Source organism: Carettochelys insculpta, chromosome 12 (genome assembly GCF_033958435.1).
Source record: "Carettochelys insculpta isolate YL-2023 chromosome 12, ASM3395843v1, whole genome shotgun sequence".
In the NCBI taxonomy this organism is placed as follows: Eukaryota; Metazoa; Chordata; order Testudines; family Carettochelyidae; genus Carettochelys; species Carettochelys insculpta.
Genome location: NC_134148.1, coordinates 8,843,782 through 8,987,025, shown reverse-complemented (window position 1 = coordinate 8,987,025; position 143,244 = coordinate 8,843,782). Strand labels below are relative to the sequence as shown.

The 143,244-nt window shown below is 44.3% G+C and overlaps 4 protein-coding genes and 1 long non-coding RNA gene across 11 annotated transcripts; 3 read left to right on the top strand and 2 right to left on the bottom strand.

Annotated features, from left to right (window-relative positions):
- Positions 1 to 4,285: 4,285 nt before the first annotated feature.
- Positions 4,286 to 8,643, bottom strand: LOC142019808 (uncharacterized). The gene is made up of 6 exons (XM_075007099.1): positions 7,718 to 8,643; positions 7,561 to 7,615; positions 7,378 to 7,443; positions 6,503 to 6,622; positions 6,161 to 6,346; positions 4,286 to 5,458 (listed from the first exon to the last, which is right to left on the bottom strand). Exons 2-6 carry the CDS (start codon positions 7,598 to 7,600, stop codon positions 4,527 to 4,529), a joined length of 1,344 nt encoding a protein of 447 aa, XP_074863200.1. The 5' UTR covers positions 7,601 to 7,615; positions 7,718 to 8,643; the 3' UTR covers positions 4,286 to 4,526.
- Positions 8,644 to 34,559: 25,916 nt separating this feature from the next.
- Positions 34,560 to 72,433, top strand: IREB2 (iron responsive element binding protein 2). 4 transcript variants are annotated; one of them, XM_075007096.1, is made up of 22 exons: positions 34,560 to 34,621; positions 36,485 to 36,574; positions 40,646 to 40,811; positions 42,189 to 42,326; positions 44,536 to 44,751; positions 46,781 to 46,850; positions 49,430 to 49,613; positions 51,474 to 51,613; positions 52,722 to 52,926; positions 54,335 to 54,435; positions 55,258 to 55,374; positions 57,353 to 57,512; positions 58,351 to 58,486; positions 58,747 to 58,831; positions 63,704 to 63,860; positions 64,693 to 64,817; positions 65,156 to 65,260; positions 65,541 to 65,683; positions 66,375 to 66,522; positions 66,605 to 66,727; positions 68,248 to 68,433; positions 69,029 to 72,433. In XM_075007096.1, the coding sequence occupies exons 1-22, from the start codon at positions 34,603 to 34,605 to the stop codon at positions 69,137 to 69,139; spliced, it is 2,925 nt and encodes a 974-aa protein (XP_074863197.1). In that variant the 5' UTR covers positions 34,560 to 34,602; the 3' UTR covers positions 69,140 to 72,433. The 4 variants fall into 4 exon arrangements, with proteins under 4 accessions (XP_074863197.1, XP_074863199.1, XP_074863196.1 ...); XM_075007095.1 differs by lacking the exon at positions 34,560 to 34,621 and adding an exon at positions 35,580 to 35,681; XM_075007097.1 differs by lacking the exon at positions 34,560 to 34,621 and adding an exon at positions 35,583 to 35,681 and having other exon boundaries at positions 52,755 to 52,926.
- A 10,222-nt stretch (positions 72,434 to 82,655) lies between these two features.
- LOC142019898 (uncharacterized) lies at positions 82,656 to 91,898 on the bottom strand. Its single transcript, XR_012647219.1, has 3 exons — positions 91,763 to 91,898; positions 85,171 to 85,360; positions 82,656 to 83,174 (listed from the first exon to the last, which is right to left on the bottom strand). It is a non-coding gene; the product is annotated as an uncharacterized LOC142019898 (long non-coding RNA).
- Positions 91,899 to 93,516: 1,618 nt separating this feature from the next.
- On the top strand, positions 93,517 to 117,749 carry HYKK (hydroxylysine kinase). Of its 3 annotated transcripts, none has more exons than XM_075007270.1 (6): positions 93,517 to 93,656; positions 95,055 to 95,407; positions 96,323 to 96,373; positions 98,668 to 98,810; positions 113,337 to 113,520; positions 115,126 to 117,749. In XM_075007270.1, exons 2-6 carry the CDS (start codon positions 95,062 to 95,064, stop codon positions 115,584 to 115,586), a joined length of 1,185 nt encoding a protein of 394 aa, XP_074863371.1. In that variant the 5' UTR covers positions 93,517 to 93,656; positions 95,055 to 95,061; the 3' UTR covers positions 115,587 to 117,749. The 3 variants fall into 3 exon arrangements, with proteins under 3 accessions (XP_074863371.1, XP_074863373.1, XP_074863372.1); XM_075007271.1 differs by lacking the exon at positions 93,517 to 93,656 and adding an exon at positions 93,982 to 94,189; XM_075007272.1 differs by lacking the exon at positions 96,323 to 96,373.
- A 4,614-nt stretch (positions 117,750 to 122,363) lies between these two features.
- PSMA4 (proteasome 20S subunit alpha 4) lies at positions 122,364 to 136,064 on the top strand. 2 transcript variants are annotated; one of them, XM_075007273.1, is made up of 9 exons: positions 122,364 to 122,457; positions 123,332 to 123,351; positions 123,770 to 123,812; positions 128,128 to 128,290; positions 129,823 to 129,900; positions 133,082 to 133,170; positions 134,560 to 134,690; positions 134,890 to 135,013; positions 135,674 to 136,064. In XM_075007273.1, the coding sequence occupies exons 2-9, from the start codon at positions 123,349 to 123,351 to the stop codon at positions 135,826 to 135,828; spliced, it is 786 nt and encodes a 261-aa protein (XP_074863374.1). In that variant the 5' UTR covers positions 122,364 to 122,457; positions 123,332 to 123,348; the 3' UTR covers positions 135,829 to 136,064. The 2 variants fall into 2 exon arrangements, with proteins under 2 accessions (XP_074863374.1, XP_074863375.1); XM_075007274.1 differs by having other exon boundaries at positions 122,374 to 122,514.
- Positions 136,065 to 143,244: the final 7,180 nt, after the last annotated feature.

Sequence of the window (143,244 nt, the reverse complement as noted above, 5' to 3'; positions counted from 1 at the left end):
TGTTTCTATTTGCCACTGATTTTTGTTTCTTACAATCAAAGGCTGATGCACCTCTATCTTATTTGGGGTGTTCTCCCCTGGGCCAGTGCTATAGTCCAAGACTAGACTTTTCAAGCTGTCAAAGTTGATCTTTTCACAGTTTGCTACATTCAGGGTAATCCCGTTGACTTTCATACACTCCCTTCCTCCTGACAACTTGTACCCATAAGTTTTTGGGCCTGCTGACACAAACTCAGTGATGTGTTGGTCTGCCGGGATCTCGCTTGTGAGTTCCCCTAAATAATCTCCCAGAGCGGGGTTCCACTCACCCTCCCTTTTCACAAAGGCCACCGAGTCAGTGTCGTGGTACAGACACTGCTCTTGCAATCTGTCTAACAGGTGATAGAGTTCTACGCAGCCGTAAGCAGTGGTGAAACAGGCTATAAAAAAGTAGCAGCCTTTTGCGTGTTTCCAAGACACACACGCTGTTTCATTATCAATAAACTCGCAGGATGAAACCTCGTAGTTAGGAGCAAACAGGTACTGAAAGAGTTCGTCAGGGTCTTTTACAATGCTGGTATTGGTTAGGTTGGTTCTTTGACCGAATTTACCCCACAGAGAACTTAAAAACAGTTTAGCGATTTGGCACTTAGAGGGGTTTGACCAGATTTCATGTTGGCGTAAACGCACGCCTTCTTTCTGGTAGAAATTGTTTATGTATTTGTTTTGTTTTTCTTCATCTGTGCACCAGCTGGGATACCCTGAAGCCTCTTGTTTCTGATGGAGGTGTAATTTTATGTACTCTGAAAAGAGGTTGTCGGATTTGTCATTAAAATGCCAGATTTCATAGATTTTAGCCACTGTGTAGCCCTTCACTATGGCTACATTCAATTCCACCGTGCACCATGTCCCCAGGATGGCTCTCTCCTCGTCAGTGTGAGTGCATGTTTCCCGCTGCTCGGTTTCCGCACAGATTTGGCAGAGCGGGAACATAAGCTTGCCACCCACTCTGACGGGTAACAATGGGAAAGAGAGGCCTCACGGGGGGGTATACTTTAACTTTTGCAATTCCAAAATAATTTTCAAGGGGTCCAAAGTTATCACAAATTATATCAGGGTGTCCAATAGGATATTCTTTGGTTTTGTTTACAAAAGGGTACAGACTGGTAAAATCATAATAATGGATTTCTTCCCCGGGGTTAGGTTTGTAATAAAGGGTGATAGCATTTGTCCTCCCCCCAAAAAAAGAGCATCCCTAGGCACAAGAGGCTGAGGCAACTGAGCACGGTTTAAAAAATTTGCAAGATCCCTGTCTGTTTCTCGCATTACCTCCCACTCGTGCTCCCAGAGAGTCCTCACTGAAAAACCCCGTCTTTTCAGATAGTCAGTCCTGATCTGAGTCTTATAGCATAAAAACCCAAAAGTTGACAGTGCCATTGCGGAGCGATTAAATGATTTCTTTGCTTCAGTCTACACGGCTGAAGATGTTACAGAGGTTCCTAAATCTGAGCCAGCCTTTTTAGGTGACAAATCTGAGGAACTCACTCAGATTGAAGTGACATTAGAGGAGGTTTTGGAATTAATTGATAAGCTGAATAGTAACAAGTCTCCAGGACCAGACGGCATTCACCCAAGGGTTCTGAAAGAACTCAAATGTGAAATTGCGGAGTTATTAACAGTGGTTTGTAACCTATCCTTTAAATCCACTTTGGTACCAAATGACTGGAAGACGGCCAATATAACACCAATATTTAAAAAAGGCTCTAGAGGAGATCCTGGCAACTATAGACCGATAAGTTTAACATCAGTACCAGGCAAATTAGTAGAAACACTAGTAAAGAGTAAAATTGCAAGGCACATAGAAGAGCACGAATTGTTGGGCAAAAGTCAGCATGGTTTCTGCAGAGGGAAGTCGTGTCTAACTAATCTATTAGAATTCTTTGAAGGGGTTAATAAATATGCAGACAAGGGGCACCCAGTGGACATAATATACCTAGATTTCCAGAAAGCCTTTGACACGGTCCCACACCAAAGGCTTTTATGTAAATTAGGTGGTCATGGGATAGGAGGAAAGGTCCTTTCATGGATCGGGAATTGGTTAAAAGACAGAAAACAAAGGGTGGGAATAAATGGTAAATTTTCACAATGGAGGAGGGTAACTAGTGGTGTTCCCCAGGGGTCAGTCCTGGGACCGATCCTGTTCAACTTGTTCATCAATGATCTAGAAAATGAGGTAAGCAGTGAGGTGGCAAAGTTTGCAGATGACACCAAGTTGTTCAGGACAGTCAAAAGCAAAAGGGATTGTGAAGAACTACAAAAAGATCTCAGCAAACTGAGTGATTGGGCAGCAAAATGGCAAATGAAATTTAATGTGGGCAAGTGTAAGGTAATGCATGTTGGAAAAAATAACCCAAATTACACGTGCTACATGATGGGGTCAAATTTAGCTACGACAGATCAGGAAAGGGATCTTGGAGTTATAGTGGATAGTTCTCTGAAGACATCCATGCAGTGTGCAGCGGCAGTTAGTAAGGCAAATAGGATGTTAGGAATTATTAAAAAAGGGATCGATAATAAGACAAAAGATATCATACTTCCCCTATATAAAACTATGGTACGCCCACATCTCGAGTACTGCGTGCAGATGTGGTCTCCTCACCTCAAAAAAGATATATTGGCATTAGAAAAGGTTCAGAAAAGGGCGACTAAGATGATTAGGGGCTTGGAAAGGGTCCCATATGGGGAGAGGCTAGAGAGACTGGGACTTTTCAGTTTGGAAAAAAGGCGATTGAGGGGCGATATGATAGAGGTATATAAAATCATGAATGGTGTGGAGAAAGTGAATATAGAAAAATTATTTACCTTTTCCCATAATACAAGAACTAGGGGACACCAAATGAAATTGATGGGTAGTAGGTTCAAAACTAATAAAAGGAAATTTTTCTTCACACAGCGCACAGTCAACCTGTGGAACTCCTTGCCCGAGGAGGCTGTGAAGGCCAGGACTCTATTAGGGTTTAAAAAAGAGCTTGATAAATTTTTGCAGGTTAGGTCCATAAATGGCTATTAGCCAGGGATAAAGTATGGTGCCCTAGCCTTCAGAACAAGGGCAGGAGATGGATGGCAGGAGATAAATCACTTGATCATTGTCTTCTGTTCTCCTTCTCTGGGGCACCTGGCATTGGCCACCGTCGGCAGATGGGATGCTGGGCTGGATGGACCTTTGGTCTGACCCAGTATGGCCATTCTTATGTTCTTATGTTCTTGTCCTCGTCATAGGGTTTTGGGCTTTTTCACCATAACAGATGACACAGCCGTGAAAAAAAACCGTTAAACTCAAAGGCTGTGTGCACCCTGTCAATGTCTGCGTAACCGTCTAAAAAGTAGGGGCCCACCTGTAGTTCCCCACCTTGTAAAGCGTCCCATATCTGTATATTTTCCTTGTAAGAGATATACAAAAGCCACTGAATACATGGAGTCGAATCTCTCTTTTTCTGCCTGTGGTAACTGTCTGGAGGGAGAAGGGCTATCGTGCTAGGCTCCAAAAACATAAACCTGTACATCACCATGCAGATGGAGGCCAGTGTGATGTACTGGAAAGGATCGATACACAGTTTTATCTTGGTGAATTTACCAGGGCCTCTCTCTGCTATATCCCCCATTTCTGTCATTTTCATGATCTCTTCTCGGTATACCATACACGCCTGTCTCAAAATTTTAACATCCTGTTGACAGTAATACGTGAGCTCTTTCTGCAAGTCTCATCTTTCTGCTTCTGATACCAGTCGAGAAACTCTGTTTTCTCCGCAGGCATCATACTGTCTACACCATAGTGCTCCACACTGGGCATAGGTCCCACGTAATTTTGATTTTCTAAAGTGTTTAAAAAAAAAAAAAAAGGGAAAATACCCTTTGGACCCTTCAAACCCCATAGCCTGCGGCAGCTTGCTAAGCTTCATGGGCAAGAAACTTAAACAGTCTATAAAACGAATGCCCAAGGCCCTAACTTCCACACACAATAATTTACTACCCTGAGTGATCAGTTTTACTTCCATATTTTCTTTCAGTAACTGTCCCATGACAAAGTAGGCATCGTAACCTTTGGAACTGTGTGCAATGAATGTGTAGTCACGGAACTTTCTGACCATAAAGGTCTTAGCAAAGTTAGAAAGGCACTCGTTGCCCTTAAATTCCCAGGATTTTTCCAGGGTTAGGGACATAGCAAAAATATAATTAGGTATGTGCCATCCAGTCCCCTGCATGCACTCAAAATCATTAAAAAAAAAAAAAAAAAAAAAAAAAGTACTTTTCTGACAATTCAGGCTTTTTAATAGAGTCCGTAAAACACAGGTGGCCATCTACGTTGCCAATCAAGCCCCTACACCACTTACAGCGACGCCCTTTACACTGGTGCTGCTTGTCCACATAAGACTGACACTTGTCGCACAAAGTTTTAGACAGGCATTCGACTTGTTTTTTCAACGCACATTCTGTGTGTCTCTCTAAGCACTCTTTGGACCAACAATACAGTCTACACATAGGACATCTCAGCGGCACGCCCACGTTGTCAGAGCACGTTGCGCCCAAGCAGAGACGGCAACGATACCTGCAAGAGCGGTCGTGACTATACACCGCCTGGCAAAGCTCACAATAATTGTTCGCGCCAAATAACTTTTAACATCCAGAACCCCATAATGTTCATTATGCAAAAGCATGAAAAAAGTCTTGGGGTACACAGGGCCCCCTGTTTTAAAAAAGCCCCATCCACCTTTTGTAGCATAAAGCACCACCCATATGCTAACTCCTAACTGCTGCTCAAATGCCACTACGTCACTGAGCATAACCTTCTTTTGATCTGACCACCCCAGTTTCTCATGCAGCTTTCTCGCCCCCTCTAACAATTCTGTGTCCGTAGGTTTATGGTCGGACATGACAGCCAAGAGTCCGCCCACAAAACGTAAATTGGTACCGACATAAATGAGGTTTACTAAATACCGTCTCTTTTTACGGGTGATTTGACTACTGAGGATAGAATTTAAAATTCTACGACCATCCCCACCCATGTTTTTTATAAGTGTCGCAATGAGGCGCAACGTCCCATCAAGCTGCAGCTCTCTATTACTCTGTAACAGCTTTGAGGTCTGACTTAAGAAATCCCCAGCTGAGAGGTCATCCCTAGTTCTTCTGACTGAAAACAAGGGGTCGATTAAATTACGGCTCTCTAAACACAACTGAACATAATCATCAGGACCTATCCTTCCATTAACGTCATCAAGAGCTGACTGTATTTCCCTATGTATGTCTTCAACAACCTGTTCAGCTGAATTTATTTGCTCGAGATTTACAAAACGAAATTCCTCACAATACAATGACCCTCCAAATTTAGGTACTTTCCGTTGCCAGCTTCTCACCCTCTCCATATACACCTCTGGATTTTCGGGTGAACTGAGGGGTTCTTCTACGGGCCCATCAGGGACATCTACAAAAAATTGTATTTCAGAGTCAAAGGGGCATCTGCGAGAGTCATCAGGACTAGACAGGGACCCATCTACAGACTCCTCACCACCCCGCCAGTCAGATAAGACATTTTGCAAGCCTCCAGTAGGGGGCATCTCATTTTGATATTTTTTCCTCATCACCTCTTTGGCCTTTTTTAAAATTTTTGCAGTGATCTTGGCCTGGAACTTTTTATCTGCAAAATGCTGTCCCCCCTTTTGTTTATACCTTACCTGGTGGGGACCCCTGAGGATTTCCCTTTTGCCCCTGACCCTTTCCACAACTAGTGATGCCTGCTTAGAACTACCCTCTAGAAACTTAAAGTCTTTCAAGTTATTCATGAGAGATTTTGCCCTTTTAATGTTTTTTCTAGCCATCCTTTCATCTAAACCCCCTGAAATTACAGGCTGCCACAACTCTGTGCATGAGTTTTCTAAAATCTTTTCAAAGTTAAGAACGGTTGTAGTAAGTTGATGAAGGCAGGAGACTAATCCATAATACATGTTCGATTGCTCATAAACACTACCCTCTTTGGGGGTGGTGCTGTCACTCCTTGGTTTTTTATTCACAACCCCTAGAGCATGTGCTCCGGGTTTGTGAATGAAAGTGTTTTAGCTCACGGTTTCCTCAGGGGTCAGTGTGGTGTTGACCTCTGAGAAACTGGAGTGGTGTGGTTGCTTGTTACCAGAGTCTTTTGTTTTGTCCTTGAGTACGAGCTGTGGCCTGTCCTGCAGCTTCATCTCTGCTCTTGCGCTGCTTTGCGTGGCTGTTGCCGTTGTTGATGATCTAATAGATTCCTGATTCTTTTCCATTTCTGGTGAAAGTGTCCCCGTGGCTCTGACTACGATGTTGTCAGGAAAGCTGCACATGTCTATTGAGGTGGAGCATATAAAAATGTTAAAAAACACATCAGAGATTTTAACTTTACCATTTTTTCTCATCTACGCCTATGTATTTTACTTAATAAAACAAACCCTCATTCAAAACAAAAAACAATAAGCAATATATAAATATAACAGATATTTACTGGGCTTCATCCATCCATCAGTCCTTGATGCCGGTGAATTTTCATTTTCAGTTGTCTCTTTCCTTTTTCTTTTGAGTTTGTTTGCCTTCTGTTCTGAGGGTGTCTCATTTTGTGACCTTACTGTGAAGCAAAAAACATACATTATAAAACACATTAAACCAACAGTTTGCAACAAAGTACTTAAAAAAAAAGCCACAACACATTGCTCTGCAACACAAGCATTTTTAAAATTAAAAAGCACATTTTTGCAAAATACAAACCTAAACAGCTTTAAAACAAAAATACTGTAAACCCCGACTTATCTCTAGCATAGGTCCCCAACACAAAATGTTTATTTTAAAAAACACATTTTGCACAAATAAGAAACCCACCAAGCACTCTAAACCAGGAGTTTGCTAAGACACACACACACACACACACACACACACACACAGAGAGAGTTTAAAAACTTCTAGCAACAATAATTGTTTAAAAGTAAAACCCTAACCCCATGCCATTTCAAACACCTTAAACCAACAGTTTGCAAAGTACTTTTAAAAAAAAAACACGCTGCTCTGTAGCACAAGCACTTTTAAAATGAAAAAGCACATTTTTGCAAAATACAAACTCAAAATGCTTTAAAACAAAAATACTGTAAACCCCCACTTATCTCAGCATAGGTCCCCAACACAAAACTGAACATTTATTTTAAAAAACACATTTTGCACAAATAAGAAACCCACCAAGCACTCAAAAACAGCAGTTTGCTAACCATATACTTTTTAAAAAACATAACACCCATAAACACCTATAAATGCAGAGCCCCCCCACCTTCCCTAAATCAAAGAGCACATTACAACTAATTAAAAGGAAGCACCACAGTTACAGAAAGTTACCTTCTACCACAGGGTAAAGGCATGGTGTCACAGGGCTCTTCTGTTTTTCCCCATATGTATTTGGGCCTATGAAATAAAGGACCAAAAAAGTATTATTCCCCAAAATGCATCAAAGTTTTATATTACATTTTTTAAAACTAATTAACAGCACTAAGCACTACTATAGTTAAAAATTAGTTTTACCTTGGTTTGTTAAAATACATCTTGAAGTTGCTGGTTCCATGCTAAACAAAACACACTGTTTAAAAAAAAAAAAAGACAGGCATCCTTATTTAGTAAGCCCAACATGGACAAGTAATAATACAAAATTTAATTTTCAATTTTAAAGCAAGCCACATACCTGGTCCTGAGATCCAACAGCACTTCAGCTCAAAATAGTTTCTGGTGAAAAGAGAAGTTGCTCCACATCCCTGAGGTTTTTATATCATTTTAACTCTTTTTTCAAAAATAAAAGTCAATCAAGTTGATTAAATCACCACCCCTCCCTAATGCTCTCCTTTTCTGATGGGGTTGACTGCACGACAGTTTTTTAATCTTTTTGGCAATTTTTGCTTTCAGTTTAAAATACATTTTTTTTTCCTGTTTTAATGGAAACCAGAGCCTTGCAGTACATTCTTATAGTATTAAACAGTAAATCATCATGCATAACTATCCTTAATGTTACTGTACCCTCTCCTGAATGAGGGTCCCTTTGCAAATATCCATGAATGTTCTTTCTCTTTTTTTTTTTTTTGAAATATTTCATATTTTAGAAGCAAGCATAGGAAGCACTCTACACATACCTGTAGGTTTTTAATGTTTGACAATTTTAACAATTGCTTGTTCTGAACTATGGTGGAAAAATTGGAACTCTTGAAACATTGCAGTTTTGGGGGTTTTAAATATATTGTTTTAATGTCCCTGAGTTGTTAGGGTGGCTCATAGCCTTTAGTCAGCTCCTGAGGTTTTATTTAAAACTGCCCAACAGAGTTTTACAAAAGCCAAGGTAACAGTTAAACTGTCCAATAGGGCCTGAGGTTTCATTCAGTTTATATTCATCATCAGAGCTCAAACCCCTCCTATACCCATCCAACCTCTTCTCTTAATGTATGCCCATTGAATTTAATTAGTGGACACTAACCTCAGCAAGGGTAAGTGGTCACACCTAGCCCCAGCCATTGAGTAGAGCACCCTGGCTATTTAGTGAGGTGTGGTTAAACCATTAAATTCAACAGGGTGAGTCAGCTCTATTGTTTCCAAGCATATGTCCCTGGCTTATTCAGCTTTTTTTTTTTTTTTTTAAAAACACCTTTCTGGAGGGTTCCCCCCAAAAGGTTATACTATAGCCCTTTCAGGGTTTTTTCTGTAAATGGGGGCCCTTTACACAAAAATACAAGAGCTAGCTGGGGTCTCACAAAACTTATTTATTTTAAAAAGACATGCAGACCATGGTCTTCCACCCAAACTTACTCATTTAAAGGCCATGCAAACCTTCTAACAGAAAAACAGATTGTTGCAAAAACTCTTTTCAATACTTGTTTATATTTACAACTGCCAAGTTTTGTATCTCATATATGATCCTTCTCCATTTTCTAACTTAATCCTTTTAGATATCCTACAAATAGTTTTTTTCTTAAGCAGGGTTCTGTAACTTTTTGTAAGCACCATGCGGTCAATATAAAGCTCCAAGCAAGCGTCTTCTGGTTTGGTCATTTTCTTTAAAAGGCTGTAAGGCTCTTGATTAAATTGCACTGCGTTTACCAAGGTCACCCCTTGCGCTAAATGTTCTTGAGTTAAACACAGACATTGCATAGCGTAACCTACGACAATAACAGTATTTAACAAGCTTTCCAAACACAGTTCAGTACACAGGTCCTTAAGCTTGCAGTTTATATCTTCAGAAGTCCAAGTCACACAGTCATGGTGCCTTTGGCCTTGTGCACCTATGACACAGCCTTCACAATCTTCAAAAAGCTTTTCCCTGAGGCAGTGCTTAAGGACAGCATAAACAGCAACACGTACAATCAAACGCATAACTTTTTTACAGTGATGACGTGGTACTGGCTCAGCCAGTTCCACACCAAGCCTCTTCGTAAATTCCTCATAGCCATCATCCTTGGCATTATCTTCAGTGGTTTTTATTGGTGTTCAGCAAAAACAAGGTGGGCTCATTTCATCTTCGTTCTCTGATACAACGTTGTCCTGGGTTTTAGGGTCCTCTAGGAAGGACTCATCGAGCTGTGGAGAGATTGCCAGAAAGAAAATAATGTAAGATCCTATGGTCTTTTTAGGTTTTTTTTTTTAACACAAAATCCCATTATACCCACCTCAACCTCGCTCATTCGTTTTTTACCTCTTTGGCTTCTTTTCCGTTCTCCTTGTCCGACTCCTGCAAGCTGCGCCCGCCTTCCTCCATAGGGGTGGACAAAGAGAGACCGTCTACCTTGTCGGGCTGCCTTGAGAGTGGTTGGGTTTGGGGGTCGGGTTCTGGTGTATCCGTCAGCAAGGGTTGGGTCAAAGGGCTCCCCTTGGCTACTGCCCCCCCCGGAGCTGTCGCTGATGTAGCGCTTTCTCCACATGTGGCGGAGACCCGTCAGCACATGAACAAAGTCCGAACTTCTGGCAGGGGTGGTGAAGGAGTCCATCTTCCCACTCAGCGTTTGCACGATTTCTGAAACACATGCTCTTGGAAAAAGATGGCCTCTTTCTGGGGGTAGCACTATGCTCCGATTGGCAGAGGGTGGCGGGGCGAGTCCTTCGAGGTGTCACATGACACCCTTTAATTCCAGTCATGTGTCCCACTTGACCCGAACGGACTACTACCCCAAGGGCACGTCTTCCAGTACAGGGGGTGTGCCTAAAGGGTTGGGGCGGAACTTCCGGTACAGAGGGAGGGGCGAAAGGGTTAAGGGGGTGGAACTTCCGGAGATGGGGGTGGGCGGAGCTAAAAGGGCTGGGTTGGGACTTCCAGTGACAGGTGGGCGGAGCTAAAATGGCAGGTGGCGAAACTTCCAGTGACAGGAGGGAGGGGGCGAAAGGGTTAAGGGGGTGGGACCTCCATTAATGGGGTGGGTGGAGCTAAAAGGGCTGGGTGGACTTCTGGTAAAAGGGGCGTGGCTAAATGGAAATGGGGGCGTGGCTAAAGTTTGGTTAATGGTAGGCCACGCCCCCAGAAGTGACGTGCGAGAGCGGGACTTCCGGTGACAGGTGGGCAGAGCTAAAATGCCTGGGGGCGGAATGCCCTGTGAAAGGGTCAGGGCTAAAGGGGAAAGGGGCGTGGCTAAAGTTTGATTGATGGTAGACCCCTTATACTACTTATAAGGTGCCACCGAACCCTTCATTGCTGTCACTTTTCTTTTCTGGTTCGCAGTTTACTCAGCACAGATTCATCCCCACACACCCCAATGAGATTCCGGATCTCCTGATGGCTCCATGCTGCATCTCTTTTGTGACCCTGAGAACTCTGAGAACTAGAACGCTGAGAACTCATGGCTACATGTGATCACTCTTGGGGTGTGCTAGCCATGCTGTCCAGAAAGCAAATGAATTCAAATTCCCAGGCTTCCTGTTACCTACTTGCTGCACACTTGGAGAACTATAGAGGTGAAAGCAGCCAGAATGGACACATTGGGGGCATTATGCGATACCGCTGGAGCTTAATAAAATTGATTTAAAATAACGCTATTTCCACACTAGCATTAATTTAACTTTTTAAATCAAACTTGGCATTGCACCCCCCTGAGAAGGGTGGGGCAAAAAAGTTGACTTTAGTGCCCCTTAAAATTGACCTAATGGTATTTGCAGGTATTTCTCATGTGGCTACTAGGATGTGCAGATCCTGATCCCAGACACTGGCATGGCCAGCATGAGCTCTTCCTGCTTTAAAAGGCTTTTTCCATGCACAGGATTTATGAGGAGCCACCAAGTAAGTTTTTTTTTGGGCCTTTACAATTATAAAATCATGCTAAATCCTTTAAAATCAGCTTTATGCTGTAGTGTAGACATATGCTTCACCTTGTTTGTTTCTGCACTGGGGACAGAAAAAGTAATCAGTCTTAGGACTGTCAGCACATCATGTTTCATTGGCCATTCACTTCAAAGATGTCAGTGAGATCCAATGGCTCTGGAATGATGAAGGTGATAAAAGCAATGACACTGGAGGATGAACTGTGAAGAATGCAATCTAAACATATATAGATAATATAGCTTATATAGCTAATGCTTACTCTGCATTTCCCCACCCTGGAAACCCCACCAGAAATTGTCTGAGGTGTTTTCTGAACTATGCCTCCCAAAGAGGTTTTCCATTACCTGATCTAGTCCCCAGATGTGCTTGTTTACCAGTGAGAGCCATGACAATGACAGCAGACAATCATGGAAAGAACGTTGAGACTCACTGCATACGGCACAGAAGGCAAAGGGAATTCTGGAGTGCTGTCCTGAAAGTGCCACGTGTCAAATGGGTGCACTCACAGACATAGGGTTGTCTTGTTTGACCTTTCAAAAAAAGAGGCTATGTCTGAGAGGGAGTGTACCTGTATCAGTATCTACCAACTCATCTCCTCTTAATGTACTATATATACTATAACACATTAATACAAGGTGAGTTGGTAGATACTGATACAGATACAGTCCCTAGCAGGGGCATCCTCTTTTTTTATATGGTAACCCTACACAGATAGGCTCTGACTTGGTTCTTCTATTGGAGGGGAGTGTTTATTGTCAGAGGGTTGCTTTCATGGAGTGGAGGAGTGATACACTGTGGCTATTTTTACTATTCATACAATATATATGCCCAGAGATTGTACTTAGAGACTGTTGAATGGAACATTATGAATGGCAACAGTAGGGGCAGTTAATTTTAGTTGTTCTGGGTAAATCTCAACTCAGTGCCTATTTGAAATGCTGTGTTAAGCATTTAAGTGGTTCTGCAGTCATATGTCAACTTTGCTTTTGTCCTCCCCCTTTGCATCACATATAACAGACTAATTTAAAAGCTGTGCAAATTTCTGGCCAAACATTTGGCCAGTTTTCTTTCCTTCTACTGCTTTAATTCGAAAAATGTAGAAGAACCAATTATTTATGATTTTGTTAATGGAGCCATGAAGTTTACTGTGAACTGAGAAAGCACTTTGAAATCTGTTTCAGCATTCGTTTTATGTTGGTCATTGTCAGTTATCTGACCATTGTCCATTTGCTTATTATAGAGACAAGGTGGGTATGGTCATATTGGATCAACTTAGAAGTTACCTGACCCACCCTGTCTCTGGGACAGACATGGCTACCACATTGTTTATATTATAGTCATAGAGCTCCCTCTGGTGGCCAACTGAATACACAGTTTGACCCTATGGTGTTATATGTTCTAAATTTACAGTTGAAGGTGCATGTCCTCACTGGGCACATGCAGTCAAGACTGTGCCTCCCCAGTAATGTGGCTACCTTCAATTTTGACAGTGATGCATTATAGGTAGCCATCCACAGTTGCTACCACTCATCTGTATTCTGGATTAGGCTTCCAATGCCTAATGGGACAAAATCACTGCAGTGGGTGATTCTGGGTGCGCCATCTCCTTTTTATGATGTACTTATTTTCTCCCTCCCTCTCTGCTTGAAAGAAATGGCAAACAATCTTTCTGTGCCCTTTTTTCCCTGGTTATCTATGCAGATGCCATAATATGGCAAGCATGGACCACACTCAGCTGCAAACTGCTGTGACAAACATTGTGAACAACTAAAGCTGCTGACGTAAAGAAGAACATGATAGCGTCATGAACACAGACATTCAGAAACCAACTGAGTATAGCAATGGGCATATGCTAGCAGCAGCGGTCAGGCCTCCTGACAGACTGGAATGACAAATTGCTCACAGGAGACAAGCACAGACTGGTGAGACCACATAATTATGCAGCTATGGGATGATGACAAGGAGCTACAAAACTTTTGCATGCATAAGGCCACATTCATGGAACTCTGTGAATTGCTTTCCTGTACCCTGAAGTTCAGCAAGACCCAAATGAGACCTGCTCTGACCCTTTAGAAGCAAGTGGCAATAGCCCTGTGGAAGCTTGAAAACCCAGACTGCTACCAGACAGTTGGGAAACAATTAAAGTGGGTAAATCTACAGTGAGAGCTGTTGTAATCCAAGTAGCCAGGACAATCAACACCCTTCTGCTAGGAAGGATAATGACTCTGGGAAATGTGCAAGACCTAGTGGATGGCTTTGCCCCAGTGGTGTTCCCTAATTGTGGTGGAATTGTAAATGGAACACATATCCCTTCCTTGATACCAGACCACTTTGCCAAAATAGGCATAAACTGCAAGGGGTACTACTTAATGGTGGTGTAGGTGCTGGTGGGTCACAAGATAGGTGCTGGTAGATTGTTTCACTGACATCAAGGTGGGGTCTAATCTATTAGAATTCTTTGAAGGGGTTAATAAACATGCGGACAAGGGGCACCCAGTGGACATAATATACCTAGATTTCCAGAAAGCCTTTGACACGGTCCCACACCAAAGGCTTTTATGTAAATTAGGTGGTCATGGGATAGGAGGAAAGGTCCTTTCATGGATCGGGAATTGGTTAAAAGACAGAAAACAAAGGGTTGGAATAAATGGTAAATTTTCACAATGGAGGGGGGTAACTAGTGGTGTTCCCCAGGGGTCAGTCCTGGGACCGATCCTGTTCAACTTGTTCATCAATGATCTAGAAAATGAGGTAAGCAGTGAGGTGGCAAAGTTTGCAGATGACACCAAGTTGTTCAGGACAGTCAAAAGCAAAAGGGATTGTGAAGAACTACAAAAAGATCTCAGCAAACTGAGTGATTGGGCAGCAAAATGGCAAATGAAATTTAATGTGGGCAAGTGTAAGGTAATGCATGTTGGAAAAAATAACCCAAATTACACGTACTACATGATGGGGTCAAATTTAGCTACGACAGATCAGGAAAGGGATCTTGGAGTTATAGTGGATAGTTCTCTGAAGACATCCACGCAGTGTGCAGCGGCAGTTAGTAAGGCAAATAGGATGTTAGGAATTATTAAAAAAGGGATCGATAATAAGACAAAAGATATCATACTTCCCCTATATAAAACTATGGTACGCCCACATCTCGAGTACTGCGTGCAGATGTGGTCTCCTCACCTCAAAAAAGATATATTGGCATTAGAAAAGGTTCAGAAAAGGGCGACTAAGATGATTAGGGGCTTGGAAAGGGTCCCATATGGGGAGAGGCTAGAGAGACTGGGACTTTTCAGTTTGGAAAAAAGGCGATTGAGGGGCGATATGATAGAGGTATATAAAATCATGAATGGTGTGGAGAAAGTGAATATAGAAAAATTATTTACCTTTTCCCATAATACAAGAACTAGGGGACACCAAATGAAATTGATGGGTAGTAGGTTCAAAACTAATAAAAGGAAATTTTTCTTCACACAGCGCACAGTCAACCTGTGGAACTCCTTGCCCGAGGAGGCTGTGAAGGCCAGGACTCTATTAGGGTTTAAAAAAGAGCTTGATAAATTTTTGCAGGTTAGGTCCATAAATGGCTATTAGCCAGGGATAAAGTATGGTGCCCTAGCCTTCAGAACAAGGGCAGGAGATGGATGGCAGGAGATAAATCACTTGATCATTGTCTTCTGTTCTCCTTCTCTGGGGCACCTGGCATTGGCCACCGTCGGCAGATGGGATGCTGGGCTTGATGGACCTTTGGTCTGACCCAGTATGGCCATTCTTATGTTCTTATGGGGTGGTCGGGAAAGGTGCATGATGCAATCATCTTTAGGAACCCCATTCTCTTCAGAGAGCTGCAAGATGGAACTTTCTTCCCAGACTGGAAAATTACCATTGCAGATGTTGAAACACCTGTAATAATCCTTGGAGACCCAGCCTACCCCTTGCTCCTCTGGCTCATGAAACTGCACACAGGCAGTCTGCACAGCACTAAAGAACAGTTCAACTAAGGCTGAGCAAGTGCAGAATGATGGTAGAATGTGTCTTTGGCCATTTAAAGACACAGTTTCATAGTTTATTGACTAGAATGGATCTCAGCAGAAGGAATATTCCCATTATTGTTGTGGATTGCTTTGTGCTCCATAATGTATGTTTGAAGGGCTAATTATGAGCAGCCAGATACCTGGGCAATAAGGAGAGTACATTAAGGTGCACTGTGAATTAGAGACTTTGGAACAGTTTCATGAATGACCAGACAATGAGGTGATACTTATGTATGTTGCTTGCCCTCTACTGTATGTGTACTGGGTTGTAGCCCACACACACCCTTCCCAAACACAGTTGACACAAACAATAAAAATCCTGTTTTTCTGAAACCATGCATTTTTATTTAGGAAACACAGGGAACAGAGACCAAAAAGGAGTTTACAGTGTGAGTACTGGGGATGGAGAGAGCAAGGGCAATGGACTTATTACAACATAAACTCCTGGACCTCTGAAAGTCATCTTAGGTACATTCCATTTGCTGACTATGCACCCTTTATTTTGGAACAGATTTAGCACAGTCCTACTTTTCTGTACTCCCACAAAATTACAAACATTGGTAATCATATTTTAGCTATCTCTGTGTTTAATACAAACATAACTGATGACTTAAAACTTACTCTGGATGAAGCATAGGTCATCTACAGGTCTCTACTTCACTCTCTCTTTGGACAAAACTTCTACAGACCCCAGGAGTACCCCAGTTGTTGTCCTTCAGTCTCAGTAGATCTTCTTCCATGTTGACCAAGGTCCTCTTTGCAGGTACCATTTGAGAACTGATGGACTATGCATGACGATGGTTTTCTGAGAGTGTGGCATAGCTACTCCCGCTTTCTTCTCTTGATTTGAATGTGAAGTGGTTTTTGTCCTGCTCTGTTTCAAAGCTCTTAATTAGTAACCACCCCACTGCCTTGTGGGTTATCCTGGGAAGGAGCAAGGCTAAGGGAGTAAACCCTGACAGAAAATCTGGAGGGGAGTCCTACGGTGGTTCTGTGCCAACTTCTGGCATTGACCCGGCAACTCCTGCAGCTGAGCTGGTACCAGACGAAGAGATTATCCTCTCCTTTGGACTATATCAATAAAGCCGAGAGGGGGACACTGGCATCTGGGCAGCCCAGGATCCCAAAAAAAATTGCCCAGGCTCGCGCCTGGAGAGGTACTCCAGCAACGCTTAACAGCGTTGAACCAACATGGGAGGTAACAGATACAGGTTATAAGCTCTTGCTCAATTGGCATAGAGAACAAGTGCCAGGGGTTGCCTTCGACGGTGGGAGAGATCATCACATCTCACTGGACAGTCACCGCCCTCCTCAAGCTGGGCAGCCCCCACCCAGAAGGGTACTGTCCCGCTACAGTTCACCTGCCTCACTGGGTGCATGAGGCTTAAGGTTCCCAAACTTGACAAGTGACTGAAATTTGAGCACCAGGCAAACCAATAAGAAAATCAACAAGAAAAGGAAACCATCAAAGTTTTAAGCTTGCTTGCTGGAATGTGCGGACCATGCTGACCAGTTTGACTGAAGATCTTCACGACATAAGCAACACCCGAAAGACCACTGTCATCATTGAGGAACTGAAGAGGCTCCATGTTGACATTGCTGCTCTGCAAGAGACGCGACTCACAGATTCGGGATCTCTAAAGGAAAAGGACTACACCTTTTTCCATCAGGGTAAAGCCCAAGATGAACCAAGGAAGCATGCTGTTGGCTTTGCCATCAGAAACACCCTTCTACAAATGGTGGAATTAGTCATGGGTGGATCAGAAAGACTCCTTCAGGTCATACTTCAAACTTGCGCCGGTCCTGTCCACCTGATCAGCGCTTATGCTCCAACCCTGTACGCCACACCAGAAGTAAAAGACAAGTTCTATGACATGCTTAGTGCTGCCATAGCGCAAACACCTGCTCACGAACAACTGTACATTTTGGGTGACTTCAGTGCGAGAGTTGGAGCCGATTGTGACTCATGGCCTTCCTGCTTAGGCCACTTCAGTGTGGGAAAAATGAATGAAAACGGACAGCGTCTTCTCGAACTTTGCACGTGCCACAATCTGTGGATCACAAACACATTTTTCCAAACCAAGCCACAGCACAGAGTGTCATGGAGACACCCACGCTCGAAAAAGTGGCATCAACTAGACATGATCATCACTAGATGTGATAACCTCAAAAATGTCCTTCTGACACACAGCTATCATAGTGCCGACTGCAATATGGGTCACTCACTAGTTTGCTCCAAACTCAAGGTGAGACCCAAGAAGCTGTACCACTCTAAACCAACTGGAAGGCCCCGCATTGATGCCAGAAAGACGGCAAACTCAGAGAGAGCCAAAAAGTTCAGAGTGACCCTCGAGGAGAATCTGCACAGTAGCCCTGGGGGTGCCAATGTGACATCCAGATGGCAGCATCTGAGGGATACAATTTACAACACGGCTTTGTCGGTGTTTGGAAGAAGAGCTAGAAACACAAATGACTGGTTCAAAGCTAACTCTGATGAGATGATTCCAGCCATCGAAAAGAAGCACGCTGCACTCCTGGAGTACAAACACTCACCGAGCCAGAGTACCCTGCAAGCACTCAGAGCAGCCAGAAAAACAGTACAGCAGACAGCCAGGCGCTGTGCCAACAACTACTGGCTTGAGCTATGCAGCAGCGTCCAAACCAGTGCTGACTCTGGTAATCTCAGGTGAATGTACAAGGGCATCAAGAAGGCATTAGGACCCACCCAGAACAAGATGACACCTCTGAAATCCAAATCTGGTGAAATCATCGCTGACAAAGCCAAACAGATGGAGAGCTGGTTCGAGCACTACTCCGAGCTGTACTCACACGAGAACATTGTGGTTGATACAGCCCTCAATACCGTCGAGCTCCTACCAGTAATGGACAAACTGGATCAGGAACCAACTGTGGACGAACTGAAGAAAGCCATCAACAGCATTGCAGTAGGAAAGGCCCCAGGCCAGGATGGTATACCACCAGAGGTAATCAGGTGTGCCACGGACACCCTCCTGGAACCCCTACATTAGCTACTGTGCCTGTGCTGGAGAGAGGTAGAGGTTCCACAGGATATGCGCAACGCTAACATCATAACCTTGTATAAGAACAAACGAGACTGAAGCGATTGCAGCAATTACCATGGAATCTCCCTCCTAAGCATCACTGGTAAACTGTTCGCTCACGTCATCCTCGGCAGACTCCAGAAGATTGCTGAGAGGGTGTATCCCAAATCACAGTGCGGATTCCGCGCAGAGAGATCTACCGTTGACATGGTCTTCTCTCTGAGGCAGCGCGGGAGAAATGCAGGGAGCAGAGGAAGCCACTCTATATTGCCTTCATCGACCTGACCAAGGCCTTCGACTTGGTCAGCAGGGAGGCACTGTTCAAACTGCTCCACAAGATAGGCTGTCCACCACGGTTACACAAGATGATCCAGTCTTTCCATGAAGACACAAGAGGAACCATCTAATATGACGGCACATTATTGGATGTTTTCAGCAGCAGGAGTGGTGTCAAACAAGGACGCATCCTTGCTGCGACACTGTTCGGCATCTTCTTCACGCTCCTCCTGAAGCACGCCTTTGGATCTTCAACAGAGGGCATCTTTTTGCACACAAGATCTGATGGGAAACTGTTTAATCGTGCAAGGCTGAAAGCTAAATCTAAGGTGCGGGAAGTCCTCATTAGAGATACGCTGTTCACAGATGACGCTGCTGTCGTGTCACACACAGAAGACCAGCTTCAGAAACTGCTGGATCAGTTCTCCAAAGCATGCAAGGACTTTGGGCTTTCCATCAGCCTAAAGAAGACAAACGTACTTGGTCAGGACGTTGCTGAACCTCCATCAATCAGCACTGACAACTATACGTTAGAGGTCGTCCATGAGTTCATCTACCTCAGGTCCACCATCACTGACACCCTGTCATTGGAGACTGAGCTAAATAGGAGGATCGGAAAAGCAGCCACAACTCTGTCCAGACTCAGCGAGAGAGTGTGGAATAACATCAAGTTGTACACCCACACCAAAAGGCAAGTCTACAGAGCCTGCATCCTCAGCACCCTCCTTTACAGCAGTGAGTCTTGGACCCAGTACGCCCACCAGGAAAAGAGGCTGAACGTCTTCCACTTGTGCTGCCTCAGGTGCATCCTTGGAATATTGTGGAAGGACAGAGTGTCCAACAGCACTGTCCTTGAGCAAGCTGGAATCCCAACCATGCACACCTTCCTCAGGCAGCGGCAGCTCCGCTGCCTTGGCCACGTCCACAGGATGAATGATGGAAGGATCCCAAAAGACATCCTGTACGGTGAGCTAGCCTCTGGCAAAAGACCTCCCGGACGCCCCCAGTTGCACTACAAAGATGTTTGCAAGAGAGACCTCAGGGAGGTAGACATCGAGCCGGACAGCTGGGAGGAGCTGGCAGACGATCGCAGCAGACGGAGGCAGGAACTACACAGGGGCCTTCAGAAGGGTGAGATGAGGATCAGACAGCTAGCAGAGGAGAAGCGAGCCCACAGAAAGCACAGTAAGGACCTGCCAGACACCCATTACACATGCAACAGATGCAGCAAGGACTGTCACTCACGTGTGGGCCTTCACAGTCACAGGCGACGCTGCAAATGATGATTCCAAATGGAACTACGTAGGGCGCAATCCATAGTCTACGTAGACTGAAAGATGCCTACTACTACTACTAATTAGTAACCAAGACGCGCCATTTGATGTGAAGAATGTACCTCATGCATCTGTTTATGAACCTCTGTAGCTTGTCATTTGATGACTTTTTAGTATGCCAGGTCTTGCATACATAAGAGCATACTCTTCACATTTGTGTTGAAGATCTGAAGTTTCGTCTTCGCAGATATTTGTCATCTCCATATTGAACGAAGAATTTTGAATGCAGCTGTTGCTTTCCCTATTCTGTCATTGATACCCTTGTCTGTTGCTCCATCTCTGCCCATAGTACTCCCCCAAGAAGGCAAACAGCTCCACATCTTCCCTCCCAGTGTGATGGTGTAGTTGTTGGACTGGTTGATCTTCATTGTCTTGGTTTTTCCCTTGTTGATGCTCAGTCTAGTCATTAAGACAGTTTTGTCTAATATTCTAACCTTTTCTTCCATGCTTTCATGTCTGTGTGAAAGGAGGGAGACATCATCAGCAAAATCTATGTCCTCTAGCTGTTTGAAAAGTGTCCACTGAATGTTTTGTTGATGGTCATCTGTTGTCTTGCTCATAGTTGGTTTTGTGTCACAAATTAAGTTGACTACAATGAACAAAATACTACTCCATCCGCTGAACATCTAACAAATCTAAGCAAAGAGGGAGCAACTGTACTTACATAGACACACCCACAGCCACTGTAAGGGAAGTGTTCCTTTAGATTCTGCTTAAACTGACAAGAGATGGGCTGCTTTCAATGGAACAGGTATATAAGTGGCTTGTGCAGGAAGGATTAATGTTCTCTTTCCCCCTTTATAAAAGCAGGCCAGTTACATACCTGACTGCAGGAAGCCTCCCAACCAGGCTGGATACCATAAAGCTTATGCTTCCATGCAAAAAATAGCCATATAAACCCATTGCAGCTCAGGCTCTGAAGTCTACAGAGCCTGAGCCATAACTTCAAAGTGCTGTCCACACAGCTATTTTTTAAGCACTGGTATGGGTACCGCTAGCACAAGTCTATTGACTTGTTTTGTAAAACTCAGGCTATACAGACATACTCAGTAAGGTCCTAAGACTGTATTTGCACTGGAATTTTCCAGAAAGCCGACCACAGTTGGACTAACTAGTGTGGTTCCAATCATGGGAGGAGTAGTGTAGACTGGCCACCAGAATTTTAATGCTGGGTTTAGTGTTCCAAGGTATAAGGATGCTGGAGAATTCTAGATCCATGTCTACACTAGTGTTCTCACCAGAGCTCCTAGCACAGTAATGAGGGATACGGGAGAAAAGGGTGAGTACAGAGTTGGAAAGTGTGATCTCACATGTCTTCCACCACTAGTCAGCCCTCTCAGCTACATTCTGTTATGGCTAAACCTCTCATAATTTGGCTGCATGCATAGTGGACAAACACCATCAGTCTTTAAGTTAACCTTAGCACTTGTGACAGAATCTGAAACATCACAAGCTGTCATTAAAAAAAAAATCTGGATTAGGAGAAGGAATTGAGAGGCAGTCAGGAGTGTCAGTGTGAATTGGACTAGAAAGCACAAACAAGCCACATAGCTTTGAGTAAACTGAGTCTTAAGAGTTTTTGCCAGAAATTTGTAAAAGTAGACACAACTTGTTTTTGTTATAATTTGGGTCCAGGAGTAAGAGATTTTCCAGGTTAACATTAAACAGTTCAAGTAGTAGTGTGTCTGGGATGCAGTGCTGCTCAATGGATAGAGCACTTGGATGCAATGAGACCAGGGTTCTATTTCTGCCACTACCTTATGAGTGTCTGTGAGCAAGTTTCCCATCTGTAAAATGGGTATAATGATTTTGTCTTCCTATGTAAAGTGCTTTGAGATCCACTGATGAAAAGCACTGAATAAGAGCTTGGTAGTAATAGTGTTTTATACTCGTTACTCAGTCTATCAATTTCATTGTTCCCAACAGCTATTTAGGCCAGACTTTAAACTCCATAGACTTAATTGGATTTATCCAAGTGAACTACTGCTCACTAGTATAAATATCAGAGAGGTAGCCATGTTAGTCTAAATAGAATTGTACCTACTCAATTTATATGTGACAGAGAGGGGTTTGTTAGGACCCTTTCTCCTGAATCTAATTCTGCACTTCACAAGCACTGACAGACACTTCAGAAGATGAGGGAGGAGAGATTTAATGCATAAAGAAAAATAAATAAAGAGTAGATCTATTTTTAAAGTAATTTTTGTATTGAAAACGAAAGCTAGGAAAATATTCTGCCTAGAGGGATCTGATTCCCATTGGCTATGTCTACACTAGAGGGTTGTGTCCACCAAACTTTTTTTTTTTTTTTGTGAACAAAACGCAGGGAGCATCCTAAGGCATTCTGTTGTCAGTAAATCAACAGAAAGCAGCACTTTTGGCAACAGTTGTATCTCACTCCCTACCAGTCGTAACGCCTCTGTTGACAGAAAGCCAGTCTGGACATTCTGAGGGGCTGTCTGTTGAAGACAGGAATTCCAGGACACTGGGCAGCCCTGTCTGTTGTGCTTCCGGTTGGCTGTTTTGCCGATGGAGCAGCCAGGCAATCTGGCTGCTCTCTGTTTAAAGTTTGGCTGTGATCTGTCGACAGACGTTTTGTCAGAAGATATCTTCCGACAAAAACTTCTGTTGACAAATGGCTGTAATCTAGATATCTTGTATCCATATTTTAACATGAAATAAAGATACAATCAAAAATAAGAGATGGGGTGAAAAGTTCCTAGTTGCAACATTTTTTCTTTACTACAGAATATTTGATGTTCTCATAAAAAACCAAGGCTAAAAGGCAACAGCTATTTGTTTCTTCTGATAAGAAGCCAGTAATGGGATTCCAAGGTGCCAGCAAATCATCTAAGGTCCTATTGGTATAAAATCTCCAAAGACATGAATCTGAGTACTATAGAGGTGAAGTCCTTCAAGCAAATGTCTGCCCATTTCAGGAGGGTGCCCTACAGCCCAGCAAACAGGGAACACAAGAAGTTGTTTTGTTCAGACAGCCACACAATGGAGTAGCTGGTACATAACGTCCTGGCTATGTCTACACTAGAATGCTAAGTCGAAGTAGCCTATTTCAAAGTAACGACATCAAAATAAGCTACTTCGACACATATCGTTTACACGTCCTCCAGGGCTGGTGCCATAAATGTTCAACATCCAAGTAGAGACAGGGATTGTCAAAAGGGGCTGCCCCAGATGGAAAATCAGAGCATCTATGAATACAAGCAGCCCCTTTCAAAATAAGGGGCCAGGAAAGCCTGTGGATGGGGTCATAGGGCGGACTAGCACTTCTGGGGCAACAGCAAGCCACTTCTTTAAACAGCCCCTCCCAGACACACTTGGCCTGCACAGCACAAGTCCTGCGGAGCTGACACCAGACCCGCACACTCACTGCAAGCAGCGATGGACTCCCAGCAGCAGCTGGAAGCCCTCCAGGTTGTCGCCTAGCGAGCAAGCACCCTGCTAGGTGCTGCACGGGAGGACGCCCTGCAGTTCCTGGCAGTGGAGCCCTCCCTGGGGGCAGATGGGGATGCTCCAGACCATCAGACTCCCCTGTACCCTACCCCCGCTGGCTGAGTGCTCTGCCGTCTCTGGAGCTACCCCACCAGCTCAGACTGGTGGGAACACCTGGTAATGCAGGAATGGGACGATGACACATGGCTGTGGAACTTCCACATGTGCTGGCACAGCTTCCTCGAGCTCTGCCAGTGGCTCATCCGCACTGAGTCACCAGGACACCCAGATGCAGCGCGCCCTCACCATGGAGAAGAGGGTCACCATAGCTGTCTGGAAGCTGGCTCTGTGGGCCCCCAGTTTGGTCTGGGCAAGGCCACAGTTGGGGCCATCATCATGGAAGTAAGAAGGCCTGGGCACACACACACACACTGAAGGGTGGAGGGACCAGGGGAAGGGAGGGTGCCTAGGGGAGCAGGGGTGCCCAGGAGGAGGGTGCCTGGGGGTGGGGCCAGCAGGGATCAGGGCACCCTGGACACCCTCACAGGTGCTCATGTCCCCTCCCCACAGGTGGTCCGTGCACTCAATGCCCTGCTGCTCCAGAGGGTCGTCCGAACTGGGGACATGGACATGGCCGTTGTGGACTTTGCCGCCATGGGGTTCCCGAACTGCTTTGGGGCCCTGGACAGGATCCATATCTCTATCCATGCCCCAGACCACAGTGGGGGATGATATATAAACCGGAGGGACTACTGCTCAGTGGTCCTGCAGGCCATGTGGACAGCTGGGGCCACTTCCAGGACATGTATGTGGGCTGACCCCTCTGCACCCACGACGCCCGTATGTTTCAGAACTTGGGCCTGTACCACCAGCTGGAGGCGGGGGCCTACATCCCACAGAGGGAGATCCTGCTGGGGGGCTCCACCGGGCCCCTCTCCCTAGTGGCAGATGCAGCCTACCCACTCCAGTCCTGGCTCATGCGCCTGTACACCTCAACACCAGCCAGGAGCGGTTTAACGGCCACCTGAGCCACGCCTGCGAGGTGGTGGAGAGGACCTTCAGTCACTTGAAGGGCCGGTGGCGCTTCCTCCTCACCCGCCTGGACGTCAGCCTGCAGAACATGCCCAGGTTGTGGGTATGTGTTGCATGCTCCACAACATCATCAAGCATGAGGGGGAGGCATTTATCGAGGGGTGGGTGGTCGACACTAGCACAGGCTACCCCCAGCTGGCCACCGCACCTAGTTGCCAGGCCCACCGGGAGGGGGTCCGGGTCCAAGAGGCCCTGAGAGCACATTTTGATCAGGGGGCCCAGTGACCACCTTCCTGGCCATCCCTGGCGGGCCTCCTGCACACTGCCCCCACCACCCACACACCATCCCCCCAACAAGCATATGTCTTACAGGGGTGTGGGGAAAATAAAACTTTGAATTATTAACTGTTAACTGTCAACTATGATTTCTGCACAACAAATCAGAACTATATACATGGGGGCAATAACTATACACATAGGGGGGACAGTGGACAGGCTGGCCTTCAGCCCATCACTCCGGGGTGGGGGTGGATGGGCGCGACCCCAGGGGGTTTGGGTCATGGGCCCCCCCATCCGTGTTCCCTGGCACAGCTGCCTGGGAGACAGGAGGACCGGCAGGTAGGACCAGGCTGCTTCCCCCACCCAGTCTTCAGAACCTGTGGGCTCCAGTCCTAAGGGGCTGACAGGTGGGGCAGTAGACAGGGCGGCAGAGAGGGCAGCAGGAGGTGGGAGCTGGGCCACAGCCTCCTGGAATGACCAGGAGATGTCCCTGAAGACCCCCATGAAATCCTGCCATGCTGCCTAGTGCCAGACGGCCTCCTCTCAGTTGTGGCGGAGCCTCTCCTCAGCTACCTCCACCTGCTGCTGGAGAGTTGCCAGAATTGGGGGTCCATGGTGGCTGTCCCCTAGGTCCAGTGTGGTTGGGCCCACCCCGGGGGAGCTCTCTGAGACGACAGATGATGCCTGGCTGTCTGGGGCCTCGGATGGTGCGGCTGCAGAAACAGGGAGGGAGGGAGAAGAAGGCTGTTAGTACTGTGCCCTGGCCTGTGGCCCACACCCCCTGTCCCCCCATGGGCACTCGGTCCCCATCCCCTGTCCCCCGTCCACGGACATGGTGTCCCTGTGGGTGGCCCCATTGTGTAGTCTCCCCCACAACCCCCTGGGGTTAGGGCACGGTGCTGTCTGTGGAATTGGGTGCTGATGGGCACTGGTGGCCATGCTGCCATCCCGGGGCCATGCTGTGGCTGGGCTGGGGTGGGCTGGGGTCTGCTGGGAGTGTGGGGGGCCCCCGGTCGTGTCTCGTGCCCCCGCCCCATGGCCCGGGGATCTGTACCCTGTGGGATACATACCTGACAGTCCACTGCCCGTCAGTCAGACGCCTGGATGGAGCTCCAGGATGGGAGGTGAATGAGGAGCTCCCCTCCTCACTGGTGGACCCCTCCTCGGCGGTCCCAAGGGCTGGCTTCTCCAGTGGCCTCCAGGGTGCAGGGCTGGCCTCTGGGCTGGGCTCTGGCTCCGAGGCCTGCTAGGGCTCCTCGGCTGAGGTGTCAAGGACGGCTGGGGGGGAGGTGGTATTCCAGGGGCCCAGGATTGCCCTGAGCTCCCTGTAATAGGGGCAAGCAGTGGGGGCAGCCTCAGACTGGCTGGCCAAGTCCCAGGCCCAGGCATAACCCTGCCACGACTACTTTACTTTGCTCTGGATGTGATCTGGAGTGCAGGCAGGGTGACCCCAGGCAGCCAGGCCCTTGGCCAGCCAGGCGAATGTTTCTGCATTCCACTGCTTGCTCCCAATTACATGGAGCACCTCCTCCTCACCCCAGAGACCCAGCAAGTCTCGGAGCTCAGTGTCCATCAGCTGGACACCTGGGGGCCCTGGGTCCCCTCGGGGGATGGGAGCCTGGTGGTGCTCTGGGGGCTGGCACACTGCCATGGGTGGCAGGTGAGCGGCTCAGGGTGTCATGGAGGGTGTGCAGGGCAAGCACATTTGGCTGCTGCTGCCTGCATGCTCTCAGCTTCCTGCCACAGGAAGTCTGGGTCCATGGTGCTTTAAGGGCTGCTGCACGCAGTGATCATAGAGCCCCGCAGGGGCTGGACAGCACGTCTCAACCCCACAGCTGATTGCTGCCATGGAGGACCCCGCTATTTCGAAGTAGTGGGACACGGGTCATTTACACAAGCCCTAGTTCGACATTCAGTGTTGAAATAGGGCACTATTCCCATCATCTGATAGGAATAGCGATTTAGACGTCTCACCGCCCAATGTGGATTCTAACTTCGAAGTAGTGCATGGCATATGTAGATGCAAAGTGCACTACTTCGAAGTTGTGCCAGCTACTTTGAAGTAGCCGGCTATTGTAGATGTGGCCCCTGTGGGCCACCTCACACAACTGCAGGTGCAGGGTCCCAAATGACAAAAAGTTCACAGTAGGAAGACTGCAATGGTTCAAAGAACCCACACTCTTGCATACTCTAGACTGTTCCACTGACAGTCAGCAGGATGAACTGAATCCTGCTTTTAGATATAGATTCGGACCCCCTTGCTGTAGCTATCACCATGCAATTGACTATCGCACAACTCAAAGGTAAACAAACAATAAAGATTTATTTACCACCCAAAATAATAATCCTCTAAAACTCCGGGTTGTCACTATTTAAAGGCTCATACAAACTATGTACAGGTAAGTATATTTTTCCCTCCCTTCCTGCCACTCATTACTGCAGTCCCGGCACGAGATGTGACCACTCAGGTAAGTTCAGTTACTGCAGAGAGGAGGGCAGAGGATGGAAATGCTGACCAGGAACGCTTCACTGAGTCTCACAGGCTGGATGGAAACCACCTCTTCTTCTTTCTTCAGTTCTTCATGTACTTGACTCATTGTCCTGCATGGAGAAATGCCTAGAGAGAATGATAGAATGGGTGCGTGCATGTGTTCAGCTCCCTCTCCTGTAGTGTTAACTTCAGATAGAAGAATGCCCTGGCCTACAAAGCCTCATGATAATGATTGCCCTAGCTACCAGGCAGTCCTGGCCTACAAAGCCTCACAGCACCGAGTGCCCTAGCTACCAAGCAAGTCTGGCCTACAAAGTGTCATGCCCTAGCCACCAGGGGCCTCCTCTGAGTCTCCTGCCTGACTGGCTGACAAGGGCATCAGAGAGTAAGAGTCCTGAGGGGAGTGCTCCTCCCCTTTTTATAACCTTCTGCCTCTGGGCAGATTTTCAGTCACAGGACCCAATCTTTCCTACCTTTCGTTTTGTGCCTTTTTTCTGAGGGGGAATTGACTCAGCATCTAGGATCCATTTTACAAAATGTATTCTAGCAAAGACTCCATCTTGAATATGAAAGTAGACATGGAGACCCTATTGCTAACAAAACTTACTTAAAACAAAACTTTAAATTTGTCTCCATCCTCCTTGGCAACTCCTATACGTAGTATTAGTTGTTGCCACACTAATTTCCTAAGAAAGCATAGGGTATTGTGGTAGGATGCGACAGATTTACCTTATTAACCATCTTTTTAACCCATAAGATCACAACTATCAATGTTATGACAATTGCAACCAGGACAATTAGGATCACCACAAATGGATTTAGTAACATGTCCCAAACATTGCTGTCAACAGGGCTGGTGAACAAGGTTTCCCACCAGTGAGCAAACCTAGATAGGTGTTGGACTCTTTTTAGAATTTTCTCAGTCTTTTCAGTGGAGTGGGGGACAGATATCATTATGTCCAAACCTTGTTTTTCCAGCTCCTGGAGATGTTGTTTTAGCTTGGGATGTCATAATAATTGTTTTAAAATGTCTATATCTGCTCCCAACTTAATAGGCTCCACATGACTGTATAACCCATAAGCCACATTTAGACCTTAGTGTTCAATTTCTCATAACTAAATTTTATATCACACCCATCAATGGACAATACAAAACATACACACAGATTGACATGTGGATTATTTTTGAGGGTGTACAAAAAGTTGACAATAAATGCAAATACAATGATTATTCAAAATAACATGTTCTGATTGAGGTGAGTTTCTTGAACATGTTATAATGGCACTTCCCTTCTTTTAAGTTGAGACAAATATGAGCTTCCTGGTATACCTTAGCAAGGCAGAGGAATGCTCCATTAGATTTCCATGAGCATGGGGATAGGCCTACACTGTAAAATTTCCCTGCCTCAGATGTTACCCAGTTGGGCAACTCCATCTGGATTAATATTGAATGGTTCACATTTATATCCAAGGATACCAAGGGAAATATCCATTGAAATTCAGCCTTTACTACGGTATGTAAGTGGATGTAAATGCTAACCACCTCAGGATCGTATTCAAAATTGAGTATCTTCCACAATTTCTAATTCTCCCTTTCAAAAGGTGTCATGTTTTTTAAGATTAAACTTTTAATTTCCAATGGGTGAGTTCCTTGAAACCCCAATCGAAGGATGCTCTGCACAATTCTTTGTAATCAATTTTGAATTTGAATGCAGCTAAGCCCCCAAGAGGTATTATATTGGAATGTATTTATTACTTCCAACACCCTTTGGAGATCTGCCTCCTGGTTATCATACCAAGATACAAGGGTGGTTATGGAATCATAGTTAAATTCAATGATCTTATGGAGGGAATCTGATAGAGGTTGATGTAGAGATGCCATTTCATGCCACACATTGCTTACGCATTGAGCTAGGGAGCTTACACTTAATGCATTTGCCACACCTAGCCCGGTGCCTACCCCTCCTAGGACTCTTACCCTGAGGTCTCTTTTTTTCCTAAATGAGGAGGGCACTGCATCTCTTACCCAAAGATCCCACCCCCTTAATAGTGGGCCAATCAAGGGGCCACATGTGGGTTGAATTCTTCCAATGGAGACTGGTAGGCTTACTGTGATTTTCCATAAAGTATACTGTGGATGCATTAACATCATATGATGAAGGTTCTGTTTTACTACAATTGGACCTATATAACTAACATCAGGTCTTGGGATTATTAAGACTGGCACATTTAATTTAGAACCAAACACTCCCACGATAGTCCAAGTTCCAGAATCATTAACTGTTAATGAAGAGTTGAACCATCTCAAACAACTAGTTTTGTTAACAAGAGGGGTCCTTTCGAGGCATAAACTGTTTACACTGCCAGATCCATTACACCAATGGAGAGAGTTGATTGTACAATTAAGATCGATAAAGAATGTCCGAGAAGGAGAGTGTATCCTCATCATCTGAGATGGGACATAAAATTGCCCAGTAGAATACACTGCAAGAGTTACCTTCCCCTCCTTTGTATGATGTTCTAGATTAGAAGTGATGCACAAACACAAGCAGACTTTTTGTGCATATACCTCTATGTGTCCAGTTATTCTTGTGCTCAAAAGGTTCCAACTGCAAGTTCCTGAGACTTTAGCAACTTTCCCCAGTGGGAGCATATCTCTGGTCCACATTTCCCATTTATAAGCCAGTACCATGTTAGCCTGCAGCAGCAACGAAGGGTCCTGTGGCACCTTATAGACTAACAGAAAAGTTTAGAGCATGAGCTTTCGTGAGTTAACTCACTTCTTCAGATGCTGGTCCTGGAAATCTGCAAGGCCAGGTATAAATAGGCCAGAGCAAGGCTGGGGATAATGAGGTTAGCTCAGTCAGGAAGGCTGAGTTGTATTGTCATCAGTAGATCTGGAGGTGTGAACTCCAAGAGAGGGGAAGCTGCTTGTGTATTTAGCCAGCCATTCAGTCTTTGTTCAATCCTGAGCTGAGGGTATTGAACCTCCCAGCACTTCAATCTCCCAGGACACACAGTAGCAGATTTAAAAGTAGCTATCCTGCAGCAAAGAAATTTCAAGAACAGACTCCAAAGAGAAATTGCTGAGCTACAATTCATTTGCAAATTCAATACCCTCAGCTCAGGATTAAACAAAGACTGTGAATGGCTGGCTAAATACAAAAGCAGCTTCCCCTCTCTTGGAGTTCACACCTCCAGATCTACTGATGACAATACAACTCAGCCTGCCTGCCTGAGCTAACCTTGTTATCCCCAGCCTTGCTCTGGCCTATTTATACCTGGCCTTGCAGATTTCCAGGACCAGCATCTGAAGAAGTGAGTTAACTCACGAAAGCCCATGCTCTAAAATTTTCTGTTAGTCTATAAGGCGCCACAGGACCCTTCGTTGCTGCTACAGATCCAGACTAACACGGCTACCCCTCTGATACTTGACAACATGTTAGCCCGGTGGCCTAGTTCCTCCTTCCACTGAAGGATGCAATTACCCAGGCTCTCGTAGGCAAAAATGGAGACAGGACCCTCTGTGTCCTCATTTTTGGGCTGATAAAGTATATTTTTCCCACTTATCTTGTTCAGTTGTATACCTCTTGATCCTGGCATTGGATAATAGCACATAAGTAACTATTGCCCTTGTTTACAGTAATTGAGGTGCAGATATACATGCACATCTCCCAGAATGGGAAGGGACCTTTAGAGGTCATCTAGTCCAGTTCCCTACCCTCTTAGGAGTGCCAAGTACCTTCTCTGGCATCTATTTGCCCCAATCCCTAAATAACCTTCTCAGGGCTTGAGCTCACAACCCCACATTTAGCAGACCACTAGCTCAAGCTGTTGAGCTATCCCTCCCCCCATTTTGATAAACAACTTTGAACTATATATACAACAATACATTAAATTAATATGGTGATGAGAGTTTCACATGCTCTAGAAGAGATGGAAACAAAGGGACAATTAAATCTTAAATCATGATGTTTTTAATTACCTTTCCATTCCCCCACTTGACTTGAGTGGAATGATTTATGACAAGTCCTTTTCCCCTTCTTACTGATAAGCTCTACTTTAGCTCAGTGGTTTGAGCATTGGCCTGCTAAAGCCAGAGTTGTGAGTTCAATGCTTAAGGGGGCCATTTAGGGACCTGGGGCAAGATTTAAAAAAAAAAAACAAAAAAACGGATGGTGTTTGGTCCTGCCAAGGGGGTAGGTGACTGAACTTGATGACCTCCCAAGCTTCCTTCCAGTTCTAGGAATCATAGAACAATAGAGCTGGAAGAGACCTAAAAAAGCCATGGAGTCCAGCCCCCTGCTCTAAGCAGGACCAAACCCATCAGATCAGCCCCACCAGGGCTTTGTCGAGGCAAGACTTAAACACCTCCAGGGATGGAGACTCCACTACTTCCCTGGGTAGGAGATGTGTGTGTAGATGGACTAGCTTTGCTCACAATCCAGACACAGGCCTAAAGGAATGTTCCTTTATGGAAAAATATTTATATAATACCTAACCTCCTGTTTCCCATTCTTTTGGTCTGAATGACTCATTTAGCCTCTTGCCCGTTGCCCTGATATGTGTTTTAAGGCATATGGCTACTTGATACTGAATTTTACTTACATTATCAATGATATCTCAAATCCATTGATCAATATGTAGTCTGGGATGAAAACTGTGTGAGGGAACACCTCCTATCCATCAATGCTCAGGCAACCTCATTGGCCTACCTGTCATTGCTTCATGGGGTGTATAACCAATTGAAGCTATGGCAGACCTTAGAGCCATTAGTACTAATGGGAGCTTTTGGTCCCAATTTTTTTCCTTGATTATTAATTACTTTCCAGAGAGCTGGTATCCTCTGCACCATTTGGTTCTGTGCTCTTTTTCTGAGGGGGAAATGACAGAGCATCTAGGATCCATTTTAGAAAATGGATTCTAGCAAGGACTCCATCTTGAAGTGACCCTGTTGCTAACAAAACTTACTTAAAACAAAACTCTAAATTTGTCTCCAGCAAGACCATCCAAAAGAGCCAGGGGCGTTGGTGGTCAGGGAGTATACATAAAAGCTGGGTGGTGTTGGTTTGTGAAGGGCTAGACATAGCAAAAGAAGATCATGATGTACATTAACTGCACTATATGCTGTGCTAGGGCTTTTTAGGACCTTCAGTGGAAACCCCAATGAGAGCAAATGATAATCTGCTTTCCTTTTCCTGAATTTTGTCTGAGGCACAGAGGACAGGCACTTGTGTAGAGGTATAATTTACACTTGCTATCCCAGGAAAACACATCTGTCTCAATCTTTTCTAATTGGACAAATGTTTGACTTTGGTTATCATGCAGCTGAGGGGCGGACAACTTACCTATATGCTTCTCGCTTCTATTCTGCGCACACAACTAGATCCATTGTTTACAGTCAAGCCCTTAGGTACAACCGCATTTGCTCTGATCCTACTGACAGAGACTGAAAACTACAAGATCTCTACCAAATATTCATAAATCTGAGTTACCCACCAGGAGAAATAGAAAAACAAATCAACAGGGCCAGACAAATACCCAGAGACCAGCTACTCTAAGATAGACCAAAAAACACCAATAACAGAACACCACTGGTCATTGCCTACAGCCCCCAACTCAAACCACTGCAACGCATTATTAAAGACCTACAACCTATCCTTAATCAGCATGCCACACTCTTGATGGCCCTGGGTGACAGGCCTGTTCTCTCCTGCAAACAACCTCTCAACCGTATGAGGATTCTCACCAACAACCATAGACTATACCACAAGAATACCAATCCTGGAACTTTTCCTTGCAACAAGCCCCATTGCCAATGTTGTCCACATATCTATTCTAGAGATACCATCACTGGAGCAAACCAGGTTACTCACAGAATCACGGGCACATTCTCATGTTCCTCAACTAACATCATATATGCCATCATCTGCCAACAATGCCCAGATGCTTTGTATATTGGACAGACTTCAAACTCTCTTAGACAAAGAATTAAAGGGCATAAAACAGACATAAAAACACTCCTGATTCACAAACCTGTCAGCCAGCACTTTAATGGAGTGGGCCATTCTGCTTATGACCTGAATGTCTGTGTTTTACTGAAAAGGAACTTTAACAGCCATTTAGAAAGAGAGGTTGTTAAACTCTTTTATATTCAAATTTGACACATTAACACGTGGTTTGAACCAGGATGGCAATTATCTGTTTCATTATAAGGACTCTTTTACATACTTTGCTTTACCTAATTCTTGACTTCCCATCCCTCCTTATGCCCCTCTGCTCTCTCATTTGCTCACCTTGATAATAATTTTTCTGATTTGTCAACCTTGATTACTATTTTTGGTTCTCTGTGCCTTAGATATTGAGTCTGTTCTGGTACGGCTATGATCTGAAAAAGTGGGTCTGTCCCACAAAAGCTCATCACCTAATAAATTATTTGGTTAGTTTTAAAGTGCTCCTGGACTGTTTTGTTTGTTTGTTTTGATAGCTTTGTAAGAAGCTCCTCTTCAGTCTGAATCCCCTTTCTTCCTGGCCTTACAAGTACCCCCTCACACTAGTAAATGTTCATTGACTTGATTTCAAGTTGACTGTTGCTTGACGAAAACTCCTCTTCTCTGCTGTTACTTAATTATAGCATGAATTCCATTTTATTCTAGTCTCTCTTCAGTCACTTCAGCTTGGCTTTGAGAACAACTCACGCATCTGATGAAGCAGGTCTTTGCCCACGAAAGCTTATGCTCCAAAACATGTTAGCTCATAAAGGTGCCACAAGACTTTTTGTTGTTCTCGAAGCTACAGACTAACACGGCTACCTCTCTGATACATATTCAGCGTGGCTCGGGAGGACGAACTCATCCCCTACTAAACAGAACTGGCTCGTAACTGACGAGGTGTAAGAAGCAGATACCCCGAGCTCAGGACAGCCCCGGGAACCTTGAGATCAGTACGAGCTCCAACCCCTCCCAGCATAATAGCGCTCGGAGCCGCTCAGCCCTATCCGTCTGAGGCCTCCCACGTTCGAGGAGAGCCCACCAATGAAGACAGCCTACACCTCGCCTACTTCCACCCCCGTCCACTCCTGTTATGAGCCCGGAACTATCGCGAGAGCGGCCATACTTGTCTGCAGCTCTCCCTTCCGCGAGGCCCCCGCTGGTTTTTCCTTATCGCCAGGAGCCAAGATGTCGCGCGAGCTGTGAGAGCTAATCAGACTGTCCGAGAGGCCAGAATTCACACCTTACTCTCGCGAGGTTTACTGCTGGCTCCGCCCCACGCCCCGAGGTTTCCTCCTTGGACCCCTCCCCTCGCAGAGTTAATATGGTGGCCAGCGATGGACCCTACCAGGCCAGGTCAGTGCAAGGCTGGGGGAATTCTCCGGTCCGCTGTGTTCACCCCCTTTCACTCGTACTTAGCGACTGTTCCCGGCTTGGCGCCGCGACCGCAACTGACAGAATCTCGTCTGGTCTCTGCCAGCAGCTCCGCTTCGGAGGCCGTCGTTGCCCGCTCTTTGGGCCGTCTCCATGGCCTGCCGCCCTCTGCTTAGCCCCTTTCCGCTCGCGCCGGCATCTCCTGCAGGGCCGGGCCGGGTGGGGGCTCGTTTCGGCGCGGCGGGCGGGGCCCGGCCCCGGGCAGTGTGGGTAACCCTGAGCGGTACCGCCTGCGGCTGCTCCCTCGCGCTTGACTACGCTTCGTGCAATGCTAACGGCGTTGTGGGTAGCGCCCGCGTTCTTTGCCGGTACCCCTGGGGTACGCCTCGAGCACAGGACAAGCGGGGGATTCCACGGTGCTGCGAGCTGCGGGCTGCTCTCTCTGCCCCGTCCCTAGCGTAGCCGATTCCCACAAAACAGCTCTTTCGTTTGTGTGTGTTGCTGATGCGTGGGGAGGCGGTAGAGCCCCACCCAACACGAAGTATTGGGCCCCGAGTTTGTCTGTACAGGTTATTGTGTGACTCGAGTGTCTCAGTCCTTATTGGACTCTTCTCGAGTCATTCGTGAGAACTGGGCTGAAAGCAATGGATCTCGTGCTTATACTCTGTTTGGGTATCCTTGACAATAGATAGGCATGGAGAAGACAAGGCTTTGTTTTTAACCTTTAGTTCAAAAGCATGTCACTTAGATAACTGAGTCTCATACATTTCCTTGTTTCAGAAGGCTAAAGATCTGGTTTATGCTGTCACTACAGTACAGGTCTTGTTATCCTGAAAGCCTGGTTAACTAGCAAGTGCCTGGGCCGGTGGGCATTGGGCCAGTACATACAAGCAGCTGCTTATTGGTAACACAAGGAGCAGATAGAAACATCAAACCAGGAGCCCAGCTGGGGCTGGCAGCCCCAGTCAAGTGGGCAGGCACCAGCGAGGAGCCTGGCTGGTGCCAGTACTAGCAGGGATGGCAAACCAAGCAGGGTGGGCAGGTAGGCATCCTGAGCTGGAGTAACCAGCACATTTCATTAACCAGCAGTCCACATTCCCCATGCATGCCAGATAATACAACTTCTACTGCATTTATTAAGATGTCTCACTTTAACTATTTTTGAATAATTATACATCTCGCACAATATCTCACTCCCTTTTTAAATTAGTATTTCCACTTCCTTCACTTTTGATTGACCACTTCCGATTCCTCTTTAAGTTCTTTATCTTGTAAACACATATAGCATGTGAGTAGCATTCTGGTAAATGTAACTCGAGCACGTATGCAGTGCAGAGTTAGGGCCTGGATTGTCAGCTGCTAGCACCTGTCATCGTCATAATTTTTTTTTAATGATATCAATTCTAAACAGCCTTTCTATTATCTGTAGATATTTGTGTGGCCCCTGTTACCATAGTACGTAACAGTCTTATGAACTTATCCTCACAACTCTGTTGAGAGGAACTACTGTTATGTTACTACCATTTTGTAGATGATGAATTGAGGCGCAGAGACTGTGTCCTATTTTTAATAGTATTTAAGTCCCACTACATACTTGCTAAGAGTCCTAGGTGTCTAACTCACATTGAATACCTGATTCCCAAAGAGGTTTGAAAATCCCACTAGGTACCTCTCTATATCTGTATGTGCTTAAATATCTGGCCCTCAGTCATTTGTCCAAGATCACACGGGGACATCTGTGATGAAACAGGTTATAGAACTGTATTCTCTTGAGCCCTAGGCTGTTCCCTGAACCACCATACTGTTCTTTCTTTCCATTTCATAATTTGCTGCATTATTTTTCAGAATGCCCATTCCAGTACTTAATTGAAACATTAAATGACAATCCGGAAAAGAAGTTCTACAATGTCGCTAAACTGGGAGGCACCAAGTATGGTAATACTACTGTTTAATAGCTTTTTGCTACTGTGGTTCCGCTAGTAAATACGTACCACGTATGTGATGCGGGAAAAATGGCTGTGTTGTTTTTTGTAAGTTTGTTTGAAAGCATGTAATTTTACCCTAAACGCATTTGTTTTATGAAGTTGAATAATAGCTTGCTTTGAGATTAAAATCCTTCACAAAACCTTTCTACTATGGGAACAGTGAAAGATGCTTCTTGATCTTTTACTGAATGCTTTCAAAATAGTCAAACCATTTCCATGACAGAAAGTCACTGCTTCTGTTCTGGAATTATTCACAAACAGCGGTGACAACAACACAAAATCTTTGTTACCTCCCTTGCAAATAAATGTACTGAAGGGAATTCATGGTGATCACTCACATGCAGAGGAATTATTCATCAATGATCTATTTACTCTGACAATCTGTTTTTTCTTTGAGAGTTCCCTTATGTAACAGTTCAGGGCCAAATGCATTTCCCCAACTGGTCCAGCAAGGGTACTTGCTGTCAGGTTTCTGGTTCCCTCCCTGTTGTCTTTCATGGGTGGAGATCTATTTATTTCTATTTTATTGCTGACTGGATATTTCCTGGCTGAACAGTTCCCTGATTATACTAGAACTCATCAGCAAACTCACCGTGGGCTTTACCTTTTTCTTTAGATGGTTAATGTGCAGTTAGCACACAGTACGCTGTATGCAAGCATATTTATTCTTTGGGTTATTACACATAAAACATTAAAGAAATTAAATAACCTATTTATGTGCTAGTAAATTTGCCAGAGATTAGCCCAGGTGTCTTTAGTATGGCCTCTGGCAAGAGAGTCCTTCAGCATTGCTCCAAAGAGGTTTCTTTTGTGGTCACAAGTTCATACTAGCTTTAGCTCAAAACTAGCACACTCAGGAAACATTTAGGTTCTTTTTATACAGGTTGGAGGTCTTTCAACTGAAGTTTTCAGAAGCAGGTAGTCTGTAGATAATTGTTTTCTCTCCTCAAGGCTTAGTTTCATGAGGATGGATCCTGTAGTGGGTGATGTGCATCACACTGAAGTATTTTGTAGGAAATCCATTTCACATTTATTTTTCCAAAAAGTCCTTAACATCTCCTAATATCTCCCAGGGATCCTTCTGTCTTCTATAGAAGTTCCAGAGAATTCCGTGATAGTTCACATTCATTATTTTCAATACAGCTCTTAAAGGTGTTAAATGTAGTTCAGTAAGGTTCGTGAAAATGATTGAACTAGCTAGAGCCAGGCTATCACTCTTCAAATACACCTTTAGCCTGACCTGCAGTTGCTTCCTCTGTAGCTGTAGTCACAGGCTGATTCCTCTGAGAAGTAGAGAATTATGGGTGCATCTTGGGTGTCCTGTGTTGGGATAGCTTGGTGGTTTGAGCAGTAGCCTGCTAAACCCAGGGTTGTGAGTTCAGCCCTTGAAGGGGCCATTTAGGGATCTGGGGTAAAATAGATTTAAAGTATTTAAAAAAAAAAGATGGTGCTTAGCCCTGCCAAGAGGGCAGGGGACTGGACTAGATGACCTTCCTAGGTTCCCTGCATTTCTGTGAGATGTGTGGAGGGAACTTTGAGAGGAGTGAGCTTAATTCAAGAGCCTTGGCTGCTGGCCACTTTCCTAAAGACTACTTCTGTTCAGGATGACTATTGCTGTTAATAAGAAATTGCAAAAGAGATGAGGCTGTCCTATATCTATCCTCTTCAGCAATTCCAGACCATGGCAAAATATGTTGCTTATTAACTTTTGTTAGATAGGGCATACAGAGGACTCAGTTCAACTGTACTGCATGCAGGTTTTTGTGAAACAAACCAGTGTTTCACCACAGCAAATGTTTTACTGTGTAAATAACACATGCGTTCATTTTAATGTCTAAAAATCAACCTGTTTGGCCCGTCTCCCTGGATGCATAATTGGAAATATAAAAATACATTTACACAATGCAAGTACAATACAGAATATTATTGATCAGTTACAACTTGAAATGGACTGCCACATAAACTTTAAGTAAAAGTTGCCTCCATCATGATCTCAGGCATATCAAAATTCTGAGTAAATAGAGAAGTTGAAATTACTTCTTAGGACTTTTTTGGGAGGTGTGATTATACGTAGATGCTCAGTGCACTCTAGCTGCTGTTTTAAAATGGATGTTTCATTTAAATCATTAAATATGTTTAGGAACAGTAAGTCAGGTACTTTGTTTTGGTTTGAAGTTTAAATATAATACAATTTCAGTCCTTGGGAAAAAAAAAATGCTTTGGAAAGCTGTGAGGAGCAACACAAATCACTGGTGCTCTTTAGGGCCAAAGGATTATGTAAATAGAGACTGTAGCGCAGAGGAGTGGCTCTCTCCAACAGTCAGAGTACAGTCAAGAGAGGGCAAAAGCAAATATGGATGGCCTTCAAAGTTATGAAACATGCATTAGCAAAAGACTTATGAAAGGTAGACCTTCAAAGCAGGGCCCTGAGACAGTATTCTGGTAGGAATCCTTGCACCTGCATGTGATCAGGTCATGCGTCCTGGATCTACTTTGTGACTGCTTACTCTCTCCTGCAATTTAAACATTCAGTTGATTTCTTTGGTTCCAAATTTCTGTAGAGTCTGGTTGTCTTGATGTTTAAGTGGGAGCAGAAGTATGAAATTCTGCAAAAATTGTAGGTCCATGACTGAGACTGAAAACCCATTTGATTCCTGGAAAAAGCTTGAACTATGTAGCTAGAAAGGTAGTGCCTTGCCTTTGTTATTCATTAAAGAGAAGAACAGAAAAAGTCCATAGACTTGATTCTAACAGCCAAACTCATCTGTTAACATTATTCAGAGCTGAGCTTTGGTCTCTAGAGCTGAAATAATAATGCATGAACCCATTTGTCCCTTTAATGCTTCCCCTATTATTATACTTGACCACCTGAATTATTGCTGAATGGAATGATGTTTGAGTGAATGATTGCTCAGAATTTGGTGCCTAAGAGGGTTCTCTTTTATTGCCTTAAGTGGTGGTTGGTGGCCCTTTTTTTTTTTTTAAGTCTGTCTCCCCTGCATTTTCACTCCCTGAAAGCTTTTCCCATTGTTTACTTTGCTGCTATTTTAGAATAATTATTCAGATTAGGTCTAGATTTCTCTCACCTTTGGAGCCCACACTGAGATTATTTCTTGTTTTATTTTCATGTTCTATGAATACAGGCTGGCAAGAGGGGCTGCACAGAGTGACCCATATTTTGGTATTAAAGTCAGTTCTAATTCTGTCTCACAGAGTAACTAAATCAAGTGTGGGTTGGGGTGTGCAAAAGTTACCTGTATTAATAGTGATCAATGTGGTTTCATTTGTGCCACCTCATGTGTTTGCCAATGATGTCAACCTTGGCACTTCCTGTAGTTTTCTCCTACTGGAGGCTCCAAACCTTCTTGCATTCACTCTATCTATATATGTAGTATCTTTGCTTCTCTGTTCCATCAAACCACTATTCTCCTCCATTCAAATCCTTCTAGAAAAATAATTTCTGCAGTGCCTACAGTAAGTGATTAACTATTCAGTGTTTGGTTTTATATTTTTCAAACAATATCCACAAACCTCTCAAATGAGTATATGCCTAACCATATTTCTGTAGCCTTCATCCTTTTCAGCCTAACATTACTGTTTGCTACCCTCACATATTTTGGTTCATCTATAATATTGTCCTGACCCTTCAATGAGCTCTGTATGATCAGACACTTATATTGTGGTGGAGTCCCATTAACTTTGGTGGAGTTCTGTGTAGATTTGCATATGCAAAGCTTAGTGAAGGATCCAGGCCTTTTTTAAATTAAGTTTCAATCTGAACACCAAGTCTTCCTCTCTTTTGTGAAACACTGTTGCACCCTTCTGAGTGTTATAAAATAATAAGAGAACAAATGCTCATTAATTTAGTGTTACAGTGTAAATGTACTGTATTCCTGTGCACTTATGGAGTTAGAATGAGTTTCACTGCAGGGTTTGCAAATCTCTGTAGTACGGTAGAATTTAAAACATATATAGGTTAAAAATGTTTCCCTGGCTAATTTGTTTACTTTCCCATAACCAGATATTCTGCCTTATTCCATACGGGTACTGTTGGAAACTGCTGTCCGTAACTGTGATGGCTTCTTCGTAAAAAAAGAAGATGCTATGAATATTTTAGACTGGAAAACAAAACAGAACAATGTTGAAGTGCCCTTCTACCCTGCCAGAGTTCTTCTTCAAGACTTTACGTACGTGAGATATTTTCTTTGTTTTTCTCTTTTCTCAGACCTGAGAACAAAATGAGGTAGCCTTTGAAAAGTTTTGGTATTCCATTAGTGAATGAAAATTATAGTTTTTATTGGTGCGCTTTCAGTGATGTTCCTGCATTGTATTGAAATATAGCCTGTGGTTTGGCAAGTTGGCCCATGAAGGCAGATACCTGTGCCCACATGGAGCTTACCTAACTTCAGTGGGACTCCATGAGGGGGCAGGTGTCTACGCAGAGTAATTGCAGAATATAGGCCAAAGAACAAGCTTAGCGACACCTAAACAGTAGCAGGATTGTGTAATGGCGCAGTAAAATGTTTAAAAAATCTTATTTGTGCTATCCAACATCCAATCCTGCTTGTTTCATTGGTACATATTAATCAATTGAAGCCAAGGGGAGTATGCACGATAATAAGAAAAGCTGGATTTGTCCATTAGAATGTTACCTATGGATTACTGAGATCTGAGGATGTGAGGCAATTAAAAGGGTAATCCTTAAACAGCTACAAAATATTAAACTAAGCAGATTTGATTTGCCGAACTAGGCAGGTAGTTGTTTGTCAAGTAGTCATGTGCAGCAGAGAGGAATCCAGTGTACACTCCAAAGCTCCTGTCTCTGATAAGTAGAAGCTGGTCCAATAAAGGAATATTACTTCACCCAACTTGAACCTCAGAGAAGTAGCCTAGTAATATAGAAATACATGGAAGTGATTTAAGTGCTTAGTTAACAAATGAAAATAAGATTTTCATAGAATTTCAGTTTACACTAGTGTTCTTTTTCCTCTCCTTTAGTTGTGTATGTTGTCCTTGAAGAACAGCTCTTTCATCTGTGAAATGGGCGTAGCAGTACTTAACTGCTTTTGTAATGTGCTTTGGAATCCCAAAATGAATGCTGCTATAAGTGAAAAATACAAATTGCAAAGTCAAATTAGAATATGTAGCATAGGCATTCATTTGTACAACAAAGTGGTGGCGTACAGCTTGCATACATACAAGGGTGGGCATTATAGCAAGGTATCCTCCCAGTTCAGGAGTATATCAAGACAAAAGAACAAATGCCAGATATGATCAATTGGCTGAAGGATTTCACATTCTTGTTTGACATATATTCTTGAAATATGGGGGTGATTATATTTAGGATTAGGATTGTGCAGTTTTAATTTAGATATGCTTAAACAAACCCAGTGCATGAATACTTGATGTTCCTTAAAACATGTTAGACAAAGAAGAACAAACAGTCAAATAGACTGTTTTGGAGGCTGAATTAAGAACAGGTTTCCATAGCTAGCTTTATTTTAGAGAGCTGTCAATGCATCATAAAACATGGAATGTGTTATTTCTTTGGTGTCTTTTGTTAGTGGAATTCCTGCAGTGGTGGATTTTGCCGCCATGAGAGAAGCAGTGAAGAATCTTGGAGGTGATCCTAAGAAAGTTCATCCTGCCTGCCCAACTGATCTGACTGTTGACCATTCTTTGCAGATGGACTTCAGTAAATGGTAGTTAAAGTACAAATTCCTGTTTGGTTTAATGATTAAATTTGAAGAGCTGGCCAGTATTTTTAATTTTGCTTTGTTCACTCTTCCTTTGGTGAAATAGAGGTAGCCCAGGTACTGTCGTGGAGCTACTGTGTAAGAATTCACAAATGTCATACATTTGATATAGGGGCATTTGCTCTATGATTTTAAAGGATGAATTCAGGGAGGGGTCAATTGTGTATATGTAGGAAAGAAGACAATAACCTGAGGTAGCAGCCATTTTCCCACATTTCAGGGACAAAGTTAGGCCCATTTGCTTCTAACTGCTGCTCAAACCAATATTGTGCTCCATGGAGCAGTTTGTTTGGTGGGTAGGGAAATCAGATTGTGAATACATGGGAATCTGGGACAAAGGGCTTCTTGGGGGATAAGACATTCTCAGGGGGAGAGGGGAGAGAGTAGTTGTCATGGGCTATTTAGGAGCAAGAGGCTAACATAGACACACCTCTGAGGAGGAAGTCTGAAGCAGTTGGATCATCTTAAGCATCCAAGAGATGGTGAAGTTTAAACATAACTATTATAACAACATAAGAATGGTCAGATTGCATCAGACCCATTGTTCATGTAGTGCAACATCCAGTCTTTTGGTAATGGTCAATGCCAGGTGCTTCAGAGGGAATAAACAGAATAGGTAATCAAGTGATCCATCTCTTGTTGCCCATTCCCAGCTTCTGGTAGAAAAAGACTAGGAACACTTCAGTACGTGGTTTTGCATTCCTCACCATCCAGCCTAACAGCCATTGATAGAGCTATCCTCCATGAATTCACCTGGTTCTTTTTTGAACCATTTTATAGTCTTGAGTTTCATAGCATCCGATGGCAGATTTCCACAGGCTGACTGTGAATTGTGTGGCAAAAATCCTGTCTAATGCCTAAAAAAGCTGTATGGTCCCTATATTAACTTCAGGGCAGACCTCCTGCGCAGCAGACTTGCAGGTACCAAGCCCAGTTGGAACTGGTTTAAAAAAAAATAGCCAGGGCTGACAGGCTGAGTTTCAGCCACCCATTTTCCAATTTATCCAGTGTTTTGGTTATGTTGTCTGACCCCACCTGGATAATCGGGGTTCCCCTGTGTAGTTGTGAAATAGTTTATTTTGGATATTGGTTCTCCAGCAGTCCATGTCTTTACTTTACCCTTCCGTGTGTTTGGATTGTGATTAGTCAAGTCTGAAATTATCAGAAAAGCCAAGCATTGGCAAGAGATCTTAACATGCTGCTTTGTACTGATATAACCAGTTTCACCAATTCACTACTGGAAAGTCTGCAGGAGTCTGTCACTGTCTGCTGAAGTGTGATATGAGGTCCTTCCCCAGGATGTTGCATGTGCTTATTCTATCCACTAGCTGAGGAATTGTGAACTGAGCTTAGGTTCAGAGGTAGTGCCCTGTGAGGCAGTATGGTATCCTGCCACTAGACAGTGGAAGTTTATTTCTAGAGCAGCAGAAACATTGATAGCCTTATTTTTCAATGTGACAAATTATAAGCAATTGTCTTTCATGCTGTTTTGCCCCCCTGGATGTTCGTGTTAACGGTGAATGTCATGTATACCATGTTACACTCTAATTACATGTAAAATGTAAAGTTTCAAAATGTTCATGTGCAGTATTTTACATATGTACTCCTTGTTTTCTTGAGCTTGGGACATCATAACTTTATATTTTATGTAATTTTATATTTATAGTAATAAAATGTATATTGCTTGAGCCCTTAATTTAGAAATGCAATTAAAGATAAAATATCTGAACTGCTGTCTTAAGTAAACTGTAGCAAGAGACAATTCCCCAGCAGTCTAAAAAAGGCAACTGTGCTGTAGTAGAGATTAAAACAAAACACAAGCTGCAACCATTCCATGAGACAAGACTTCTTGCACATCCCTTCCTTCATACCTTGAGTAAACAAATGATCCTTGCATTGTGTTCTGTTAATAAATGTGGTGTTTGGCAGTTTATACAGTGGTTAATCTAATTCCTTTTAGAAAAAAGCTAACAAAGCTCCGTACAACCTCTTGTGCTATATTCTTTGGTTAACTAAACTAGCTCAGTGATGCTTTTTTACACTGGATTTGTAAAAAATGTTGGCCTTTTCAGTACAGTTCATCTATTTTGGGGGGTGATTTTTCAGTAGGAAATTGTTTTTATGCACTTGTTTCATTTTCTGTTTAAAATGACAGTGCAATACAGAATGCCCCGAATCCTGGAGGTGGTGACTTACAGAAGCCATTGGCAAAGCCATTTAAAGTGCAGACTCGGAAGGCACCTTGCAGAGGCCAGGCTGGCTGCAAAGAGCCATGTGATGCTGGAGAATCAAGTCAAAACTCAGGAAAATTTTCTGCGCAGATTGAGAATACCCCTATTCTCTGTCCTTTTCATCTTCAACCAGTGCCTGAGTATGAAATGCTTTTATTGCTTATCATTTGTCAGATTCTTCCTTTCTTGATGGTTGTGTATTACTGATGGGAATGCAGGCCCTTATTGTCTGCTATCTCCTACTTAAGCACTTCCTTTTAGCTTACAGTGCTTTTGGTGTAAATTTAACATGAAGCAGAACATTTGTACCATGTTATTAGGTGATACAGACTTGTCTCCCATACAATGGTACAGTTTTTAAAGTGTTGGCCTGGTGTGCAAAAGTCCATTAGCTAATTTCAGTTAGCTTTTTGGAGTTAGTTGTAAAATTTAAATGTTGCCACCAAAATATAAAAAGGTAAGCTTTCTGTACTCTGCAAAGCATGATGTAGACAGGCCTATTAGTCGTCGTCCAGAGTGTCTGTACCTGCCAACAGAGATGCTGCTCTGTGCTAAATGTACCTTTCTGCGTCTTCAGCCACTCCACCCAGAAACAGACCTGAGCATTTAGAATATCTGATACCACAGGTTTAGACTGAGGTAAAACAGGAGTTAAACTTAGCTAAAACATCCTATAAACTAGGGTCATTCATTTGGTTGATGATTCTTTTGAAATGAGCACTGGAGGCATATCTTATTTCCTTTTAAGGGCAGTGATACATAGGAAATGTGCTAAATTAGTTAATATGATAAAAGACCACACTGAAATTAGTTTAAATCTGAAAGTCCACCTTGTGTTATATTTCATTTAAACAATTTACTGAAAGTTTAACCTCCTTTATTTCATTATAAGAATTAGATATCCTCATACCAGCTAAGAAAGCAATCTGTGTCAATTCCTAGGCCACAAGTAATTTCTTAATCCAACTGTCATTGAGTTGAAATTCATTGTTGCATCTTGGCTGTATGTGTCATCACTCAGTGATCTCTTCATCTTGCCTTTTCCGAACATTCATTTATTTATAGATCCTTTTGCAGCACTTGTTCTATGATGATTACTTATCATAACCTTCACCTTTCAATGACCACCTGTTTTCTCTGATAGACCTCTGTATTTCTGTGGTGGCTGCCATATCTGGAATTTCAGAGCTATAACAGAGGAGAGCCACAATAATACAATATTTTGATTGTGTTGCAAATGTTGTTAAACATTTCTGCCCTTCTGCTTTTTCCACAAAGAAACGTTAAATGTTTCCTGCAAACTGAATGTTGCTGATATCAATATGCCCTTTTCTACCAGTGGTGGCATTCATTAAGCTTCAGTTTGAGTGATGACTATCCCTTGGAGCTTTGCAAAACAGTACATCATATAACCTTCCTCAAGTGCAGAAGAGAGAGGGGGAAGAATCATGAAGAGAAGTGCAGCCCTAAAGCATAATTTAGAAAAAAGCTTTTATTCTTGTTTCACACAAAAAAGTGCCCAGAGAAGCACTCTAGCTTTCATTCATTTATTAAAATGATGTTTTTCATTATAAACACATGAAATTTAGTCCTCTGTGTTTGTTCAGACACTGTGGTGGTGAGCATCTGTATGTAAGTAAATGAGTATAGTTCCTGGAGGACATTTGCAAATAAATTATAAAGTATCTTACTGGTGTTCTAGTCAGCAGTTAAGGGGACAGAATTGAAAATGAGCAATTCTCTTGTGAGGAATAACAGGAACACCTTATTTCATTCTCGGCATCAAATTGCTTGTGGTAACCAAGCCCCAAAGACATGTTTGAAGAAATACCTTCCTTGTTTGACAGTGCCATTATTGTAGTGCCTCACATGCTCGGAAGGTATCTTTTTCTAATGGGCATTTTTAAGATTACTTGCTTCAAGCAAACTTGGAGTTAAAAACGCTTGTTTATGCTGTGTGTGATGACAAGCCCAGTCCCTTTCTCTGCTGTCTTCAGAGGATCTTCTCCTTTCCTCACTTCCTTGTTTGGAAGAAATTGCTTTGTGTTGTTTAGTAAACCATTTGAAAGAGTTCTGCTGTATACAGCAATGAATGAACATCCCAGCAAATAAACTGAGATTTGCTTTTATCATTCAAAACAAGCTAATTAATTTTTTATTAATTTTTAGGCCTGAAACAGTGTTAAAAAACCAGGAGGTAGAATTTGGAAGAAATAGAGAGAGGCTTCAGTTTTTTAAGGTATGCCGTTTTTTTTTATATAGCCCTCATATTCTTGATTTGATATTTTTTTCAGTTTTTCAAGTGGCCTGGGGAATTTATATATCACTTTCAAAATTTCAGGTTTTCCGGTCAGAAGTTTTGAGTATATTTTCATACGGGTTGAGCCTCTCTAGTTTAGCATCCGTGGGACCTGACCAATACCGAAACAGGGTATGCCAGACCACGGGAAGTCTTGCAGCATTACCCACACTTCCATTGCTTATTGGTTTCATAGGAGACATATAGAAGTAAATTAAAGCTAAATCATAGCACAAAACCCTGACAGCGAGGACTAGTGGCTGGAAACAAACTTTATGGAACTGTGGAAAACTTAGCCACGCCCATGATAGCTGGACATCCAGCTAGCTAAAATTATGTCAGATCTGAGTGTGCTGGACTAGAGAGGTTCAACCTGTGCAGCTGGTTAGTGTGTAACATGATACAATTTTTTGGAAGAAGGCCCAAGTAATTTATGACAGGCTTTGTAGATCCCTAATTAAGGTATATGGATTTTATAAAAGAGGAAAGGTACACAGTATTAATATAAATATTAAACTAACATTAACTGGAACACCTGAATTTATGTTGATTTAAACATTTCCCAGGAGTTTATAACCCAAATACCAATACAGTAAACCCTTGATGTAATGGACTAATGGCAAAAGTCTGTTAAATCCGAATGGGTGTACTGTATGACAATGCACTGACCTTTCCAGCCCATCACTCGCTCCTGCCCTCTGCCCCCGCCTTCCTTTCTCCCCTCCTGCCCACATTCTTCCCCTCACACCTCCATCTCCCTCTCCCAACTACTGTGAGAGGAGCTGCGTGCCAGCCTGGCTTCTTCCACCTCCTGCAGCTCTTTGCGTGCTCAACGCTGCAGCTTCTCTGGCCCCGGTAGCCCCAGCCATTGCAGTGGCTCCTTCAACCTCTGCAGCTCCAGCAGTGGCAGTGGCTCTGGTGAGTCACCAGCATATGTTAAGGTGGTGTGGACGGGGTGTCAGACCACGTCTGTTGTTTCCTCATGGGGGAACGGCAGAACTCTGTCAGCAGAGTTGCCATGTTCTGTCGATTTATTGTCAACACAATGCCTTTGTAGTATGGATGCGCCGAGTTTTGTCAACAGAATGCCAGCATAATGTGCTGCTAGTGAATCAACAGACAAGATATGTAACTCTGTATGTTGCTGTCTGGCTAAGGCATTTTTTTCTGCAATACCATTAAATAGAATTAAACACAGTCAAATAAAAGGGAGAAATTAACAAGTAAGGTGCAGTTCCGCTCTGAAAAGTAATCGGGGAAAACTGGGTTTCCATGTTTCTATGCTGAGTAAAAAGATGTTTTTCTAGGTGTCAGTTTACCAATCTCAGCCAAATTTGTGAGACTCAAGCTATATTTTTTTGCCGTCTCATGAGATGTAATCAGTATGGCATTAGAAAAGGTTCAGAAAAGGGCGACTAAGATGATTAGGGGCTTGGAACGGGTCCCATATGGGGACTAGAGAGACTGGGGGCTAGAGAGACTGGGACTTTTCAGTTTGGAAAAGAGACGATTGAGGGGCGATATGATAGAGGTATATAAAATCATGAATGGTGTGGAGAAAGTGAATATAGAAAAATTATTTACCTTTTCCCATAATACAAGAACTAGGGGACACCAAATGAAATTGATGGGTAGTAGGTTCAAAACTAATAAAAGGAAATTTTTCTTCACACAGCGCACAGTCAACCTGTGGAACTCCTTGCCCGAGGAGGCTGTGAAGGCCAAGACTCTACTAGGGTTTAAAAAAGAGCTTGATAAATTTTTGCAGGTTAGGTCCATAAATGGCTATTAGCCAGGGATAAAGTATGGTGCCCTAGCCATCAGAACAAGGGCAGGAGATGGATGGCAGGAGATAAATCACTTGATCATTGTCTTCTGTTCTCCTTCTCTGGGGCACCTGGCATTGGCCACCGTCGGCAGATGGGATGCTGGGCTGGATGGACCTTTGGTCTGACCCAGTATGGCCATTCTTATGTTCTTAGTACTGAAGTTTCTGATGCACAAGTATTACCCTTAGTTATACTTGTGCTACCCTCTTGTCTCAGTTCAGTGATGTGTGATCCCGCTGCTTTCAGTAGGTTTGTGCCTAAAGTGATTAATCGTCTCACTGGAATTTTATAGATTAATTTTTGTTGGTAAATGCAAAAGAATAGAATCCTACTCATTTTCACATAGATGTGGTGATGATGTTGCAGTACTAACAGGAGGAGTTAAAACCACAGCCAGGAGTATAAAAAGATGTGTGTCTGTATACGCACAGGAAACAGATATACGGATTTTTACATAGTCATTTTTCCAGAGTACAACCATGTCTCAATGCTCAAATTGTGTATTCCATAATTTGTGTGGCCAATTATGTGAGTGAGTGAAAATACATTGTTCATATTTTTATTTATTCATTATTTGCTTAGTGATCTAAAAGGTACATATTTAGAGTTTAGCATAGCTTCTTTACAAATGCAAAAAGTCCTGGTTAATTTAAATATAACACAATGACTTTTATTTTCTCTCAAATATAGTGGAGTTCAAAGGTTTTTAGAAATGTTGCTATAATTCCACCTGGAACAGGAATGGCACATCAAGTGAACTTGGAATATTTATCAAGAGTTGTTTTTGAAGTTAAAGATTTCCTATATCCTGACAGCGTACTTGGCACAGATTCTCATACAACTATGGTAAATGGTTTGGGGATCTTGGGATGGGGTAAGTATCATACATAGTTTGTTCATATTAATTGCATTTGTAAGTTTTCTTTCTATATGAATGGAAAATAATTCGCATTTAATGCTTTCTTCTTATTGGATATTTCTGTTTCAAGCCTTAACAGCATTTCAGAACCTGAACTTTTATTTAGGGGAAACATTTTGAAGATAGTTTCATGACGTATGAATGATGGACTGACATTGTTTACAGGTCTTCTAAAAGAGACTGGAAAGAGTCTATGTAGTAAGGCTAGTTTCATTCCCAAGGTTGTAGTGGTTTACAGCCTAAAGGGTTGGGTTTTTAAGATATTATGTAGCATATAGATGAGCATTTTTATGTTGTCATTGGAAATAAATCAAGAACTGTGTATCCTAACAAGGTATTTGAAGGAAATCGTAATAATGTTGCAAATGTCTTGTTGCTGTACCTCAGTGGTGGGCAACCTGTGGGCTGCAGGCTGCATGAAGTTTATCAGAATTCTACGTGAGGTCTGCACATCCCCTCTGCTGTATACCCCATGCCTTGCCTGTGCTGGGAGCCTTGCATTTACCTACTGTTCCCCAGCCCTCCCAGCACATCTGGAGTGCTGTGAATCAGCTGATTTGTGGCATTCAAACTTGAGAGTTGAGGGGGAGAGTTGGATCGGGGTGGGGCATGAATGAGCTGGTTCACAGTGTTCTGGGAATGTTGGGAGGTAGGTGGAGGAGAAGGGATGGGGTGTGCTTGTGGGAAGGGGCCAGCTGGTGGCTTGTGGGAAGGAATGAATTGGAGGGCGGGGCCTGCAGTGAGGAGAAGGGTCCAGCAAAACCCTTCTTGGCAAAAGGAGAAGTGACTCACATTCATAGCATGGGCACATGTAAGATGCATGCTGACTTAATGCAACATTGTGAGAGCTGCGCGCTCCCTCTGCTTCTCTGTTACTTTTGCCAGCAATGTAACTTGCCCCAATAGTGGATCACTTTGGCCATGTCTACACTTGGCCAAAATTTCAAAAGGGCCGTGCTAATGGCCAAATTGGTGAATACTAATGAGGTTCTAGAATGAATATTCAGTACCTCATTAGCATGCTGCCAGCCACAGCACTTCAAAAGCGCCGCATTTCATCTACACGGGGTCCTTTCGAAAAGGGCCCCATGTAGATGAGTGTGCACAGCACTTTCATTTCAGCACCTCATTAGTATTCTCCGATTTGGCCATTAGCATGGCCCTTTTGAAATTTTGGCCAAGTGTAGACACAGCCTCTATGCTGGAAAGGCATGATACAGAAGGAGACTCAAGCACAATCTATTTAGTCTTATTCTTGGGGGTCCATTGTAAGTGCACAGGCTCAATTTCAATCTTGTGGCTCATTGAGATGGAGAGCCATTTATGGAGCCCATTTGCTACCCTAGGTTGCCTATCACTGCTGTAGTTAGATACGTGTTGGCATGATAGTGTGAGGAAACTGCATGTGTTCTCTGTATGACTAGAAAACTTCTGCCCAACACCTTTCACTATTAATTCCTTTATTTTTTTTTAAATTTTAAAGAAAAAAATTACAAGGAAATTAATTCAATGTTCAAATAAATACTGTTTGACTGTGTAGTGTAAAATTCAGATAAATATTAGTATAATTGTTATAAAATCAGTAGCTATAGTATGCAAGGCAAGCAGGATTAAAATGGGCAGTAGTTTTTACAAGTTTCTTTCATGCCCATCCTTTTAGTAGAAGGCATCTGTATTGTACATACTGCCTTTCAGTTGCAGTGTTAGATATAAATATTATAGCCTGAAACTTCATTAGACTTTAATATGCACTTCAAAATGTTAATTATGTGAGTTACGTCGCACAATAAAAACAGTTTAACATTCTTCCTCCAGGTGTTGGCGGTATTGAAACAGAAGCAGTAATGCTGGGCATGCCAGTTACACTCACTTTGCCTGAGGTAGTTGGGTGTGAGCTGACTGGCTTAGCCAGCCAACTTGCTACATCCATAGATGTTGTCCTAAGCATTACAAAGGTAATTTAGAATTCCATTTAACCTCAAATCAAGATTCTTTCAGAGATGCTTTGGAAGTGAAATAAGGATACTGGTAATGTAATGGAAATGTAGTTTTTCTCTGTACCTTTTGTCCTTCTAAAGCATGAAGTGTAAGAGGGGGTGAAGCCAAGAAGTCCTTACTCTTTCAAAACAGTGACTTTGTGACAGTGGTTTTCACCATCATACAGAAAAGCCTTACTAGATTTCTGTTCCGTTTCTTATTTCCCTGCAGGAGCCTAGTGGTGAATGTAGCATGTTTGACACAAGGGATAAGGAGAGTATAAAGTTTCATATTGTTCAGCAGCAGCTACTTTAGTTTAAGGAGGACAGGAGTTGGGATATGCCTGGAAGGATTAATGAGCTACAAAATGGATGGAGGGTTGATTTTCAGGGAAATCAAGGGACCATCAGGGCTAAAAGTAGTGCTTCAGTTTCAGTGACAGCACGCCCAGCAAACCAGTAATGTCACTGTGTTTAACTATCTTATTTTGAGTGTGGTAGTTTTATTTTGCAGAGTTGTTCTAGTGACATTCGTTGCTGCTCCTGGACATTTGTCTTCTCATCCTGACTTCTAAAAAAGTTTTCCTTTAAAGAGTCATCCCTTTCTTGTTCTTGCCCTCCACTGTTCTCTAAAATTTCATTGCGTTCACAGCTGTGGTACCTTAGGGAACAAGAGAGGGGAAATGATGTCTTTCTAAGCTTTCCTCATGACAGTGCAAAGCACTGTCACTAGTTCACTGGAGAGAAGGGCTCTAAGTTCCTTCCTTTGAGTCTTTACTGCTTTGACTTCTAAATGAAAAATCACACATTACCTTGTGCATTCCTGACTCCTCCTAGCAACACTTTTTAAAAATCAGGGTCACTCGCTGCTTGAAAATTTGCAGAACTGAGCAGGTGGAGAGCTATCTTGAGGGTTTTTACTTCTGTCAGCATCCAGACTGTGTTTAAGTTTTTGAAGTTTTAATTTTACATATGTGATTTTTAGATTAAGACGTTTCCCATTGTACTTCACTTTGCAAAATGAGTAGTTATTAATTTCAAACTGTTACACAAAATATTCCTTATAGTATATTTTCTTAAATTCTAGGTGTTTTATAGATATGTATTTCATTTCAAACAGCAACTCAGGCAAGCAGGAGTATCTGGAAAATTTGTTGAGTTTTTTGGATCTGGCGTCTCCCAGCTATCTGTTGTTGACCGAACCACAATAGCAAATATGTGTCCTGAATATGGTGCTATTCTGAGCTTTTTCCCTGTTGATAATGTGACACTAAAGCACTTAAAGTATGCAGGTAAGGAGGAAATTAAGCTTTTTAAACTCGCATAGCAGACATTTTTATCTAAAATTACACCATACATTACATTTGGACAGCATTTTTCTTCACGAGTATAATTTCTGCTTTGCTATAACATTAGGTATCATGGGAAGCTACTTTTCAGCTTTCTCCCATGAATAGCCTCATGGACACTGTGACATTTTCAATTTTTAATAGAAATTATACTGCTTTAGTGAATATCTACACCCTTCCTCTGTGGAAGTGGCCATTGGTTCATAGAGCTTATTAGCATGTAAATTTCCTTACGGCACTACATTTGAGTAATTAGAGCTTTCCTAGTTAATCATAATCAACTCTCCTCTTTTATCCAGGCTTGAGACTGGCATGGAACCCCTAGAGGCTTCATGGCGGAGTTTTCATAGTTAAGCTAGGAAATAATTTTGTTTAAAATCTTGACAGATGTATAGCTGGTATGCCTCTGAGGCTTGTATCAAATCTGATTATATTTTCTTGCTTCCTGATTGGTCTAACCACTGCCATCACTGTCCAAGGTGAGGTTATTCTTGAGCATGCAGAGGTCGTCTTTGTCAAGGCAGACCATTTCCCCACCCCTCCATGAGTTACTCATAAGACGAGTAATGACAAAATGGTAAAGGGGTTCCTCTTTGCGCTTAATGAAATCTTCCTTTTAATATTAAGGGGAAAGATTTGTGTGCATTATTTAAAAGTGGTTTCTGCCAGGTTGGGGAAAACATGATTTGCCTGATCAGTATAAACCTGACAAACCAACACTTCATCTAATCAGCATTTAAAAAAGTGTTAGAGAATCAGTTATACTTGGTTCAGACCAACCAAGTAAACCATGTTTAATTCATATAATCAAAATTGGTTTTATCCTGTGTTTTAAAATGGTTTATAACAATTTCATAACCCAATTCAGGAACAGTTTGATGGCTGTTGGGAAACACTGTCTTTTGCAGGATTATTTTGGTGTCTATCGGCTTTTCACTTCCTTTTGAGTTTGGTTTTAAGCTACATTGAAGTGATCAGATAACAATGAAAAGAACTCTTAATTATGAATTCATTTGTACATATGCGTTCAGCAGGCTATTCCATATGCGTGGATTGGCAGTACTTTTATAAAAGATTGAAGTATTTCACTTTTAGACTTTGTACAGCTCAACAAACTGACAATAGTACAGAAGTAGAATTTATATGGAAGGTTGTAGGGCAAGAAGACTTTGAGTTATTGAAGTGCAAAATCAGGGTTGTCATGCGCTTGAATCATATTAGATTCAGAGCATCCAGAGGTGGCACACAGATTCAGTGTGATTTTTGTCATGACTGTAACCCTAGTTACAAGTAAGTTATGCTCTTTTTCAGTAACATAGCTTTTTTACATTTCTGGAAATACTTTCTGTAGGTTTTGACAAGGCCAAGCTGGAGTCTATGGAAGCATATCTTAAAGCTGTGAAGTTATTTCGAAATTATCAGATTTCTTTGGAGGAACCTGAATATACCCAGGTATTTACAAAATGACTTACTTTACTTTTGCAACTATCTCTATTCAGTATTTATGAATTACTTTTATTCTGTTCTAATTGGTTTTTCAGTTGACATTTGTACATGAATATTTTGTCTCAAAGATTTGTGTAGTTAGATACCAACAACCTTAAGCACTGTAATAAGTGTAGGAAAAGCTGATTAATTCTTTTGTCTATCAGCTCTTTCAAGATAGCATGCATGTTTGATTGCAAAATGAGAAATTTTTAGCAGCTGGTCTCAAAGCTCATAGATAGTTCATGATAAAGGCTTGTTAGTCATACTTCATCTTTAAAAATGGAAGTCTCACTTTTTACTGGAAAAACATCACAGAATATTCATATTACTAAACCAGATGGTCCCACTTGCCCTGAAAAACTAGGGCTAAATGTGCTGTTACATATTGGGCAATGAGGACAAGAAGTCCTGTGGCACCTTAGACTAACAGATTTTTTGGAGCATAAGCTTTCGTGGACAAAGACTCGCTTCATCAGATGCATGAGTTGGGGGAGGGGGTGGTTTCAGAGGGGTATTTAAAGAGTCGGGTCCCATTAAAGGAAGGGCCAGAGCTGACAAGGTCTGTTCAGCAAGGTGGAAATGGCCCATTATCAATAGTACATCTCAAAAGAGTTAAAAACAAGTGAGATCAGACACGGGGATATGACCCATTGTCAGAGTCTAATGGGGGAGATATTAACAGCCAGGGCAGAGAAGCTCCTTGTTCTCAAAGCAACAGACTAACACGACTACCTCTCTGATATTGGGCAATGTTTCCTAGCACACGTTCCTTTTTTTCTTTTCCAGATAATACAAATAGATCTGAGTTCTATAACGCCATATGTTAGTGGCCCAAAGAGGCCACAGGATAGAGTGGTTATTACTAATATGAAAAGCGATTTCCAAGCCTGCTTAAATGAGAAGGTTTGTGCAACTTTACACAGATGTTTTCAGTGGTTTGATAGATAAATGTAACTCTCATTTGGGCATTCATACTGAACACAATAAGTTTATAAGGCCAGAGATATCTGATTATCTGAAGTACTTGATTTATAATTGCTCTCTGCCTTGCTGATTGTCTCAATTATAGGAGTGTTGCTGGGACTTAATCTGTAGCAAATTTGAATAAATATTACTAACAAAACTCAGTTCACATTACAAACCTAAGCATCTACTAAGCAGAAAAGTTTAAAAAGCGAAGCAATAAGATGTTCCAAATTTCTACAATTTGTCCAGTTAAGTCATTTTTAGTTGGTTAATGGACTAGGTGTATGGGGGGGATCAGGAATGTCTATTTTCAGTAAATTTTATCCCAGTTTTGTTTGACGTGTCATTTCTTGTAAATGAGTTAAAAATCCCTCCAAATCAGCTTCATTGTTTGAAATTGAAAGGATGAATTTAAACGTTGGGAGGTAAATTCAGTTTTAGTCAATTGTTAAATTAATCAGAACTTAGTACAACATGCTGTAACATCCACAAACCTCCCAGTTTAGTGCTTTTGTATGAGAGCTGAATTGCCAAACCTAACATGTACTGTTGAATTTGGGGATTGAGAAGTGCTGGTTACAGCACTGAGTCAGAAGTAGAATAGCAAGTGGAGTAAGTCCTTGATTTAACAGACTAATGAGGGAGGGGTGTCCATTAAACCCAGAAGCCCATTACATAGAGGGTTTACTGCCCACCCATCCCCCGCCAGTCTCCCCCAGTCCTGTTCCAAAAAAAAAAAAAAGCCCAAGACTCACCAGAGGAGCCACTGGAGCCTGCCACTGCTGGGGGGGTGGGGCTGGGGGAACCTTGCCATGTGTCTGGAAGAGCCACTGCTGGAGCCACCACATGCTCTGCCTGCCAGGGGTGGGGCATGTATGCAATAGCCATCTGCCCACATACATGCCCCACCCCTGGTGGGAGAAGTGCTTGGTGGTCCAGGCTTCTGTAGAGGGTTCAACCACAGCGGCACCTAGTGAGTCCCTTACCTTTGTTTGTTTGTTTTTGCATGTTTTGTTTTGGTTGGGGCGGTGTTAGGATTTTTATAGACCCCAATTAAGAGGGCTTCAGGAAAAAATGGGGGGGACTGGTGGACATCTGTTGTTCCTGAAGTCCACTAAATCAGGGTCCATAAAATCGAGGGCTTACTGTATCACAGAATCTGAGTCAAAGGCCACTGAAATCTGAGTCTATTGACTTCAGTGGGCTTTGGAGGAGACCCATCATGTGTAGCAATCAGCTGTGGTGGGCTTGCCTTACTTGGGATAGAAATAAAAAATGTGGTAATGAAAACAATAGCTGATCATGGAAAACTATGTGGATGACTTCTGGAATATTAACTATTGTAGACCTAAGCCCTTTTTATCTTTAACTCTCTCCCAATCAAACTTGGCTTGACAACTTCCGGTTTGATTGATTCATCTTACTGTATTTCAGACAGTTATACAATAATACTGAGGAAATGTATGTAATTAGGTTTAGCGAGTAGAATATCTTGTACATTGATGCTGGAGGAGTTGTTTTTAAAGAATCGGTTATGGTTTTTGTTGAATAGTTGAGCTTCGCCACGATACATGCATTTCTAATTTTACGAACTAGATATACCTGAATGAATACCTATTAAAATAAGGAAATTCCCCCTAAAGAAGCGGGGAAGTAGAGATTTATCCTGCTTTTGATATGTAGGTATTCATTGTCATACATCTTGTACTATTAACAATGGTCCTTGCATTCATCTCTGAAAGCTTCTTTGAAAATGTATTCAGTTTTAGTTCACTCATAACTGATAATCACTTTCATGGAGCATATGAGTCTTAAAGTGCTGGTTTACATTATCATGCTGTAATGAGGTACATATCTGTTTAACTGTGATCTATAGTTGTTGAATTTTCTGTTCTTGACTTGTTTTGTCCTCTAGATTGGCTTTAAAGGGTTTCAGATTGCTGCTGAGAAACAAAATGACATTGTGCCTGTTGAGTATGAAGGAAATAAGTACAGACTGTCTCATGGATCTGTTGTCATTGCTGCAGTAATTAGTTGTACAAATAACTGCAATCCATCTGTCATGCTTGCAGCAGGTATGTTACAGCTGGTAACAACTTTGATTCACCTATTGCAATCTCTTGTTTACGAGATTATCATCAATTCTGACCCAGTTCTCCAAATGTTCAGTGCAGGAAATTCTCAGTGTCCAGACCTGCTAGCTCAAAGTTAGACCATTCATTGTATTTTTAGGCCTGACTTCCTGTATTAATGAGAAATGTCCTTCATTGTACACAGTGGTATATAATTAGTTTCTGTGGCCTTATCAAACATCTATTGAAACCAGACATACATGAAAGTAGTTCTTGTAAATTTGTATTTGGTAATGTCAGATCATAAAGTAAGTAAATCAATAAATAAAGTAATAAGTAGTAATTAATAAATAAAGTTCAGGGTTACTTTCAAAAGGCTTTCGATATCTTAATAACCGTGATAGATGGCTTTGATCCCTGAAAGAAAGTGAAGTTTAGCGTATAGTCAGGTGCTAGATGAGCTTTAACAGCAGGAATTGCTGCAAAGTCAGCGACAGAACTCAAAATAAATCCCAAACGAGACCACTCTTCCATGCTCTGACCACTAGACCATCAATTAAAACACAAGAGATTTTCTTTCAGATAATATCAAGAAAATGGGCTTGATCTGAATCGGAAAAAGTAGGACTTATTGGTAAAGCAACTTTTTTGTTACTTGTCTAAGTAATATTACAAATATATATATTTCCGCAGTTTTCTTAAGGGCAATCACAATTTGCGTTTTCTCAGCTTCCCCTCATCACGGTAATTTATCTACCTGATGCCATCTTGGTACCGGTAAATCAAACTGCTCTTCCAGTACATATGAACAAGTGTTGTTTAACTACTGTTTGTTCTATAGGACTTTTGGCTAAAAAGGCTGTTGAAGCTGGACTCATGGTAAAACCTTACATAAGAACAAGTTTATCTCCAGGTAGCGGGGTGGTTACACACTACCTCAGTTCAAGCGGAGTGTTGCCATACCTCAGTAAACTTGGGTAGGTTTTACTTCTTTAGTCATACTGGCAGAGGGAAAAGTTGGGCATGTGTACGTGCATTTATGTTTACTCTTTAGATCTGGTCTCCATTCAGCAGGATGCCTCCCTTTAAGTATGTGACTAGTCCCACTGACTCTTTTTGTTGTAGCATATAACATGCCCAATTTGTGCACAAACATCCCTTGGCTTCAGATGTTTCACTAACACTTGTTTTAAATAATGGAGTATGCTACTGTACTTACTCCAGTTTTTCAATGTAGGTTTGAAGTTGTTGGTTATGGATGTTCAACATGTGTTGGAAACACTGCTCCCTTGCCAGAATCCATTCGGAATGCGATAAAACAGGTACAGCTTTAAGACTCTGACAACGCATGTAGGTAGCAGATTCCTGTATACTGAAATATGTTTTTGCATGCAAAATAGAGCATGTAAAGTAACTAAATTGGTATGTGCAATAATAGTAATTATACTTCTCAAATCTCGGGTGTAAGATGATTTTTATATTCTTGTAAGAGTTAGACATAGCCAATATGACTACACTAGAAGTATCTGTTGAAAGAGGAATCTTGCCAGAACCTCTGTCGACAGATTGCTGCTACACACAACTTGCTATATCGACAGAGACCTGCCTGACTCATTGCCCTCTGGTGACAGAAAGCAGAATCGCAGCTCTGCAAACAGGGCTGCCCGGCAACCCGAAGCCCTTTGTATCGACAGAAGTGTCTTTACTGCATTGACAGACTGTTATGACTCAAATTTTGGAGGGATAACTCTGTCGAGGCAGAAGCACAGTTCTGTCGAGGCTCTGTCAACAGAAGGCTTTGGGGCTATGTCTACACTAGAAGCGCCTGTCGATAGAAGTTGCTGTTGACGGGGCAGTCTTGACAGAACCTCTCTCAACAGATTGCATCTACACGCGGCTTGCTCTGTTAACAGAGAACTGCCAGACTGCACTGCCCTCTGGCGCCAGAAAGCGGAATGGCAGCTCTGAAAAGAGGGCTGCCTGGCAATCAGAAGCCCTCTCTGTCGACAGAAGTGCCTACGCTGCACTTTTGTCAAAAGTACTCTGTCGAGAGATTGTTATGCCTCAAATTTTTGAGGGATAATACTGTTGACGAAATTGCAGAGTTCGGTTGAGACTGTCAACAGAATGTTCTAAGTGTGTAGACGCTCCCTGAGTTATGTCAACAGAGGCGCCCCTTCTGTCAACAAAACTCTCTAGTGTAGACCCAGTCTATGAGTGTAGACGCTCCCTGAGTTCTGTTGACAGAAGGCCCCTGCCAGAACTCTCCAGTGTAGACACAGCCATTGTGTATGATAGATTTGCTGAGTTTTGCTATTTTCTTATTAACAATGTATAATACAGAAATGAGCCATTGGTTGATATTTCTTTATTGTATATCTAATAACTCTGGAATACTATCAAAATATCATGAGTGAACAGCTTTTAGACAACTTAGGTGTTAAGCTGCCTTTAGCCATGTCAGAGATAAAAGAGGCTTAGTCCTTAAGGCTGCACTTAGCAGTGGGGAGTCATAGAAGCCTTAAGGTATGTCAGCACTTGGGAGTAAAGTCAAATTTATTAGTTGACTTTTTAACATAAAACATATAAAGTCTAATTTGAGTGTCCAAAACCGTTCACAAAGTAGGTTTAGTGTGTCCCTACAAGGTTGCCTCCGTCCGACTGTGGCAGCAGTACATTGTGGGCACTTATCCCACAGCTCTTGCAGACCTTTTGCATTTTGGGATTTTGTGCCAGTGTCTTCTAGGGGAAGGAAAAAAGTCACTGTAAGCAGTTCTGGGTTTCTGATGTCATCATCCCAGAATGTATTTCCCTCACTTGCCACTTCCTGCTGAAAACAAATGGACGAAGGAATTTTCTGCAACACTTTTATATTGACTGCTACCTGTCATTACAAACAATAAAATGGATCCTGAAGTGCTTGCAAGTTTGGTGTGGTGTTTTGTGATGACTTCCCACAATGCGATATAGTATATTCTGAATGTAATGCCCATGCACTCCCAGCTGGTTGATGCCTGGGGCACTGACAGATGTGAGGATCTGGAGAGAAGAACCACAGAGTTGTTGGCAGCACTGGAGTCATTGCACAACATGGAGCCCAGGTTCTGGAGCTGTGAAATCAGCTCACTGATGGGATCACATTGTTTTGCAGTCATGGGGTGATGAGCAGTGGCTGTAAAACTTCAGCATGCATAAGGCCACTTTCATGGAACTTTGAAGTGCGATATCCTGCTCTGAAGCACCGCAGTACCATTAATGAGACCTGCTTTGACAGTTGAGACACATGTGGCAATTGCTCTGTTGAATTTTGCAACGTCGGACAGCTACCAGCCAGTGGGAAATAAAGTTGGAGTGGACAGATCTATAGTGGAGGCTGCTGTCATCCTGGTAGCCGAGGTGATCAATAAGCTGCTTTTATGAAAGACAGGTGACTCTGGGGAATGTGAAGGACATAATGGATGGATTTGCTGCCATGGGGTTCCCTAATTGCAGTGAGGCAATAGATGGAACACACATCCCCATCCTGGCCCCAGACCACCAGGCTTTAGAGAACATTAACCACAAGAGGCACTTTTCTATAGTGGTGCAGGCTTCACAAAAGTCATCTCACGGACATCAATGCTAGGTTGTTGGGAAGGGTGCCTGATGCATGAATCTTTAGGAATTCTGGCCTGTTTACAAGGCTCCAGAGTGGAACTTTCTTCTCAGACCAGGAAATTAACATTTGAGAGCATGAAAATGCTCATAGTGACTCTCAGTGACCCTGCTTACTCTTTGTTCCCTTGACTCATGAATCCCTGGACTCCAGTAAGGAGGTCTTCAGCTACAGGCTGAGCAGGTGCAGAATGGTTGTTGAATGTGTCTTTGGCCATTTAAAAGCCAGGTACAGGTGTCTTCTGACCCGTTTAGACCTCAGTGAATGAAATATTATCCTTGTCATTTGGGGCTTGCTGTAGCCTTCATAATGTCTGTGAGGTGGAGAGGGTGGGGCTACTTTGGGTTGCAAGATTGCTTCTTGAAACAAAACACATGTAGAAATATTAATGGGATTGTCAATAGCAACATTTTTGTCTTTACTTGGAACATTGAGCATACTGACAGAATGAAGGGTTGTCTCTGTGAAAGACCATATTGCAGCTGCGTGCAAGGTCACTCTGTGGATTCTTAGGCTGAAGAATGCATGATTTCAAGCAGAACAATTTAAGCTCTTCTGTAGTTGATGTTTACCTTCAACATCATGGTAAGCTATCTTGGGTTCGTGGGAGAAAATGTTGCTGTCTCCCCTATTGGCCACTGGACCAGGGAGGAGGGGGCTGGCTGTAGCGCATGCTTCTAAAAGCATTGCTTGGATTTTAAAGCGGCTGCTCCAGGAGTTAAAAAATTACTAAAAGTCACTGTAGGCATGCACATGAACCAGGGAGGGTCCAATCAGACATCAGCCCAGGGGGCAGGGGGTGACTGCAGCGTGGGCTTCTGAAACCAGCACCTTGTTTAAAAGCAGGCTGCTCCAGGAGTTAAGCAATCCAGCACCTGGATTTTAAAGCCATGCCATGATTTAAAAGCTTGTTGGGCTGCATGAGTTTTACTCTGCCCTGGGTGGGTCACAGGCAAAATCTCATTAATGACTCTCAAAACTTCCCATGCGTTTTAGGGTGCAAAACGAGACAACAGCCTCCTCAGAATAAGAAAAAAAGATATGGAAAGAGTGCTTGTTCTGTCCAGGTACAATGTTGGAAAATTTGCAAGACCGCTCTGTGGGGCCATTTTTGCAGATCACTTCCTGGTGGCTTGGTGTGTGGCAAGGTGACTTACCATGGAAGAAGGAACAAGTCAGGTCTCCCCAAAAGTCTTGTGAGGAGGATCCAAAAGTGCCTGTCTAAGACCTTCAGCTTTTCATCCAAACAGGATCAGTGCTCCACCCCCAGAAATATTAACAAGCTGTTCTAAGAGAAAGAGGCAAAGACTCTTCCCACCATGATTGCACCATACTATTATCAGTAGGAAAAAAAAAGTATACTTAGCAGAAGTGCTCTTTCCAGCATCCCGGTGTGCCTCCGAAACTGCCTCCTAAGTTAAGGTGACAGGATACAAGTCAAGAAGCAGCTCCTGGCTTGTTTCTGCTCTCGACTGTACCCTGTTGTCCACCTTTTCTTCGCTCAGGAAATCGGATAGTTTCATGATCCTGCCAAGGAATGCTCTTTAACGAGGAGTCGAAGTGTCTTCTGGCAGGGAGAGATTACGTCTGTCACCAGAATAGCATAAGGTTTATCATAATATCGGCATTTCTGGGGAGATGCGTCAGACCAAGCATTTGCTTCTTTGCACTTCTGGTAGTTTTGCCTCAGCTCCTTCATTTTAACACGGCATTGCTGAGTGTTCCTGGTGTACCCTTTGAGAATTATGCCTTGCAATATCTTTGCATGAATTTTGGCATTTCTTTTGCTTGCAATTAGCTGGAGGAAGATAGCTGTGATGAGGTCCAAGATCTCCTGATGGCTCCATGCTGGGGCTTTTTTGCAATTCTGGGAATTCAAGGCTACGAAGTTTGCTGCAGAGGTGTGCTGGCCAGTGAAGAAAGGAAATCGAATCAAAATTCCCAGGCTGATGACCACTGCTTCCTGTCACCTACTTCCTGCTCACATGGCAAGCAGCAGAGGTCAAGCGATGACCCGAAAGGATTTTGTGGGACAGTTTGGGAGGCTAATAAAATTTATTTTAATAATGCTGCTGTCTGCGCTTGCATAGGTTGACATTGAAAAATTGATTTTTAGAAGTTACTCCTGGTGAATTCAGCATTACAAAAGTCAGCCTTAGAGACCCTTAAAATTGACATATTGAGCACTGTAATGTAGACTGATGGTATATAAAATCAACCTTAGACCTTTAAATTCGACTTAATCTCCTAGTGTACACCTGACCTGAGCCTGGGAAAAAGCAATGACAAGAAGTAGAGAGAAAAAAGGAGGGGAACACTACTGCGATTGACTAGGAGGAGACATGAAGGGACCAAGAGTGAGATCTGCTACTGGGGAGACATAATGGGAGAGAACAAAATACCTTTCCTTTAAAGGGGTCTCTACGTACTAAAGGGTGCCTTTAACTTTTTTTAAGAAAAAAATGGAAATCTAAGCAAACTGTCATTAGTGCACGTAGAATTTATGAGAAGTGCTGAGAAATGTATTTTTCTCTTTCAGGGTGATTTAGTTGCTTGTGGAGTTTTGTCTGGAAACAAAAACTTTGAAGGTCGTCTCTGCGATTGTGTCCGTGCTAACTACCTTGCTTCTCCACCTTTAGTAGTTGCTTATGCTATAGCAGGCACTGTTAATATAGATTTCAAGACTGAACCTTTAGGTAAAAATGTTTGTATATCTCCTATTTCAGAATAGTTCTAGGTTTTTTCAGCTGCTTTGCTTTAACATCTCTGCCTTTTAGAGAGGGTAGCAGTTTTTGCATTTTCAATTTTCAAACTGGACTATCAGCCTTAGCCCACTTAATCTCCTTTATTTATACTAGAGTATTTTGTTTCATGAGAAAAAGGGGAAATTTCATATTTCTCCAGTTTTTCACAAGATACTTGTTTCATTTAAATGGCATTTGAACATGCAGTATTACCTTATCATTCTAGACCAGGGGTTGGCAACCCCTGTGGCATGTGTGCCACAGTTGGCACTTGAGCAGACTTTAAATGGCATGTATCAGGAGCTCAGCCCTATGCAGCACAGCAGAGGTTGGGAGCCAGAGTCAGAACCCCGATGCTAAGGACCCTGCGGCAGCACGGGACTAGTGCTGGAGCCCTGTGTGGTGTGTGGCTGGGGATGGAGGTCCTCCCAGAGCCTCTGCCAAGGGCAGGGCTGGGGCTGGAGCCCTATCATAGCAGTTCCTGCTGCACAGGCCCCCGTATTTTTATTATGATAGTTGTTGTTATTGTATGATAATTATTAAATTACCACTGGCACTTAGACCATACATGGAAATCAAAAGGTCAAATTTTGGCATGCTGCCTTTGAAAGGTTGCTGAGCCCTGTAGTAGACAAAGAATGATCATGTTTTCAAGCTAGGAAATGAATAATTAAAAAAAAAAAAAAGTTCAGTTGAGTATGCTATAGTCTCTTTGAATAAATTCTCAACATATATGCAGTTTTCTGCTTGGTGTGTTTTGCTTAAAAAGCCCCCTTTTATATAGGCATTGATCCCAATGGCAAAAATATCTACTTGCATGATATTTGGCCTACTCGAGAAGAACTTCAACAAGTTGAGGAGGAGTATGTGATATCTTCCATGTTTAAAGAATTGAAAGTAAAAATGGAGGTAAGATAGGTCTGTTAAATAATATGGCTTTATTGTATCTTCTGGTTGAAACAGCAGCTATAGTTTATGATGGGCTCTGATAACATAAACTAAAATTAAGGCATGACAAATATGGCCACCTGTTAAATTGTGGTTCTTAAAAACTCCATTATGATGGTATCTCCCACGGTACAACCTCGGGGAAAAAAATATCTGTTAGCCTATAAAGTGCCACAGGACTTCTTGTTGTTCTGGAAGAAAACCAATTACCAAAGCTGTTGCTTTCAGACTGTACCAGATAATAGTAAATCAGATTCCCTGGTGAGTGTCTTATTGGCTAATACACTCTCCTTTTGCAGAAAGGAAACAAACGATGGAATTTTCTGGAAGCACCAGAGTCAGTTTTGTTTCCGTGGGATTTGAAGTCCACATATATCCGATGTCCTTCTTTTTTTGATAAGCTTGTAAGTACAGTGGTTCCATCTAAAATAATAATTTGGGAAGCGTTAAATACTAAAGTAAAGGGAAGGTTGTGTTTCAGTAAGATTTGGTTTTATCTGATCAAATTGCACCACATTAACCATGTCCAATTGTCTCTAACTGGTGTTCACCCCACTGGAATGAATGGAGCTTGTGGATGGATGCTCCTTTTTTGTTCTGAACACACTTCTTTCATAATGATTTGTGCTAGGAATCCAGTGGGGGGGGGGAAATTATGTATTTTTTTTTCCTGCCCTGTAATAGGCCAAAGAACCAGTTGCACTACAACCAATTGAAAATGCCCATGTCTTGCTCTATTTGGGAGATTCGGTAACTACAGATCACATATCACCTGCTGGAAGTATCGCAAGGAGTAGCGCTGCTGCTAAGTATTTGCAAAGCAAATGGTATGCACTGTAATGTACATTTAAGTTCCTTTGTTTTTTTTTTTAAATCGATTTAAAATGAACATACGTTTTACAAGAAGTATTCTTCCATTTTTTCTAATTTTCACCCTACTTTTGTATCATTCAAATATAATTTAAGACCCTTGTTTTGTATGGTTTTGCATGGTATATTTGTATTGGCAATACTTTAGTTTGTGTATATATGCAGATCTGTATTTTGAAGTAACACTATGTAGTATTCTAGAAGATGCACACAATAAACATGTACATGCAAGCTCTGAAGTGTGTGCGTAGCTCATGCCCATCATATAGACATTTCAAACTGTTAGCAGCTAACAGTTTAAAACTTTGACGCATTAAGGTAGGAAGAAAACAAAATGCTATCAAAATATGTTTCAGAATGCAGGGAAGTATTTGAAAGGAAAAAAGGATGCCAAGTCCACTATCTCACTTGTGAAAGGAGAACTTGCAGATATTGCTCCTGACAATTTTGTCTATAGACCACATAAACCACATGTATTAGAAAAATTAGTCCTCATGGTGGTCACCAAAAAGCCACTTAAAACTCAAGTCTGTTATAGTTCTAATGTTTATTAGCTAGAGCTCAATATCCCCTAATAGTGAAAACCCTCCAACACAACATCAGTAGTCTTTCGGCTGACTATTAAATATTGTCTTATGATATTTGTAGCCTAACACCGCGTGAATTCAACTCGTATGGAGCTCGAAGAGGTAATGATGCTGTGATGACTAGAGGTACCTTTGCAAATATCAAGCTTTTTAATAAATTCATAGGAAAACCAGCTCCAAAAACACTTCATTTCCCATCAGGACAAACGGTAAGCATGTATTTGTTCAAATGACTCTATTAAGAACTGTGGATTACAACTTGTCTTAGACTTTCTTTCTTTTTTTCTGCAGCTAGATGTGTTTGAAGCAGCGGAGTTGTACCAGAAAGAAGGGATACCTTTAATAATTTTAGCAGGAAAGAAATATGGACAGGGTAGCTCAAGAGACTGGACTGCAAAGGGGCCTTTTCTACTGGTAGCTATATTCTGATAGTTTCTACCATATGTCCCTTTAGAACATTACATTTGAAACTATCTTTAGTTAAAATTTAAAGACTTACCCAAAATACCATTTGCTTAAAAATGTATAACTGTAGTTCAATGTAGTTTTTCTTGGGTTGAATAGGCATAGAAGAAATCAGGTGATTTGCAGGGCCATCCTATTGAATTTCAGTAATGTGTAATTTATCATGTTTGACTCAGAAAATGGGGAACCAACATAAGAGATTTTAGATGTAAATAAATGATGCACACATACACTATTGGTCCAGGTCCCAGTCCTGTGGGGTAACTTGTAAGGCCTCTTCCCCATCCCCCGTGCCCCCCCCACACACACAAGGGTTAGTGGGAATGGAGAGCAGGCTTTGTACTAGGTAAAGCTGAAGCCAAACAGTGAGGTGGTATTGTGTTCCTGATGTGGCAGCAGTATAAGCAAATAGGATAAAAAAAGTGTGTTTTGGTTTGCTGCTCTGATTTATGTTCTTTCTGAAATTTAGTTTAAACTTTTATAAGTTTCATTCCCTCCCAAAAATTACAAAAAACTTCAAAACTTGATTACAAATTGAAACAGCTGAATTGGAGCACATTCACAAATTCAAGTATGCAGTTATGCCTCAGTAAGTACACAGAATGGCCACAATCACGCTGACTGATCACACTAATTTATAAATGGATAGTGACTTCTTTCTTTGGAAGCAATTTTCATATATAATAAATACACCTGTCTTTGAATTTCCAGTCTAGTTCATGTGCTGGAGTGGATTTTACCCATGAAAGCTTATGCCCTAATTTTTTTTGTTTTGTTTTGTTTTGTTTTTTTTGTTTGTCTCTCGGGTGCTACAGACTTGTTAATCTGTATCAGTAAAATAAACATGGCTATCCCTCTGAGGGTGCTTCTACACTCACTCTCCCATGAGAGGTGGTATAATAATGAGGCAATTCGAAGCAGGCTAATGAGGCGTTAATGTGCATATTCAGCGCCTCATTAGCATAATGGCAGCTGCGCAGATTTCCAAGTGCAGACTTCGAATTGCAGATTGACAGTGAAGATGGGGGCAGCTTTGAAATAAACACCTCACTTCGACATTTTCTTACTCTGATCTGGTTTTGCGTGAGTAAGGGAATGTTGAAGTGGGGTGTTTATTTTAAAGCTGCCCCCATCTTCACTGTCAATCTGCAATTTGAAGTCTGCACTTCGAAATTCATGCAGCTGCCGTTATGCTAATGAGGGGCCGAATGTGAAGGTTAGTGTCTCATTAGCCTGCTTTGCATTGCCTCGTTGCCATGCCACCTCCTATGGGAGAGTAAGAATGTAGGAGCAGCCTCAGGGTTTTCATTCTCTCCCATCGCTTCCCTAGAATCATCTTTTTCCTCCCCATCATTGTCTGGGGTGATCAGAAGTAGATCAGATGTTTTATTCTAATGGTGGTTGGCATAAGGAAGATGTAATGAAAATTGCTATACTGAAATTAAAAACCAGTTGTTTGTATTTTATAGGGTGTTAAAGCAGTTATAGCTGAAAGCTACGAGAAGATTCATAAAGGTCATTTGATTGGAATTGGCATAGCTCCACTTCAGTTCCTTCCTGGGGAAAATGCAAACACTTTGAGCCTCACTGGCAAAGAACAGTTCTCTATATCACTTCCTCAAGAGCTGTTTCCACGAATCACGTTGGATATTAAGGTATTTCTAAAATAAAACATATCTAGTTCAAGGTGTAGACAACTGGAAGTAGGAAGTAATATGCTAATTTACTTTAAAAAGCAAATGTCTTGTCTTCCTCTTAAACAGTGTGCCAGTGTATCTTGAATGTACATATACTTTTAGTTGTCGTCTTGTTCTGTTACTAGTCTCTGCATGTGCAGCCCCCATCACTTCTATTTTTCCCTCCGCACCGAAACTCTTATTAAAGACAAGTTAAAGTTGAGTCTAATCCCAATCACACAACCTGCGATTTCCTTAAGGATTAAAGCAACAGTCTGTCCGATTCCTTTTTTACCTACATATCTTGTTCAGTGCCAACAATGCTTTTTGCACATCTACAGGGAAATCTCTCTTAATTCCAGCAAATAATGCAGTACAATATGCTCCCCATAATTATCTAAAATTGTGCACCAATATAAAATGTAACCCTGGCCTTTGCAATGTAAATCTCTGGAATGGTTGACATAAGCAGATTTGAGTTTTTGTCTCATTTATCGCTTGTGGGTTGAGTACAAGTTCAAAAATTGGAGACAAGTTTTAAAAAGTAATTAACACTATTTTGTTTATTTTGAAGACTAACACTGGCAAAGAGTTCCGTGTGATTGCCTTGTTTGAAAATGATGTGGAAATAACAATGTATAAACATGGCGGAATTTTAAACTATGTGGCTCGAAGATTCTTATAGAAGCTCCTGACTTATATGGACACCTTCCATAACTGGTAATTCTGAAAATGCCTTGTATGAACCCAGGAATCCATACTATGAAACTGCAAACAGTCCCAATCTGCTCAAAGCTATTTCATCCATGGATGTAGAAGATTGTGAATTGTTGTAGTAATCGCAGCAAGAGCCTTCCTGATTTTAAATAATATTCGAATGGTGCTATTAACATTGCTAAAATTGACATACGTGTTTTGTGGCAGAGAGCTGTAAGTATGGGGGAGGATATTTTATCATACCATTTTGTAAATAAAATGTGAAATCCAAAACTGAATTTTGCTGAAGACTCTTCCTGCAGTTTTCACTTTGTTTTGCACCTGTAAATCTGTGTACTGCTATTTGTTGGTTTAAATGTAACCTACAGTATGGAATGTTTGAGACAAGACGGGGATTCTTCCACGGTAGTTTAAAAAAAAAAAAATCCAGATCTGAAGGTTTGAATTTATCCTTCAAACTGAAGGACCAAAAGATGGTCCACACAAAACACGCTGAGTTCTGTAAAGTGGGCTGTGGCTTTCTTTACTTTTACTGTGGAGTTGGTGTGCTTTACCTGATCAAGATCAAGCATCACCCAGAGTAAGATGAAATATTGTTTTCTGGGGTTGTGAAGCCGTTGTGGGCCACTCCTCTGTACTTAAAAACCAAGGGTGACTGCAATAAATTCTATTTCATGAAAGTAAGATGCAGCTTTCGACGAGTTTCTATATCCATCAAGTGGGCAGTTTGGCTAATTTTGTAACTGGAACAGCATGGTTATACCCCTCGTGTGACCCAGCCGTGTTAATGTGCACTGTTTGTAGTATGACTAACCAAAATGCTAACTGACAAGCTGAGTTATGAAAACCTTTTTAAAAAATGTCCTAGGCTTTTCGATTTTCTTCTCTTTGGTTTTAAATATGGTCTACAATTACTGTGTTTTGTTTGTCTGAAATTACATTCTAAAACATTACATGGCTGAGAGACCTATATCATCTTGTAAAACATCTGGTGTATCTTCAGAATTTTCTTCTCTTCCTGTGGCACCAGAACACTGCTTTTAAGATCCAATTATTCCTACCAAAGTTAGCTGTTACTGCATTGTCATTTCATCTGCTGTAGTTGCAGAATAAAAGCCTATTTTCTATGAGTTCACAATTGGAAATTACTTTCTCACAACCAGAATTTATTTGTTTTTTTTATTAGTTTAAAAAATGTTTATAGGTTAAGTTACAACAAACTTGAAATCACTTGTATGTCAGAATTTTAGCTTTTTTGTGTCCTTTTGTCATTTCCCGGTAAATGGGTCTCTTTTGAGAGAGAACTTTTATCATTTAAATATTAGTCCACCACCCATCCCCAGTAAATTATTTCCATAATTATGTTTCAGGATTTCTAATGCAAACAACATACCAAAACTCATAAGAATAATTTGAGCTTTATTGCATAGATGGGGGTTGCATTTTAATTTTAACTTATGCTTGGGCAATAGATTGTAGTAGTCTTTCAGACAAAAAATAGAGGGCATAAAAATATCTTTCAAGTTTTTACATGAAAATGTAATTTTTAAAAAACCTTGTTTTAAACCATGTTGCAGTTGTGACAAAGTCCTGAAAAGGCATGGTTAAACTGCCAAATTTAGAGCACTTCCAGGTGGTGGTAATTTTCATGATATGAGGAGATAATAGAGCTGTGAAAGTGAACTTTGCATTTCTTAGCTACTTCATTGTACATCACAGCCCTTATGGTATTTAAATACCTTTTGAGTATATACACTTTTTGAAGAAGGAAACATATATTCCAAAACTTTGTGTATTCTTTTCCTAGATTTTATCCAATGTGCTGTGCTTTCTTTTAGCAGAAATAAAAGCTATTGACAGTTGCCACTGAGTAGTAAATCTTAGACAAAGCTGAGGAGATTTTGATTGTTGTGTAAATTAAATAATCCATTTCCATTTTGTGTGTATCTGATGATAGTTATTTAAAACTGGTATTTCTTTAATCTCACTGTTTCTCTGTTGAGTGGTATATCCTCCCTGGCTTCAAGTGAAGGAAATGTACATTTATTATTGGGGAACAAACAGTTATACTAACCTTTGATGCCCCCTTCCCCACCCAACAGATTACTATAGATGGAAATCCTGCTATTTGGCAAGAAAGTGTTTAGTTTTAAACATCTCTCTTGTCCAAGTACCATTCAGCACACAACTTCACAGCTTCTCCATCTTGCAATGAAACACTTGTTGCTGCAGCAGTAAAATGCTCAAAAGAAAGTAATGCAAGGCATAGCAGAAGTAAATCAATATTATGAGATTAACTGCAGTTGAAAAAGACATGTATTGTCCTATCAGTTTTTCACTATGCCTCACTGTTGAGGCATTCCAATGTCATTCATGTAGTGACTACTTTAATTCTGCTGCCCTTATGCTTTAAAATCCATGAAAAATATTCTGAACTCTTTAAAAGAAGCACCTGTTTAGGTCCTGCCATTACCATTCAACTGGGCTTTGGATTGGCCTAGTGAAAGTCACTGGGAATCTTTTCAAAGACTTCAGATAATTTTGGATCAGATCCTCAGTGCCCACGGATTTGAAGCCCAGTGGATGCTGAAAGAAACAGCCGTAAAGGCACCTACCTGTTTTGCTTGTCATAAATTAGCAAACTGATGGAAAAATGAAGGAACTTGCTTGGCTGTCTTTCCCCATCCTCCCCTTCACATGCATGTGATCATGTGCATCATTCATCCCCTCTTGATACAATATCAGGGGAAACCAATTAACTTTGACATAGTGGAAGGATTTACCAGTTTGAGATGTGAGACTGATTTAAATGACATCCATCTCAAACCAGGGGCAGGATACAATCTAGGTAGAGGGTTTCTTTGAACATTGAAAATACAATATTCAATAACTTTTCTGTATTGTAAAGCCTAAGGGGGGAGAGAACCTTACTAACGTGATTTTCACAATGTTAGATGTGTTTAACTAAGAACTTTTCAGTTTGATTTGGAAAAGAACTTTATTCTGATGTTTTCCCCCCACGCTTTGGGTTAGTGTTGATGTTTCTAAACTTTACACATCTCTATTGGGACATGAAGCAAAATATATATTACTCACATTTAAGCAACTGCAAATCAGTGTCGGCTGTTTAAAGCCAACAAAACAGTATAGCAGTTAAGTTAATGTTAAGTATTGTATAGAAATATCTTGACAGTTCATTTGCTGACTTGTGGATAAAATGTTACTGATGTAAAATATTTTTAATAAAGAAAATTGTATCAGATTACTTGTATGCAACCATCTGTTTTCAAACAATTACACAGTGTATTTTAAATGGCAGCATAATTCCTTATAAAAAAGGCAAGGAGAGCTCTCAATTTGAGAGCCATTATACTTTAAATCGCTGGCAATGCAAACTTCAACTGTCGTGTGTGGAGCATTCTGGCTGCCGCTGAACTGAACAGCTCAGAAATAGTAAAAAAGAAGAAAGAGGGTTGCTTCCTTCCCTCTCATGACAAATACCTCTGAGGTGTGTTCTCTCTCTCTTGTCTACATTAAAAGGAGGGACACTCAGTTTAAAAGCTGCATTTTAAAATAAATGTCAATATTAGAAATAACAGGTTTTAGAGTACTAAAATAAGGAATTCTTAAAATCTGGCATACTTCCGATAAGTCATGCTCTTAATATGGGGGGCGGGGGGAGTTTGACTTTCTCCCTATGGGTCCTTTTCGCTCCTGCTTCTATTTACTTTCACTTTTTTTTTTGTCCTCACAAACTGAGTGCTGTCCATCACTGATGTAAACAAAATTAACACCTTCCTTCCACTGTTGTCCTTTAAGATTTCAGATGCACAAACATCCATCTACAGGGAAAGTCTGGTAGGTCAGTAAAATGGTGTGATACTGTTAAAGCTTGTTTTCACAAAATTTATACATGGGGTCAGATTTGACCAGTGTCACTTGAACTAGACTAGATGTGTACTCAATACACAAGCACACTTAAGGATACACCCCAGCTGTAGAAGATGCCTTTTGTTGTAGGGATGCATTACTAATTCAAAGAATTGCCTTTTGGACTCGTGTTAATCTCTTGCATAAAGGATATGATTTTCAAACACTCAGTATTGCCTTACTACTGGGAGTTGTTGAGCATTTTTAAAAATGCCAATGAAATCAGTGCTCAGTCAGTGTTATTTTGAATGTTTGTATTGCAAGAACTATCACGCTCGTGTGGGCCTCCATAGTCACAGTCAACACTGCAAATGACTATCTTAAATAGAGTTACAAAGGGCACGATCCATAGTCTACGCAGACTGAAGGATACCTTGGACTTGTATTGCACTGTGCTGCCGGATTGCCGCTGAGCTCCAAGCAATTTTACCAGGTATTTTACACAGGTATTGAACCAAGTATTGAACTCCGCCATGAAGCTTCTATGAGCTCCATGCCAGCCCCAAGCCTGGATGGAGGAGGAGGGTTGGTCAAATGTGTATCCATGCGCTGACCGCCAAACAATAATACGAATGAAATCTGATGCCAGTACAACTAAATGATTAAAGATGCCAGTTTGGACATCAGCCGGATAAATAAGGTCCACAATACCAATCGAGCAATCAGGTTGAGTCTAAGTTGGCTACTGAAAGAAAATTACAACTAACACATATGCTGTCCATTGGAACATCCGAACACTGTCGGAAATTGGAAAATTAGAGCTAATTTGGAAGGAGATGGAGAGATACCGATGCGATATACTTGGACTGGCAGAGACGTTGGATGGGATCAGGAGAGAGATGTGGTTGCGAAGTCATTTGGTCAGGAAACGAAACAAAGCATGAAGCAGGAGTTGGATTCCTTCTTAGCAAAACAACTAGAAGAGCATTATTAGGATACAAACCAGTGAGTGCAAGAATGATAGTAGCAAGATTCGAAGCAAAACTGTTCATCTCAGTCATTCAGGTGTATGCACCCATGTCGGACAGTACGGAGGAAGAGATTGGGCTATTCCATAAAGACTTGACAGACAGTGGAGGATATACCGAAGAAAGATGTGTTGATCATCGGAGGAGATTGGAATGCGAAGGTTGGAACAGGTAACAAAGGTTGGGAGAGAGTCATGGGAAGGTTTGGGTACGGAGAAAGAAACAAATGAGGTGAGAAACTACTAGAGTTTGCTACAGAGCATGAGATGGAGATCTGCAACATGAGATTCCAACAAAAGGAGTGTAGGAAGTGGATGTGGCGATCGAATGACGGGAAGTCCAAGAACATGATAGATATGATTTTGATAAGAAGATGGATATCAGGACAGCAGTGCTGAACTTTCCAAGGAGTGGATATAGACTCAGACCAGAGTCTAGTGATTGCAAACATCAAGATAAAACTTAAAAGAAAATGTAAGCCACAGTTTAAGAAAAGAAGATATGTGGGTGAGGCTATGTGAGGAAGGAAAAGAATGCATACAGAGCAGCGCTCAAAGAGAAAATTAAGAATATCGCCACAGAGAAAAACCTAGATAAGAGAGTCGTAGGGATAGCCATTGCTATAGAAGAGGCAATTGAGCAGACTGTTCCAGAAGAATAGATCAGTAAGAAGTGGATTACCCAGGAGACAATGAAGTTGGCTCATGAGAAGAGAGCGTTGAAGATCAGAAGAGATGCCTCTGAGATGGCAGAACAGCAATATAGGGTGAAATGCACTGAGGTAAGGAAAGCAGCCGGAAAGGATAAGGACATGGAAGCCATTTCTATAATGGAAGCCATTTCTATTTGAAGCCATTTCATGTTTCTTATTTCTGCACGTACACAAGAGCTTGGACTTTTCCTGACCTATTTGGCAATGGCAGGGAGGATGAGCTAAGCGGAATGCGTTAATGAACTGTTTGGAGTTGGGGCTCTTGCTCCCTGATACCTGTTCCTCCTTGCTGATAAGTTTTTCTCTCTGAAAATGATTTATGTTTCTCTAACTAATTGCCTCTGACATTGGACTTGTTTGTGTAAGGGTGTAAAATACTAGATTTAGCTGAATCAAGTAGCCTTGCTGGACCTGGTTTCACTGGTATCCAGTTTGGCTCATCTGTTGCCTTATTGAATTAAATACAGCTGAACGTTAGCCGCCTAAACACCGAGAAGTCTTTTGCTTCCAGAAGGAGAAATGGTTAGAGGAGCAATGTGAAAATAGAGAGGTATTATGGTGAATGCAAGACCAGGGAGGCGTATAAGACAATTAGGAATATTAATATGAAAAGACAACCAAAGCAGATGGTGATCAAAGATGAAAACGAAGAAGTGCTCATGAACAGGGAGAAGACTGTGCAGTGTTGGACAAGATATTGCACTGACCAAAGCACGGTTGGACCCAAGTGTCTCAGACTGATTGAAGAACTGAAAGAGATCTCCCCCGAGCATCAAAATCGAGACCAATATATAGAAGGAGGACGTAGAAAAAGCAGTGAAACAAGTGAAGAACAACAGGAGTCCTGGAAATAAGAGAAGGGGAGAGATGATCACATACAGCGGAGAAAGCGTCATACAGGAAATACACTGACTAATATAGCATGGAAAGAAGGGAAGGCATCTAAGGAATGGACAAGATCTGTGCTAGTGACAATACCCAAGAAAGGAAGTACATTGGAGTGTAAGAACTACAGAATGATTGCCCTAATGAGTCATCTAGGCAAGGGGCAGATGATGATACTGTTGAAACAAAAGACTTCTCTGTGTTTAGGCGGCTAACATTCAGCTTTATTGAATTCAGCAAGGCAACAGATGAGCCAAACTGGACAACAGTAAAAACAGGTCCAGCAAGACTGCTGGATGCAGCTAACTGTGATGGAGTGGGGGATACCTGTGTGTGTGTGTGTGTGTGTGGCTCACAGAGAGTGTGGGGCCCCTGCTGAGGGTAACCCTGACGACCAGGTAACACCTTTGTACTGCAGACAAAGGAGGAGGTGGAGCCTGAGGGGTTTGAATTGGAACTGGGAGTTGGAAGCAGTTAGTCTGGGCTGGGAGAGAGAGACAAAGGAGGGGGCTAGGCCCCAGCTCTGGGGGCCCCTCGGGGCCTCCTCTCCCCAACATGGATTGGACTGGCTGTCTCTGCCTGCTGTACTGACTCCTCTGTACGATGCTGAGTCCTGTCGGCTAATAAACCTGCTGTTCTCCTGCTAAGTGAGAGACTCTCCTTCCTGCGGACAGGGTGCAGAGCTTGGGGGACCCCAGAACCCCATCACACTGGTGTCAGGAGTGGGATGTTCTGCACCCCGAGGATGGAGCATCCAGCAGTAAGTGACCGGGGCCCTGGAAGAAGGGGGGCCTGCGAGACCCAGGTGTGCTGAAGGGCAGTGAGGTGCAGCTCCCCAAGGCGGAGGGGCCTGCGGCCGAACCCAAGCAACTGCGGTCGTGGTTCTCGAGAGGAGGTGCCACACCCGAGCAGGGGTTACTCCTGGGAATCTGTTGGAGTCGGTCCCAGAAGGTGGAGGGGCTGAGGGCCCAACCCCCAGAAAACAAGTGACCCACAAGGAGGCCGACGCTGAATGAGTTCTTCCCAAGACAGTGTGCTCATGGTCCTTGATAGCGGGTGTCACACTGAAGAAGGGGTTCCTCTGAGAGTCTGTTGGAGTCGGTCCCAGAGGGCAGAGGGGCCTACGGCCTAACCCCAGGGAGCTTGTGACCCACAAGGAGCCTGGCACACTGAAGGGATTCTTCCAGGAATCGTGGGGTGCAGAGGGCATCAGCCTGAGAGCCTGCAACCACGCTGAGCAACTCCGCTGTGAAGTGGCAGCACCTGGAAACTGAATCGAGATTAAAGAAGCTGGACAAGGCAGCGTGGATGTGCAGTGGCAGAGCTGAGGGTTAAGGAAAATCCTGCAGAGGTGAGCCCGGATCGGGGCAGGGAACCCTGGACTGCATGGAGCTCTGAACCGAGTGGCCTGCCACAGCTCAAGGAGGGAAGGAGCGATTCCAACCCATCATCTACTAGTGGCCAAGACAGACCTGCGAAGAGTTTTCCAGGCCTGGGCCGAGGAAGGTGCCTGTGTGTCTGTGCAGGAAAGCAGCTTGCCCACTGGGAATGGCAAGTTGTCTGTAAGAGAAGCTGCTTCACCTTCTGTGTGTGTGTGGAGACCAGCCGGGGGGCTGGGACAAAGGAGAAAGTGTCTCCCATTGTCTGTCTGTGTTGAACAGCAGCAGCAGCCTGGGGAGAGAGCAGAGCCTGCGTTTGGAAAAGGTGCCAATGAGGAAACTAGCCCATTGTCTGAGGAAGATTCCCCAGCCTGGGGTGGCTGGAGAAGGATCCACCAGAAAAGAGCATTCCAGGTGTGTCTCTAAATCCAGCCATGGGGGCTGGAGCAGAGGGAATGGCTCCGGGATGGGGCAGTGGTATCCCTGCTAAGGACACTGGTCCTTGGTGCAAGAAAAGTGCTTCTGCTTCTGGGGAAGTGAATCCTTTGCCTGAGCCGGCTCAAGATGGAGCCAAGATCCCAGAGCTGGATCTGAGGGCAGCTGAAGCCCAGATGGGAAGTGGGCCTACCTCTGTGTCTCTCAGGGGGGATGATGCTTTAAATTGGTCTAATCCAGTTAGTATCATCAGGGAATCCCAGAGACCAGATGATTCTGGTACTTGGTCTGTGCCTGATGCTGAGGTGTTACTGGGAGGGGTGAGAGGACTCTGTCCTACCAGAGTCATCCTCTCGCCAGGACACAAGAACAGACGGGCAATGGAGTTATGCTGAGTGATGAAGATAAAGGAGCTGGTAGCAGAAGGGAGGAAAGGGACCCTAACCTTCTGTCCGGTGGTACTGGCTGTCTGCCTGGAGGGGGATTACGTGGGAATCTGCCTGATGGGCCAGAAGTGATCCTGGGTGTAGGTGAAACCCAGTAGCTGGTTGTGGCTCAAGGGAGCAGTGCCCCTATGGAGCCAGACAGGGGTAAGTTGTTGTTTGGGGGAGCTCTTGAGGAAGAGAATTTCCCTGAAACTTTTCCTGACCCGTCTGTGGGGACTGCAGAAAATGGGAGTGAGGTGAAGGAGAATGAACAGGAAAGGTGCATGTCTGTAAGAGCCAGAGCAGCCCTTTGCCTGGGGAGAAGTTTGTTTCAGCTCCTGATGGCCAGGACCTGCCTGAGTGTGAAACCACTGGCTGTGCTCTGGAAGGGTCCAAAGCAGGCAGGGTAAAAGTTTCTCAGGAATTGGAAGCTGGTGCAAGTAAAGTGAAAACTATCAGGTAGTGTGAGCAGCCCTGTGAGAACCAAGTAAAACAGCTGCACAGTCAGTCTCTGTAGGATGCAGGAGAGGTTCAGCAATTCCCCATCTCCAGATGCTAGAAACACTTATATTCTCACACTGGACTCCAATTCTGATTCCACTGGGAGGCAGAAGTTGGAGGTAAAAGGACAAAGGAGCTGTGGGCCTGGTGGGCCAGTAAGGGATAAACAGGGATTCCTCCATGTGGATTCTGCGTCTGGGACTCACAAAACAACTCTCAGAAAGCAGTTTGGTTTGCAAATTTCCAGGCTGGCTGGGAGGGGGCGTCTCCCTGAGATCATCAATGGCCCAGCTCTTGTTAGAAGGGAGGGCACAACCAGAGAGATCAAATTTCCACCCCAGGGGGCAAGAGAGAAGATTAGAACTTGATGGTGCAAAGAAAGGCCTCAGCCATTAATCCCCAAAATACCAGATTCTCAAGGATGTTGCACAAAGGTTGTGGTCTACCAAAGAGCAACGTAAATGTGCAGTTGCAATGGGGTTGTTCTGTTACTCACGCTGACTGCTGTAACCAAGGGGTGCTGCTACCAAAAGCTGTAGAATTGTACCATGTACTGAATGTTTGGAAAGAGCCATTTGACATGATGACATTGATGTAGAAGCATGAGTTGTATGTTGAAGGAGTCTGTAACTCTGAAATGTCACCATTGTTCCCTGTAACTAGTCTTGCAACCTCTCACATGAGGAGGAACATTCCAAACCTATTGTGTGGCATGGAAGGGGAAACTGAGGCACACAACCATTTTGGTGGTCTGGCTAAATGCCAAGGGTGGAAGCATTTGTACCTTCCTTTACTGGACTGTAACTGAATTCCAAACATTGGCTGAAGCAGCTGTATGGACTGGTGGTCAGACAGGGCAGGGCCCAGACTAGAAAAGAACTATTTGATCTGTTGGTGCTGCAGCATCTGTATGGGCTCTGCCCGCCCGACTTGAGAACGTGGCTGATGGACCAGAGACAGAAGCAGGGAGACCAACCAACCTGAGGGAACTAAAGGGACTTGCCTGGCTGCATCACATGAAAAGGGCCAATACCAGCCTCCTGAGTTGGAGCCTCTCCCAGCAGGATTATGACATGGAGGTGGTGCACATCAAGGGGAGCACTGAGGGTGCAGCCGATGCCCAATCACGAGGGGAGGGCCCCAAACTTCCCCAGGTCACTGGCTGAGTGACCCCGCTCAGTTCGGTCTGGAAGGGGGGAGAGATGTGATGGAGTGGGGGATACCTGTGTGTGTGGCTCACAGAGAGTGTGGGGCCCCTGCTGAGGGTAACCCTGACGACCAGGTAACACCTTTGTACTGCAGACAAAGGAGGAGGTGGAGCCTGAGGGGTTTGAATTGGAACTGGGAGTTGGAAGCAGTTAGTCTGGGCTGGGAGAGAGAGACAAAGGAGGGGGCTAGGCCCCAGCTCTGGGGGCCCCTCGGGGCCTCCTCTCCCCAACATGGATTGGACTGGCTGTCTCTGCCTGCTGTACTGACTCCTCTGTACGATGCTGAGTCCTGTCGGCTAATAAACCCGCTGTTCTCCTGCTAAGTGAGAGACTCTCCTTCCTGCGGACAGGGTGCAGAGCTTGGGGGACCCCAGAACCCCATCATACTAACTCTAGTATTTTATACCCTTACACAAACAAGTCCAGAGCCAGAAGCAATTAGAGAAACATCAATCATTTTGAATAGTAACAGAGAGGGAGCTGTGCTAGTCTATATACTATCAAAACAAAAAAGCAGTCAAGTAGCACTTTAAAGACTAACAAAATAATTTATTAGGTGAGCTTTCATGGGACAGCCCACGATGGTCTGAAGAAAATGGTCTGAAGAAGTGGGTCTGTCCCATGAAAGCTCACCTAATAAATTATTTTGTTAGTCTTTAAAGTGCTACTTGACTGCTTTTTTGTATCAACAGTTTTCTCTCTGAAAATGATTATCAGCAAGGAGGAACAGGTACTAGAGAGTAAGAGCCCCAAATTCAAACAATTCATTAACGAATTCCACTTAGCTCATCCTCCCTGCCATTCCCAAATAGGTGAGGAAAAGTTCAAGCTCTTGTGTACGTGCAGAAATAAGAAACAAGAAATGGCTTCTATATAAGATGGCTTCAACAACTCCCCCTTTTAGCCTTAAAAAGGCTAACTCAGAAGCCATATTATGGATACAATTTCATTAAAGCATTCGCATACACATCTTGGTCTTTGTTCATCGTGTCTGAAAATCATTAGCTCCACTTCCCTGTTGGTAAGGGCCTGTTCTGTAATTTTTCAGAGCACAGGAAAGATAACATTTGATTAACAAGAAACAGAAATAAACACAAAAGAATATAGTCAAATACTTAATGCTGTTCCTTGCAAAAGCCAAGTTTCCACATATCCAACCCAACCTCCCAACCAACCCCATAGGGTCCAATTTTCTTTCTGCTCTTTTCAATTTCTGAGGCATCTTCCTCTGCTTCCTTGCTGGTGTCTGTAATATACACACAGCATTCCTTTCCCACCATGGCACAAACCCCATTCTGGACAATGCTTATCATGCACCTGCTTTTCCCCACCTGGGCTCCTGGGCCATTGCACATACAACACAATTCTTCAACTGAGGTTACGGCTAGATCAACATATCCTAGGCCACTAAACCCTTTATCATACCATGTGCCATTTATCTGAGTGTTATTAGTGGGACTGGAATCATTGGGACACCTGCTTAATGTACAGGGCTGTGAGCACATATCCAACAATTTGTGGCATTAAATTATTGGGAAACTTGGTTCATTAAAAGCGTAAACATGTTCGAGCCATATAGGTTATAACTACTAGGTATTTAAAAACAGGATTAACATAAGTTCAGCAAGATTTGTTTGGCCAGTCTCATTCAGGCTGTTCTTCAGGACTTTGTAGCTTTCTTCACCTATTGCTGGCAGGTTTCCTGGGCCACAGCTGGTACCATAGTCTTGCTCCCTCAGGTTCATCTGCTTCTGGGTGTGGATTGCTGGTACCAGGCCTGCACTGATCCCATTCTACTTCTGGACCTGGGTTGCTGATACCAGGTCTGTGGAGCTCCTCCTCTGGACCCGCCTCTATAGGAGCTGGAACTGGTTTGCAGTGGGAGGCGTGAATCCAAGTGGGCAATCTCTTGCACTTCACAGTGGTATGGGTGGTCAAAAGGACTTGGTAGGGAGCCTTCCACCTTGGTTCCAAGGCAGTCTTTCACTGGTGGATCTTCACCCAGATCCAATCTCCTGGTTGTAGCTTATGGCATGGCTCAGTTGGGGCCTCCTGGAAAGCTTCGTTGACCTGTGAATGATAGGACTGCACCCACTTCATAAGTTCCTGACAATACTTAACTATGCTTCCTTTGACAAGTGTGGTATCAACATGGTCAATTTCCGGGCTACTCAGCAGTCTCATGGGCTGGCCACGTACAATCTCATAGGGACCAAGTCCGGTTTTTCGGTTAGGAGGGGCTTTCATCCTCATTTGAGCAATCAGGAGAGCTTCTGTCCAAGTTAAACCAGAGTCCTTGCATATTTTAGCGAGTTTATGCTTTAAAATGCCGTTTTGTCTCTTTACTGATCCCGCACTCTCTGGGTGTTGTGGGCAAGGTAGCAGCTGTCAGAGTACTACTTTGCCAAGCTTTGAATAATTTGTCCAGTGAAGTGCATACCTCTATCACTGGAGATCGTGAGAGGTATTCCCCAGGATGGGATATAATGATTTAAAAGTCTTTTTGCCAATGTAATGGCATCAGCTTTCCTGCATGGATAAGCTTCTACCCATCCCGAGAACAAACAACCAACCAGCACATATTCAAAAGACTGACATTTGGGCAGTTGAAACAAGTCCATTTGTAAATTCAGGAACGGTCCTAAAGGCGGAGGTCTGGTTGTCAGAACTGTCTTTATAAGTTTGCCCACGTTGTGGGCTTGGCAGACAGGGCAAGCCAGACAGTAGTCTAGGGCCACTTGGAAGAATTTGGGAGCAAACAAATTTTGTTTGAAAAGCAGTAATCATCCCCCCTTTTCTTACACAAGCCACACTGTGGTGCACGCAAGCAAGATAAGGGAGAAGGACGTTGGGCACAACCAGGTGGCCACGCGGGGAACGCCAAAGGTGGTCAGGATGCAAAAGGCATCCATCCAGTCTCCAGGTGGCCTTTTTCAAATCTAGGGCCTGATTTTGAAATAGTGCAATATCAACAAGAGTTGCAATAGGAGAGTGGGAGTCTGTAAAAATAGGAAATAGTGAAGTGGCCTGAGAGGGGAAAGGGCTTCAGCCTTAGCTGTTGAGTTAGCCAAGGAATTTCCATGTGTAACTTCCTCGTGAGCAGCCTGATGAGCAGAACACTTAGTAACTGCAACAGCACATGATAACTGCAAGGTGTTTAATAAGACAGCAACATACAGACCAATTTTTTTAATTTGTGAGCCCATGTGTGTTTTGATGTTTACTTACCAATATAGACAACTTAACAATGCTATTAAAAGATAAGCACAAACAAAATACAAAACCACACTCTCCATTTTGAAAGGGGATTCATGATGTCTTAGGTTGTTCTTCAGTAAATACTAGTTCTTCTTCGAGTGGTCCCCATGGGTGCTCCATATTAGGTGTCGGGCTCGCCCCGGCACTGCAGATCAGAGATTTCCAGCTGTATCTAGTCGGGTCGTGCATGCGCTGATGTGCATTGGTCCTTCGCACACTTTTGGTCACATGCGCGATCCGGTCCACACCAGTTCCTCTCAACCGCCAACAGCTGCAGACGGAATCCGCTCTGGCTGCAATGCCTGAGACAGATAAACTAGTTATAATATAGTTACTAGTTTCTTTCTCATTTTCTGAGACTGTTAATGTTTGGTTCTTGTATATAGTTTAAAAGAAAAGAAAAGAAAAGAAGAGGGGGAGAGGGAGGAGGCGGCCGCCTCTGGCGGTCCGCTATCTTAGAGACTGTAAACATTATCCGCTTCCTTAGCTATTAGTAGCCGTTAAGTGCCTTACTTAACATTGAAAGGACTTAAGTACCTTGAAAGACATGTCTTCGCCAGGGTTTAAGAAATGTGAATTGTGCCATGAGGCCATGCCTGCCTCTGATGGCCATAGTAAATGCATTCGTTGCTTAGGAGAGGCCCATGTCACCCAGAAGTGTTCTCACTGCTCTAAACTAATGGCCAGAGCAAGGAAGGACAGGGAGATGAGATTATAAATTATCTTGTTTGACAAGGCCCTCCAGCCTGAACTGTCGGAGATGCCCCAAAAGGAAGGGCCCTCAGGGCTGCATAAGAGAGAGGCAACCTCTTTAACCTCCTCTATGCATAAGAAAAAGAAGGTATCCCCAACTCAATCCTTGCCAGTGGTATCTGTGAGCAGGACGAGCGAGGCACAGGGCTGTGAACCACTGGCTGTTCAAAGCAGCGAGAAGGCCACACAACATAAAGCAGTGCCTGGGGCTCCAACCAGTAAACAGTTGGCACCGAGAACCCTGCAGGCGCCGACATGGCAGGCGCCGTAAGCTATGGCATCGAGTCTCATGGCACCGAGAGCACTGGAACCGGAGACCCTGGCATGGGGCCCAATGGTGCTGGAGACCGCTACGCTTATGGAACCGCATGTAGTGGCACCGGGCGCGACACCAACAGCCGCACCGAGGTCCCAGGTACCAGAGATGGCAGCACTGACTATACAGCCACACAGGCTGGGCAAGGCAAGGCAAGATCCAAGACCCGGCACCATAGCCCATCCCCTGACATTCTCAGGGTGCCACTTTCTCCCAGCTCTCCTCCTGAGATGGGTATGCCAGAACAAGCGGCAACCCCACCAGCCTTCCTGAGACCTCCATCTCCATTTCTTCAATCACTGTCTCCCTGGCTCAGACATCCTTCACTGGTCTCCCTAACGGAACCGCATGAGCGCTTCTATAGAGCATCCATGCCAATCTCAACATCATAAAGGCGATCACGCTCCTCTCAGCACTATGCATGCAGACACCGATCATGGTCTAGATCTCCGTCACTGGGACCCTGCCCCTACTGCTACGGCCACTCGTTTCATGGTGAACATCATCAGCACCGGGGCTCAAGATCGAGGGACAGATCCCCGCCTCAACCTTCAGTGCATGGCTATATCTCCTCCCTCCCTTCAAAAAGAGCACATGCCTCTCCAGTGGGGATGGGTCCAGAGTCGTTAGACCTCCCTCTAGCATCCTCAAGGGAACGGACATAGGAGGTGTCTGAGGAACCAGAGGAGGTTTATCGCAGTGATGCTTCCTCGTCCTCCCCAGATGATGCAGTTGTTCCTGGGGATATATCTCCCGCAGACGAACTCAAGCAATTTCAAGAACTTTTTAAGAGGGTGGTGCACACTCAGGACATACAGATTGCAGGAGTGCAGGAGAAACACCATAAACTCCTCGAGAACCTAAGACCCCCCCGCATAATTTAAAATAGCCATCCCACTAGATGAAGCCATTATGGAAGCTGCCACAAATATATGGCAGACCCCAGCCTCTATTCCACTTACAAACAAAAGGTCGGACAAGAAGTACTTTGTACCATCCAGGGGTATGGAATTTCTGTTCAACCACCCCCAACCAAATTCCCTAGTAGTTGAATCTTTGCAGCACAGATCAAAGGCACCACAATATAAGTCTGTGGGGTCCAACAAGGATGCAAGAAAACTGGACTTACTCGGGAGGAAGGTATACTCCTCCTCCACATTATTACTGCGCATGGCCAACTACGCCGCCCACCTGTCAAATTATAACTTAGACAATTACACTAGACTTACCTCTCTTATGGACTTCCTCCCGAATGATAAGAAACCGATCTTGAAGGCAATAGTCCAGAAGGGCTATGCAGCTTCACACACAGGTTTCCAGATTGCCTTGGATGTAGCGGACACAGCAGTGCACTCCACAGCCACAGCAGTGGTGATGCGTAGAGAGTTGTGGCTCCAAACATCTGGCATCCCCAAGGATCTGCAAACGAAAATCACAGATCTTCCGTTTGACAAGGAAAAACTATTTGCTGACTCCACCAATTCAGTCCTATATTCAAGCAAGGACTCGAGGACCACACTCAGGACACTGGGGATGTACACCCCTCCCTCTAGGAGGAAGAGAGTCTACCCTCAACAAAGACGTTACACCTACCAACCCCAGCACTCGCAATATCAGCGGGTTTATGATCAGGGACACCACCAACAAAAACAGCAGAGGACATCCAGGCGACGTCCCCAACAAGGACGTACATCATCGGGGCAAACCCCAAGACAGCAAGTTTGACGGTTATGTCGAGGACTGCGATACCAAGAACATCCCTCACTGCCAATCACAGCATATTTTCCACCACCGGCTCAGACCGTTTTATCGACAATGGGAAAGCATTACGACGGACAAGTGGGTGTTGGAAATTATAGCCAAGGGATATACCATCCCTTTCCGATCCCTACCACCACCAAAACCCCCTACCTAGTCCCTCCCCAGGGACCCCTCTCACGAGATGAGGTTAAAGCAAGAGGTAGACCACCTCATATTTATAGGGGCAGTGGAGAGAGTCCCGGACAAATTCCAAGGGAAAGGTTTCTACTCCTGATACTTTCTAACAGAGAAAAAAACAGGAGGCTGGAAGCCAGTCCTGGACCTACGGGCTCTCAACCACTATTTGCGCAAACAGTGCTTCAAGATGACTACAATCACCTCCATAGTCATGGCACTGGATGATGGGGATTGGTTTGCAGCCCTTGACTTACAAGATGCGTATTTCCATACAACAATCCATCCGGCACACAGACGCTTTCTTTGCTTTAAAGTGGACGTGGAGCACTTCCAAGACAGGGTCCTCCCATTTGGTCTATCTTCAGCACCTAGAGTCTTTACCAAAACGCCTGCAGTAGTGTCAGCTTACCTACACCAGCAGGGCGTGTTCATTTTCCCATACCTGGATGACTGCCTTCTGAAAGGTGTCTCAAGGGCAGATGTCCTGCGCATGATAGACATCATGACAAGGACATTTCTCTTGCTGGGCCTAGTCATCAATTTCCAGAAATTGACGATGGAGCCCACACAAAACATAGAGTTCATAGGGGCACCGCCTAGACTCTACTACGTCAAGAATATATCTGCCCGATGCCCGTTTTTGCGCTATCAGATCCTTAGTGCAGGTGATGTACAGCCCCACGGTGCCAATCCTAACTTGCTTACACCTCCTGGGGCACATGGCTGCCACCACGTTCGTGGCGCAGAATGCCAGACTACCTATGCGAGGCCTACAGCACTGATTGGCGACTGTATACAGGCCAATGATTCATACTATTCACAAAAAGGTATCACTCACAATAGAGGTGTGAAAGTTTCTGGCATGGTGGGCAGACCCCAAGAACTTGCTATTAGGGGTGCCATTCCACCAACCGCAAATCATGGTTTTTCTCACAACGGATGCGTCCCAGGTAGGATGGGGAGCACACATGGGCAACAAAGTGACACAGGGGCAATGGTTCCCCACAGAGATGGCGATACACATAAACGTGCTAGAACTCAGAGTAGCGTTCAATGCATGCAGGCGCTTCTGCAAATACCTGCGGGACAAGGTAGTCGGAGTCAATACCAACAACACCTCCACAATGTTATATATCAATCGCCAAGGAAGAGCCAGATCTCATGCGTTATGTGCCGAGGCGGTCCGACTATGGAATTGGTGAATTGCAAACAACATAACGCTAAAAGCCTCATACCTGCTGGGCGTCTACAACGTGAGAGAGGACCAACTAAGCAGGCACTTTGCTCTCATGCACAAGTGGCAAATCTGCTCCGATCTACTCCGCAACATATTCCACAGGTGGGGGTTTCCCCAGATCGACTTGTTTGCCACCTAAACCAACAAGAAATGCCTGCAATACTGCTCCAGAATGGGCATTGGGCAAGGTTCACGGGGGGACACCTTCATGCTCTCATGGAAGGGCCCACTGCTGTATACATTCCCTCCCACAAGGCTCATTCACAAGGTCCTAGAAAAAGTGAGGAGGGAGAAGGTGCACATAATACTCATAGCCCCAACATGGGATCGACAGCACTGGTTTCCTTTGCTGCCATGCATGTCATGCCACCCACCACTCCCCCTCCTAATAGTACCAGACCTTCACAAAGAATCAGGGGTCCATAGCGTACCCCCATCCTCGAATGCTCCGCCTGAAAGCATGGCTAATCCATAGCTCAGCACCTTAGAGAGAACATGCTCAGAAGGAGTAAACGAGGTCCTGGAATGCAGTCGATGGGCCTCCACCAGGAAGGCTTATGCGCACAAATGGAAATCTTTTACATGCTGGTGTTTGTCCAAGCAATTGACTCCTCTGGACATCTCCATTCCCACAATCCTAGAGTACTTACTGGAACTGAAATGAAGCGGGCTTACTTTATCGTCATTAAAGGTCCATCTTCCGGCTATATCAGCATTCCGACACATGGAGGAGGGGTCAATTGTATTTGCCCATCCCATTACCACACGGTTTCTAAAGGGGCTCACAAATCTATACCCCCCGCAGAAACCACTATCGCCTTCATGGAGCTTGGACCTGGTCCTTGATACACTGTCTAGACCACCCTGCGAACCACTGGTCACTGCACCCCTCTGGCTACTTACCATAAAGGCAACTTTTCTTCTCGCAATTACATCAGCCCACAGGGTAAGCGAGCTGGCAGTGATAATGGCAACGCCACCCTATACAATTTTTTGAAGGAGGCGGTGGTTTTACGATTACACCCGGCCTTCCTTCCAAAGATTGCCTCAGAGTTCCACATTAATGAGCCAATAGTTCTACCTTCATTTTACCCAAAGCCGCAGACCTCGAGTAACGAAATGCGGCTGCATTCACTCGATGTGAGAAGGGCGTTAGCCTTTTACATAGACACAACTAAGCCCTTCTGGAAAACAGACAGACTCCTGGTGTCTACTGCACCCAGATCAAAAGGGGAAGGCCTCTCATCACAAAGAATTTCAAATAACATCATATCCTGCATAAAAATGTGCTACGAGCTCCATAAGATCCCTCTGCTAGTTCTGCCCAGGGCTCACTCCACTAAAGCAATGGCGATGTCGACAGCCTTCTTCAAAGGAGTCACATTAAAGGACACCTGTACAGTGGCGACATGGTCATCCTATGACACCTTCACCAAGCACTATGCGATGCACCGGGTATTGGGTAAGGATACATGTCTATTAACAGCAGTCCTTTCAAGGGGAAGCTGCACATAAATCTGGTACCCACCTCCATTTTTGGGATCACTGCTGGGTAGTCACCTAATGTTGAGCACCCACGGGGACCACTCGAAGAAGAAAGAAATTACTCACTTGTGTAGTAACAATGGTTCTTCGAGATGTGTCCCCGTGGGTGCTCCACTACCCACCCGTTCCTCCCCGCTTCAGAGTTCTGCTTTGTGTCTTTCAGGAGCATCCGGGGCAGTTGACTGAGGAACTGGTGTGGACCGGATTGTGCATGTGACCGAACGCGCGAAGGGCCGACGCACATCGGCGCATGCGCGACCCAACGAGATACAGCTGGAAATCTCCGATCTGCAGGTGAGCCTGACATCTAATGTAGAGCATCCACGGGGACCGCCTAATGTGGAGCACCCACAGGGACACATTTCGAAGAACCATCGTTACTACACAAGTGAGTAACTTCTCTTTTTCTGTGTTTCTGAAAGACAAAAGAATGCTTTTCTACCCGCCTTTGTAGGTGGCAGATTACATCTTAAAATACTCCATTTACAAATATGCTTAGTTCTTTTTAAACTCTGCAAGGTACTTACTCTGAATTTTCTCCAGACGCTTCAGAGTTAGTGACTTACTCCTTCCCTCTAATCACATACTTGCTCCCTCAAAAATGCAAACTTTTATTAGTTCAGATTTCACCATTTGAAGGTGTTGTTATAGAGCTCTGACTTTCTCTGACTTTTATTACTTCCCTTATTCCTGCTAATATGTTCTCAGGGCTCTCAGACTGTAGCTTTCTTTATTTATTGCTTACCTGTGTGAGCCCAATCCTGTTTTCATAGTTGAAACATTTTTCTTTATGGACACAGGCTTTAACTTATTGATAATACAGCAAGGAGTGTGGGCTCCTTGACTACCCCCCTCCAACATTTTGTCATGAGGAATGTTTTTAATTACCATTTTGAACATTGCTTAAAGACTTTCCCTTTATTAAAAGACAATCATATACATTGTACCTTATTACAGGGTCATGTTAAGTGCATACATTTTTTTTCTTTAAAACACCCGTTGCACTACTCTAACTAATTTTACACTGCTATACACAGCTTACATTCCCTTTTATACATTTGAGGCAGTTAAATCCCAATAGAAACCCTTTATCTTCTTTTAGCAAGTTTTATGGAATTATGGAGATTTAAATTTGATTATTTCTTCGGAACTGGCCCAATTTGGGCTACTGAAGGGGCTCTGGGGTCTTAATGAGGACCCCTTCCTTTAGTAAATCTTAGATTGACTTTAAACCTGAGGGCTGTTGGCAGATCAGTATTAAACCCTTCTCCTAACTCCAGGATCCCCGTGGTCCTGCTGGGTATAACCCTTAGCAGGAGATTTCAAGTACATCTCACCCATTATTTCTATATATTGATGTTACCTCTATAATTTACTTAACTTTACAACAGAAGAGAAAATTTAACTCTATGAGCTTATTTAGGTTTTACACAACTTCTGTTCTCTGATATTGGAAGGTATCCACATCGGAAGGCGTCCCCTCCGTATGGATACACTAGCAAGACAGACAAAGAGACAGACAGACAAAATTACCCCAGACCAGTCAAAAGCAAAGAAGCTGCAAACACAAAAGGATGAGGAGTGCAGATTAGTACAGATTCTAATTGCCAGACACTTGACAGTACAAAACCAAAACAGCTCTTTGTTGCTGCAAGGGCAAGTTATCAGATTCTGACACAAACACGTGTTAGCAAGACAATTAATTTAAACAAAACTCCATGACATATATACATAAACACTTACATGACTACACTCTGTACCACAAAGAGTTAAGGAGCTGGGAAAAAGAACTAACAGTTGGGCAGTTACTTCAAGGTCTTACAGTCTGGGCTTTTGTCCAGAAGCTGTTTCTTACAGCCCAGATGCAACTGCCCTGATATTTCTTACTCCCCTAAGTTGTGTTTGATCCCATCCTCCTGCTGTGACTGCTGCAACCTGACAGGTTGCAAAGTTTAACTTCTGCTTAAGCTGTTTAATAATGGATTTGCAGCGATTATGACTTGAAGGGGCTCTACCTTGTTTTAGTGTTAGTTTCTTTACCATGCCCTGTAGGACCTGGTTTTAAATTTGAAGGGTCAGACTGATCAGTCTTATTTTGTTGCTTCAATTCCTTTACCTGCAACATCAGTTTATTAGTGCAGTCCTTAAGACTCCTTGCCCGGGATTCATTTAAGCGCTCGGATGTTTTCTCTTATTAGTTTCTTCATACCAGTCAAAATATACATTTCATTAAGGTTTGAGAAATTTTGCTACCTTTTGATTCTAATGCCCTCCAGAGAGAAATATTTTTTTCTAAGTCAAATGTACCCTTTAGAGGAAATTGCTTCAAAGGATCATGTCTGGTATACCAATTCCATTTCTCTAAAAACTTGCAAGTATTTTCTCCATAATAAGCATACATAAAAAAAGCTGGACTGCCTTTAGAGGATACTGGAATTCCTAGCCACATGATTTATTTTCTCCCTGTGAGTCACCAATCCGGAGTTCACCTGGCTCACAGGGCACAAGGCACTGAACCGAAGGTCACCTGGCTCGCAAGATCTCTCCCTGCGAGGCACCAAACCAGAGTTCACCTGGCTCACAGGGTGCGAGGCACTGAACCAAAGTTCACCTGGCTCGCAAGAGCTCTCCTTCCCTCCCTTTTTGCGAGGCACTGGACCAAAGTCCACCTGGCTCACAGGGGCTCCCGGCACCCGCTCCAGCCTGTCAGGACACTTCATCCTGGTGCCTCGAAATGGCCTGGCAGGATTTGAGTCTGCCCGGGCTTGGGGATGTCCTTAAAGGTTAGTCTTACTTCCAAAAAGAAAGAGACGGAGACAATAAAACTTTCCATAGTTCTGTGTGCCGAAAGAGAGTAATGGCAGCACACCGGTTTTTAGTGTCCGAACACAGAAGATCCAGCGCATGGCTGTCTCACTAGAGATACCGGTGTGCCCTTTGGGAACTGTGACAGGCCTAACAGACAAAGACAGACAGACATAAACAAACAATGTTCACCAATCCACAAAGGTGGAACCTGTAGCTCCCCTTACCCTGACAGCTAGCCACCACTCCAGTCCCAAGCCCCTAATAGGAGATTTCTTAACAGGTGTCCCCCTTACCTTCTATTGTGCGACATGGAGAGGCTTGGAAGTGGGGTTGGTCCCTCCGTCTGGGCAAGTGGCGCGTTGGGATCTCGGTGGAACCTCCAGATTGTTGAAGCAAAGGACTTCTCTGTGTTTAGGCGGCTAACGTTCAGCTTTATTGAACTCAATATGGCAACAGATGAGCCAAACTGGACACCCGTAAAACCAGGTCCAGCAAGGCTGCTTGATGCAGCTAACTCTAGTATTTTACACCCTTACACAAACAAGTCCAGAGCCACAAGCAATTAGTTAGAGAAACCTCAATCATTTTCAGAGAGAAAACTGTTATCAGCAAGAAGGAACAGGTACTAGGGAGTCAGAGCCCCAAATCCAAACAGTTCAATAATGCATTCCACTTAGCTCATCCTCCCTGCCATTCCCAAATAGGTGAGGAAAAGTTCAAGCTCTTGTGTATGTGCAGAAACAAGAAATGGCTTCTGTATAAGATGGTTTCGACAATACTGACTGAGAGACTAAGATCGCAAATGGAAGAACACATAAGCAGATGAGCAAGCGGGGTTCAGAAGAGACAGAAGTACCATACAGCAGATATTGGCATTAAGACTGATAGCAGAAAAAGCTTGACAAAAGAACAAGAACATATACACTTGCTTCGTCGATTTTCAAAAGGCATTAGACAGTCTAGATCAGAAAGTGACTTGGGCAGTGTTGGTGTCATATGGAGTAAAGAGCAGACTGATACAGTTGTTGAAGAATATCAATGACAATGTGGAGGCTGCAGTGAGAACATGCAGGGAGTTGGGAAGTTGATTTGAAACAAGCAGAGGTACGAGACAAGGAGATCCAATATCACTAAGTATCTTCATTGCACATCTGGAGAGAGTGATGGACAAGATCAAGGAAGAGGCAGAAGGGGTATCTGTGCATGGGAAAAGAATGAACAACTTAAGATTCGCAGACAATATAGTTATTGAGGAAGACGAAGAGAAGCTAGCGAAAATGGTGGAGGCGTTAAACAAAGAAAGGAAGCGGTACTGCCTGATTAAGAACATCGATAAAACAAAAACAATGGTATTTGGAGATGAGAAAATAGGAAGATTAGTATTGATGGTATTGAACTAGAAAATGTACAGAAGTTCACATATCTGGGGAGCAGCATAACATGATCTAGACTGTAAGAAGGAAATAGCAACTAGAACAGCGAAAACGAGCAAGTTTGAAGGTGATGGACAAGATCTGGAAAAGTAAAGCAACTAGCTTAAGAACGAAGCTCAGCATCTTGAAAACGTGTATTCAGCAGCCTGTTGTATGGATGTGAGACATGGGTGATAAAGATTTTAAAAGAATACTGGAATTTGAAAGGGGTTGTTATAGAAAGATTCTGAGAATAGGATGGATGCAGAAGGTCACCAATGAGGAATTATACAACCAAAAGAGAATCTGCAGCAGGTTATAAAACGAAAGCTACAACTATTTGCGCATATTTGCAGAATGAACCATGAATGAAAAATCAAGACCCTAGTATTCCGCATGATGGACGGTTCAAATATGAGAGGCAGACTCCACTGAGAATGGGTAGATACAGTAGATTGCTGCAGAGCTAGTCTACAAAAACTAAGCCACTGTGCACTGGACGGGGAAAGATGGAAGGAAATAGTCAGCCACATCAGACACCAACGAGCGCTGAGCCCACGCTTCCTGATGACGTTGATTTTATACAGGGAAAATGATCACCCTCCCACAAAGTCACGCCTTCGGGAGTTAGGCATGTAGCTGCCTTGCGGCCTGGAGGACGGAAGCGCTGTTGTTATATCCCGTGGTCAGCCGCGCAAATGGCACAGGGACGCGAGTAGCCTGCTCGGGACGGTTGCAGGGGTCGGACATTGAGCCCAGGCTGCGACAGACTCGAGTAAGTCAGACGTGGGAGGCGCTGCTCGCGGTTCACCGCGGGGCTCTGCTCTCCCTAGAGCCTGAGCCGGGCTGGGAAGGAGCACTGCCCCCGCCGCAGACCCCAGCGCCCCGGTCCCCTCTGGGAATCCGCGGCTCTTCGGCCCAAGGCCGGGCGGTTCAGCAGCCGAGAGGACGTCGCCTCACAACCCACTGGCAGAGAAGCGCCGCCGCGGCCGCCTCGCTCTGGAGTCAGAGTGAGGCTGGCCGGAATCCGGACCGGCGCCGCGAGCCGTTCTAGCGCTACGCGTGCGCGGTAACTACACGGTGACTCCCCGACCCTGCAGCCCTCGCCGTGGTCGGCTGGCCGCTGATGCTGCGGGGCCTGGGAGACTGCCAGAGACGCTCCACGGGGCTGGGGCAGTAGATGGGACCTCGGAGAAGCGGTCTCGCTGCCCGCCATCTCTGGACGCAGCTGTGGCCGGCCCACACCGGGGGTTGGGGGCAACGCCGGCTTCCCTAGAGGCACGGGGCTCACCAGGCTAGGCTGAGGCGGTGAGAGCTGCTCTCCTAGCGCTGCCTGAAAACTGATAGCGGGCATGAGGGGAAGCGGGGCGGGGGTTGGGTTTTGGAATGGTTCTGCTCTCTGAACCCCGTGTTGATGTATTAGCACTGAACATTTCTTCACAGCTGAATTGCGAGTGGTGCATCTGGCAGCAGGACTGTGTTTAGTTTTTACAAGTTAACATGGGTTGAAAAGGTTCCCTTGTCTTGGATCTGAATTTAAGAGCAGTGGCTAATAATAGCCGTAGAGCTGGAAAGGACCGTTGTAGGTCATTGAGTCCAGTGACTGCCCTCTTGGCAGGACCAAGCACCATCCCTAATAGATTTTGTTTTTTTAAATTTGTCTCAGACGGTTAAATAGCCTCCTCAAAGATTAAGCTCATAACACTGTGTTTAGCAGGACAATGCTCAAACCATTGAGCTGTCCCCCTCCCAATTTTGATCACTCTCTTTCTTAGGAAATAGTACATTAGCAATATGTCTGGTGACCTCGACATTGGCTGGTGATATTTTATATCTTGTATTTATTAATTTTATTAGCTAGCGTCCAGTAATATGTTCATTTTTATTTTATTTCTCAACACATATTGTGTGTGTTTTTTTTTAAAATCAGTCTTTATCATGGAAACTGCAAGAAGGGCTGAAGTGATTTTACAAATAAGAAACTGGTGAAGAAAGAGAGAGAGGACATTAAGAACCCTAAATGGTTAAATTTTCATTAAACACAGCAGCTTTTTCGCCCCTCAATAGTAAATATATAAAGCCTTCTACCCAAGAGTTGCCAGTTTGGTACACTATCTTATGTCTGTGTTAAACGGGGGAATACAACTAAAATCTAATCTCTGTTTTCTTGTAGATACATAATGTCTTCTGGAAATATCCAGCAACCCCAGACTTTTAATAAGCCAGTATTCACTGAAAAAGAAGCCACTGATATAGTTGAAAGGGTGTTTGGATTAAAAGTATCTGAAATCAGATCACTCCCCAGCTATGAGGATCAAAACTTTCATGTGCACATTTCAAGAAATGAGGGACTGGCAGACGGTGCTGATGAATACGTCCTCAAAATCGCAAACTGCAAAGACAGCCAGAACCATGAGCTTATTGAAGTGCAGACCCGAATCATGATGTTTTTGCATGCTGAAGGGTTCCCTTCAGCAACACCGCATGTTACTAAAGATGGTAACATAATGTCTCTAGAATCATTAGGTGAGAGCTGACAAAATACCATCCTATTACCCCGGCTTTATTGTCCTTATATCATACTAAGTTACTGCTGAGTGTCCCAGTGATAGCAATTGGGCCACATTCTGCTCTGTTATGCTGGTGTAAATCTAGAGCAATATCGCCCAAATCATAGAATCACAGAACTGTAAGGGACCTCAAGAGGTCATCGAGTCCAGCCCCCTGCTTCAAGCTGGATCAACCCCAACTAAGTCATCCCAGCCGTAACTATGTCAAGCTGGGACTCAAAATCCTCTAGGGATGGAGATCCCACCACCTCCCTAGGTAACACATTCCAGTGCTTCACCATCCTCCTGGTGAAGTCGTTTTTCCTAATATCCAACCTACCCCTCTCCTTCTGTAACTTCAGACCATTGCACCTTGTTCTGCTATCTGACACCACTGAGAACAGTTTCTCTCCATCACTTTTAGAGCACCCTTTTAGGTAGTTGAAGGCTGCTATGAAATCACCCCTCAGTCTTCTACAAACTAAATAAACCCAGCTCCCTCAGCCTCTCATCATAGGTCATGTACTCTAGCCTCTTGATTATTTTCATTGCCTTCCACTGAACCTGCTCCAGCACATCCACATCCTTGCTATATTGGGGGACCCAAAACTGGACGCAGTACTCCAGATGTGGCCTCAGCAGTGCTGAATAGAGGGCAACAACAATCTTTGTAGATCTGCTCAAAATGCCCCTCCTAATGCACCTCAATACGCCATTCACCTTCTTGGGTACCAAGGCACACTGTTTACTCATATCCAGCCTTTCATCCACTGTAATCCCTAGGTCCCTTTCTGCTGTACTGCTGCTTAGCCTATTTCAGGTGCTCCAGTTGCACAAACAGCCCTTTCTGAGCTGTGACAGCAGCAGTATGATGTGGGTACATCTCTTACAGGTACAGACTACTCCCAGTCCACAGGCCCATTGCATTTTCTACTTCTAAAATGTAAGTATTTAAACATTATTGGTGAGCTATCACTTCAGCTCTGGAGAGGAGAGCCTTGGATGGAGGGTCACTGCCAGCCGTTCAGGTGTACTGTAGAATTTTGAGAGGAAGACGAGTTGTGTCTATGCCAGTGCAATGCCAGTGCTTTCTGTGCTACACAGACAGTACCATGGTACAGAGAGACACAGGGCAGGAGCAACTTTGTTGAGTCTTGCTCAGAACAAGTGCAATCACTTATGCACCACTTCAAGCACTTTGGTGTGTAGTCATGTGAAGTGTATGAAAAGAGAGGAGATATAGTTGCAAACCCAGTTCAGACCCATCTACTAGGCAAGGGAAGGTGTGTTTGGAAACTCGTCTGTTGAACCTGGTTCCCACAAAACCAAGGGCAGGCAAAATATAGCCCACATGCCAATGCTGGCTCTGGCTCCTGCTCTCCAAACAGTCATATGTGGCCCATCACAATCCTCTGAGCTGCCAGGGGCCCAGTGGGACCCTTGGGCTGGCTCCCTGCCTGCCCGAAGCAGCCATTGCTAGGGCTAGCATCTGTGCATCACTGCACAGTGGGCAACCCTTGAAGAGCAGGGTGTGTGTGTGTCTGTGTGTTGCCTACACTCAGCACAATCCTCACAGCTCCCACTGGTCAGAAACCAACCAAGGGGAGCCACTTCCCCTCTTAGCACACCACACAGAGAAGTACATGCTAACCCCAGCAGCTGGCCACTTTGAGCAGCTTGTCCCACTGGGCTGCTGGCTAGAAACCGCCTAAGATAAGTGCCTTCTGGCCAGAGCCCACACCTCGCACCCTTCCCTCTCCTGCCCCAGGTCATAACATTCTGCCCCAGAGTCACAACCCAAACCTTCTCTGCCCCATTCTGCACCCCTGCCCCTGGTCACAATCCCCTCCCGCTCCAGGTCATAGCCCAAACCCTCTGCGCCCTGACACCAGGTTGCAACCTAAACGTCTGCACCCTCTCCAACACTCCTGCCCCAGGTCACAATCTCCTCCTATCCCTGATCACATCTCTCTCCCAGACCCCGCATCCTTTCCTGCGTCCAAATCCCCTACTCCGAACTCCTTTCTGCATCCAACCTCCATCCCAACCCTCTCCATTCATGGAAAAGTGTGGTCCTTGACCACTCACCAAATTCAAAGGAGTGACCCCTCCTAAAAAATTATGGCCTTCTCCTGCCCAAAACTGTAGTTTCAGTAGGGTAACCAGAGCCCTTGAGACACATTGGTCTGGCAGAAAAACCTATTATTTTTGGTTCTCTTTAGGCCTACTGTGGTCAGTGCAGAGACTGCCATTGACAATGGATCAGGCCCTTTGTGCACATGTAAGGGGAACCTTCCCAAAGTGTGTCACATTCATGTAAAGGCAGGGCGTTGTACTTTCATTCCACATGTGTGGAGCATTGGCTTTTACTAATGTTATCTTGAGACTCAGTTCTGTGAATTCTCTTTGATTTTTTCTGTGATGGGAGAAGTCTTGCTCTTACATACAGAAATCTTCCATGGAGTGTTCTGAAATTATTAACATAAGAACAGCCGTACTGGGTCAGAACAAAGGTCCATCTAGCTCAGAGTCCTATCTTCTGACAGTGACCAATTCCAGGTGTCCCAGAGGAATGAACAGAACAGGTAGTCATCAAGGGATCCACCCCCTTGTTGCCCTTTCCCAACTTCTAATAAACAAAGACTTGGGTACCATTCCTGCCCATCCTGGCTAATAGCCATTGGTGGACCTAATCGCCATGAATTTATCTAGCTCTGTTTTGAATGCTGTTAAAGTCCTGGTCTTCAACATCCTCTGGCAGGCAGTTCCATTGGTTGAGTGAAGAAATACTTCCTTTTGTTGGTTTTAAATTTGCTAAATATTAATTTCATTTGGTGACCCCCCCCTCAGTTCTTGTGTTACGGGAACATGAAAATTTTCCGTGTTTACTTTCTCAACACCAGTCAGATTTTATAGACCTCTATCATATCCCACCCCCTTTGTCTCCTTTTTTCTAAGCTGTAAAGTCCCTGTCTTTTTAATCTCTCCTTATATGGCACCTGTTCTAAACCCCTCATCTTTTTTGTTGCCCTTTTCTGAACTTTTTTCCAATGCCAAAGGTGTCTTATTTTGTGAGGAAGTGACCACATCTGTGTGTGGCTGTACCATTGCTTCATATAGAGGCAATAAGATATTCTCTGTCTTATTCTCTATCCCTTTTTAAATGATTCCTAACATTCTGTTTGTTTCTTGACTGCTGCTGAACATTGGTTCACAATGTACTTCTTTGCCAATTAGGTGCTGGCTCTGTGAGAAAGCAGTACATGGTGAGGCTGCTGACCTATCTCCCAGGCAGAACTGTGGCGACAGTCTCTACAAATCCTCACATTTTATATGAGGTTGGGAAGCTAGCTGCCAAACTGGATAAAACTCTTGCTGAGGTGCGGCTTTTTGTTCTCTGCATGCAAATGGGGGTCATACTTTCCTATCTGGTGTGTCTTATGCATTTCATAACTGTAACAGTAACTCACTGTAATTTCAGAGACACTGTCATAAATCCTGCAGCTTCAGAGTTATTGCAGGCATAGTCTAAGCACTATAGACACAGAGTTCTCGATACACATGACAGTGGTCTTGTACGTAGCCCTAGCCATGGCTTCCCTTAGTCTTTCCGGGCATGAAAGAAGAGAAGACAGCCATGTTATTAAGTCCTGTGTATCTGTGACCACTTAGAACTCCATGTCTGTCATTATGTTGCATGTGGTGACCCACTGCTGTGGTGCAGTGAAACAGTTAGAATTTGGATCCTCCTGCTTGGACAGAGCTATCTCCTCTACCAGTTGCCTTCACCTCAAAGAGCTCATAGTTCTCATGGCTGCCCTGTCTTATGCCAAAACTGGTGCAGACCAGTCCACAGAACAGGAGAGCTGTAACTAATTTCCCCTAATTCTGTGTTGAACGGATCTCAAATGTAAGGTTGAATCTAGTCCTTGATCTTCCCCATGTTTCTTAGTGTACATAAGAAGTGGATGATATTAGACAAGGTTCCTAAACCCACCCAAGGGTTTACTGTTTAACAAAATGTCTGCCGGATATTTTCTCTTACACATTAGGGGAGGTGTGATGCTCTTGTTAGAGCACGCAGATGAGGAATCTAACAATTAGGGTTGTAGTCCTAGCTCTGCCAGAGACTTACCATGATATCGGTCAAGTTACTTTATCTCCTTGTCCCTCTCAGTAGAATGGAGAGCTTGCTTCTTCCTTACCTACCACACACATGGGCTATGAACGTGAATATATAAAGACAGGTTACTCACCGTAGTAACGGTGGTTCTTCGAGATGTGTCCCCGTGGGTGCTCCACAATAGGTGTCGGGCTCGCCCAGCGCCACAGATCGGATCTTCCAAGCAGTTTCTGCTGAACCGCGCATGCGCCGGCGCGCGCCGCTCCCTTGCGCGCTCCTAGCCACGTGCGTGATCCGGTCCCCGCCAGTTCCTTGACCAACCGCCTCGGATGCTCCTGCAAAACACTAAACAGAGATCCGAAGCAGGGAGGATGGGCGGGTAGCGGAGCACCCACAGGGACACATCTCGAAGAACCACCGTTACTACGGTGAGTAACCTGTCTTTCTTCTTCGAGTGTCCCCGTGGGTGCTCCACAATAGGTGACTACCCAGCAGTAACCCAAGATAGGAGGTGGGTAATCGGATTATGTGCAGCTTGTCCCCGAGAGGACCACTGTCGAGAGACGGGTATCCTCTTGGAACACCCTGTGCCCATCTTGGAATACCCTGTGAAGGGCGTACTGTTTGGTGAAGGTGTCATAGGATGACCAGGTCGCCGCTCTGCAAATGTCTTTTAGCGCAACACCCTTGAAAAAGGCTGTTGATGCCGCCACCGCCCTAGTGGAATGAGCGTAATGTTTGGCGAAGGTGTCATTGTCCTTGGGAACAAAGGCTGGATGCAGCCGTATGGTTACTGCCTCCTTGGAAAAAACAGTGCAGGGTGGCGTTGCCATAACTGCCGCAAGCTCGCTCACCCTGCGAGCTGATGTAATTGCGAGAAGAAAGGTCGTCTTTATTGTAAGGAGGCGGAGGGAAACCGTGGCCAAGGGCTCGAACGGTGGTCCCGTTAGCGCATTAAGCACCAGGTCCAAGTTCCACGAAGGTGGAAGCGGTTTCCGAGGGGGGTATAGGTTTACCAACCCTTTGAGGAACCTGGTAACCATGGGATGGGCGAACACCGTGTGCCCTTCCTCCTCGTGTCTGAACGCCAAAGTGGCGGCAAGGTGGACCTTTAACGAGGATAGTGAGAGTCCTCCTCTCTTGAGGTCTAGTAAATACTCTAATATTACAGGTATAGGCACCGAAAGGGGGGCCAGCTGTTTGGTAGAACACCAAGCCGTGAAGCGAGTCCATTTCTGCTTGTAGGTCTTCCTGGTGGAAGTCCTCCTGCTACTTTCTAGGACTTGCTGCACTTCCTCCGTGCATGTGCTCTCTAGGGAGCTGAGCCATGGATTAACCAAGCTTGTAGTCGCAGGCCTTGGGGGTGCGGATGCACTATGGACCCCTGGGCTTGCGTGAGCAGATCCGGCGCCACCGGAAGAGGCATCGGTGGACAGTCCGACATGCGCAGGAGTAGGGGGAACCATTGCTGTCGATCCCACGTTGGGACTATCAGGATCATTCGGGCTCCTTCCCTCCTGGCTTTCTGCAAGACTTTGTGGATCAGCACTGTGGGAGGAAAAGCGTAAAGCAGGGGGCCCCTCCACGAGATCGCGAACGCGTCCCCCAGGGACCCCCGTCCCAGTCCTGCCCTGGAGCAGAATCGTGGGCACTTCTTGTTGTGTTGAGTGGCAAACAGGTCTATCTGGGAAAAACCCCATGCGTGGAAAATCGGTCGTAGCAGATCGGGACGGATCTGCCACTCGTGCGTGAGTGCAAAACGCCTGCTCAGCTGGTCTGCCTTCACATTGTGAGCGCCTGGTAAGTACGAGGCTTTCAAGATTATATTGTTGGCGATGCACCAGTTCCATAACTGGACTGCTTCCGCACATAAGGCACGGGACCGAGCTCCTCCTTGCCGGTTTATATAAAACATGGTGGAGGTATTGTCTGTACTGATCCCGACTACTTTGCCTTGTATATGGTCTCGAAAGTGTCTGCAGGCGTTGAACACTGCTCTGAGCTCCAGTATATTTATGTGCAGTGACTGCTCCGTGGAGGACCACAGCCCTTGAGTCACCTCTTCGCCCATGTGTGCTCCCCACCCTATGAGGGAGGCATCTGTAGTAAGAAAAACCAATATTTGTGGTTGGTGGAAGGGTACCCCTGTTAGCAAGTTCTTGGGGTTTACCCACCATTGCAGGGATTTGCGCACCTCTGCTGTGGGTGACACCACCCTGTGAACGGTGTGTGCTGCCGGTTTGTATACGCTCGCCAGCCAGTGCTGCATGCTGCACATGTGTAACCTGGCGTTCTGTACTACGAACGTCGCCGCGGCCATGTGGCCCAGCAGCTGTAAGCACGTCAGGACCGGCACCGTAGGGCTGAAGGTGATGACCTGCACGAGGGAGCCGATGGCCCGAAAGCGAGTCTCTGGTAGATATACTCTCGCTGTAATAGAATTTATGCGTCCCCCTATGAACTCTATGTCCTGTGTGGGGTCTATCTTTGATTTTGCCAGATTGATAACCAGGCCGAGCGAAGAGAACGTGCCTGCTGTGAAGCGTATCATGCGTAGTACCTCCTCCTTCGAGGCCCCTTTGAGTAGGCAGTTGTCCAGATACGGGAATATAAATACCCCCTGTCTCTGCAGGTAGGCTGACACCACTGCCAAGGTCTTGGTGAAGACTCTGGGGGCCGAGGAGAGGCCGAACAGTAGGACCTTGTATTGAAAATGTTCTTTGCCTACCATGAACCGGAGGAATCACCGGTGAGCCGGATGGATAGTTATGTGAAAATACGCATCTTGTAAGTCGAGGGCTGCGAACCAATCTCCATTGTCCAGTGCCGTAAGGATGGAGGCGACTGTGATCATCCGAAAGCGTTGCTTGCGCAGGTACCGGTTGAGGCCTCGAAGATCTAAGATGGGCCTCCAGCCTCCCGTCTTTTTCTCCGTGAGGAAGTACCTCGAGTAGAACCCTTTCCCTTGCAGTTGCTCCGGCACTCTTTCCACTGCCCCTATGAGCATGAGATGGTCTACCTCCTGCTTGAGCCTCGCTACGTGGGAGGCCTCCTGGAGGTGGGGCCTGGGGGGAGGTCGTGGCGGTGGCAGCGACTGGAAGGGGATGGCGTACCCCGTGGCTATGATCTCCAGCACCCATTTGTCTGTGGTGATCTTTTGCCACTGGTCGTAGAATGGTCGGAGGCGATGGTGGAATAGCCGCTTCGGATGACCTTGTGCGATGGTAGTGATGGCGCAGCCCTGGATCTGCGTGTCAAACTTGGGGCCTTTGGCCCTGCCCCGAGGACGCACGGCTCTGTTGTGAACGTCGCCTGGGAGTTCTGTACTGCTGGTGCTGTTGATGTCGCCCTTGCTCGTAACCCCTGTGGTACTGGGGACGCTGTTGCTGGTACTGGTACCGTCTTTGTTGAGGGTAGTACTTTTTCTTTCTGTATGGAGGGGTGTAAATCCCCAGGGTCCTAAGTGTGGCTCTTGAATCTTTACTGGAATGAAGGACCGAGTCAGTCGATTCACCAAACAGCTTCTGCGAGTCGAAGGGAAGATCGACTGTCTTTGCCTGCAGATCCCTCGGTATACCCAAAGTCTGGAGCCAGGACTCCCTTCGCATCACCACTGCCGTAGCTGTGGAACGTGCTGCTGTGTCCGCAACATCCAGGGCGATCTGAACTCCCGTCCTCGACGCCGCGTAGCCTTCTTGCACGATGGCCTTGAGCACCAGTTTCTTGTCCTCTGGAAGCGAGTCCATGAGGGAGGTTAACCTAGTGTAGTTGTTGAAATTATGGTTCGCTAAATGCGCTGCGTAATTTGCCATTCGCAACAGTAGAGTGGAGGAGGAGCAGACCTTTCTGCCGAACAGCTCTAGCTTCTTGGCATCTTTGTCTGTTCCCCCTATCCTGAATTGAGATGTCTTTGATCTTTGTTGCGACGACTCCACCACCAAGGAATTTGGTTGTGGGTGGCTGAACAGGAACTCCATGCCCTTCACCGGCACGAAGTATTTCTTATCCGCTCTCTTGTGGACAGGCGGAATAGTCGCAGGGGTCTGCCATATCGTAGTGGCGGACTCCAAGATTGCTTCATCAAGCGGTATTGCTATTTTGGAGGAGGCCGGAGGTCTCAGATTTTTGAGGAGCTTATGGTGTTTCTCTTGCACCTCTGCTGTCTGGATGCCTTGCGTGAAGGCCACCCTTTTAAACAGCTCTTGAAACTGTTTGAGATTGACCGGAGGATGGACGTCCCCCGGGGCCGTAGCCTCGTCCGGGGAGGAGAGCGAGGAACCACTGGGGTACGCCTCTCTGGACCCTTCCGGTTCCTGTTGGTGATGGTACACCCTCTCGCTAGAGGCTTGCGAGGGAAAATGTCGGGGTTCCATAACCAGTCCCCCCTGAGATACTTGAGTCTCTGTCCCCGTTCGCGATTGCCCTCGGGGATACGAGATCGTCTGTGGGGATCTTTCCCTGGTAGATTGCCGGTGGTGTCTATGCCCCGCGTGATGGGGGCGACCATGGCAGTATAGGCACTGTTCTTGGGAAGGTGACCTAGACCACTCCCTTGGTGCATACCCTCTGTGTCTGGGGGAGCGAGATCGTCAAGAGATCTGGGACACTGGAGAGAGCGATTTTGGATAGTATTCCAGCGGCTCAAACCCCAGGAAGGGTGAAGGTGGTCCCAGCCAGGGCGAGGCTGGTTGTAAAAATGGAGACGGGGGCTCCGGGTAGGCTAGGGGGGACCCCTGCCTTCTGGTTGGAGTCTGCAGCATAAGCGGAGGGCTGAAAGAAAGCAACTCCGCAGCCCTGTCTGGAGAGGGGCTGCGGTGCCTCATTTTGTGTGCAGCCTTCTCCCTCCCTTGAGGAGGTAACTCCGCCCCCTGGCGTGTAGGGGATCTCGGCCCCGTCCGCGCCGTGCTCGGCACGCTCATGGGCGGTGCCGCACGGGCGGTGTCCTCCAGTGCCTGCAGGCTGGGTGCCTGCGCGCTCTGCACCGCCGGTTCCCTGGGGGTCGGTGCCGCTGCTTGCGGTGCCGCCGGTACCGGCGCTTGTTTAGCCGCCGCCCTGCCTGCGGTGCGGGGCGGCTGTTTGATTATCAGAGGCTGAGCCGCTTCCACGTGGCTCTCCGTGCCGCCGCCTATCAGCTGTTGCTGCGGCTGGGGGCTGCGCGCTCCTCCCATCCCGCTTACTGTTGCTGACGGCAAGGATCGGGCTGGGGAGGCTTTCCTCCGTTTTTGCGCTGATGGGGTGAGGGAGGCGGCTTTCCTTTTATGGGCCCCGGAGGGTCCCTCCTGCTGCGGCTGCTCCGGCACGTCTGGCTGGAGGGCCCTGTCGAAGAGCAGCATTTTAAGCCGCATCTCCCTGTCCTTCCTTGCTCTGGCTGTTAGTTTTGCACAGAAGGAGCATTTCTGCGTGACATGGGACTCCCCCAGGCACCTTATGCAGAGACTGTGCCCATCAGACGCTGGCATTGCCTCTCGGCAGGACTCACATTTCTTAAATCCTGAAGAGGACATTGTTGGTGAGTCTTTCAGTTGTTAATGGGTACTTAGCACCTTCTCTGTGCTGTTTTTCCCCTTCTCCGATAGCCTGCCGCGGCAGGAGGGCTGATGGCCCTAGGCTCCTGGCCTCCGGTGTTCCGCTTGTTACTGGGACTGGACTGAATGCCGTCCCGCTTGTTGTTTTTTGTTTTTTTTTTGAAAAATAACAACTGGCTAACTTGCAGTAGCCTAAGAACTTGAAAACTTTAAAGAAAAAACAGTTAAAACCATTGAATACGCTAACTTGGCCTTAGCCTAGTTCGGATTCCGTCTGCAGCCGACAGCGGTTAAGAGGAACTGGAGGGGACCGGATCGCGCACGTGGCCAGGAGCGCGCAAGGGAGCGGCGCGCGCCGGCGCATGCGCGGTCTGGCAGAAACTGCTTGGAAGATCCGATCTGCGGCGCCGGGCGAGCCCGACACCTATTGTGGAGCACCCACGGGGACACTCGAAGAAGAAATATATGTTCCTTGAGATTCTTGAATGGCAGGGACTATAGAAATTCAGAAGACTTTATAATGATGTACACAAACAATAGAGGTGAGATTCTTATCCCCCCCCCACCCCACCCCACCCCACCATTCTGGCCCGTTTACACAGGGTTAAAGGGTCAGAGAACCATAAAGCGTCAGTTCTGTCAAGTATGCTTCCAAGGACCCCCTTGCAAGTCCTCGTATAGATAGTATGGCGGGAAGGGCCATGCCTAGGTGAGTGCCATGCCCAGGTGAGTGCCATGCCCAGGACAACCTTCCTCTTCCACCCCATTCCCAACTCCACCTTTCCCTTTATCTCTTGCTCTGCCTCTTCCCATGTTATGCTTATAAGAAGCTCACAGGATCTTATTCAGGGGAAAGGCAATGCACTGCATTTAATGAAGGTACAATATGAACACTTATCTTATGCATATGATATAGTACACTCACATATACACACGCACACTCCCTCTTGTAGCTGTTACCAATAGTTGCTCGCCCTAACTTCACAGAGCAGGTGAGTTAGATGGGGGAAGGGTCGAGCCCTTTTCTTCTCTGCCTTTCCTCATCTGCACTGCGCGCGCGCGCACACACACACACACACGCAGTTTCTTTATAAAAGGACTTAATGCAAAGTTATATGGAAATGAAGGTTATATACAGAAAGATGGAATACAGCGATTATATGGAGATGCTCCACACTCATATGAATATGATTAACACAGAGCTGTATCTACACTTGCCCCTACTCTACTCCCATTCCAGTCCTTCCCTCAAGCCCCTGGTCCCTCTTCTCCCAAGCTATGCCAACAGCCAGAGAAGCAGAGCAGAAGTGTTGCAGGTAGTCCTGCCACCAGGCCTCTTGTACCCTTGAAGCATGGGATCCCCCAAAGCATGGGGCCCAGGCAGACATCCCAAAGTATCTTCTGGATGGGATGGCTCAGTTGGTGGGAGGGGAAAGGGGCTTCAGAATGCAGTAGTGTGAAGATTGTGGGCCATGCTGCATCTTACACAGAAAGACTGCCTGGGTTATTTCAGGGCCTCTGCAACCCCCGGAGTAATCAAGAAACAGGAGGGTACAAATATGGCTTAAAATTACCATAGATCCTAACTACATAGGCGGCAAATTTTAGGCTGTGCCTCTCAGAATCTCACCCTGTGTGTCTTTATTGAAGAGATAAAAGGTGGGTGAGGTAATATTGTTTATTGGGCCAGATTCTATTGGTGAGAGAGAGCAGCTTTTGAGCCACACAGAGCTCTCCTCCAGAGTCCTGGTCTTCTCAGAGCTAGTCCAAGACTCGCTAATATCCTGGAACTGACACAATTACAACTGTGCTTTCTTACGAAGTGTTGTTTGCCTGCTCCCTTTGGCTATGTTCTGTAATTTTGTTGGCTGTTGGAAAGGAAATATATGCATTCCCAGTTTCAGATGTACTTTTATGGCTACACTCCACTGTATTTCAAAGTATATTTACTGTGTATTCAGAGTCAGGAATATTTTTCTCTCTGAACTTTCAAAGTGCTGAACTGAGCAAAAGTGATACTGTCTGCTTCTTAATATGATTCTGGCAGCTCAGCTATTTTCAGTTTTGATAGCTAATGAATTAATAGTTGAGATTGGATTAGGTGGGAGTGATTCGTATATGGTTTGTAACACAGAGGCTCAGGGATGATTAACTTCACCTCCAAGTAGCCTTTCCTTCTCTACCCTCTTAGCTCCCTCTCCCAGTTTTAAACTGAAAACTGCTCCTGCTCCTCTTTCCTCCCAGTGGAGAGATGTTCAGGCATTCACTTATGGCCAAGTAATGAGAACATCCTTACTTTTTCCTATGCATTGATTTAATTTGGCTTTCACCTGAAAAATACTTGTGGGAAATATCAAGTATGAGATTATTGTTAAACAATTCCTCTGGCAATGAGCCCAAACACCTGGGTCAAATTCCAACTGTGCATGTGAGCATGTATCTGCACTGCAGTCAGGCAGTAAGAGGGCAGCATATCTAGGCAGACTCAAGTTAGCTTGCTAAAAATAGCAGTGAAGCTGCAGTGGAATGGTTTAGCTGTTAACTTGTGTCTCCACCAGTGTCACTCCAATTTCACTGCATTTTTGCATGGAAACTCAATCAGTGCTAAGCTGCAAAGGCAATGCTGCGCCACTGAGATCCCTAAACAGGAAATTTTTTTTGGGCTGGGGGGACTCCTAAAACATAATAAAAAGTGAATAGGAGATCCCTTTGAGCTGCTTGCCTTCGGTGACCATCTGTCCCATATTGTCCGGGACAGCCCCATATTTTGGACACCAGGAAGGTGTCCTAGTTTATTTTTAGAAAGGGGCTAATTGCCCCATATTTGTGGCTGCCAGCCTGGCTCTCAGCTCTCTGTTGCTCAGGGAGCTGGAAGCATGCCGGCATGGCTGGCCCAGATTCAGCTCTCCACTGCTTGGGGAAGCTGGAGCCCGACTTGTGCAGCTGCCACCTGGCTCCCAGCTCCCCAAGCCATGAGGAGCCAGAGCCAGACCAGCACAGCTGCCTCCTGGCTCCCCAAGCTATGGGGAATGCACTGCCATGGCTAGCCCAGATCCGGCTCCCCACAGCTCAAGAAAGCTGGACCCAGACCAGTGCGGCTGCTGTCTGGCTCCACACAGCTTGGGGGAGCTGGGAGGAGCACCGGTGCCTAATTTCCAGCTCACCGCTGCTCAGGGGAGGTGGGAGCTAGACCAGCACAGCTGTTGCCCCGTTTCCCCATAGCTTGGGGAAGCTGGAAGCCGCAGCTGCCCCCCATAGCCAGGGAGCAACCCCTCTTCAACAGGGTGGAAGCCTCCACAGGGCAGCCACCACCTGACTATTAAGGTGACCATCTGTTCTGTTTTGGCCGGGACACGTAGTCATCCCCTTCATCCCATATTTGGGCTGGGGAGGTATGGGCGCCCTCTACTCAGGGCTCTAAGCAATTGTTTAGTGTGCTTATGCCTAGGGCCAGCTCTACTAGCTGGGGTATGTCTACATGTACCGCAGTCAGGCCGCCCGCTTGCAGTGTAGTTGTGCTCTGACTGGCCACATGCCAGCTAGCACGATGGAGTCTGTACATTTCAGCAACAAACCTTCCTACTTGTGATGACACTGAGGAATCATTGACCGCAGCCACTTGATGATTAGTGCACTGTTCTGTGGGGTTCACTGCAGCATTGGAGATCCCAATGTGCTCCCCTTGGCTGAGCTGGACCTTTTTTAGATGAAGTAGATCAAAACTCTGATCTAAATACCTCTGGACTTTGTGAGTGTTTGGATCTGAAGCCAAATTTTGCAGCTCACAAGCCAGCAGTCCTTTGGGATTTTAGCAACTGGTGACTGGGACTATGTCCACGTCCAGCCTGAAGACTGCTTTCACTTGTTATTACAGATATATCAGGAGCTGCCCTGTGTCTGAGAGGTGGTTTGAGAAATGGTCTCTGAAGGCCATCAGAACAGACATGTCCTAACAAACAGGACAGTCCTGAGAGGGGAAGAGTGGTGCAGTGGGAAGGGAGTCAGGAGACTTGGGTTCAGTTCCTTGCTTTGGTACAGACTTCTTGTGTGACATTGAGGAAGAGATGAGGGGAACTGTACTTCCTTATCGGAGGGGTAGCCGAGCTACTCTGTGTCTTTCAAAAACAACAAGAAGTCCTGTGACATCTGTTATTCTGTAAGATGCCACAGGACTTCTCATTGTATTCCTTACCTCACAGCGGTGTCGTAAGGAGAAATACAGTAAAGAGGGTAAGGTGCTCAGATACTGGTAACAGAGTCCATATAAGTACTTAAGACAGGATAGCTATGATCAACTCTGTACACATTACATGTATACACACCAAAAGAAAACTGGAGGGAATCAGTCAACTTTGTCTGCAGCTCCTTCCTCTATTAGTGCTACCTCCCTTGCCCACTGTCTTCAGAGCCAGAGTTCAACAGTGGGGCCTTTAGCTCTGCCCATAATTAGCATAACCCTTTCTGTAGTGGAGCTTCTTCTGTTAATAGACTGGCCTCCATCACAGAGTTGTTGTGTGACCTTAACTTTTCTGTGGCTCGTCTGCAAAGGTTACTGTTGCGTACTAACAGGTATCGCGCAGTTGATTTCATTAATATTTGTACTGTGCTTTGAGATCCTCACAGGGAAGGTGTTAAAGAAGAGCAAGGAGGCATTACTGTTTGTTTGTTATGTGAAGCAGACATCCCAGAGGCCCAGGTGCCTGACTTTTTAAAAATCCATTTTGACCAGACTTTTTTTGATAGCAACTCCTTGAACCATGACCAGTTAACAGGGGAAGTAATTGGTATATTTCTAATGGGATAGTTGTGCTAATGCTCAGACATTCATGACTGTTCCCTCAATGTGCTATTTCCAGTCAAATAAATTTTAAATAGGATGGAATGCAAAGTAAGGCCTTCCTTTGATTTGATTAAATAAAATAATGAAGGACAGTAAATCAGTAATTGAGTTTCTGTTACATAAGAGAACTTTGTACCAGTTAGAGCTTTTCGTTAACCTCTGCTTCTCATGATTTAGTGCCAGACTTCAGATAATTATGCTAGTGACATTTGAATTGCTAATGAAATTACAGATACCACATTCTCAAATGTTGAGTGTTTATCAGTGTGTTAAAGATAATGTGGTGTTACAGTGGTATGCGGCTGGAACAATTTAAAAAGAAAATCTGCTCTCAGAATTTTCATATATTACAACTTCTGGAGAGAAAGAAAAGCAGATGAGCGACTTTAACAGAGAACAGGGAAAAATCTACATGTCCCATAACTGATGAAACTTCAGTTAGAAAAGTCTCATTTATTTAAAAGGAATTTTATTCTTGTCACTCCAGGGAAGGGACACGCAGAATCGAAGGCTGACACATAATACAGAAAAATACATTTTCCTTTTTCCTCCGAGTTTGTTTCTTCCTGCATTTGAGAGCACTTTGAGTAGAAAATGTCACTGGTTCTCCTAACAGATGATCTGTATGCCTGGGTGGGTCCTGCAGAGTCACAGGAAGGAGAAAGTATCAGAGAGGTAGCTGTGTTAGTCTGTCGCTTTGAGAACAGCAAGAAGTCTTTGTGGCACCTTACAGACTAACAGATATTTTGGAGCATAAGCTTTGCCCATGAAAGGTTATGCTCCACAATACCTGTTAGTCTATAAAGTGCCACAAGACTTCTTGTTGTTCAGGAAGGGGAAAAACATTTTTAAAATAGCAACATGTTATTGTAAAACAGTTAGCAGTGCAGGAGGTGGGGGTATAATCAGGAAGTGTAGAACCAAAATAACTTGTGTTTGAAAACTGACTTGATTTCACACTAATGAACTTGAACTGTTGAACTGTTCAAGCTGACATTGCCTGTTATGAAAGCTTAAAACTGCAGTGACTAATCAAGTGGCATTATTCTTACTAGTGCAGTGCTTCTTACTACATCAGACATGCTGTACAGTAAGGTCTCAGAGTACATGACCCCACTCTTATACAGCTGACCCGATTCCTACAGTAAACCCTGGAAATGCATGATTTCCCATTGCACTTAACTCGCTCCCCCACCCCAGCCCCGGCTCAGCCCCCAACCCCAGCCTTGCACACTCAAGGGTCTACTGTAGTAGTGTATCCAGTAAAAGCTTTGTTACCCAGCATTTTGAGGGGGTGCCAGTAAATCAAAAATTCCAGTTTATGAAGAGGGAGGGAGTTTGGGTGCAGGAAGGGCTCAGGCCTGGGGGTTGGGTTGTAAGGCTCTGGGAGGGAACTTAATTGTGGGAGTGGGGGTTGGATCATGGGGTAGAGGTGTGGGAGAGGTTTGGGGGTGCTGGAATCAGATGGCACTCACCTTGGGCAGCTCCCTATAAGTGGTGACGTTTTGGTTCCTCCTAGGTGGAGGTATAACCAGGAGGCTCTGTGCGCTGCCTCCAACCACAGGTGCCACCCCCGCAGCTCCCATTGGCTGCAGTTAGAGCAGCAGCTGATGAAAGCTCAGCCTCTCCCCTCCTCCCACTATGCAGCACTGCAGGGGGCCAGAGCCCCTGCCTCAGAGCTCTGGCTGCGGGACCAGGGCCAAGGCTGAAGCCCCTGCCAGAGCATGGGGCTGGTGTGTGGGACCCCCACTGGAGTCAGCACTTTTGTGTAATTGCAGTGAAAAACACACTTTATATCCCAGAAAGAAATGGCCTTTTGTACTTCTCAGATAATCCTTGATAAAGCAGTGATGGGGTCACAGGAAGGCTATTCTGCCAATTATAAGTAGGACTTAGTGACTTTAAAAAGTGTCACTGGCACTTGGCCCCTACATAGAGGCGAAAAGGTCAAACTGTGGAACACCCTGTCAGACAGGTTGCTGACTCCTGGTCTAGTGTTCCAGGTGACATGGTGTTCATGTGCTATTGCTCAGCTTTTATGCTGTTTGCCTCTGTCCTGCTTTCTGTTCTTGGCTGTCCTCAGTTTCTGTGTTTTCCACCTAATACATTTGCATATACATGGTCACACTGAACAACAAAACCCTTTTGCCTACAAATTGCTAGTTTCTGAGCTGGCCTGGCCAGCTAGAGACTGAGAGCCAAAATAGCTGTGGATGCAGTGTAAAGAGCCATGTATTATGTAGTTATTTTTGAATATCTATATATCTAGTGCTTTTTCTTGTGTTTAAAAAAAAAAGGGGGGTGCCAATGCTGACTCCCCAATTGGGGCACACTGAAAAAAGGTGCCAGTATGCTGTACCCAAACAAAAAACCCACTATCTGTCGAGATATATAATGTTTGTATATCTACCTATATAAAAATAAATATATAGTATATGTGACTCAATGTGCTTCCCCTCCCCCAGAGCCAGGCACTCCCAGCCCCTGCTCTAAACCAATGCCCCGCCCCTACCTCAGAGCCAGGCACCCACCAGCCTCCTGCTCTAACCTAATCTCCTCCCCCAGAGCCAGGCACTCCCAGCCCCCTGCTCTAACCCAATCCCTGCCTCTCCCCCAGAGCCAGACACTCCCAGCCCCTCTTTCTATCCCAATCCTCCACCTCTCCCCCAGAGCCAGACACTCCCAGCCCCAGTCCCCCACTCTATCCCAATCCTCCACCTCTCCCAATGTGCCAGGCACTCCTAGCCCCCACTTTAACACAATGCCCCACTCCCCCTCCTCCAGAGCCAGACACCCACAGCCTCCCTGCTCTAACCCAATGCCTGGGACTCACCAGAGCCACTGCCACCACCGCAGCCACGCTTCTCCCTCCAGGCATTGGGGTGCACACGCAGAGTGGCAGTGAGCAGTCCTGGCATGCGGCTCCCAGCAGGAGCAGCATTTCATTGAGCAAAGAGGTGCATGTCGCTCACAAGCTGTGGGTTAGACACCCCTGTTCTGGGCAGATTCTGTTAGACCTTCCCTTTAGGTGTGGCCTTTAATTATTTTTTGTGGGAAAAGGAATTGAAATCCTTAGGAAGTATTTTCACACATTAGCTTGAATGAGATTTTAATTGAGACCTTCACACGGTTTTACCTGGTCTGACTGTAAAGCACAGTCCCTCTCCAGGGACTAGACACAACGCTCCCTAAATGATTTCCATGACCAGCATCTGATGAAGTGAGTCTGTGCTCACGAAAGCTCATGCTCAAAACTTTTCTGTTAGTCTATAAGGTCACACAGGACCCTTCGTTGCTGTTAAAGCTCCCTAAAGTCACTGCATTCTCAATGACTTTGCTCAACACTGGGACAGGCGACTTCTACATTGTAGCAGAGCTGCTGTATACAGTGTTTTTTCTTTCTTATGTTTTCCCTAAGAAATTCCATCATCCAGCCATCAAAAGCCTGCATCGAGGGACATTCATTTGGAACTTGGCAAATGTTCCCATCCTAGAGCAGTATATTCATGCTATGGACCAGAACAGTTATCGTGAAGCTGTGGAGCAAGTTATTCATCAGTTCAAAGATAAGCTAGTACCCAAGTTAAGCAATTTTCGGCCCTGTGAGTATTTTTAGTACAACTGTCCTGTATTCATTTCTTAAAAAGGAATTTGAGTGATTTTCAGAGGTAGCAAATTCAAGGCACTGTAGGCACAAATTATTTACTTTGTACGGGGTATGGACAGATTTCCCCCCCATGCACCATGTGCATGTGTCAGAAGAATGGGAGGGCTCATTGCAAAGGATGAAAGGGGGTTCTGTCTCACTTGTCAGCCTTCTGCTGAGATTGCCACCTACAGTGAAGGTTTACATTATACACACACAAGATAAGATATAGCAGTGTGTTTGAGGATTGCTGTGTGATTCCTTCTGTTTGGAATGCACTTAGCAGATTGTGAGGACTACTACAAGTTAAATAATAAATTATCACAGTCTCATTGCCAGCTGCCATCTAATCACCTCAGATAGGGTTAATGAAACTAGGTTTATGAGGAAGAAATGAGACCTGGCAAGACATGATGGGTTATAGCAGGGGTTGGGAACCTGCAGATTGCATCTGATCCATGATATGCCTGGATCTGGTCTGCAAGTCTTGGAGCTCACCCAGCCTCCCTCCCCCCACACTGGTGCTCCAGCCCCATGACTACCTCATGTGGCTGGTGCTCCAGTGCAGTTCCCCACTGTGGGGGTGGGTGGCAGCCCTAAATCTCACGCTCTGGATCCAGTTGAGCTGGGACCAGATCCAACCCATGGGCTCTGCCTGACAGGGAGAGGAACCAGTTCTGCAGGCTGCCATTGCTCCTGCCCCTGGCTGGGAGAAAGGCAGCACATAGAACTGCTCCCCTGGGGGCTTTTCCCCCACTGCTCCCATTGACTTTGGTTCCAGCCAATGAGAAAAGCAGGGGGAAGTGCCGGGGAGTGGCAGGGCACATAGACCTGCACATGTCCCTGGGGAACGGTGCAGGTATATGCTTCAGCCACTCTTGCACCCCCCCTGCCCCCCGTGCAGATGCTGCACCCTAGCCTGCTCCTGCACCTTCCCTCTGGCAAATATCCCCTGCAACCTCCAGCCCTCTTCTACACCCTACCTACAGCCCATCTTCCACACACTCACTCCGAGCCCACACCTGCACCCTTCCTCCCTCCAGACACCACATGTCATCCTACTCCCCAGCACCCCCTCTCCAGCACACTAAATCTTTCATTTTTGGTCCCATCCCAGAGCCTGGGGGCAGGCATAAAATCTACTAGCACCAGGCCCTTAAAGGAGTTACTCTAACCTTGGGGTCCCTCAACCTTCATCCTCCCTCCCTCCCCAAGTGGGGCTGCAGCACAAGCGCACTAAGGTATCTCAGTCAGGGATTGGCATTTTTTTGGTTTGGTTGGTTTTCTTGCTTCTAAGCTTGTGTGGCCACCAAGTGTTTTCTCTGGGTAAGTGGCCCTCTGGGCCAAAAAATGTTCCTCACCCCCGGTTAAAGGTATAGTGTCATGTCTTATTTCTGTTACAAGACAGATCAATGTATGTATCCATTTGTATGCTGAGTATTCACGTAGGATGAGGAAATCAAGTGCATATTTTCAGTGTAGTTTTCCTGAGAATGAAAAAGACCAAAGAGTTTTTTTCTGTTTATTATACATACTTTTTCCATTTTTTTCCTGCATTTAGGTATCAATCATGGGGACCTCAATGACCACAATATCTTATTAGATTCCAACACTGCTACACCAGAGAATCCACAATATAGCATATCTGGTATTTTGGACTTCAGTGATATGAGCTATGGTTACTATGTATTTGAGTTAGCAATAACTATCATGTACATGATGATTGAAAGCAAGAATCCTCTCAGTGTGGGAGGACATGTTATAGCAGGGTTTGAAAGCATTCTGCCATTGACTACAGAGGAGAGAGATGCTCTGTTTCTTTTGGTGTGTGGTAGATTTGCTCAGTCACTTGTACTAGCCTCATACACTTCCTTCTTATATCCTGAGAACAAAGAATACCTAATGATCACAGCAAAAACTGGAGGGAAGCACTTATTTAAAATGCTTGACACAGGACAAGAAGCTATAGAGAAGATTTGGTTTGAGACTGCACAAGCATATTCGAGCAACGAACCTGTGTAGCTTTCATTCCTGTATAACAGACATAAATGTTCATATACTTACTAGTAAAGATGCACCTAACAGTGTATTAAATTGTACAATTTGTATTCACTATTTTTAAAATAAGTAACTTTAAGATAAAACATTGAGAATGTTTTCCTAGATGTATCGATGCCTCAGTGATTTAATTTAAAAAGCTACATGTTGTCTGTCCATATTCCATCACTAGGGTGGATGCATGTGTATACTGAATACTTACACACCCAAACAGCCAGTCATGGGTATCCCTAGAGACAGCCCCCTGATTTGCTAAAAATGCTTGAAACTGTACATTTTTTCATGGGTAATTGCCCATTTCCAGTTTAGAACATTAGGTTCAACATCTCTCTACTATCTAGTTTAAGGCCACTGAAGTCAATGGAAAGATTCCCCTTGATTTCAGTGAACTTTGGATTCAGTCCTTAATCCTATTTGTCCATCTTTGGCTAACCACAGGATGTATATTTTCAGATAAATTCCTTGTGTTTAATTCTGGCAGAATACACAGATGTAAACTACATCCTTTGAATTTTTGCCAATCAAGATTTTATTTCAGTAGATTTTTTTTTACTCCAAGGACACAGCAGTAATTCCATCTGGATACACCAAAACTAAGCAGTATCTGTGATAGCCCCCATCCACGCTTTATGAAGATTGGCTTATGAATATAAATATGCATAAATCAGAGATGCTTTAGACAATACCTCATTGTAACCTATCAATTTTATTGTTACAGTCTCTACTGGATCTGTATGTCCTGTTTTGGTGCATATATAATTCTTCTGTGAAGTCAGAAATACGAAGTGTGACTGTTTATCATTTTATATGTGCTGAGAGCCGTTACCTGTGTCCCCTTCCACCCAAAGCCTAATGACTGGGTGATCAAAATAAGTTGTAAAGAGCCTTGTTTGTACTGTAAGTCTAGAAAGTGGTTGATCCTAGGAAGACATGTGACCATACCATCCAGTATTGGGTTCCATTTTGAGCTGGTGTTTTTCTATGAGAAGGGGAATGCCAAATAAATTCCCACCCTGGGGGACAATCTATTTAAGCAATGCAAAGCTACCAGATTTTTGTCTTCAGCTAGCACTTCCAGCTGTCTGGCATACTCCGAGACAGGTAAGCAACCCCTGGCATGGGTGCCAACAGTGAACAATTTACATCAGTACATGAGGCAGGAACTTAAGCCTCACCAGTCCTCCCCTAGGCAGCCGGAGGCTTGCTGAAAGCCATGCTGCCTGTGGATTAACTAAAGACCAGCTAATGATACCAACCACCGCCTACATGATAAAGCTCTGCATCTTTATTTATTTATTTATTAAGCTGTTATAAGTAGGACTGTTAGTGACTTTAAAAGGTATCACCAGTGTTTGGACTGCACATAACAGTCAAAAGGTAAAATTTGGAAAGGTTGCAGACCCCTGCCCTAAAGCTGTGTTAGTCTGTATCCGCCAAAACAATTACAAGCCCTGTGGCACCTTACAGACAGTCTATAAGGTGCCACAGGACTTCTCGTTGTTTTCACTGTAATCAGACCTCAGTTATGAAATCGGGAGGCGGGGGTTCAGATCCCCCACCAACCCTTCTTAAATGGTGCCCAGAGCTGGACCCTGATGACTTCCCACATTTTGTGGAGTGGCGCCCACCCACCTGCAAAATTACTGCCCAACCTTTGGGCTAGGGACATCTGGATTACAGCCATTGAGGGATCTCTCCTCCATGAACTTAATCTAGTTATTTTTTTGAATCCTGTTACAGTCTTGAAATTCATGAAATCCTTTGGGTGTGGAATTCCATAGGATGACTATGCAACATATGAAGAAATAGTTCCTTTTGTTTTAAACCTTCTGTCTAGTAATTTTGTTTGAGGACCCCTTAAGTTTGTGTTCTGAAAGAGTAAACAACACTTCCTGGCCGTGTCTACACTAGCCCCAAACTTCGAAATGGCCATGCAAATGGCCATTTCGAAGTTTACTAATGAAGTGCTGAAATACATATTCACCGCTTCATTAACATATGCGGGTGGCCGCGGCACTTCGAAATTGACGCGCCTCGCCACCGCGTGTCTCGTCCCCATGGGACTCCTTTTCGAAAGGACCCCGCCTACTTCGAAGTCCCCTAATTCCTATGAGCAGATGGGAATAAGGGGACTTCGAAGTAGGCGGGGTCCTTTCAAAAAGGAGCCCCGTCGGGACAAGCTTGGATTTGCATGGCCATTTCGAAGTTTGGGGCTAGGGTAGACACGGCCCCTTTGCCACTGTCTCTATACCCATCATGATTTTAGACCTCTATCATATTCTCTCTTACTCTTTTTCAAGCTGAAAAGTCCCAGTCTTCTTAATCTCCCCATATATGGAAGCCCTTCCATACCCCTAATAATTTTTGTTGCCTTCTTTTTGTTAGAAAGGATGATAATACAGATATTCCAAGAAGTGCACTTTCTTGTTATTTGATTTCATATTAAATTAACATTGTAGGATAAAATTCTGAAGTAGGTCATGATATTTGCTAAGAACACCTGTTCCAAAATGAAGTCTGGTAAGCCTCCCCACACCAGCCATCTGGGGAGGACATCCCCATTGATGTAAGTTCGTTCCTAGGCAGCCACATTCCAGGAAGGGACCCTGTGGGGAGGGTAACTGGACTATAGTTAAAGGGCAACTGACACGATTCTTTCACTAACTTCTGTTTTGATTCTGTATTGCCCACTTGCTTTGATTCTGTAGCGGTAACACGAATGATCATGTGCATGCAAAGATTACATCAGGATGTCAGACAAGACATCGCTGCTTTACACATCATTGTATTATAGATGAGATATCACTTTATACAACAGCGTTGAGGACTGCACTTTTCAAAGGACTTGTTTATAGATACCTGGTAGGTAGTCCGTTGTATCCGACGATGACGTCTTGAGCTTGCACAGGCTCATTGGTTGTGGACTTGCAGGTGGCTGAGGAGTCCAAGCTTTGAATGGAATGGGTGTTCACAGTAGGGCCAAGGGAATTGTCCTGGCTCTGTTGGTGAGGCTGCTGCTGTTGCTGTCTTCCTCTCACGAGCATCAATGAGGCATACGCGTCGCTGCTCTTCAAAGTTGTCATATGTGTGTCATACAAGAGCAGGCCAGCCTGTTTGGTCTTTTGCATGCTGCTCTAGCTGATCAGGTTTTCAAACAGCATGAGCATTGTTGGCCTTCACGCAGTCTTTATACCTCTTGTGAGGCCTACCTTGATTCCTTTTGCCCTGGGAGAGTTCACCGTAGAGGAGTTGCTTAGGGATTCTTGACTCCTCCATTCATATGACGTGCCCTGTCCAGCGACGCTGGGCTTTCAGAATCATGTCTTTGATGCTCGTGGTTCCTGCTCTGTCCAGAACTTCCAGATTTATAGATAAAATGTTCTGTAAATTGCACATGGAAACTCTTTGTAACTCCCAGATTGTTCGCCAAGTCATCTGGATTGCTCATTGATTACGCTCATTTCCTTATTGTCTGCTTCTATTCTTTCCTCTGACTATTAGCTCTCTGTATAACCAATCATAACTTGGTGCCTGTCAGTACATTCTGAAACTCAACCAAGTTCAGAATCACTCTGCCAGCTGGTTGTAATAAGCCTTTGTTGCTTCACATGCAGTATCCACACTTTATTCCAACGACATTGTAAGCACTGATCCTTGTTATTTATTGCTTATTTTAATATATTTTCTTCCACACCTATGACCTATTTTGTTTGTGCTGGTAGTGCACATCCACACACTACGGCTGTGTCTACACGTGCCCCAAACTTCGAAATGGCCATTTCGAAGTTTACTAATGAAGCACTGGAATGCATATTCAGCGCTTCATTAGCATGCAGGCGGCAGCCGCGCTTCGAAATTGACGCTCCTTGCTGCCGTGCGGCACGTCCAGACGGGGCTCCTTTTCGAAAGGACGCCGCCTACTTCAAAGTCCCCTTATTCCCATGAGCTCATGGGAATAAGGGGACTTCGAAGTAGGCAGCATCCTTTCGAAAAGGAGTCCCGTCTGGACACGCCGCGCGGCGGCAAGGAGCATCAATTTCGAAGCGCGGCTGCCGCCCGCATGCTAATGAAGCGCTGAATATGCATTCCAGTGCTTCATTAGTAAACTTCGAAATGGCCATTTGCATGGCCATTTCGAAGTTTGGGGCACGTGTAGACACAGCCTACCTCAGTATTGGTGTTGCACATAAGAAATTTTAATCCACCTAAAAGGAAGTTCAATCCATCCAAGGAGGGAAAATGTTACAGTGAACACTGCTCCCCTGCCCTAGATACTGTCATGAGAGCCCTGGTGCATGTATGGGGCTGGGGACAGCTCAGAGAGCCACAGGTGCACAGCAGCCAGGACCCCAGCATGCAGGGCAGGTATGGGGGTGGGGAGAAAGTGACCCTGGTGTGTTACGGGCACAGCAGCAGGGATGCTGGAGAGGGAGAGGGATGGGCAGTCTGGAGGGAACGTGGGGTTGGGAGGTGGAGCAGGCTAGGCTATGTCACCACAGAGGGTGCTATTTCAGAGTACAAAGGTATCCCAAAATAGCTGCCCATGTCTATGCAACACACACAGTCACAGTTTTTTGAGATAACAGGCACACTATTCTGGCACCCCCATAAACGTCACTGCATGAGGCGTACAGGGATGCCTCAAAATAGGGCTTTCTTTTGGCATCATTTAGACAGCACCACATGCCAACACACCCCATTTCAAAATCAACAGAATCTGCATAGTGCACACTGTGTAGCTAATTTTGAAGTTAGGACACCATCCAGACATGCGCTGGAGAACTGGGTGTGTGTGTAGGAGGAAGCCAGGGCCCATGGTGTGTGTGGGGGAAAATCCACATTTACAAAAAAAAAGCACCCCCCCTTCCTGCCTATAGGCCTATCTGGCAGCGGGCGCAGGGGTGGGAGCCCTTAAATTGAGGTACAGGAGCAGGGTGGGGTGCCTGGGTGGGCAGGTTCAGGAGAGATTGGGAGAGCGGGGTTTCAGCAGGAGATAGATATACAAACACCTACCTGGCGAAGCTCTAGGAGGCGCAAGGGAAAGGCTCCACATTGCTACTGCTACAGGGAAGTGGCTATGGCGGTGGCTGTGCTGGCATGGAATGATTCCCTGTATCTCAGGAGCCATTTCCTCCTCCTCCTCCTCCCTGGCCAGACACAGCCTGTGGGCTGAATACAGCCCGCTGCTTGCCAGGATCCGGCCTGCAAGGCTCAGCACTTCTCCCGCAGCTCAGGAGCCAAGCGATGCTGCTGCTCGCCACGTGGCTGGAGGACCAGTGTGAGCTCAAGCCTCTGCCGGGGCAGCAATGGGGGATGTGAGCCTGACAGGCCAGCTCCTGGCCAGCCGTCGGTTCCCCACTCCAACAGGGGTAGTGTGTTTCCCATCATTCCCCGGCGAGCCGTGGGCAGCGAGCGTGGGTTGCCACCTAGCCATCTGCGACTGACGGCCGGTTCACGTTGCTCGCTCGCGCCTCCAGCTCCACGGGGCCCTTTCCTCACCCGCGCACTTCGGTATCAGCTGCCCCTCCCCCCGGCCTTGCAGCTCACTACGAACGTGCTGACCAGGCCCAGGCTAGAGCCTCGGGGGTCCGCTCTTTACCCTTCCGCGCTCAGAGGCGGCGGCGGCCCCACGGGTTCAAGGCGGGAGGTGGTGAAGCATCACTGCTGGCACGGCTGTAATGGCGTACGAGGGGAAGAGGCTGAGACCAGCTGTTGCCAGGGTGCCATCAAACAAGCCCACAGTGCGATAAGCACTATAGAAAATTAGTGTTAGGTGAATTACTGTTAAAATTACTGTGTTAGGTTGCATCCATGCAACAAACCTCATTGTCAGCTCTGCCCACGTATCTACACCAGCAACACCATTACAGGACCTAACTAGATCAGCCACACCATCGTGGGTTCATACAGCTGCACATCTACCAATATAATTTATGCCATCATGTGCCAGCAATGCCCCTCTGCTACATAAATCGGACAAAGTGGACAGTCTCTACGTAAAAGAATAAATGCACACAAATCAGGCATCAGAAATGGCAATATACAAAAACCCATAGGAGAGCACTTCAATCTCCCAGGCCACACAGTAGCAGACTTAAAAGTAGCTATCCTACAGCAAAGAAATTTCAGGACCAGACTCCAAAGAGAAATTTCTGAGCTACAATTCATCTGCAAATTCGATACCCTCAGCTCTGGCTTAAACAAAGATGGCAAATGGCTGGCTAAATACAGAAGCAGCTTCCCCTCCCTTGCTGTTCACACCTCCAGATCAACTGCTGGTAGTAAGCCTCACCCTTGCTGACTGAGCTAACCTTGTTATCCCCACCCTTGCTCTGGCTTATTTATACCTGGCCCTGCAGATTTCCAAGACCAGCGTCTGATGAAGTGAGTCTGTGCTCACGAAAGCTCATGCTCAAAACTTTTCTGTTAGTCTATAAGGTGCCACAGGACCCTTCGTTGCTGTTACAGATCCAGACTAACACGGCTACCCCTCCCATACTTGTGTTAGGTGAGGAGCTTTCGCGGGATCAACGCACTTCAGCTCCCAGCCTTAGCAGCACAAGCTCAAAGCACTCCCCGCTCCCCCTCGCAGGCACCAGGCTAGCGAACAGTAGCAAGGAGCGAGGCTAGGGCGGAGGATTCCCCACCACGCACCACCGCAGCAGCGAGCTCGGGTCAGGCGCGGCCTATAGCATCGCTTCACCCCTGGCGGCACCGCGTTCGCTCTAATACGCGTGCGCGGCGGCCATTTCGGGGCGAGCGGAGGGGAGGAATAAGTGGCCAGGGCCAGGACCGTTTCTTGCGGGTCGGGGGCTGTCTCACGCTTAGCGTCGTGGTAAGGGGAGGAGGAGCGGCCACCTGAAGTGCCCGGCCCGAGGAGCATAGAACTCCGGTGTGAACCGGCGGCGCTGGGGCCTTCGGGGTTGCGGGGGGTGGGGGATGACGCTGCAGTGCGGCCGCCTGCGAGCTGGCTCCTCCCGGGCCCTGTCGGTGGGTCGGGCGTGAGGGGGCTGCGCAGGGTCCCTCAGGGAATTGGGTGGCCGTGCGCATCTCGGGCCCGTGCGCAGGGATTTCGGGGGAGGGGCTTTTTTTGTAAGCAGGGGAGCGCCCCCCCCCCGCCCTACCTCCAGGCAGCCCCGTCTCCCCGGTTCTGCACCAGAGCAACATCTTCCCCTGTTACCCTGCCCCGCGTAATTCCTCGGGGGTGCGCAGCGGGGAAGGGGTAGGTGGGAATGCCACTCCCAGGCCCCCCGCTCCACTACGGGCCGGGATGTCGCTCCTAAATTTCTTTCCTACAGGCTCGAGGTGGGGTCTTGTCTGTGCCAAGTTTCCGTCCTCTGGGAATAGGGACGTTTCAGTGCGAATGAGAGAGAGACTGAAACTTGCCCCAGTCTCATCTTTCTTTGTAGGGTCAGCACCGACTAAATCCTGTGGCGCCTTTCTGCTGTGCCGTCAGGCATTGAAAGGGATCCTTTTCTCTCATTTGTTTACCCCGCCATAGTGATTCCCATACGCCCTTTTTAATTATCTCATTACTGAGATTAATGTATATTGAAAACTTTATTACAGCATTTTAGAAATTCTTCTAAAGAAGATGGAGATTATGTATTGAAAATTAGTGTAATAAATATTTTGTATATACTTTTTCAGTGTTTGATGAATGTTCTACAAACATTCTTTTTATTAACTGGTGGTTTTATTTTTTACAGCATTCCATACAAGCAAAATGGTGAGTTACTATGCATGAAATACATACCTTTTTTGTGCTTTAGTACAGTAGTATCAAGTTCTCTCCAGCTAAATTCAAATAACAGAGGTCATGGTCTTGAAAACATATGCTCAGTTTCATCTGTATTGATTTTACCTAAATTAAGCATGTACAGAAGCATTTACAAATATTAGTTGTAAACCTTTGAGGGAAACATTGGTTGTGATAGGGTAAGAGTAAATGTAAATTAAACATTCATCCCTTCACTATTAACAGAAGTAACTAGTGCAGTACTGGTAACAAAACTGACTACTTGCATTTCTCTCATATTAAATTAAAATCACTGTTAATGCTGTATGTTGTTGACTGTGTCACTGAATAAAGTTTTTTTTTCCTGTTTTAAAAGGGAAAAATAACAGGAGTTCTGTTTTTGTTACAGTCTCGAAGATATGATTCCAGAACTACTATATTTTCTCCAGAAGGTATTTGTTCTATAAATGGGAACCTCCTGGCCTATCAACTTCTCTCCTTATGCATCCTTAAAAATTTTAATCAGCACATGCAATCTGTAAAAGTTTTGATTGTTGTAGATTTGTCTGAGTTCATTTGTGGTACAAAAATCAGATTTTTGCATTCAGAGGAACACCCAAAATAGCAAGGGATATTCTGACCATAGCGAAGATAGGCTTTTATTTTAATTTTAGTGCAAATTGTGATAATTTTAAGAATATAGAGAAACTTTTATACTCTATGGTCTATTTCTTTACATTTTTGAAGTTTCTCCAACTTAGTTTATAGGTGGTTCTTGCTGGTGAATTATATGCTGGTAACTACAGGGGCTGACTGCCACCATCCTTTTGGTAGTAAGTTTGGTTACATATTTTCAGTTCAGCTTTGGGTTGAAGTTCAGAGAGACTTTGGAGTGGACTTTGTCCGCCAGAGAATTGCTTGTGCCAGCTTGGACATACCCCCATTTTCCAGGGAAACAACCGTACCTCCAAACTCATGACTCCAAAATACACAAATACGTGAGCACTTGAAAACTATATAAGAATTTTCATGTAGGAATGTAAGAACATATCCAAAGGTTTACCTAGTCAGTATGATATTTCTTTTTCTCAACAGTGTATTGAATCAATCAGAGGATAGTGTAAACCATGGGTTGGCAACCCCAAATTTGGCATGCAAACTAATTTTCATTGGCATGTGAGGGAGCTCAGCCTCTTCCCTATGCACCAAGGGAGCTTGTTCAATGTGTCTGCCATAATTCCTCCACCCCTTGCAGCAAAAACCCCAGCTCTGTGCAGGAAAAATGCAAGGGAGCGTCGCAAAGTGCTTAGCTGGTTGCAAGACAAGGCTTAAATTGTCTTCCAAACTGGTTCAGCATTTTGTGTACACTCCTTTATATTTTCATGTCCAGAGCTGAGGCTTTTATACCAGTCCCCCCCCACCCGAGCCAGTTTCACATTTGCTCCAACTGCCACAGCTGGAGATCTGGAGAGAGATTTTTCTGCTGTCCAAAGAGCAGTCTGAGGAATGCAGTTATCTGCTGTGCTTTCACAGGTTAGCAGTAGTTGTTACCAGGCAGATACAGGAATTTCCCCCCCGACCCCTTGGGCAAAACTGTTCCAAAGGGAGCAAAACAACTCAGCTGGAAGTACAGTCCCCCAAAAGTAAATAGCTACTCTTGGGAGAAGGCATTTCTGATAAATTTACCTGCTGTAATGTTTAGGGTTGCGGATGGAGGGTGGGAGCAAGAGTGAGCTAAAGAGGATTTCATTTGCTCTTAAACCCTGGAGTTGTTTTTAGCATTGAGACCATCACTTCTTGAAGTGCTGCTGTCTAAGGCGAACATATCTGTTTGTTTCAATGGAACTCATCTTGTGAGTTTAGACTGCCTTTGCACAAGCATTGTTTGGATCAGCCTTTGAACTTGTAGTGTCTTTTTGCTGTCATTTTCCGAATGCCAGATGTTGGTAATCTGACTCATTTTCTTTCTTGATCTCTACTCAGTGTTTAAATTTCATAGCCAATAAGCCAGATAGGGACATTCAGAATGCCAGGCCTACCCAGGATCCAGAGTATGTGTGACATTGAGTTCAGAATGATGTCACAGGATCAGAGCACTAGATCTGGAAGGGACTTCGACAGACCATCAAGTCCAGTCCCCTGCCCTCACAGCAGGACCAAGTACTGTCTAGACCAGTCTTGATAAATGTCTGTCTAACCTGATCTTAAATATCTTCAGTGACAGAGATTCCACAGCCTCCTTAGGCAATTTTCCAGTGTTTAACCACCCTAACAGGAAGTTTTTCCTAATATCCAACCTAAATCTCCCTTTCTGCAGTTTAACACAATTGCGTCTTTTCCTATCCTCAGAGACCAAGGAGAACAATTTTTCTCCATCCTCTTTGTAACCCTCCTTTAAGTACTTTAAAACCACTATCAGTTTCCCTCTAAGTCTACCTTTCTCTAAAGTAAACAAGCCCAGTTCTCAGTCTTCCCTCATAGCTCATGTTCTCTAGATCTTAAATCATTCCTGTTGCCCTTCCCTGGACCTTCTCCAATTTCTCCACATCTTTCTTGAAATGTGGTGCCCAGAACTGGACACAATCATGGAATCATAGAATCACAGGGCTGGAAGGGACCCCAGGAGGCCATGCAGTCCAGCCCCTGCTTCAAGCAGGATCAACCCCAACTAAGTCATCCCTGGCAGGACCTTGTCAAGCTGAAATTTAAAAACCTCTAGGGATGGAGAATCTACCAGTTCTCTAGGCATCGCATTCCAGTGGTTCACCACCCTCCTGGTGAAGTGGTTTTCCTTAATATCCAACTTACACCTCTCTCTGTTTAGCTTCAGACCATTGCTCCTTGTTCTGGTATCTGACACCACTGAGAACAGTTTCTCACCATCCTCTTTAGAGCTCCCCTTCAGGAAGTTGAAGGCTGCTATTAAATCACCCCTCAGTCTTGTCTTCTGTAAACTAAACAAGCCCAAATCCCTCAGCCTCTTCTCGTAGGTCATGTGGTCCAGCCCCTTAATCGTTTTTGTTGCCCTCCACTGAACTTGCTCCAGCACATCCACATCCTTTTTATACTGGGGGGCCCAAAATTGGGTGCAGTATTCTGGATGTGGCCTCACCAATGCCAAATAGAGGGGAACAACCACTTCTCTAGATCTGCTCAATGTTCCTCCTAATTCACCCCAATATGCCATTAGCCTTCTTGGCTATAAGGGCATACTGTTTACTCATGTCCTCCCTTGCATCCACCATAATCCCTAGGTCCTTTTCCACTGTACTGCTGCTTAGCCAGTTGGTTTCCAGCCTATAACAATGTTTGGGATTCTTCCATCCCAATTGGAGGACTCTACACTTCTTCATTGAACCGCATCAGATTTATTCTGGCCCAAACCTCCAATTTATCCAGGTCACTCTGGATCCTTCTCTACCCTCCATCATATCTAACTCTCCCCCTAGCTTGGTGTCATCTGCAAACTTGCTGAGGGTGCAATCCAGTCAGTCATCCAGGTCATTAATCAAGATGTTGAACAACGGCGGGTCCAGAAACAAGCCTTGTGGCACTCTGCTTGAAACCAACCACCATCCAGATGTTGAATCATTGACCACTACCTGTTGGGCCCCAACCATCAGGCCAGCTTTCTATCCATCTTATAGTCCATGGATCCAATCCATACTTCTTAACTTATGGGCAAGAATGTTGTGGGAGGCTGTGTCAAAAGCTTTGCTGAAGTCAAAGTATATCACATCCACTGACTACCCCATGTCCACAGAGCCTGTTACCTCATCATAAAAGCTAATCAGATTGGTCAGGTAGGACTTGCCCTTGGTGAATCCATGTTGGCTACTTTTGATCACTTTCCCTTCTTCCAAGTGCTCCAAAATGGATTACTTGAGAATCCCCTCCATTATTTTCCCAGGGATTGAGGTGAGGCTGACCAGTCTATAGTTCCCTGGCTTGTCCCCCTTTCCTTTTGTAAAGATGGGCACCACTTTGCCTATGATAGTCCATACAATAATACCCTATGTAGTGTAAAAAGAAAAAGCAGTCAAGTAGCACTTTAAAGACTAGCAAAATGGTTTATTAGGTGAGCTTTCGTGGGACAGACCCACTTCTTCAGACCGTAGCCAGACCAGAACAGACTCAACATTTAAGGCACAGAGAACCAAAAACAGTAAGCAAGGAGGACAAATCAGAAAAAGATAATCAAGGTGAGCAAAGATTTGCTCACCTTGATTATCTTTTTCTGATTTGTCCTCCTTGCTTACTGTTTTTGGTTCTCTGTGCCTTAAATGTTGAGTCTGTTCTGGTCTGGCTACGGTCTGAAGAAGTGGGTCTGTCCCACGAAAGCTCACCTAATAAACCATTTTGCTAGTCTTTAAAGTGCTACTTGACTGCTTTTTGTTTTGATAGTGTATAGATTAGCACGGCTTCCTCTTTGTTACTATGTAGTGTAACATTTGATGCTGTTTATTCATAGACATGTCTAAAACTCATTGACTTGAAAAATCCATGTTTGTCAGTTTCTGCTTCAGTAATTTTCTTGTAGAAAACTTGCATTAAAAATTCTGTAACGGTAAGGCTTGTTTCTGTCTGCATTTCTTATTTGAGTCTGATCAATTAACTTGCCATCACTGATTAGTCTGGGACCTGATCCTGTGATGAGATGTCAGTAAAAGTTGTTTGAGTTTTGCTCAGTACATTCTATGAGGTGCTCAACACTTCATGGGATTGACCATTTTGATTGAATTTAATAACTTGAAACCTTTTTCTTAGGTCGCTTGTATCAGGTTGAATATGCCATGGAAGCAATTGGCCATGCAGGCACTTGTCTGGGAATTTTAGCAAATGATGGTGTATTGTTAGCAGCTGAACGACGCAACATCCACAAGCTTCTCGATGAAGTCTTTTTTTCAGAAAAAATATACAAACTTAACGAGTAAGTTGAGGTGTCAGTGAAACCTGTTCACTATTGTTATTGCTAGTAGGACATTTGATTTTTTTCTCTCATTCCAACAGTGTAATTACAATTGGTTTTGTATTTGTTATTTAAGGACTTTTGATGTCTTGAGTGAAATTTTTATCAGCATTAGCTTTAACAGCTCTCGAAGATTAAGGCTATAGCAAAATCTTTTTCTTTTACTAAACAAAATAACTGTATAGTATGGGAATTTTTCTTGCAATAAGAACTGGTAAGGCCAAACCTTATCAAATGCTATGAAATAGGGGGAAAAAATGTGCAAAAAATCTCCTATAATCATTTAATCCAGAGCAATGGTCTCTGCTTGTCTCATTCTCCTAAAAATTTTTCAGGTATGTACTTGAACAAATTTACTTCTTGCTACTATTGCTAATAGGTTTTTGCATTTCAGTGACAAGTGCACACTGTTACATATATTATCTTCCACTGTTTTTCTTGATTTGCTCTGTTCTCTTTTAAAACTGAACAATACTGCCCATTATTTCTACAGTAACTTTGGTACTTGTTTTGTTCATCTTTAGTTTGCAAGTCTCACATTTTGAATCATGCATTTGTTCATATTTTCATGTGGATGAGTACAGCATGTATTTTATGACAGAAGTACAGATTAGTATCTCCAATTATCAGTCTTTTTTTCCTTATTGTTGTTTGTGGGTTTTTTTTGTTTTGTTTTTTTGTTTTGTTTTTAAAAAAAACCCAGCGTTATCAGTATATATCATACTGTGGACTGTTTTCCACTCTGCCCAAGACACTGTAGCTGAGGGAAAGAACTGAACTATTCAGGAGTCCTCTTACCTCCAATTAAAGGATTGATTATTTGTGTGTGTCTCCTACTTTTTTTCCACCTCTAAATTCACTACCTGGATTATTTTTCTGTTTTTGTATATGATCATGCCTGCTTAAACAGTGGATGTTTGAAAGCCATCTCAAATTTATCAAGAGGAACACTACATTTTACAAAATTAAGGACATACAGTACTCTTTGCTAAAAATGTAGCTAAGAAAATTCTCATCTGAAATAATAATTCCTCTCAAAATATTTTTCCAGTAACAACCACTTTGTCACTGTCGCACACTTCGTTAACAAGAATTTTAAGTTTTAATTGGTCATTGCACAGTATGTTTGACCACAATAAAAGGTTGTCAGAATGTTAAAGGTAGCTTTGTGTGCGTGCGTGCGCGCGCGCATGCTTACACACATCCAGTGTATATTATCAGTATCTGGAATTTAATAATCCATGGACTACTCCGCGTTTGTAGAAACATATGTAATGTATGAACCTAATGAACCATTTCAAGATAACTATTTTGGGAGTGCTTACAACATGTATCCAACAATGCAGTGGTAGGAGCTTATGGCCTTATGTTTTACTGTGTGTGGATTTGATCATAAGTCTGAAAGTGTTCCTTCTCTTTAAACATTGCATAACGATATAACTGTTGTTCAGGAATGAATAACAAACCAGTGAACCTATGTATTTATATTTCAGGGATATGGCTTGCAGTGTTGCAGGGATAACTTCAGATGCGAATGTTCTAACAAATGAACTGAGACTTATTGCGCAAAGGTATGATGACAGATATCCTTGAAGCTTTACGTAAGGACTACAAAATGACAAAGGATTTCAGGCTAATTCTGATTTCAAATTTAATCCTCTAAAAAGGAAAATACTTTTCTTTGGGAGGGGTATATGTGTATGCATGCACATAAAACACAGTTTGTGTAAATAAAGCATTATCCAAAAAAAGGAATAAATGTTCTTTATTGCCCAAAAGTTTTGCTTTTACTTTGATGTATAGCTGTCTGGTATGAACTAAAAAGAATAGCTCTGAGAACTTCATCTATAAGAATTTAACCAGTGGTTTAATGAATACCTGGTGCCAGTTAACAAACTAAACTTCTGTTTATTCTATAATTCTTGTTTACTATTCTGGTCCAATTTCATACATGTTATAAAACAATGCCTTGCATGTAAGCCTTTTTGTGGGCTATGTAATTATGGATTATATACCCAATTTTAACAGTATTCAGATATTTAAAAATATCAGAAGATAAATTTCAGTTTTTAGATGATTGGACAAGCCTGGCCAAGAGACTGGAAACAATCTGTCAGTTTTTTTGTGTTGTGTATTCAAGTCAACTCCAGTCTATATCGGAGGCTCTAAGTATTTTAGAGCAATAAAAGAAATCATATTGGCATCTCTTATTCGTTTACATTGGATAAAATAGATAACCAAAAATGCTGGGTTTGTCCACTAAAAATTTATCCTGTTCCAATAAAATGCTAATCAATTTATTGTATGCTTTAGTTGGGAAATGGCCTTTTTTTAAAAAATGAAACACCTTTTAACTAAGGGAAAGCTAGGTCAAGACCTAATGGACATGTGTAGCTTCAAGATTGTCTGTCTGATTTGCTTAGATAGGGAAGTAATATAAAAATCAGAAAGTATTTTCAAATATAACTCTGATTTCATTTTAAGAAAAAGGTGTGCTCATTTCCACGTGCACCAGCACTGAAAGATTTTTCCTTAGCCAAGGGAGTCACCTTAGGCACCCCTTGGAAGGGCACGCACCTAGCATGCTACATCGGGTGCCTCCAGCCCCCTCTGCCCTCAGTTCCTTCTTGCTGGAAAACAACAACAATGGAGAAAGAGGGTGGGCTGTTGAACAGATATGAGCAGCGCATCTTGACGTGCACTAGTTATGGAAATAGGAAACTGTCTTTTCTTCACATGCTTCCTCATGTCCATTCAACCTACATGACTGCAGAGATTATCTCTGGAGGTGGAAAGGAGTTCATGGATATGCTTGCTGCAACGGTGCACTTCTGAAGGCTGCGTCCTCTTGGGCTTATTGCATCAGGGCATAGTGCATAGCAAGAACTTCACCACAGACTTGCAAATCTCCAAGATAGGAACTTAGGCAAGGAAACCTACAGAGAAGGCTTGCACTCAGATTGAGTGGGCCCTGACAAGCGGAGGGCCTATGTACTCGCCAGATAAGAGCACATCCAAATGCAGGAGGTTATCCAGTTCGGAGATGTCTGTGTGGATAATAGGAGCCCCTTTAGTCTCAGCATGTGTGATAAAGCTGGAACAATTTATGGAATGGCTTTGTTCTGTCAATGTAGAATGGAAGGGCCCTGTGAACATCCAGGTCATGCAGACTCTTCCCCTTGTTAGTCATGTGAGGTTTCAAGGAGAAGACTGGGAGGAAGATGTCCTGACCCATGTAGAAGTCTGAGAACACCTTAGATAAAAAGGCAGGATGTGGTCACAACTGGGTCTTGTCTTTAAAGAAGACATTGAATAGGGGCTCCAAAGTCAAGGCATACCATTCAGAAACTCTCGCCACTTGGAAGGTTACTTTACATGAAAGGTGCAGAAGGGAGCATGTGGTCATGGGCTTGAGGGGCAGTCTGGTAAATTTGGAAGGACAAGATTAAGTTCCCATTGGAGAGTGGGAAGCCATACATGTGGAAGGACCCCATACGTTGTTCAAGATCTCTTGGGAACCTGACCATCATGACATGTGGAAACAGACTAGCCTTATATAGGTGGATGGAAAGCCAAGATCACTGTGCCCTCTGATAGATGCAAGTGCCAAGCCCTTTGCCTTTAAATGGAGAAGATAAGAAAAAACAGAGCCTAACAAACTTGTGAAAAACAAACACTGAAGCAAGCTTCTTGCAAGCACTGATGGCAAGAAGGAACTGAGCATGGGGAGGGCAGGAGGCACCTGATACGGCTTGGTATGTGTGCGCCAGTCCAGGGGGCACCTGAACAGACTTCCTTACAGGTACTGTTCAGGGAAAATCTGGCATTGGTGCATATGGCAAGCACATGCACTTACGCTGAATGGACTTGAGCAAGCAGTCAAATGTCTTATTTGCCATATCACCTCATGGAATATAAAACCATTTATTTATTTTAAACTATGTTTGTGTACAGTCACTCTGACCTTATGAAAGGGTACACTCTGATTACTCCGAGGAGCTGATCAATTACTTGAATACGTTTTTTGTAATTTATTATTATAGCTGTAGGCCTGTAATTGTAAATTTAGACACTGTGATAGTAATGTCACAAGTAATAGAAGATGTGGTGAAAGATAAAGTTAAAGGCATGTGTACTTGTTACTCAGTTCTTCTTGGATAACTTGACTAGTCTTTGTCCCACTGGTATAGCTTTCCATGTAAGCTTCACGCGGCAGTATGTTTTAACATTTGTCTTGCTCACCACCTGTTTTCTCTCTATTCTGATAAAGAGTTTGTTCCGGATTCATTGTTCTCCGCTCATGGGTGATGTGAGCTCATTCACTTTTGTGACAAATGTATAGCTAATCATTATTGGAAAATTCTGAGTGATTTTGTTTTTATCAAGTCTTGTGGAAAAAACTGTGAGACATGCTTTCTATTCAAAGTTTGGTGGTAAAGACAAAAATAGGTGATGCCTAGGATCTTGTTCACCAACTGATACTTGTTACCTTCTGCTCATTCTCATCCTTCCACTAGCTAACAGCCACATGGTTAATTGGCTGATAAGAGTTACTAAATAATAAGGTAGTCTTATGCTGTAGTACCAAGTGTGTGTGTGTGTGTGTGTGTGTTCTGGAATTTCCTTCTCATTCTAATAAACTGTGAGTCAAAAAATATCTTGAGTATTACTGTGCTGAGCACTTTTCCTGATTAATGGAGCCAAAGGAGTGTATTGAAGGAAAAAAAAATTCATTTTTCATTTTGATATTAGGTATCTATTGCAGTATCAAGAACCAATTCCTTGTGAGCAGTTGGTAACAGCACTGTGTGATATCAAGCAAGCTTATACACAGTTTGGAGGTAATAAACAAAACATTTGAACTTTAAATGACTAAAGAATGATTTTTAAGTAATTTTTAAGACTTGGTAACTAGCTAGTCCTGTAAAATTTTTAGGCAAAAATGATGGTGTGCAATGATGGTGAATTTAAGGTACTAACTTTGCTAATGTAGACACAGCCATTAATCACTACTGAAAAATTGTTGACTGAGGTATAGAGCTGCTTGAGCACAGGAATGCCTTGAGTTCCAACAAGTTGCATATGTATGTTCCCTCTAATTTTTTCTGTCCAAGGGTGGAATAAATTTTTTGCCCCATGGCAATAGAAACACATGCTTCTTACTATGGGTGGTTGTGTGTGCTCTGCTAATCAGCTGGGTAGCACCTGAATCTCTCCTGGGTGGCTGCCCAGGCACTCAGCTTACAGGGACCACCACCTAGGACCTATATGTTGTACCAGTGTAACTGTGGATTAGCAAGTTCATCTGTTGTGGCTTGAGTCATCTGTGTTCAAACTTTTTTTTAAACTTGTGAATGAGACAACATGGTTCTGTACTGCTAGGGAACAGCTTCATTGTCTAGGGATTGTTTCCAGATACAGTGGAAGCTACGTTATATGTCGATTTACCAACTAGAAATCAGCATTTCTGAGTCAGCCCATGCTGCTTATCCCCTCTATGCTTGTTGCCACTAGTGGCTTCACTCACGCTGCTGCTGGGCAAGTGTGGGATGAGTGTTGTGGGGGCGGGCCCCAGTCCAAGTTGAGAGTGGCACGTCAGCCTGGGAGACCTTGTCAGAGAGCACAGATGGGGCCAGCCTTGTGTTGGGGATCTGCCACCTCTTTAACTAGGAGCAGCCTGATAGGCTGGGGGGACATCCTCAAGGGGACAGGCATATGGGGATAGCCTCCCACTAGGGAGTCCTCAACTCTTAACTGGATTTTTTGACTACCTGGCACCAGCAGTTCCCCAACATGCTGGATAACAAAGTTTTTACTGTACACACAATATAAGCAATAAAAGGGAAAACAGTAACTGGCTGATAAACCTCCATTATGTTAGCAACGTGATTTGACCATTATTGTAGTTTTGGTTTCTAGAGCTCTTACGATAAAAATTTATGGATGGTCACTGACAGTTTAATAGTTATTAGAGGGTAGCAGCCAGTTTGTACACAGAAATTAATTGACATAAGACTCCAGCAGCATTTTTTCTTCCTCACAGCTTAAAAGGAAACAATGAAAAGCTCTGCTATAAATATTATCTAAAATACCAGAAGTACATAGTCTATTAAATCGTAGTCCAGAGGAAAGGATTTAACGATTTTCCTCTGCTTTTTTTTTTTTAAAGCAGCATTGAGGGCAAATCTTATTACTAAATTTAGATCACTAATATCCTTGTATTTTAACAGGAAAACGTCCTTTTGGTGTTTCATTACTGTACATTGGCTGGGATAAGCATTATGGATTTCAGCTGTATCAGAGTGATCCTAGTGGAAATTATGGAGGATGGAAAGCCACATGTATTGGGAATAACAGTGCTGTAAGATACTTTTTTTTTCTTAATAAAATAACTTGTCCATAGCTTTACAATTGGACTCTACTAACTAAATTCCTTATTCGTTGCTACCTAAGCAGAAGCATTTGTAAAACATTCCCTGCAGTAACATTAATGCCAATAGTATTAATGTCCTTTGACATCTGAAACAACAGAACTTGAAATTCCATTCTTTGTTGTACAGGCAGCTGTGTCAATGTTAAAACAGGATTATAAAGAAGGAGAAATGACCTTGAAATCAGCACTTGCTTTAGCCATTAAAGTGCTAAACAAAACCATGGATGTTAGTAAACTCTCTGCAGAGAAAGGTAAGCTGTACTGCTCTCCCATATTTAAATGGGGTCTTGTTTTAACTCCTCGATGCTGAAAAAACCCAAACACGTGCTATGAAAAGATTGCAATTAACTGTATGTCTTTTTAGTTAAAAATAAATCAGCAGTAATGTTTGAAGACAAACTAATGTATTATATTGGCACAGAGGGTACTAGTAGCTGTGTTGATCCCAAGATATTTGGAAGACAAAGGTTGGTAAAGTAGTATCGTTCATTGGGCCAACTTCTTTGGTGAGAGAGACAAGCTTTTGAACCACACTTTGCCTTCCCTCTCTCACCAAAAGACAGTGATCCAATAAAAGACTCTCTCTCCCACTTTGTCTATTATATTGCCACTGAATTTCAGTGGATAAGTTTTACAGATGTAGGCATTACTCTCAACCATGACCCTGCAAGGTAACTTCATAAGAGTAGTGCTTTTTTTTTTAAAAACTACTCAGCTGAGTGAGTAATTCATATACAAAAGTTGACAGAATCAAGGCAGTAGGCTGAGATTTTTCACAGGAACATATCCTGAATTTGATGCCTCACTTCCTCAGGCTTCTATGAGAGTCCTAACCATAAAGAATGTTTTGTTGTTAAACATTGTAGACTTAAAGTAAAAATGACAACGTAAATGTTTTCCATCTGTTTCAGTTGAAATTGCAACACTGACAAGAGAGAATGGAAAGACAGTAATTAGAGTACTGAAGCAAAAAGAGGTGGAACAGTTGATAAAACAACATGAGGAAGAAGAAGCAAAATCTGAGCGTGAAAAGAAGGAGAGAGAACAAAAAGAAAAAGATAAATAGCATATGCAATCATGTAGGACCTGCTTCAATGAAAGATTTGAATTTCCACTTCATGAAAGCCTGCAAATCTGATACAGTGCAAAATGCAGAAGCATTATTTATTGAGCCGGGCCCTCAAGTCATCATACAATTCAGTACTTGAGTTATCACTTCATTGAATTACTATTACTTTATTTTGGAACTTCTTTCTTACTTACCTTTTTGTTCTGTATTACAGAATAAAATTTTAAAAAATGGTAATTGGCATTTATTTAATCAGTAACATTTGCATACATTGATTCTTGAGGGAAGTTTAAACGTTTTAAAGCTGTCTAAGCCCAGAGGTCTGTAACTGAAACAGAGAAGAGCCATTTTTTTTTTTTCAAATTCAATTGCAAAATCAGTACTTCCAGATATTTCCAGGGCTCTTGTTCTTTAGTTGTTTTACTGCTTCTCGTATGTCCTTCAAAATAGGTCTTGCTCCCGATGCTCGGCGGTGATTATCTTTCAATTCTTTTATCAGTCTCTCTGAGATGGTTGGGTCCAACTGCACTTTGTACAGATCAGTGCAAAATCTCATCCATCATTGCACAATCTTGTTCATGAGCACCTTTTTGTTCTTGTCTTTGATCGCCATCTGCTTTGGCTGTCACTTCCTGTTCATATTCCTAATCATTTTATACACCTCCCTGGTCTTGCACTCACTGTAATACCTCTCTGTATCTTCACACTGCTCCTCTAACCATTTTGCTGTATGCATTCTTGCCACTTTCCTTACCTCATTGCATTTCACTCTGTTGCTGTTCTGCCCTCTTGGAAACATCCCTTCTGGTTTTCAGTGCTCTCTTCTCTTGGAGAGAGAACTTCAACTTCAATAAGAACTTGCTTATGCAGGAGACACTGATCTTCTCTTCTTCCAGAATGGTGTGCTCAATTGCCTCTTATTACTGTGACTGTTCTTTCAACTGTCTTATCTAAGTCTTTCTCTGTGTCCACATTCTTGGTTTTTCTTTGAGCACCGCTCCATACACATTCTCTATTTATTCCTTGCCACATCTCTTCGTATCTTGACCTGTGTTTAAGAGAGTTTTTCATCTTGATGTTCACAATCACTGGACTATGTAGTCTGCGTCTATATCTGATATCAAGATCATATCTGTCGTGTTCTTGGACGTCTTTCAATCACCATGTCTACTTCTTACAGTCCTTTTGTTGGAATCTTCAGTTTTAGATCACCATCTTGTGCTCCATAGCAAACTCTAGTAGTTTCTTACCTCGTTAGATTCTCTTTATTGTAACTCTCCTAACCTTTATTATCTGTTCCGACCCTCACATTCGAATCTCTTCCAGTGTCTGTCACGACTTTATAGAATACCTCTGTCTTCCTCTGTGCTGTCCAATGTGGTTGCATACATCTGAATGACCAAGATGAACAGTTTTGCTTTGAATCTCTCTGCCATCATTCTTGCAGTCTCTGGTTTGTATCCTAACAGTGCTTCTCTAGTTCTTTTGTTAAGAAGGAATCTGACTCCTGCCTCATGCTTTTTTTCACCAACTGACTTTAGCACCATGCATCTTTCCTGATGCTGTCCAATGCATCTCTACTAGTCCAAGTATATATTGCATTGGTATCTCTCCTTTTCTTTTCTAAGCAGCTCTCATGTTCCAGTCATACGTAGCATTCCGATGTTCCACGTTCCAATATACAGTACGTATTACAGTTTTCTTTCGATAGCCAACTTACTAATCCAAGCCCTGATCACTTGATAGGTATTGTGGACCCTGTTCACCCTGGGCGACATCCAAGCCAGCATCTTTTTATCAGTTAGTCTTACTGGCATCAGATTTTGTTCATATTTGTCTTATGACATTGACACTCATCTGACCAACCATCCTCCTTTATCTAGGCTTGGGACTGGCATGGAACCCCTAAAAGCTTCAATGGAGAGATGATAAAATACTGCGGAGAATGTATGATTCAGGAAATACGCTGAATGTAATATTGCGTGGAAAGAAGGGAAGGCACGGAATGGACAAGATCTGTGCTTGTGAAAGGAAAGGAAATGAAAGGAGGCATGTTGGAATGCAAGAACTACCGAACAATTGCCCTAATGAGTCATCTAGGTAAAGTGCTGCTGATGATACTGATGGAGAAACTGAGATTGCGGATAAAAAAAAAAAAACCATCTAGCTGATGAACAAACAGGATTCAGGAAAGAGATGTACCATACAGCATATATTGGCACTAAGATTGGTAGTGGGGAAAAAGCTTGATAAAGAACATCTACAGTTGCTTGTTTTGATTTTTCAGAAGGCATTTGACAGTATAGATCAGAAAGTGACTTGGGTGGTGTTGGATTCGAACTGAGTGGACAGCAGATTGATATGGTTGTTTGAAGAATATCAGTGACAATGTGGAGGCAGCAGTGAGACTGGGCGGAGAGTTGGGAAGCTGGTTTAGAATGTGCAGAGGTATGAGACAAGGAGAGCTGGTTGAAATGTTCCACAGCCCCTGAATATCTTAGCTGCTGGGTGAGACCTCCCCCCGCCCCAACAGCTGCACGCCCCCAGACTTCTTCCTCAGGCTGGGAGCCCTAACTGTGCCCAAGCCAGGACATGGTGCTTCCTGGCAGCATGGTCAGCACCAAAGGGCAAGCACATCCTTTTCTTGGGTGGGGGGCTATCCCCCTGATGTGTCTTAGTGTGGGAAAGACCCCTGACTGCGTAGCACCTGTGGGAGAGGGAAGTGGGGAAACACACAAATGTAAACTGCTGAGACTGTTTCTCAGCCTCTTATGGAACTACACCCTGCCCCAAACAGCCTTGCTGCCATGTGGCACAGCAGGGCAGCAGCGGGCACTAGGCAGCACAGAAAAAATGCCAAATGTGGAGACAGAACCATGAACTCTCTGCTGGGATTATTTGTAAGGGGTAGATGAGTGTACAGCACTAATAGCAAAGAAAGACATTTCTCAGCCTCTCATACAAACATGGCCCTACAGCCACAGGCTTCCTAGTCCCCATTTGAAATTTGTGAAGGTCTTCCTGTTACCGAATACCTGCACACCCGGACAGCAGCAGGCAGAGCAGAGCACTGAGGGATTTTGTGGATTACACATGGGACACCTCTGAAGGCCAACAAATTCGATTTTAAGATGTGCTTCCACGCTGTCCTTTAATTGAACTTTTGAATTCAAGCTTGCAGCTATACCTATCAGGTATTGACGATATTATATCCATATTAGTACTACCTAAATCAAGCTAATGGTAATTTACAGTGAAGATAGTCGTGGTAATACTGAGCTAACTGCCTTAAATTCAAATTTATCGTGTAGTGCAGATGTAGCCTTCCGTGGATGCAAAAGGTTATCAACAAGGAATTATATAAGAAGATAATCTAAAGAGAAATCACTGCAGACAGTTAAGCCATGTCTACACTAGCCCAAAACTTCGAAATGGCCATGCAAGCGGCCATTTTGAAGTTTACTAATGAAGTGCTGAAATACACAGTCAGCATTTCATTAAAATGCCAGCAGCTGCGGCACTTTGAAATGGATGCACCTCACCGCTGCGCGGCTTGTCCAGATGGGTCTCCTTTTTGAAAGGACCCTGGCAACTTCAAAATCCCCTTATTCCTATCTGCTGTTACGAATAAGGGAAGTTGGAAGTTGCTGAGGTCCTTTAGAAAAGGAGGCCCCTGTGGATGTGGCGAGCCGTGTCAATTTTGAAGTGCTGCTGCTGAAGTGCCAGTGCTTCATTAGTAAACTTCGAAATGGCCATTTTCAGGTATCTAAAAGGGAGTCATAAGGAGGAAGGAGAGAACTTGTTCTTCTTGGCCTCTGAGGATAGAACAAAAGGCAACGGGCTTAAACTGCAGCAAGGGAGGTTTAGGTTGGACATTAGGAAACAGTTCCTGACTGTCAGGGCGGTCAAACAGTGGAATAAATTGCCAAGGGAGCTTGTGGAATCTCCATCGCTGGAGATATTTAAGAACAGGTTAGATAGATGTCTATTAGGGGTGGTTTAGATAGTACTTGGTCCTGCCATTGGGGCAGGGGGCTGGACTCAATGGCCTCTCAAGGTCCCTTCCGGTCCTAGTGTTCTGTGATTCTATGATTTTGAAGTTTTGGGCTAGTGTAGACGTAGCCTCATACAATGGAAGCTAGAGCTAGTCGGGCATAGCTGCAGAATGAATGAGTGAAAAGTCAAGACTGGTGTTGGCGCAATGGATGGCTTGAATAGGAGAATGGGTAGAGGATATAGTACACTCATCCCTCATTTAATGAGTACTTTACTTACAAGTACTCACTAAAATGAGGGACACATACCTACCTTTGTTCACTAAGCGAGTGAACTTCCCCTACTTATATGAGCAAGCTGCAGGGTCCCTGGCTGTGGGGGCGAGGAGACCTGCAGTCCCACAGCTGGAGCGGAGCCAGCCTCGGGGACCCTGGCCGGGAGGGGGACCCACAGCTGTGCATCTGGAGGCTTCTCCCTGTCTTCTGTCAGACATGCAGCTGCCTGACAGCCCTGCAGCTGGAGGAAGAGAGGGAGAAGGCTCTTAGCCTGGTTTCCTTCCCTGCGCTAGCGGGAACATGAAACTCAGCAACCATGAGCTGATCAGTTTCCATATCCTGCAAACCATGGGGAGACTGGAACCAGCCTGTCCCTGGTTCCCGGCTCCTGCCACTCTGGGAGCCAGGAAACTGACCAGCCCTCGTGGTTCCTGGCTCCTCTCCTCTTGCAGGAAAATTTGAGTTATGCAGGGATTGCAGGAACAACCCCTGGGTAACTCAATGGCTTATTGTATTAGTGTCCCCCCCTGCCCGCAGACCTCACCATCTGCCAGGTTTTAACACCTCCCCAAGGTCCCAAACTGCCCCCAGCCCTAGACCCGCCCCCCAGCAGCACCACATGGGCCCCAGGCTTATACTTCCCAAGCTGCCCCCAGCTTTACAGCAGCCCCAAACTGCCCCTAGCCTTAGACTGTCCCTGCAACCCCACACTGCCCCCAGGCTTACCCCCACAGCAGCCCTAACCTTCCCCCAGTCTTAGACCCCCCACCCACATCCCTAAATGACCCCAGCCTTAGACACTCCTCCTCCTCTCCCCACAGCCTCTTCACAGGGACTGCTAGGCTGTGTGGCTCCCCCACCCTTCCTGCTCCCAGCAATTAAGTGTTAAGGTTTCAGCACCTAGGCATAAGGTAATTGCTATCCCTAGTGATTGAGATTGCTGCTTCAGGCAGATATTTATCAATAGAGAGAGCTGCCATCTCCAGCAGCTATGTTAAGAAACTGCAAATGGCTTCTTTAACAGTCACATGCAGCTGGGAACTGCCCAGCTGGTGATCCTTAACTTGTTTGGGTCCCAACCCACAGGTTGGGAATCCATGCTCTATGTACATATGCTACATCCTATTTCTGGTGCTAGACTATTCAAGTACATCAGAAAAGTACCTAAACTGGTTTAAGTCAAGTTACAAGCATTTGGAACAAATTGGAGACTTTTACATGTATTTTAATGGGAATTTAGAGTTGCTCTTATGAGTTTTCGCCTACGAGCAGAAACTGGGGAACCAATTGTGCTCATATAGCGAGGTATGTGTGTAGTTTGGTGCAGAGCAAATCTACAGAAAATAAGCCACTCTGCACTGGACAGGGAGAGATGGAAGGAAATAGGGAGGCATTGGACACCAACAAGCGCTGAGCCCATGGATGATGATCCAAATATTTTTTCAATTTCTTTAAAAAAAAAAAAAAAAAAAAAAAAAAAAAATTAAACTCCATTAGGATTTTCCATCTCAAAAGATCCCTGCTTTTCAGATTTTAATTGCTTCTTCACTTCTATGGTAATGGATTTTTCAAACAGGGATTTTTAAATTACTATTTTAAAAGAATTTATTTGTGTATCCTATTTGCTTTAATCTGACAAATACACTTCAGAGAATTTACTGTTAGAACTGAGCAGTTTGCTATTTTTATCTATAATTAACTTTATTATTGGCTTACAAATTAAAATGCCATGTATTATGTAATAGAAGCCACCATCAATCAGTTACTGCCTCTGATGGACGATTCATAGAAGTCACTTCAGTGGGGATCTTTAGAACTTTCCATTTCTGGTTAAGTGGACCCTGTTAAAGATAGCGGAACTTAAAGTATTACTTATGCAGTTATTTGGACATGCCTAACTATATGCTTAATGGTAGTTATTACAGTGTTAATATTTTGTTCAAGTTAAAAACAGCAATGGAAACTTCATTTGTTATTTACACGTTATATGCTATCACAATAAAATATTCACACATATACCAGCTGACCTTGGATAAAATATTAATACATGCACCAGATGACCCCTGATAAAATATTCAGTGTAAGTGAATGAGTACATAACCTAGAGTTTAATCCTTCTCAATTTTGCAAAATCTATTTTATCCAACTAGTGGTTATGAACAAAAATAGTTTGTCTGTTGTACCCTGGAAAGTGAGTAGACTATACAGCAATGTCACAACATTCGCCAGTGCAACATTCACGAATTCAATTATATAGGAACACCACTTCTGCGGGGCTTAAGAAATGTTGCGTTAAAGAAATTTACCCTTTTACTCCCTCCTCTTTTCCATGCAAACTGAAAAACATTATCAGGTAATACCTCAAATCAGAAATATATTGATTTGAGTGTCATTTATTACTCTTCTTTGTTTTAATATGTATCTTTCAAAAGGTATATTGATACAGGACAAATAACAGCATTTAAAAAGTCATTTTTCCTGATAAGCTTCCAGTTGGGGCTGGGAGAGGCGTGAAGATCAACTGGACCTGCAGGAGGACCAGAGGTAGGTCTGGGCAGATGTGTGTGGACAGAATTAGTGGGTTTATCGGGAGGCAGAAGAGATGGGAGAGTTGGGGAGAGAGGACTGATCTGGTGTTATGAGAGCAGAACTAACTGCTGGGCAGGCAGATGGACAGATGTGAGAGTGACCCATTGCAGTAGAGACCAAAATCAAATTAATTATCTGACACACACTGGAGGGGGAAGGACCAGGGGAATTCAGAAACCAGAAGAAGGACCAGCCACCTAAAAGCAACATTCGTCTTAAAACTCATGATTCTGAGCTTTTGGGGTTGGCACTACTGCGTTTCTGCCAGCCCCAGGAATGGCAGGCAATGGAATGGTACGTCTGCCATGATGTCCAAACAAGGCCACTTGTGACACCTGCCATAGCCCATACACATAGCATACCACATCTGCCCAGGGGCTGCAGAGGGGCAGGACAGCGTCTAAACACACACGACTCCACGTGCCCAATGTTAGCTGCCTGCCTGCCAGCCAGGCCCTCTCCAGCTGCATGAAGGGCCGGGATGCATGCTCGCGACGGGGCCAGGAAGAGGTGTATAAGAAGCAACCCTCTCATTACCTCAGATCGGGCAGAT

What these genes read in the sequence shown, in the direction of transcription:
- HYKK (XM_075007270.1), top strand. Translation starts at nt 95,062, where the DNA reads ATGTCTTCTGGAAATATCCAGCAACCCCAGACTTTTAATAAGCCAGTA. An exon ending in AATGTCTCTAGAATCATTAG is followed by an intron (nt 95,408 to 96,322) that starts GTGAGAGCTGAC and finishes CATCTCTTACAG; the next exon opens with GTACAGACTACTCCCAGTCC. An exon ending in GCATTTTCTACTTCTAAAAT is followed by an intron (nt 96,374 to 98,667) that starts GTAAGTATTTAA and finishes TTTGCCAATTAG; the next exon opens with GTGCTGGCTCTGTGAGAAAG.
- PSMA4 (XM_075007273.1), top strand. An exon ending in AAAATATACAAACTTAACGA is followed by an intron (nt 128,291 to 129,822) that starts GTAAGTTGAGGT and finishes TTTATATTTCAG; the next exon opens with GGATATGGCTTGCAGTGTTG. An exon ending in AGCTTATACACAGTTTGGAG is followed by an intron (nt 133,171 to 134,559) that starts GTAATAAACAAA and finishes GTATTTTAACAG; the next exon opens with GAAAACGTCCTTTTGGTGTT.
- IREB2 (XM_075007095.1), top strand. Translation starts at nt 35,657, where the DNA reads ATGGCAAACCAAGCAGGGTGGGCAG. An exon ending in CAGATGGACTTCAGTAAATG is followed by an intron (nt 42,327 to 44,535) that starts GTAGTTAAAGTA and finishes TTAAAATGACAG; the next exon opens with TGCAATACAGAATGCCCCGA. An exon ending in AGAGGCTTCAGTTTTTTAAG is followed by an intron (nt 46,851 to 49,429) that starts GTATGCCGTTTT and finishes TCTCAAATATAG; the next exon opens with TGGAGTTCAAAGGTTTTTAG.
- LOC142019808 (XM_075007099.1), bottom strand. Translation starts at nt 7,600, where the DNA reads ATGGAACCAGCAACTTCAAGATGTATTTTAACAAACCAAG. An exon ending in CCTTTACCCTGTGGTAGAAG is followed by an intron (nt 6,623 to 7,377) that starts GTAACTTTCTGT and finishes TTTGCTTCACAG; the next exon opens with TAAGGTCACAAAATGAGACA. An exon ending in GGACAAAACAAAAGACTCTG is followed by an intron (nt 5,459 to 6,160) that starts GTAACAAGCAAC and finishes AATTTTTTGTAG; the next exon opens with ATGTCCCTGATGGGCCCGTA.